Source organism: Polypterus senegalus, chromosome 16 (genome assembly GCF_016835505.1).
Source record: "Polypterus senegalus isolate Bchr_013 chromosome 16, ASM1683550v1, whole genome shotgun sequence".
NCBI classification, from domain to species: domain Eukaryota; kingdom Metazoa; phylum Chordata; class Cladistia; order Polypteriformes; family Polypteridae; genus Polypterus; species Polypterus senegalus.
The window spans coordinates 74,024,291-74,168,469 of NC_053169.1; the positions used below are offsets into that span (position 1 = coordinate 74,024,291).

A 144,179-nucleotide genomic window follows, 5' to 3' on the forward strand; every position below is an offset into this window, starting at 1 on the left:
ATATATCTTTTCAAGTTCTATTTAGTCCATATGTGTCAAACTCAAGGGCGGGCCACATCCGCCCGGCGTGTAATTATATCCGCCCGAGATCATTTTATATACTGTATTATTGTTATTAAAGCCGGGTATATGAAGCGCTGGTAACACAATAAACTACAGATCCCATAATGCAGCGCTTCAGCTGCCTTGCCGAACACTTACCACGTTAATCAAGTCTACCTTATGATGCTGCAAGTTATTGCGAAGCTAGAGTTATTGCACACTGAGTTTGCACGGCGCTTTGGTGACTTTGAAGAACAAAAAAAGTCCGTCTACATGCGGCTCGAACCTTGTGCATGTTTGGTAGCACATATCTGTGTGAGAAGCTCTTCTCAGTGATAAAGACTAACAAAACAGCACACAGGAGTCGCCTCACTGATGAGCACCTGCAATCCATCCTGAGAATCTCCACAACACAGAACCTCACACCAAACAGAAACGAACTTGTGGCCAAAAAAAGATGCCAGGCGTCCAGCTCTAAAATGACATATGAGCAAAGACAACTGAATGATTTGATTTGTTATTGCACGTAAGAGCGGGAGTCAACCGTTTTAACAAACAGCGTATTGCACTGATCTGAAATAGCTGTGTGTGTATATATGTAGATATGTATGTATATGTATATATATGCTTATATATGTGTGTATGTATGTATATATATATATATATGTATTTCTGTGTATATATGTGTGTGTATGTATGTATGTGTGTGTATATATGTAGATATATATATGTATGTATATATGTGTATATGTATAGATATGTATATATATATATATGTTTATGTGTGTGTATAAATATATATATATATGACAACAACACTCAACACTCACAACAGTGACAAAACAATTACATTGACAATCAGGTTACGTTATTTTCAAAATGTTTCCTTTTCTTTTCATTGCTTCTTTAACACACTACTTCTCCTGCGCTTGGTATTTTGTTATACTATATAAAAGAAAAAGGCAACTTTCCTTTCTTTACACCTTTTTTCCTTTTATCCCAAACCAAAGCCTTTCTCTCTTAACACTGCAGAGGACACAAAACTAATTTTCTTTAAATGCCGGTAAGGCACATTACCAGAGGCACAAATTTCAATGTTCACATAGAAAATGTATTTTCAATGTACCTGTACTTCTTAAAACGTTAATGTTTTACTGTTTAATAACTTATAGACTATAATTTATTATTTTTCCCTTGCACTCAGTGACCAAACCTACACACACACATATAGACACATACAAACATACACACAAGTATATGTATGTGTATATATATATACACACACACACACACACACACATACATACATACATACACACATGTATATAATTTGTGTGTGTGTATGTATGTATGTGTGTGTATATATGATGTAGATAGGTATGTATGTGCGAGTGTGTGTATATGTAGATATGTATATAGATATGTAGATATGAAGATATATATATATATATATGTATATATATGTATATATATATATGTATATATATATATGTATGTGTGTGTGTGTGTGTGTGTGTGTGTGTGTGTGTGTGTGTGTGTGTGTGTGTGTGTGTGTTTATATATATGACAGCAGCAATCCAAGCTGTGAGAAAACACTAAAAAGGAGGCGTGTCAGACGTCGTGGTACATTTTCTGATGCAGCTACGAAAACAACTTCGTGGCGCTGCCCAAATACACAAAACAATTACTTTGCCAAATACACAAAACAATTACTTTGACAATCATGTTACATTATTTTTAAAATGTTTCCTTTTCTTTCTCTTTCCTTCTTTAACACACTACTTCTCCGCTGCCAAGCGCGGGTATATATATATATAGATAGATAGAGAAATATATATATAGATAGATATGAGAACAACACTCATATCAATGACAAAACAATTACATTAACAACCATGTTACGTTAGTTTTAAAATTTTTCCTTTTCTTTTTACCTTCTTTAACACACTACTTCTCCGCTCGGCCTTGGTATTCTACTATATATATATAGATAGATAGAGATATATATAGATAGATAGAGATATATATATAGATAGATAGATAGATAGAGATATATATACATAGATAGATAGAGGTATATATATATAGATAGACAGAGATAGATAGATAGATAGATAGATAGATAGATAGATATGAGAACAACACTCATATCAATGACAAAACAATTACATTAACAATCATGTTACGTTATTTTTGAAATTTTTCCTTTTCTTTTTCGTACCTTCTTTAAAACACTACTTCTCCGCTGCGAAGCGCGGGTATTCTGCTAGTTATAGTATATGGACGAAAAAATAGGTTCCAGTTATGACAATTACGCATAGAATTTTGAAATGAAACCTGCCCAACTTTTGTAAGTAAGCTGTAAGGAATGAGCCTGCCAAATTTCAGCCTTCTACCTACACGGGAAGTTGGAGAATTAGTGATGAGTCAGTGAGTGAGTGAGGGCTTTGCCTTTTATTAGTATAGATATACTGTATATGTGTATATATATATATATATATATATATATATGTATATATGTACATATAGATATATACATATAGATATATAATATGTGTGTAGGTGTGTAGTTACACAGCACATGAGCGACACCTTCATGGCTCATCAATGGGTAATTCCACCCTCAGTCAAGGTCTTCCTCAATCTACAGGACAGAAGATTGATGGTCCCAAGACCTCAGACGTCGATTCTGGTTCCCAGTTACCTGATCCTGTGTCTTGTCTGCCTCCCTGCTTTGTAACCACCTCTAAAGCCATCTTACTTGCTAGTATTTTACTTCACTTTTAACAAAATACCGCTTGAGGAAGTTCAACCTAAATTTGAATGCCATCTTGAAAGGCAAGTTGAAAAGAAGGGAATAAGAAAATGAGGTCTATGTATTCATTTTCAAATTGGCATAGCATATGAGACACAGATGTATCAAAGTAAAAATTAAACAATCAAAACAACTGTTGACTTTGAATATACAGCTGAAGACTGATTTAATTGAAAGAATAAGCATCTCTTAAATGGGCGTATATTAAAACTTTTGTTAAAACTCTGTAAATCAGGGGTGTCCAGCTCCGGTCCTGGTGGGCTTCAGTGGCTGCAGGTTTTCATTCTAACCCTTTTCCTAATCAGCAAGCAGTTTTCACTACTAATTAACTCCTTTTCCCTTTATTTTAATAGCCGTGTTTTTAAAGGATTCAGTCCTCTGAATTGGCTTGTTTCCTCATTAAATGGCAGCCAAACAGAAATGAACCAACAGAAGACCAGCTAATTTGGAACATCAAACTCCAGCCAATTTCACTCCAACCAGTTTCTTAATGAGAAGCCAATTCTTGCTGTTAATTAAGCTGTTATTGAATATCATGACTTGTTTCTGCTCTCATTTTGCCAAAGCTGATTGCTGATTTTTTAGTCCTGGGTAGGACGTTGAATTGCATCTGGCCCTGCAAGCGGTACTCCAACTTGCAGGGAAATCATGGGGGTTGGTGGCAGGATTGGCACTCCAGCCACTGTAAAAAAAAATTTCACACAGCTCCGAGACAATAAAAAGGACTCTTTTTTGCTCTCTGCGGGAGTAGCTCTGCTGCAGCTGCCCATAGAAAGGCTGCTCACATCATGAAGAGGATGGGGGAAAACCCTTGGGATCCCCATCCCTGGAAGAGTCGAAACCGTTGAAGAGCCAATGGCGTCAGGTCTGTTGGGGATTGGAACTGGTATGGTGCTGAGACGTCGCCCGCTATACGGCAGCACTCAGGGCCCAATTTGAGTCAGCCCATATGGGTAGGCGCATGGAATGTCTTGTTTCTCCGGCAAGATGATCATCTTCCTCTGCTGTCGGAGGAGCTGCGTAAACTCCGCATTTCAGTAATGGCACTCTCTGAAGTACGCAGCCCAGGGACTGGCCAGATTTCTGTAGGTGAATACAACTTTTATTGGTCTGGTCTCTCTGATCGCTGTCATACTTGAGGAGTAGCTGTTGCTGTAGTGGATTGGCTTCTTCCAATGGTGTCCAATGTCACTCCTTTCAACGAGCATATTATGAGACTCAGATTACGGCACTCTCTGGTTGCCCTGTCTGTTGTCTCAGTGTATGCTCCGACCATGGTGAGTGATGTCTCGGCGATGGAGACATTTTATTCGCAGCTTTGTCGGTGGTTGATGGGTGCCCACGAGGTGACACTCCTCTGGTCATGGGTGACTTCAATGCAGCCACTGGCACTGACCGGGCTGGCTATGAGGATTGTCTCGGTCCACATGGGTCTGGTGTCTATGGTGAAAGTAGCTCCTTGTTCCTTGACTTTGCAAAAGGTCAGGGGCTGTGAATTGCTGGATCCTGGTTCCAGTGCCCAGAACCGCATCGTTGGACTTGGTACTCCAATACTGGTGGTGCGGTGAAGGAGATCGATCACATCCTCGTGGGCAGCCTCGTGGAGGCTCTTGCAAAACTGTAGGGTATACAGAAGTGCTCAGTTTGTGAATTTTGACCACAGACTTGTTGTTGCTACTCTCAGGATCCAGCTTAGGTCCAGCAGGTTACCACCTACTAGGAAAATTAGCCTGGACTTGGCCAGACTCCAAGACCAGGCTGTTTCTGATGAGTTTACACGCAGTTTGTGTGAGGAACTTGCAGATTTGGGTGCGACTGCCGATCCTAATGTGATGTGGAAGATCTTCCGTGGAAAGACCCTGAAGATTGCTGAGGGTTGTGTTGGTGTTACTGGTGTTCCCAGAAGGAGGTGTTTCACCTCGCAGGGCACAGCTATCTATATAATAAAAGCCCAGCGCGGTGTCCGTGTCCGAGTCCGCGTTCCTTTTGGCTGTATAGCTGCCCCGTAGAAAAGCCCCAGTCCGTCCCCTCTCAGAATTCCTGCTTACCCCCCTCCGTTCTTTCCCCTTTACTTTTGTTTTGAAAAGATTTTTGGGAACAGGAAAAATAAAAGCAAAGAAATAGATAGAGCATCACATTAACGTCTTCTCCCCTCTGCCTATTAAATAATCAATAAAATGAAATAAAAAAATCACGAAAGAAACAGAAACCACAACCTACCCTTACAGCGTCCACCATGCTTCTGCATAAGCAAAGAGGCAAAGGCGTGACAGTCGCTCGCAAGAAATGGACACTCAGCATTCACACAGATTAGCTCAACAACGTGTCTCTGCAGCACAACGAAAGGCAACTGAAACTCCTACAGAGAGAGAAGACAGATTACGCCGTGATCGCGAAAGAAAGAGGCAAAAGCATGCCAATGAGACACCCGACGACAGGCCCTCACGATTGAGTCCTTCAACTGGGGTCATCCAACGCTCAGTGTAGCGTGCGCCAAGTTGCTAGTATATATATAAAATAAAGTGAAGTTAGTCCTGGCTCTCTTATTTCAGAGATAAACAGCCTTGTCACTAGGATGGCTCACCAACCTTTTTCATTTGAGTTTAAGGAACTAAACTCTATCTTTTCTTTTCTTTCTCTCTCACCAGTTGAGGCTGAGGTTGTTGAATGTTAATCATTTTGGGAGTACATTACTTTTCTTTTCGCCTGCTGATTCAACAAATGAAGTATGAAAACTGAAAATTGTTATCTACTTTAATATTATATATGTTGCACACTACTTTATAAAGGCAAAGAGGATCCTTAAAGAATAAGGCCATCCTGCACATTCTATTCTGGCCATCCTCTGTCCTGGCAATCGGTACCTGACCATTAGCATTCCAAGTGCTACATTCAAAGTCAATTTTATTCCACAAGTTAGAAAAATTACTCAACAGCCGCTCATACTGACTGAATGTGTGTTTCTTGATACAAGTCTAGGTTATACTAATGTAATTAATAAATACAAAACTGGTAATCAACAATATCTGTAAATTAATGAATTGACGAATAATGGCCAGTTTACAATGGAGGACATTAAAATTGTGTAAGAGAAAGTCAAAAACAGTCATAGTCCTGGACTCCTCAGCTAACTGACTGCCTTCCTCCCTCCCCAGTTTTCTATCGTTTAGTCTGTGCTGGCCATCTGATGTGATGAGACAATCTTTCCATCATTCCAAGACTTTTAAATATGCAGGAGAGTAGACTGGCAATAGTGCAATGGCATCAAGTGCCACTTAAAGATACTGAGAAGAAAAATAGAATAGAGGAGAGTTAGTAATGGTTTAAATATATTGTATTACTAATATTTCTGCCCAAGTAACTATCATTTAGAAATCTAGTACACATCACTAATTAGTAACTCAGGGTATGCTAAACTAAAATAGAGAGTCTTTAGTCTGGATTTAAAACCTAAGACTAAAAGGGCATCTCTTATATTAGCAGGCAAATCATTCCCACTGCTTTGAGGCCCTGTAACTAAAAGATCCCACTATTTTTTATTAGTCTCTGGAATCTTAAGTTGACTAGCATCATGAGATCTAAATATGTAATCTGGTTTGTAAGCAATCCAATCCCAGCCATCACAGGGCGCAAGGCAGGAAACAAACCCCGGGCAGGGTGCCAGCCCACCGCAGGGCACACACACACACACACACAGCACACACTAGGGACAATTTAGAATCTCCAATGCACCTAACCAATGACCCTGTAGTTAGGATATAGCGGGTTGGATAATGGCTGGATGGATGGATGGTTTATAAGCAATGATAAGTTCAGATAAGTAAGCAGGGCCTTGGCCATTTAAGGCTGTATAAGTTAACAGGAGGATTTTAAAATCAGATCTAAGCTTAACTGGTGTTATGTGTTCATATTTTCTGGTTTCTGTAATAATTTCTGCAGCAGCATTTTCAACTAACTGAAATCTATATAAAGAGAGACTTGAACAGCCGGTGAGTAACACATTACAATACAGTTGTGCTTGAAAGTTTGTGAACCCTTTAGAATTTTCTATATTTGTGCATAAATATGACCTAAAACTTAATCAGATTTTCACTCAAGTCCTAAAAGTAGATAAACAGAAACCAGTTCAACAAATGAGACAAAAATATTATACTTGGTCATTTATTTGTTAAGGAAAATGATCGAATATTACATATTTGTGAGTGGCAAAAGTATGTGAACCTTTGCTTTCAGTATCTGGTGTGACCCCCCTTTGCAGCAATAACTGCAACTAAACATTTCCGGTAACTTTTGATCATTCCTGCATGCCAGCTTGGAGGAATTTTAGCCCATTTAGTCCATACAGAACAGCTTCAACTCTGGGATGTTGGTGGGTTTCCTCACATGAACTGCTCGCTTCAGGTCCTTCCACAACATTTCGATTGGATTAAGGTCAGGACTTTGACTTGGCCATTCCAAAACATTAACTTTATTCTTCTTCAAACATTCTATGGTAGAACGACTTGTGTGCTTAGATTTGTTGTCTTGCTGCATAACCCATCTTCTCTTAAGATTCAGTTCATGGACAGATGTCCTGACATTTTCCTTTAGAATTTCCTGATATACTGTAATTCAGAATTTATTGTTCCATCAATGAAGGCAAGCCGCCCTGGCCCAGATGCAGCAAAACAGGCCCAAACCGTGATACTACCACCACCATGTTTCACAGATGGGATAAGGTTTTTATGCTGGAATGCATTGTTTTCCTTTCTCCAAACAGAACACTTTTCATTTAAACCAAAAAGTTCTATTTTGGTCTCATCCGCCCATAAAACATTCTTCCAATAGCCTTTTTGGTTTGTCCACATGATCTTTAGCAAACTGCAGACGGGCTGCAATGTTTTTTTTGGAGAGCAGTGGCTTTCTCTTTGCAACCCTGCCATGCACACCATTGTTGTTCAGTGTTCTCCTGATGGTGGACTCATGAACATGAACATTAGCCAATGTGAGAGAGGCCTTCAGTTGCTTAGAAGTTACCCTGGGGTAATCTTCAGTTGCTTAGAAGTTACCCTGGGGTCCTTTGTGACCTCGCCGACTATTACACGCCTTGCTCTTAGAGTGATCTTTGTTGGTTGACCACTCCTGGGGAGGATAACAATTTGTACACAATCTGTCGGACTGTGGATTGGTGGAGTCCAAACTCTTTAGCGATGGTTTTGTAACCTTTTCCAGCCTGATGAGCATCAACAACTCTTTTTGTGAGGTCCTCAGAAATCTCCTTTGTTCGTGGCATGACACACTTCCACTAACATGTGTTGTGAAGAGCAGATTTTGATAGATCCCTGTTCTTTAAATAACACAGGGTGCCCACTCACACCTGATTGTCATCCCATTGATTGAAAACATCTGACTCAAATTTCACCTTCAAACTAACTGCTAATCCTAGAGGTTCACATACATTTGCCACTCACAAATATGTAATATTCGATCATTTTCCTTAACAAATAAATGACCAAGTACAATATTTTTGTCTCATTTGTTTAAGTGGTTTCTCTTTATCTACTTGTAGGACTTGAGTGAAAATCTGATGATGTTTTAGGTCATATTTATGCAGAAATATAGAAAATTCTAAAGGGTTCACAAACTTTCAAGCACAACTGTAGTCAATCCTACTGTGTGATTTAATCTTAGGATGTTCACAAACTAGACAATGTCAACTATCATGCATATATGTTAAGTCATGGACTAGGAATTGTAGCAATATCGGTATTTTGAAAAATTAGTACCTTTTTTGCTCTCTTCTATTAATGCATTAAAGTCTTTCCAGGACAGAGCAATGTACACTAATGAATGAAACTTTGCCACCTACTGCCATGACAAGTAATTTAATACTTGGACATGTAGCTCCAGGATACTGGGTTTGAATCGCAGTCAGCGCAGAGTCTGTGCTTTTCCTATCTTAGCATCCTGGTTATCATCGGGTTCTACATGTGCTAGATGGATTAGTTTCCAATTTTAAGGTTGCTATCAATTCTGCTGGACTAAGCAGATCATAGACTAGATGGATTTATTTGTACTTTTATTTCTAGACTTTTTGGCTTTTAACTGAAATTAAAGAGTAATGTGTCTATATGGTGATGCCTCCTCTGTGTTACCTAAATTAAGTTTTTTTGTTCTAGTACTTCATTGTACATTATGTACTATTTTTAACCTGTTTGTGCCATTTGAAGTCAAAAAGTCTGCAGAAATGGACAAGGACAGGCACGTTAACAGAAGACACATTTTGCTGTTCATTTGATGGTGTATGAATAAGAAACCCTGTTGATCTGTTTCTGCCATCTATCAGATATGTAGTGGCATTAATTTAGCATTACTTCACCTGATAAATAAACTTCTGATGGAGTTGTCTCAGTTTTCTTCTAGTTATTTATATAAAAATATCTGAAATAATTTTATTCTATTTTTGAAGTTAGACTAGACCAGAAGTAACTGCAAAGTTTTGTACAAATAGGTGCAATGGTTTTCATGTCATGCTCTCATAGACAGACAGAAATTCAATTTTATATACAGTAATCCCTATTAATTTTTAATAAATTTGCAAAAATCTCAAGTAAACTTTTTTCATGTTGTCATTATGGGGTGTTGTGTGTAGAATTCTGAGGAAAAAAATGAATTTAATCCATTTTGGAATAAGGCTGAAACATAACAAAATGTGGAAAAAGTGATGCGCTCTAAATACTTTCTGGATGCACTGTATTTTATGATCAGAAAGATCAGCATCGGAGAGGTATAGAATAGTGTGGGTAACTTAGGCACAAAACCTAATGGCGCTCACGTCTGATTTTTTTAACTTGAAACTGGACAGTTATGTGTTACTGTGGATATGTAAATAAATATTCTCTGTAAATGACTGAATGCCTCTGTCCCCTGGTCCAAAGGAATCTGTGGCAGGGTCTGGCTGCCCTTAAGACCTGTATTGGAATGTGGAGGTTCAGTAAATGAAAGATGTGTTTGTTTATGTTAAACAGAGTATCATATTCTGTATAACTGGTGTTCCCCCATGTTCTAACCTGCAATACTAACCCAGGTTCACTCACAATTTTTATTTCCCAGTAAATCATCTGGTCTCCTGGCTTCCTTGTTAGTTAAGCTTTTCTTCCAGCTCACCTTCCAATCCTAAATCCTAGCAGGAAGGGGTCTTTAAACGGTCCCAGCTGAATTCATTGTATCCCTCACACCTTTCATGTGAATTCAAGGACAGAAAATTAAATTAGTATGGATGACTTCCCCAATGGGTCATAGGATGCCATTGTTGCAAAATTGGACTCCTAAGCTGTCACATATCTGCCTATAGGAATCTGGCTACTTGCTGTTGATCCCACACAAAGAGTAGTGTCCCCACTCCGTATTGAGTAATATTTTTCATTTTAACATTTGTGGCCTTCCATGTACTTCTGTTTGGTCACTGGGAGTTGCAAAAATGGGATTGTTGACATGTTGACTGGGATTAAAGTAACTGCACTGGTCGCCTACTTGAGGGTGGATATAGCTTGAGTCACAAGGGCAATGCACAGTAAGATATTGTGTAAATCTTGACCATAGTCAAATGGCACATTATTGGCTGATTGCCTGACCAGATTCTTAAAGAGTTGAACAGGTGGATGGTACGGTATTACTTAGTTAATAAGGAAGGGCAGAAAGCATGTTTAGGATAAAGATATGAGAGACATGACTAGTGGGCACTACTAGAAAGAGTACAGTGGCTCCCACTCCAGATTGTCAATTTTGTCCTGTATTGACTAGAATTGTATAATTGTCTTTTGTGATTTTATTTGAGATTTTTGTTTCTGTGCTTTTAAAAACAAAAGTGGTCTGATTGATAGAGAGAGAATTATTTTGGGACTGTTTTGTTAATGTCCATTCAATTTGAGGACCATGATCAGTGTTTCCTTATTTGCCATCTTTTTTCTCATCTAACAGAGACGACAGTTTGACTGACCAATGCAGCCTGCAATTTTAGAGTTAGCTGCATCTATGTCCAAAATATTTCCAGGGCAAGATTCAACCTGTGAAAGTTGCAATCTAGATCCAGCCTCACCTGGGCCACATGTTTTGGGCATGCACCAAATGAACAACATTTTGGGCAAAAATCTTTGCATGCCTGTTAGACAGCCTTGGTGTCTGAATCACTTATTAACACTCATTAACAGCTGTGTTTGGTATACTCCAAGTCGGCCTTAAAGTGGAGAAGAACAAACAAAATGTAATTTCCTTTACAACACTACTAGCACATAGACTTATCCTGCTCAACTGGAAGAATCCTACCCTACCATTCTTAAGTCTGTGAGTAACTGATGTTCTATACTACTTGAAATTTGAAAAAAATCAAATTCTCACTTAGGCAATTTGTTCAAAACTTTTTAAAAATATGACAGGATCTAATAAATAACATTTTAGAATATGCTTCCATTTCAAGGGAAAGAATACTCTTCTTTTTGATCCTTTTAAAGAGTAGCTTCAGTTGCTGGATTCTCTCTCTTTTTCTTGGGTGGGGGTTGAATTTTGCATCGTTTTGTTAAATTGAGATAGATAGATAGATAGATAGATAGATAGATAGATAGATAGATAGATAGATAGATAGATAGATAGATAGATAGATAGATAGATTGATTGATTGATTGATTGATTATTAAGCCCAAGGGGAAATTCACATACTCCAACAGCAGCATACTGATAAAAAAAAAACAATATTAAAGAGTAATAAAAATGCAGGTAAAATAGACAATAACTTTGTATAATGTTAGTGTTTACCCCTCCCGGGTGGAATTGAAGAGTCGCATAGTGTGGGGGAGGAACGATCTCCTCATTCTGTCAGTGGAGCAGGACGGTGACAGCAGTATGTTGCTGAAGCTGCTCCTCTGTCTGGAGATGATCCTGTTCAGTGGATGCAGTGGATTCTCCATGATTGACAGGAGCCTGCTCAGTGCCCGTCGCTCTGCCACGGATGTCAAACTGGCCAGCTCCATGCCTACAATAGAGCCTGCCTTCCTCACCAGTTTGTCCAGGCGTGAGGCGTCCTTCTTTATGCTGCCTCCCCAGCAATCCACTGCATAGAAGAGGGCGCTCACCACAACCATCTGATAGAACATCTGCAGCATCTTATTGCAGATGTTGGACGCCAGTCTTCTAAGGAAGTACAGTCGGCTCTGTCCTCTCTTGCATAGAGCATCAGTATTGGCAGTCCAGTCCATTTTATCATCCAGCTGCACTCCCAGGTATTTATAGGTCTGCACTTTCTGCACACAGTCGCCTCTGATGATCACGGGGTCCAGGAGGGGCCTGGGTCTCCTAAAATCCACCGCCAGTTCCTTTGACTTGACTGTATGGAATGTTATCTATTTCTAATTAAAATCCATAAAAATATATATAAAAAAAGAATTAGCTGCATCTCTCAACTTTCTCACACATTACCACACTTTTGATTTGTGTATCTTAAACAAGTTATAAAAAATATATATATTTACTTTCTGAAACTGCATTAATGAATGTGCAGAGAAGGTAAAAATGTTGTGCCTTTACTTGTGTTCTTTAGTACTAGGGTGTTGTACCGTGTTAGCCATTATGAATGTAGTGAGAAGTCAAGCAAAATGACACCTTTTATTGGTTAACTAAAAAGATTACAATATGCAAGCTTTTGAGGCAACTCAGGCCCCTTCTTCAGGCAAGATGTAATCAAAGTTGTGTTCTTTGAAAGCCTCTACTTAACATATATTTTGTAGCTTCTATACTATAACACATAATATATTAGAAGATTGTGTTATAAATCATACAATATCTAAAGTGACTGTAGTTATAAGCTTGAAAATATAGATTTTATTTTATTTTTTTAAATCTTGTTTCAGGATTTATGCTCTACAGTCAAAGATAACTACATTGTCTACTCTGATTTGACATCATAATAGAAACACTCATTGGTAATTAAAGCAACCATTTTGTCATACACAGAGTGGCCATGATTGGTCTTGTTATGCCAACAGGATTAGTAGCTCATTAAGAAACAGTCATTGAGTTCATTCACTTGTACTCACTTTAGCACTCCTTTTCCTGATCCCACGAGATACAGATTCAGCATTTAAGAAGCAAGGTGTGATGGTCAGTAATGTTTTTAACAGGGGCAGGCTCAGGGGTCCTTAAAAGTAGTTCTTATTTTTGTCTGCTAACCAAGGCAGACAAATGCAGTATCACTGAGGAGCACATGGGATCAAGGTGATTTACATATTCAGATGTTTCCCAGACTAAACCATGGAATTTTGCAAAAGGGGATCATAGTGCCAATCTGGCAGTGTCTTAGCAGTAGCTTTGGCTTGCTATGTTGAGTGAGCAAGTTTTGTGATCAAATTACTGCAACTCTTAACGTTGGCTGCAGTCCATTGTGGAACAATGCAGTACAGTGTAAGGAAAGAAACATGTTGATTTTATTTCTTTATGAAAACAGCCATTAACATATTTTTTTAAATTAAAATGTACTAATTAACCTCATCAGCATGTATTGTGAGTAACCTAAAGGCCTATGTACGTTAAAATTAGCTTATATATACTTTAGCAAGAATATTTTTGTGTTCTTCATCTACTATTAAGGTTATAATGATCAAGGAAATAGTATGTCAATAAAATGGAAAATAAAATATGACGAGAATAATTGTAAGACCCTATAACATTTTAAACAGTTTACAATATAAAGTTTCCTTTTTAACAGTCTCTGATGTGTTTTGTGAACCTGGGCAGTACTCACTTTTTCTTACTCAGTCCTGTCTGGTCTATGATTTCATCCTTCAAGTTTGAAGTTTTATTAATCACTGCTGATTTCCTTAGGTATTCTGTGAGAAATTCCTAGGATAGATATGCTAACATGACATTCTTGCCAGCATGCCTGTTTTGTTGGAGTTATTGGAAGAAACTAGCAGTTTCTCCCTGAAGGAATTTTGACTTCTGAATCATTGGCAAATTTCTAACTTACTCAGTTCTTACAAACAACTTGATCCAAATACTTAAAAAACTGTCCTGCGGCAGTTGGGGAAAGGGTGATGTTGCAGAAATTTCTGGAGCTTCATTTGACTTGTGCTGCAGTAAAATTAATGACTAAGCTTAACTTCTATATGGAAGATGAATGCTTTATTTGTATGTGGTGGTTTTTCAGGGATATCTGGGTCCCAAAGAAATGCTTTTGGGTTGTTTTGAGTCTCTGAATTAACTCAAGAGATTTCATTAAGACTATATTGTCTATATTAAGTGATTATAGCCGTGTGCATGATTGAGTCTTGTGATGTACTTTGTCCCATCCTGCAGGGATATACACCTGCTAACATTACTCAAAGTTATTGTCTGCTTTTACATGAATTTTTATTACTATTTAATTTAATATTGTTTTTTGTATCAGTATACTGTTGCTGGATTATGTGAAATTACATCTTGCCTGAAGAAGGTGCCTGAGTTGCCTCGAAAGCTTGCATATTGTAATCTTTTTAGTTAGCCAATAAAAGGTGTCATTTTGCTTGGCTTTTCTCTACCTTGGGATTAATAAAGTATCTATCTATCTATCTATCTATCTATCTATCTATCTATCTATCTATCTATCTATCTATCTATCTATCTATCTATCTATCTATCTATCTATCTAAATACCCCTTTGATGAAGATGGATTTGAAGCAGGGCTCCTTTAAAGCATAAACCGTAATGAGGAATCATGCCTTAATATTTTAGAAAAGTGGAAAATTAAATGTTCTTCAGAGTCTTATGTTGAGAATGTTCATCTGGTAGTTAGTTGTTTAAATAAAGACACAAGAAACTGACAAGTATCAAATATAGGTCAGCAAGTAAACTAATCAATCTCAACTAGTAAAGACATTTTTGTCTAAAAAACCTAATTTTCTATAGGGTGGTACAGGGTGATGGGTCCACGAGGTCTACAATATCTATTTTGTAGGGGTTTCTACCTGTATCCCTAATTTAATGTGCACATTTAGCAATTTTACTTTGTGTGTATATAATATGAAATTTCAAAATTCCCTCCATGTTCATGTAGCAGTTTATCTTAATACTGTTTAGGGTAACTTTTAAATTAGACAAATAGCATGATATAACAGTATAACTCATATAATTATAAGTCCTGAATCCAATAAGATTCTTGGAAGTAATTAAGAAAATGTACATTATTAGAATGTTGACACTTAACTGCTCACCTAAAATAGTATGAAAAAGAAAAGATATCTTTCAAATGACTAGAATGGTATTCCATAAGTCTTTCTGCATGATGTGTGGCTTTAGCTTCTTTTTATAGAAAGAGTTTGCGGGTGCCATATACTGTACACGGAACTCACATTTTACTCTCTAAAATAAATAAAAACTTTCTTTTTTGTGCTTTCATTAACTGAGGAGCAAATTGTTGCTTTAAGAGAAAAACACACAGTTCAGTCAAGAAATCCATAGAGGTGGAGTTTAATCCCGCAAGAACAGACACAAAGCAGAAACCTGAAGTTATGAATACCCTGGATAATATAATGCTGATTTCCATGATAATTTTTGGAGTGTGCTGGAATTTTATAAAGGGTTAAGACAGAATCATACCCAGAAAGAAAGATCCAAGTCTAATAGTAACCACTGTAAAGTTTGACAGTATCTCGTAGCTCTTTCCCATAACTCTTTCTTTTAATTGAAAATACAGAATATGTACACAGCCATCTTATACAATTGAAGTACAACAGCAAGTTGTATCACATGATCTCCATTTCAGATGGCTGGCAACGGGCACAGCAACTTTAAACAACATGGCTGCATCCATTCAAAGATAGTCACAAAATAGCAGTGACAATAAAAAAAAGAACATATAGTGGTGTTACCAGAATAATCGTAAAATTAATAAACCAGTTAAAAAAAAATACAAAAATTCCAAAATAAAACCTTTTGGAATAAGAAATGTTAAATGTCAAAACAGTAGATTACCCACATAGTGATTCAAAGCCAGTCCAACAAAATGCAGAGACGAATTTGATTAATATGAATGTGATGAACAGAAGGGCAAGGAAGGATCCCAGCATGGTACTAAGAAATATTTGTTGTTAAGAAAGCACCATGCGAGTGAAATGAATAATTTAGACAAGTTAAAGGGTATTTGCAGAGACATTATAGGGCCATTGTTGTCACATATACAGAGTCAGTGAAATTCTTATTTTCTTATGCTAATCAAAATGCAACACGTTGAAGAGACTAATCCTTAAGATTAGTGAGTACTGTATAACTACCTTACCTTGGAACCTCTATCTTCCAAGTCTAAAATATTTTAGAACATATTTGTTATATGAGGTACATATACTGTAAGCTCTATATCCCATTTGCATTTGTTTTGGGTTTTATAGCAGCAAATCATTTAAATGAGAATATTCAATGATAAAGAGCTAAGTGTCATGTATTGAAATGATCAGGTCAGATTCTTAAAATCCTGGGCCTGCCCCCACAAATCCAATTCATTTAGTAGGTTGTACAAAAGCCATGTTTAATAGTAATGAAGTGACACGTGTGTCTGTCATCCTGGGGACCACCAAAGGTATATTTGTTAATGATGGCCACCAAAAGACTTTCAGCACTGTATAGAGTGAAGACTCATTGTAATGTGGCAGAGGGATGGAAAGAGTTGACATTTTTTAAATCTAATAACGGTGAGAGCACAACCGGATCCATAAAAGGGCAGTAGATTTTTCATTCATTGTAAAATGCTGTAATTTCCAACAGGCAACATGGTCTTAATATTTAAGATTCACTTACAACATGGTTGTTATTTCTTCTGTCTTTTGCTTTACACTGGCCATTATTACTATTAATATACCTGCTGTAACTTCATAAGTGTTGTGCTACACCTTTCCATTAGTTATTGACTGATCTCTACATTTTTATTTAACAGAAAGAGACCCATTCCACCCTAATCTGTGATATAGACCAGAAAGTGGGGTCTCCCTTCCAGATTTTGAAATATAAAGTTGAGCTTTTGCCCAGTGCATCCAGTCTAGAGATGGCTGTCTCCCAATTATTACCCCTTCTTGGATTGCCACTGAATCCAATATTGCTGCTGTAGATTTCCCCCTTTCCTCCTTCCTGTGTTACTAACTTCCATCCATCCATCCATATTATCCAACCCGCTATACCCTAACTACAGGGTCACGGGGGTCTGCTGGAGCCAATCCCAGCCAACACAGCACACAAGGCAGGAAATAAACCCCAGGCAGGGTGCCAGCCCACCACATGTTACTAACTTAAGACCTTTAATTATCTTTTAAGACGGTTTTATGGTGCAAGTTTGTTAAACTCTTAGATGATTAACCAAAGTAGCATTTATACATCCACATCTTTCAACAGACATACCTACATAAGTGGTTATTTCATCTCCTTAGCCTCTCAAGGCACATTGACTCCAGATGACATTTTTAGCAAAGCAGACTCTTGACATTACAGTCCCTGAGGCCCAACTTGAAAATTCACCATTGTCTTTTCTTCTGCTTAAAACTAAGGTCTGTCTTTAAGGTATGCAGTACCTTGTTATCTTTCATTCTATTCTCTGTTCCCACCCTGAGACCAGTGTCACCACCATATGCTTGTCTATGCATGGTTTCATTTTCAAAATTTTTGCTTTGTAACGGTTGACAGATTAATTTAGCATAATTAATGCTAATATTGGTCCTTAAGTTATGTGATATGAAAAAGTTTAGATTATATTTGTTGAGCTCCTTCTGTTTGAATCCATTAATCCATGGATATATTTATCAATTTATTGAACCAGCTTATCCATGTCAAGGTTATTGACAGTCACAGCCTATCCTGGCAGCCACGATCCCAACATAGGAACCCGCTCTAGATAGGGCGGTAGTCAACATGCTCATACTAAACAGAAAAATCCACACAACACAGGAAAAATATGTACTGTACCCTGCAACCAGAAAAGTCAAGAGGGTAACTGTAAAGATTTATATATTTTAAACTTTCCTTTTAAAATGTACATTTGCCATTTAGTTCAAGACAAATTTGTTCTTAATGTTTAAATGCTTCACATAAATGCTATACTTTGAATTGTTCTCATACAGTATTTACGGTTGATAATTCTTGATGTCTTACATTTTAAATATAATTAATAGATTCTGTCTTTATTTTCTTTTGTTCTTGTTTTTTAAGTATTGACTGTCCTTATCTATTTTTAGAAATTTCAGTTACTCCAAGTGTTTTTGTGTTTTTATAGCTTCACTGAAGCAAGACGTATAATGCATATGTACAGCACTATGTATATATAATATGTAAATATATTACATATACAGTATAAGTCTGGAACAGTATAAATCTGGAGACAACCATAACTACATTTTGCTTAAAACTGGGTGGGAACATTTAGATGGCTTGCTGAGTGTCACATTTTTCTAAACCAATCCAATACCTTGTGAAGGTAGTTTTGAACTGGAAAAATCAGAGGTGCTCTCATTAACCTGGTCCAGCTTCTGTTTAAGATTAACTGTCTACAATCAAAAAGTCTCCTAAAAAAATCCTATCAGACATATAAATGTACACTGCTCACAAAAATTAAAGGAACACTTTTTTTATTGGGCCTGGCATAAAATCAATTAAACCTGTCTGATAATTTTCTGGTTGGTTAAGCAGCTGAGGTCATTGTTAATCACTTTCAGCTGTATTGGTGTTCATGGACTTAACGACAGGTGCACTAAAGTGGCAACAATTAGAAAACCCTCAAAACAGGACTGGTTTTACATGTGGAGGTCATTTCAAGTTTCTCCCTCTTGATCTTTTTTGGCTGGTTTTCCACTCGTGCTAGTTTTGGCTTGAGTAATTATCTCTACTGGCAGTATGAGGCGATTCCTTAACCCTACAGAAGTTGCACAGGTTGTCCAACTTCTCCAGGATGGCACATCCACACGTGCTGCAGCAAGAAGGTTTAATGTGTCTCCCAGCACAATCTCCAGAACATGGAGGAGATTTCAGGAGACTGGCTGTTATTCTCGGAGAGCTGGACAGGGCCGTAGAAGGTCCTCAACCCATCAGCAGGACCGATACCTGCTCCTTTGTGCAAGGCGGAACAGGCTGAGCACTGCTCGTGCCCTACAGAATGACCTCCAGAGGGCCACTGGTGTGAATGTCTCTACCCAAACAATCAGGAACAGACTTCATGAAGATGGCCTGAGGGCCCGATGTCCTGTAGTGGGCCCTGTGCTCACTGCCCAGCACCGTGGAGCTCGACTGGCATTTGCTCAAGAACACCAGAATTGGCAAGTCCACCACTGGCCCTGTACTTTTACAGACGAGCAGGTTCACCCTGAGCAGCTGTGATAGACGTGAAAGAGTCTGGAGAAGACAAGGAGAACGATATGCTGCCTGCAATGTCATTCAACATGACAGGTTTGGTGGTGGGTCAGTGATGGTCTGGGGAGGCATATCCATGGATGGACGCACAGACATCTACTGCGTAGGAAATGGTGCTCTGACTGCCATAAGGTATCGAGATGAAATCCTTGAACCCATTGTCAGACCCTACGCTGGTGCAGTAGGTCCTGGTTTCCTCCTAATGCACGACAATGCCCGGCCTCATGTGGCAAGAGTATGCAGGCAGTACCTGGAGGATGAAGGAATTGAAACAATTGAATGGCCTTCACGATCCCCTGACTTAAACCCAATAGAACATCTGTGGGACATTATGTTTCGGTCCATTAGGCGCCGCCAGGTTGCTCCTCAGACTGTACAACAGCTCAGGGATGCCCTCATACAGATCTGGGAGGAAATGCCACAAGACACCATCTGTCGTCTCATTAGGAGCATGCCCCGACGTTGTCAAGCATGCATACAAGCTCGTGGGGGCCACACAAGATACTGAAAAGCATTTTGAGTAGCAGAAATTAAGTTTTTGAAAAAATGGACTAGCCTGCCACATCTTCATTTCACTCTGGTTTTAGGGTGTCTACACAATTGAGCCCTCTGTAGGCAGAAAACTTTTATTTCCATTAAAAGACTTGGCATCCTTTTGTTCCTAAGACATTGCCCTGTCGTTATTTGTATAGATATCCAACTTCATATTGAGATCTGATGTATCTAATGTGTTTCGTTAAAGTGTTCCTTTAATTTTTGTGAGCAGTGTATATTGCCTGTGCATAGAGCACATTGCACATTAAGAGAGAATGAAGAGCCAGAATGAAGAGGAGATGTACATTTCAGTACTCAAAACACCCGAATCAACAAATCTAACACTTGTAGATCCACAGATGAGACTGCATAACATCCACCTTCTAAACGAATAACTAAAGAAACTTAACATAACTGTCTAATTGGAAATGCAAACATGCCACAACAAAATATCTGTAACATTTAAACATGTTTTAAATCCATAGACCACCATGCTTATCTAAACTTTATTTGCTGTTTTTATGTCATATAGTGATGTAGTAGTTAAAATGACAGAAAGATATCGTAACAGACAGAGGCACTTCTCAAACGTGTGGAGCCCAGTAACTGTGGCAGTCTACATGTGTATATGTCTGTCTCTTCTTTCACAGCACACATTTGAAACCTGATTAAAACCTGATTAACAGATTGTAGATTTTTTCAGTGAATAATCCAGTTATGTGGCCATGTAAAGCCTTAACCAGGTTATTGTTGAGGATTTTGTAGAGTGCACATGTCCATTGCAGTCTGTCAGCCAGCACATGTATTTGCTTTGCACATGCTTTCAGCAGCTACAGGTAGAAGCATCCACACAATACATATCCAGAGACAAATGTTCAGGCATTAACATTATTCCTCCTCCTAGCTAAATTAATCTGGCTCAATATTTCAGAAATTGCTAAATTTATGTTGTTGAGCTGAACATATAGTACAAAGCTCAGCAATACATTCTCGAAAGCAGTAGGTTAACACATTAAAAGTAACATCTGTTAAGTAGTCTGATTACTTGTTAAAGTAATGAGTAACCTAACACATACAGTATCTCATCAAAGTAAAACTCCTTGTGTTATCATTAATTCTAGCAGCAATGTGTACAGGTAAGAAGCACACCTTTGCAGGACTCAATTGCACAGCCAAAAAAAAAGAGTTTGCTGTATGCAATTAGGTAACAGAATCAAATAAATAAAGCATTAATTTGACTACATATATTACATTTATAACACAATAAAATTATTACATGCTTATTTTAAAATTCACGGTTGCCAATGATGACAAATAACTATTTTTTGTGCAGTTTAATGACATTAGAGCGTTTTGACAAAGAAGACATCCATATGATTACTTGTGCATTTAAATTCAGATTGTTAATAAACCAAGTTATGGCCTTAAACGGATTATTCACCTTAACTTGATTAGTGTGTGTATATGTACTGTAAATAAACTAAATGAAACAGGTTTGTTGGCTTAGTTAGTACCAACATTGAAGTGATGACTTATTATTTATCACTTTTTTATGGTTGCATTCATTCAAAACAATCAGTGATTGTAATTCAATGATATTCCTGGGAAGTGATGCTTTCTTTGCTTTTTGTAAGCATATTCTTACACTGCAAAGACCTGTTTTTGGCACAGATCTAAAAAAAAAATATACTTCCATCCAAGAGACTATGAGCTGAACTGATAATTACAGTGCTGTCATATTCTGCACTCAGTTATTCCCACTGTTGCTTCAGAAATGGCCCATGTCACATGCTTCATTTACAAACTCCCATCATTCCACTACGTATGACTGTCATCACATGCTTCATTTACAAGCTCCCACAATTTCTTTAGCATCGCCTGTCATCACATGCTTCAGTTGCAAGCACCCATCATGCGTTTTGTCTTCTTTAGTCTGAGTCCTGCTTCTGACAGTAGTGAATCAGATATGACCTTTGTCAACACACTTTTGACCCAATTAAGTGGCTTAAATTTGTTGTGTGAAATGTGCAGACTGATTTAAAGCTCTGATGTTTAGGTCTAATTCATTTTAAATCACGCTTTTAAACTAAATCAGTTTTATACATGCTAAAACATAGAAAACTTACATATGTTATTAAGTGAGACTTTAAATCAAAGCATAGATTCCATTGGTAAAGAAGTTTTTTTAATCTGTTTTAATTAACATCATAAAGTAAACTTTAATTTTAAAGTTGCGGTATCTTCAATCTGGCGCCGTAAGCCAAAAGCTAATTTTATGGCATCAGCAGACATTCATTAGGAAGAAATTCAGTGACAGAGGTTGGCCTCCCATGCAAAACCAGCATCCATCTCCAGTCCCAAACATGTCTGTGCTCCTTGTCATTTGTGACCATTTCTACCACTCAAAATTAATCATAATAGAGTTCTCGTTTTTTCTGTGGTCTGTAGTATTATTTATATCATTGTGTTCAATAAAGGTTCATATAAAAGTTTTAACATGTCGAAAAGTGTTTCTATAGATTTATACAAGATGGGAACATCCTGACTATGTGATCTCCTTTAGACTAGAATTTTAGTATGTAAAATTAACTGGGCATTTTAAAAATTTACCCCCCAGCCCCCAAAATGTCTATACATCAATCTGTTTACTGAACCCACATAATCCAAATTTAAGGAAACAAAGCCCAAAACTATCCAGTAGTCATCAGTTACAAGATGCAAACCAACTCTGGGATGGAGTGCAAGTTTTCCTAAATCTATATCAGTTAAACATTTCATCAAACATTGCCAGAACATATAAAGTAATTTTCTTGACCTATTATCAGGCATATGTAATAAATTGGATCGTCTTACCCAATGCCAAGTTGCTGGACTCTAGTCAAGGCTGTCAGTTTAGCCTTTTTTAATAAATAACTTAAGAAACAACCTGCAAGTATTCAAACTACTGTATATAGCAAATGCAATGTATTTTATAAATCTACTGTACATTTATATAGAGCCTTGAGTTACAGAAGAGCAGCAGAGTCTATAAAATACATATTGTTCAGCATACTTTCAGAAATTATTTTGATCATCTACTTAACAGTAGAGGTCCTTAGAAAGGTAACTCCATAAGGTAATCATACTTGGGGGATACAGTATACTGTATATATTGTCACACTGGCAAATGGCAAGACAATTTCAGGGTTTATTGGTGGGTAATTCTCCTCCAAACCAGGGGTTGGTGCTGTTGCCTAATGCTTCTTCTCTTCCTTTCTCTGTAGAAAGTGTGACTGATGGACAGAACAATAGTGATGTCACTTCCAGTCCACAACCACTGAATATGTACAGCATATACAGTAGAACACAAGGTTTGGCAAAAGTAGATTTACAGTTGTACCCAAAACCTGAGTTTATTCTTGTATCATTATTTATTTGTATTTGCCTTCTTATTTGTCGTCTTCTTCTTATTATTATTAAAGTGTGCTTGAGTGTAGTAAATAGACTAGAAGAATGTGTAAATAATGAAGGCTGGCAATTTAAGCACTTATAAGATTGTATCTAAGTGCACTATGCCAGGGGTGTCAAACTCCGGACCTGGAGGGCCACAGCAGCTAAAGGTTTTCATTCTATTCCTTTTCCTAATCAGTGAGCAGTTTTCACTGCTAGTTAACTTTTTTCCCCATCATTTTATTTATCCCCTGTTAGAAGGATTCAACCCTCTGAATTGATTCTTTTCTTCATTAAATGACAGCCAAACAAAAATGAGATGTGAAACGAGCCAACAGATAACCAGCTAATCTGGGGCTTCAAACTCCAACCAATTTCTTAATGAGAAGCCAATTCTTGCTGTTGATTAAATCTGTTACTTAACTCCATGGCTTTTTGCTGCTTTCATTCTGCTACAGCACACATTTTCAAAACTGTTTTCTATTTTTTCTGAGAACATTGTCAAAATGTTTTGGTGACCTGAGAGATCAACCTTACTGAGACCTTCACCTTTCTTTATTTTCAGATATTGTGTGATGGGCGCAAATGAGCTGGTCATGTGGTGGCTTGTTTTGTGTCTTTATTATTTCGCTGCTAATTAAGGAAAAAGAAACAACTAAGGGGCCTGAGTTAAGCTAATTATAAGAAACAATTAGCAGCAAAATCAGGTCACTAATTAAGAAGATGGTAAGAATGAAAGCCTGCAGCCACTGCGGCACTCAAGGCCTGGAGTTTGACACCCCTGCACTATGTCGTTGTGACATTCTTTTGAATTAATAGAGTTGTTAAAGCTATTGTAATAATCATAATCTGCATGTCTTTTTTCCAATATGAACAATTGTAAGCCTGCTTTTGCCCCCCTCTGTATATATACATATACTCTTGGTTACTCCTGGGAAAAAAGCATGACAAAATCGGTATAGTTTAAGGAAACAAGTACAGTGCATCTGGAAAGTATTCACAGCACATCTCTTTTTCCACATTTTGTTATGTTACAGCCTTATTCCAAAATGGATTAAATTCATTTTTTTTCCTCACAATTCTACACACAACACCCCATAATGACAACGTGAAAAAAGTTTACTTGAGGTTTTTGCAAATTTATTAAAAGTAATAAAACTGAGAAATCACATGTACATAAGTATTCACAGCCTTTTCTCAATACTTTGTCGATGCACCTTTGGCAGCAATTACAGCCTCAAGTCTTTTTGAATATGATGCCACAAGCTTGGCACACCTATCCTTGGCCAGTTTCGCCCATTCCTCTTTGCAGCACCTCTCAAGCTCCATCAGGTTGGATGGGAAGCGTCGGTGCACAGCCATTTTAAGGTCTCTCCAGAGATGTTCAATCGGATTAAAGTCTGGGCTCTGGCTGGGCCACTCAAGGACATTCACAGAGTTGTCCTGAAGCCACTCCTTTGATATCTTGGCTGTGTGCTTAGGCTCGTTGTCCTGCTGAAAGATGAACCGTCGCCCCAGTCTGAGGTCAAGAGCACTCTGGAGCAGGTTTTCAACCAGGATGTCTCTGTACATTGTTGCAGTCATCTTTCCCTTTATCCTGACTAATCTCCCAGTTCCTGCCGCTGAAAAACATCCCCACAGCATGATGATGCCACCACCATGCTTCACTGTAGGGATGGTATTGGCCTGGTGATGAGTGGTGCCTGGTTTCCTCCAAACGTGACGCCTGGCATTCACACCAAAGAGTTCAATCTTTGCGTCATCAGACCAGAGAATTTTGTTTCTCATGGTCTGAGAGTCCTTCAGGTGCCTTTTAGCAAACTCCAGGCGGGCTGCCATGTGCCTTTTACTAAGGAGTGGCTTCCGTCTGGCCACTCTACCATACAGGCCTGATTGGTGGATTGCTGCAGAGATGGTTCTCCTCTCTCCACAGAGGACCTCTGGAACTCTGACAGAGTGACCATCAGGTTTTTGGTCACCTCCCTGACTAAGGCCCTTCTCCCCCGATCAGTTTAGATGGCCGGCCAGCTCTAGGAAGAGTCCTGGTGGTTTTGAACTTCTTCCACTTAGAGATGATGGAGGCCACCGTGCTCATTGGGACCTTCAAAGCAGCAGAAATGTTTCTGTAACCTTCCCCAGATTTATGCCTCGAGACAATCCTGTCTCGGAGGTCTACAGACAATTCCTTTGACTTCATGCTTGGTTTCTGCTCTGAAATGAACTGTTAACTGTGGGACCAAATATAGACAGGTGTGTGCCTTTCCAAATCATGTCCAATCAACTGAATTTACCACAGGTGGACTCCAATTAAGCTGCAGAAACATCTCAAGGATGATCAGGGGAAACAGGATGCACCTGAGCTTAATTTGGAGCTTCATAGCAAAGGTTGTGAATACTTATGTACATGTGCTTTCTCTGTTTTTTTATTTTTAATAAATTTGCAAAAATCTCAAGTAAACTTTTTTCACGTTGTCATTATGGGGTAATGTGTGTAGAATTCTGAGGAAAAAATGAATTTAATCCAATTTGGAATAAGGCTGTAACATAACAAAATGTGGAAAAAGTGATGCGCTGTGAATACTTTCCAGATGCACTGTATATACTCAGCGGATCTTAGCATAATTTCACATTTTAGATGCTAAGACCAATTTGTCAAACTGTAAACATCATTCATTTTTCTTTTTAAATCAAAACAAAAAAAGAATAGCCAGTATGGTCCCTGTGCGCTTGAGAGTATGACAAGACCCTATGAAGGGCAGTGTCATATTAAGTATTGGTTCCTGTTTTATGTCTGTTGAGGCTTGAATTGCAACTGCGTCCTGCTATTCTATGCTACAGTACAGAAAGTGGATTATGAAAATAGACTGATATCTAATAGGGACCCACAGTAATACTTTTCATTGCAAGATGTTTTAGAATTGAAAGCATACAGCAGCACTATGTTGACATAAACACCAATTCAATGACGACCAACAAAGTCATCCTTCCATCAGTATTACAAACCATCTTGTTCCAAATGAGGGTTATTTGGTCATCATGAAAAAGGCAAGTGCCAAGCCTATTCTTGGTGGCATTCCACGAATGTTGTTCATTTTAAAAATATGACAAAACACATTTAGCACTGTTAAATGAGATGCAAATTCTGATCAAAAGTAGATAAATGTAATACACATGGAACAGTACTTACTGAACAGCAGCTGCAAGTTAAAACTCAGGCCATGCGATCCAGTGAACCTCTCGCCTCTGTTCTAATCAATAAATAAACATGTTTATGGAAATATCTGCGTTCTGTGTGTAAACCATGTAAACCACATTTAGAGTCAAAAGACATTATTGTCAGATTAACACTCAATTAATATCTCTACAGAGGCAGTCATTCACTTCCCAGGATTGGCTTCCTTAATGAAAAATGATGCAGTGCAGTGCATGGGAACATGTTAGCCACATTGGTTTTACAGATTGTCCATAATCTAAAAGGACTTCTCAAATATGGACAGGTCATGAGAAACATAGAAGAGACACTGTAGGTGTGTTTATTCAAATCACTAGACAAAACGCAGAATCCATAATTCATGTCCATATTCAGAAAGTCTTGGACAAAACAACTAACTGGTTTTCACACTGGATATAGAGGCACAATATTGAAAAGCCAGAGCTCCATGTTTATTACAATTGCCCCTTCCATTCCTCTCTGCTCAGCATCAGTACAGCTAGATAAGAATGACTGTGGTCAAAGGAGTGGTTGGGGTAGTTCCCAAGCTCCAACCTGACAGCTGTGTTACTGGCATATGTGAACTTTAACCCGGATACAGACAGACAGACATCATATTGTCACCACACACTGATTATTTACAACTATTATGTACAATAATTATGTGCACCACAAACCCCAGTGCCTCTTGCACCGATTCCCCAATTGTCCAGGCTCACAGTCCTTTGTGCCTTTCTTTCCTGGCCACCTCCAGTCCTCACTCCAGCTCTGTCCACTACCGCCCGACATCCACTGCTCACTGAAGGGAGGCGGCCCCTTATATATGCTTCCCGGATGAGCACCAGGTGTTCCCGGCATTCTTCCCTTGGCCACGCCCCAGCGTGGCGAAAGTGCCGGCTGTCCTCCTGGCAGCTCTCCGGGTGTCCTCCAAAGTCTTCCCCCCGGCACTTCCTGGTGTGGTGGAAGTGCCGGGCTCCCGGGATAATCAGGCACTGGGGCGCCGCCTGGTGGTGGCCACAGGTCCCTACAGGGCTGGGCTTCCAAGCCCCCTACCCAAGGCCCCTAACATAACCAGGACGGACGCCCCCTCGCGGTCTGGAGGAGGCACAAGCCCTCCTCTCGTCCTCCTGGGCGTCCCAGCCCCGGCCGGGGACCACACATAGAAACGACTGCTTTAAAACATGAACTGCACAGCACCTTATATTTCATGAATCATAAACTGATGAATTTAATACAGGCTGTTTTTTCTGAGAGGAAGATAAATTAAATAATGTAAACAAGAGTTAAAACTGTTTCAGTTAAAATGAAAGTAAACCCATATTTACACTGCTTGTTGAACATGACTGGCTACCTTCAAGCCATAATGAAATGCTGTATATACTGTAGGTGAATATCAAGAAGCTGGAAGAAACAGACTTAAAGCACTGTGACAAAAATCTCAAAGTGATAAAAAAACAGTCAAAACAATACGTGACACTGCAGTGATCTCCACCATATCAGCTTTTGGGGTTAAGTATGGAAATGGAGAAATAATTTAAACTATCCATTTCATTAATTCTCCTCTTTCAGAGTGTTTGAATTTTACTATGCACTTTATGTAATTGTCACTACAAGCAACAATTCGGTCCACCTGTTAATTTAATAGCTAGTTCAGTGGCATACTCAGGGATTTGACTTTTTCTGGGTCAATACAAAGTTGACTAAATATATTTGCTATATAATTTTTTTAGCATCCAGTTTAAAGGTTTACTTTCTGATTCTTTTGGTATTCGGTTTGCAAGTTCTTCCATTTATTTCAGCAGTGTGCAAATGAATTTGCTCAGTTACATTTTATACCTTAAACAATGTTGTTATATTTAAGGAATGATTGCACTATCATTCAAATTTATTTGTTTATATCATGAAACCCCAGTCTTTATGAAAGTGAAAAAATACATAATATATTCAGGGAGACCCAGAGCATGGTGGAGGGATTATATCTCTTGGCTAGCTTGGAAACGCCTGGGAATTTCCCTGGAAAAGCTAGAATCTATAGTTGAGGACAGGAAAGTCTGGGCTGACCTGCTTGGCCTGCTGCCACTGCCAGTCTGAGATGAGATGTTTATTTTAAATGTTTTTGAAAGTAATAGAAATTACAAATTACTATAAAGCATAATATATACAGTAAATTTAAACTTTTACCTAAGGTTTTAAGTATTGTCTTATTCTTGGAGTGCTTAAGAACTTTTCTAAAACTGAAAACGTGGTCGATCTTAATTTGATTAAGAGACTGGATTGAGTACAAGCAGTCACAGTAGTCTGCCAAGAGTGATGAATTTTTTGATTTTCACTGGAAAGTTCAAATATATTTGCTGCATTTCCTTCTACTGTATGGTGTATTGACTATCACATCATTGAACAGCATTTAGGGATATTTAAAGCTTCATAAAATAATATTGAAAGGTACATTTTGCATTTGACATATTTAAGCACATTACATGTTACATACATAGGCAGAAGCAGGGTTGTATTGCAACATCTATCACACATTTGCAATAGAGTACTATGATTGTGTGAGACAGCAATAAAATGACAAGAAACCAAATTGCACACTCAGCAGTGGATGCTAAGTAATAATAATGGCATAGCGTATTTGGTGTCTGAAATGGAAAGCTAACTTTGGTTATATATAGTAACAGAAAAAACTATATTTATATACTTAGATGTGCATGGCCTGTCTCAATGATAATGCTAAAGTGGACTGCATCTCAAGAATTACAACTGTTATATTTTTTATGCATCAGTGCTGTTAATATATTGGAAAAAATTACACTTCTGTGTCACTAGATGCATTTTTTTATGTTGGTTAACTTGTGCTCATGAAACACATAGAGCCTTCATAGTGTTAATTACTCTTCTTATGTGCTTTATAAAATTGTTCTTTACATTCAACAGAAGTTAATGGCTTTGCTTGGCTTGTCCTAGTGGAATCATGTCAGATTAATGGGGAAAATTATGCAGATTACCAATCAATTTATGAGGCATAAAATATTTTCTCGTACCATCTAAAATATTTGGAGTAAGACAAAAGTTGATTCTTTTTTAAATTCTAAATTCTGCTTTATCCTATGACACTGATCCTGTGCTCTGATTCCCAAAGGTCACGCAAAAAGAAAATTTCCCCTCGAAGGTTAATAAAGTATATCAAAATCAAAAATAATAAAGGATAATAAATAATGGAAGGATGACAATGTAATACCAAATAAAATGACGGCCAGCTCATTCTTTACACCTTTAACTGTGCAAAAGGCATCATATTAACTGTGCAACTTTATGCTATTCGAGTAATTAGTCAGATTATCAGTCATTTAGTGACTGAGATGATGAGCAACAAAGATGAGATAAGAAGCACAACACTTTTTAAAAATTAAAGCCAGTTTCTATGTTTTGTCTTTTTATGATTTATTAATGGTTTAACAAAATTAAAATTTAAGATCAGTGAAGAAAGTACCAATCACAGTTTCAGTCTACAATACTACTAGACTACAAAATAATTTATTATAAAATATAAGGAGCTGTCTTATATAGTATATGATATGATTATACATTTAGGCTGAAATATGGAAAAGGAATGTTATTGCAAAAAAATTAAAATCTCAAGTTCACATACTTTCCCTATACACATTTGTTTTAAGTATTCATATTTTCCATGTACTGTACTTATGCTTGTAATTTTTTTAACAAAGTAACCATTTTAGACTTTTTGTTAATGGAATATGCTCAGTGCTGTAGACATTTGATATGAAGCCTAGTGCCGTCATTGATCTTGGGGTGCTTTTACAAATGGCTGGTCAAAACATTAGTTTTAGTTAGATTTGAGAATGTGTTTTCATTCTGGCTGCCCTTCTGTAAATATTTGGATTTGTCATTCCTATATTTTAATAGGGACATTAATTAGCATATTACATCTTGGTGTTACCTTTGATAGTAACCTCTCTTTTGAGAAACAAGTAAATTCTGTAGTCAAGAGTTGCTTTTTCCAACTTCGTCTATTAGGTAAGATCAAGCCTTTTTTATCTTCTAAAGATCTTGAGAAAGCTACTCATGCTTTTATTTTTTCTCGCCTCGATTATTGCAATTCGCTGTATTCTGGGATTAACAAATCTCTGATATGCAGGTTACAGTTGGTCCAGAATGCTGCCGCTCGCTTTCTGGTTGGGGCAAGAAAGTATGACTCTGTTTCTCCTATTTTAGCTTCTTTACACTGGCTGCCTGTCAGTTTTCGAATTGATTTTAAAATCTTGCTGCTAGTTTTTAAATCTTTACATGGGCTTGCTCCTGCCTGTTTATCTGAATTGTGTGTTTTACACCAGCCATCCAGAGAGCTTAGATCTTCTGGTGAGTTGTCTCTTGTTGTCCCTCGTACCAAGTGTAAAACTAAGGGGGACAGGGCATTTGCAGCTGCTGCTCCTCGCCTGTGGAACTCTTTACCTCATCGTATAAAGGAGTCGTCTACAATTGAACTGTTTAAAATAAGATTAAAGACTCACTTCTTTTCACTTGCATTCAGTGACCTTCAGTAATACTGATGTTTTCCTCTCTGTGATCATATAACATCATTTCTATTTATTATCTATCTTATTTTATGTTCATATATTTTATTACTATTTATGTTTTATTGTTTATTGTTTTGTTTTCTTTTATTCTATTATTGTAAAGCATGCAGCATTACTATGTTGTTTTAAATGTGCAATATAAATAAATTGACATTGACATATGTGCAATTATTTTAACTTTTGACTAATGTATATCCTGTTTATTGATAATTGAGTGTAAATGAAAGAATACATTAAAGCTATTTATCATTGTTTAAATATATGCAGCTTCAAAAAATATAAAAAATGAACTGGCGCAAAGTCATATATGTAAAAATTATTACTATGAAATTAATTTATGTGAATAACTGATTTTCATCATATTTTTTAACTTTATATTTTAACTAACTTGTTAAAAATGTGAACAAATTTTAATCAATTTAAAAATACATAAATATAGAGTTATGATTTTTAAACCAAAGAAGTATTTTATTTTTCTCTTAACAAAGCAGAGGACATATTCCTGAATGATATTTAATGTTGGGTGCCTAATCTTTTACTAAGATCACAAAAAATCACAAAAAATCTAAGTTTAGTAATAATGATATTATTATTAAAAGATATCAATAAGTTCCTCTGATTTGCTGAATATTTTAGGAATGTTAAATTGGACATAAAAATATTATCTCATCTTAGTTTTCTCAAAAAGATTCCATTCATTTATGCAGAAAAGCATATTTTTATTAAAAGAAAATTTTGAATTATTTAATATTGTTCTTTCATAGTATGTTTTTTTATTACACTGTTTATCCCATAAATGTCTTAACAGTTTAAGATTCACAATATGACACCTATTCTAGAGAAAAGGAATGTGGTTCTGGTTATGGTGACTATCTAAAATAAATTGTGAATATGATTTTTAGACAGAATTATATAATTTAGCAATATAGATAAAATACATTTTTATAGAAACATTTCATACTAACAAAGCACATCACAGTCTTTTCAATGAATGTACAAATAGCCACATTTCTTTATTTGATCCCATACGTTACTGTATATTGCTCCATAATGGGTCTGAAAAAAAAGGATTGCATTACCCAAAGTTAAGACAAAGCTTCCAGCAGTTACAGCAGTTTTTCACTCACATTTTATTTGCTACTAATACATGCCATATAAGAGTGGATGATGGACCTATGTTCTTGAGATTAAGTTTTCTTTTTTTAGAATTATTTTAAGCCTTAGTGTTAGACATTTCACATGTCACACATACCTGACACTTTATCAGATTTATAGAATAAAAAATAACTTGGAGGTGGGATGGTAGCATAATAGGCAGATCCTGCATTTTGGTTTGAATCTCATGCCTGTTTGTTATGTGCGTCAAACTTGCACATACTTCAACATCTATGCAAGTTTTTCTTCAGGTACTTCAATTTTACTCCCACAACCTCAAAAACCTGATAGACAGCCTAACTGGCAAACTTAAACTGGCTGTGGTAATAGCTGGGTGTGCTGATGGCTGTGGCTGTTTCCTGTTTTACTAATGCTGCCGGTCAAGCTCTCTCTCCTGTTACCCTCAATTGGATTACGCTGGCCTTAGAATGTTATGTTAAATAACTTAGACTTCATACATAAAAATAAAGTTCATAAATATTTCTGTTTGAAAATGAACTTTAATTTGTTTTTCATCTATGTATCTAGCCTGACAAGTACATCATCATTTAAACCCTTGAGAAGGTTTTTAAGGAAAGACTGACTTGGAGAAAATTTTAATATTTATATTTTATTCATTATGAACCTCTACAAATGAATGTTGTACATTTTTTGCTGTTTTTTCTTCTCTACAACAATCGTTCATTGGCATTATGGTACAGGTATACGGTGAATTGTTCTGCAAAGAGCTAGCAATTTACTAAATAATTTGAGTGTTATTTTTAATAGTAAACATTGTTGAAGCTCAAGCACTTTGGTAGGAAAGGAACAATAACACAACAATTAATTCAGAAAGCAAGCACCTAATTATATCAAGCAAAAAGAACATGAAATTGTATTTATTCAATACAAATATAGCTATTATTCTTTGCTACTGCAATGGATTAAGTTAAATAAAAAACTATCCTTATCTACAAATTACTTTAATCACACAATCTACTGAAAAAGGTGATAGACCAATAATTCTATTAAAATCAAAACTGTTATTGCTAGATGAAATATATTAATACTTTGTTTATACTAAACTCACTTTTTAGAATCTGAATCTAACTGTGAAAGAGTTGACCAGAGGGCTGTAACATGTGCATAACAGTATTAGCTTCGATAGCAGAAAAAGCTGTCATTTCACCCAGTCTGGGTTCAAGTCTCACAAGGCATGACAGGAATCCATTATGCTGCATATTTTATATTAATAGGCCTAATTAAATTATTGTTATTTTCAAAAAGAATAGTGTAAATTAACTGTTTCAAATATTGATATTTTTGGTTTTAAAATATTTTCTTTTGTCAAATAAGGTACATTTAATTTTATAACATTACCACCATGGAGTGTAAGGAAAAGCACTGCAGCATTTAGCTGTAAAGGTCTGGCAAGAAGTTAAGGAAATGAATATAAGTAGTAAAAGGTAACGAAGTGTGACCTTTTTTGGGTGACCAAAATGAACTGCCAGATAAATCTGTTATTTTGCTTCTTTAGCGCTTCTGTGATAAATAACAAAACATAATTCTCAAACCCATTTGTTCAAAATCAGCACTGGACACAAGGCAAGATACACTGCTGGATACTGGGCTTGTACATCATAGGGCTCATGGACACTTGAACTTGATCAACTTGAAAACCCCAGTTAATCTAACCTGTACATCTTTGGAAATGTGGGAGGAAACCCAGAGTACTTGGAAAATAACCAACACAGGCAAGAAAAGAATGTGCTAATTCAACACGGACAACATCTGGGCACAAGATTCCAACTGGGTCTGTACTGCACCACCTTACTGCCAATTGTAAATAAATGTATAGATAAATAAACTCCATGTAGTTTCTCTTCAGTCCATGTAGCTTCTGACGCAATTCAGTGCTACTTCATATTGAGAAGTCCCAGTGTGAGAGGCAGGTGTTATAAATGCAGACCCCTATGATTTAGTCCTTTGATTATGCACTGCTGACTTTCCATGAATTTTTGTGCATTTATTTATGTATTAATTATTGAATTTATTAAAATCAAATAATATTCCATAAAAGCAAGTCAAGTTTTACAAAACTAGGTTCGAAACAAATCAACCCCCACCCCTGAAAAAGAGAGCTAGGCCAACAGAATAAAACTTTAATAGTAGGAAAATGAAGTAGATAAATAAATAAATAAATAAATAAATAAATAAATAAATAAATAAATAAATAAATAAATATAATAAAAAAGGGAAGAGAATCTGCTTCCTCAATTTAAATGCTTATTATAAAATGTTATTGATTAGATCTTGTCAGGTTTTGAAGAGGTTTTGTACACGTCCTCTAAGTGAGAATTAGATTTTTTCCAATTTCAGATAACATATAACATCGATTATCCACTGACTTAAAAGAGATGGATTTAGATTCTTCCAATGGAGCAAGTTAAGTCTACATGCCAATAGTGAAGTAAAGTCAGTTACAGTTTGTTTGTCCTTCTCCACTTTAATCCCATCTGGAAGAACACCAAACACAACTGTTAGTGGATTAGGAGGGATTGTGACTCCAAGGCTGTCTCAAAGGAATTTAAAGATTTGGGTCCAGAATGATGTTAATTTGGTGCACGTCCAAAACATATGGCCCAATGAGGCTGGAACTTGATTGCAACATTCGCAGGTTGGATCTTGACCTGAAAACATTTTGGACAATTTTAAATGAGACAGATGTGCTCAATATATCATTTTAAGTTGAATAATTATATGTTTTGCGCGTATGAAGCTAGACTGAATTTTGTGCATGGCTGCCTTCCGCACCTTTTTTTGAAATGTTGAGTAACAGATCCTTTTCCCACTGTATTCTGGGATCTTTGAAAGTGAAGGACTTTAAAAGGTTTGTATATATTGCAGTAATGCTGTCTGAGTCCTCAAGACTGATCAGTATTTTGTCTGGAATAGAGGTTGGTGGGAGGTGAAGAAAATTGGACATGTTTTGTTTAACAAAGTTTCTGTTTTGAAGGTAGTGAAAGAAATGTGTTGCTGGAAAGTTAAATTTGGAGTGTAATTACTAATATGATGTAAAGACATTGCCTAAGAGATCTCTAAGTGATTGAATCATGAATATTTTCCAGATAATAAAAACTGCATATGTTTGAGAGGGTGAAAAAAGGTGGTTATCGTGCAGAGGTGCCACAGATAAAAGCTTCTCTGTCTTGAAATACTTCCTATATTGGTTCCATATTCTGGGTGAATGCAGCACAAGTGGGTTGTTAGCATATTGCTCTTTGTGCAGTTATTAATATAAGCACAGTTGTGATTTTTTTATCTTGTGTCATGGGCTACCAGTGGAACCAAGCATGAGATAGAAAATATGCATAACACTTTCTTAACCCTTTCACTAAAATGAGAAGCATCAATAACAATGAGCAATATATAATTTTAGTGAAATAACATTAGCCTTAAGTAACTGGCAAGCATCTTGACCAACTTAGATAAGGTCTTTACAGAGCAAACATTTAGAACAGGAAGAAACCAAATATGTGCTTGCTCCTATGGAAAAATATATAATTTAGAAAATCTCTAAATTATTATAAACATTTGATAATGCATTAAATAGCACGTTTTATAATCTAATTTCAGTTTCATCAACAAACCTAAAGTTTTTTAAAAATACTTTATGCATTTCTTACCACCTTTCACATGAGATATTCATAATAAACATCATTGCAGAGCTTGTGCATGTAACGCAAGCATAGGAGTAAATCTATATATATATATACATATATATATATATATATATATATATATATATATATATATATATATATATATATATAACATTATTTACAATTACTTAAATAAGGAATGTTAAGTGGATATGAATAGTAAATTTGTAAAAGCTATAAAAATAATATTCTCCCAGACCTGGAAAATGTTAAAAAAATAAATAAAAAAAACAGTAAATTTCAGTAACATGTATAATAAGATAATGAGGACTCTGAAACAAAGATTTTGCACAGAAATTTCTGATTTTTAAAATTTGAAAATAAAATCAAAATACAATCAAAACTTAAAACATTAAGTGGATATGAGTGATTACTTTTTATGTATTGAGAAATTCTGAGCAGGAAACTTTGATCTGCAATCGCTCAATGAAAAAGCATTAACCACTCGGCCTTTCACAAAAAGACAGCATTTTCCAGATCCCATTTAATCTGCGACTTGCTAAAATTCCTTCTTACCTGTAGAAAACTGGAGATATCATCTGAAATCAGAATTGAATTTACAGTACTAGGCATGATTTTGTTTTCTCCAATTGTCACTTTGTGATATTCCATTTTGATACACTCTTTGAGATTCAATGCAAAAATGAACGTCATATGTGCCACTCTGTTACACCCCGTCTTATTTCAACAGTGACGAAGTGAGTTCACTTAAATGGCACCTTGATTTCAACTGAAATAGTTTTGCTGTGTCAAGTCATTATTTGTAGCTTTAACTATAGTAACAACGTTTGTATTTTTTTATGTGTGTATATGCAGATAATTATAGCTCTTTCTTTAGAAAGTAGTTGTGTTGCGATACTGTGAAATGTGCTATATGAAGTAAAATTTGATTAAACTTCTACTTTTTGGTGATGCCATTAAGGAAGGGACTGTCATATGAAATGTGCTGAAATGTTTAAGCTAGTTTATCTTTAAAAGATGTATTTTATATGATAGTGTAACTTCAGAAGGATTAACTACATGTTACTGGTTAACTGAATTTGCTAATTCAGGACTTATATTTTATTAATTAAATTCCATCCATCTTTCTGTATTTCATGTTTGTGATGGGTTATGTTAACTTACTTACTGATGTACATGCTAAAATCCACCCTCTCAAGTTGAAGAGTGAAAGTGACAATTCTCATTTCAGGGCTTATTTAATGTTTTGTGCCATGTCACTGAAATAAATGATGAAATAAGCAACAAAAATAAAATATTGTGACACATTTACTTTTTATACTCACATTTCATGTTATTATTTATTTGGTCTGAAATATTCCTCCTTATGGGAAGACTCCAGTTGCTCTTTTATCAGGCAATGCAAGTGTTTCTATGCATGTTATGTCAATTTGTGTCTTCTGATTATACTAATATATACATGTGTCTTGTGAAAGACAGAAGATCCATACAGGATGGTTCCTGCCTCTTGATTAATGCTGATAGGGCCTTATTCTTTAGTGTATTACTCTAACTGGAGTATTTAAATTGTCCCATATGAGTGAATTTGTCCTGTGATTGGCTGCCATTCCCCTTAAGTGTGGATTCCAGCATGATAGGAGTAAGGCACAACTTTCAAAAACTGATAGATAACGTGGAAGAGAAACCAAAGAATCTAACTAAGCAGACGTTATATACAGTACAGTATCTCACAAGAAATGCTGTCTATTTGAAAAGAAATCGTTATGACGTCAGCAATACACTGTAACCAGAAGAGGAAAGTAACAAGTAACATAACCTCCTCAGACTCGAAAGTCTGAAGGACTGAGGAGGAGAGGCAGGAACCGGCCCGTGTATTCAGGGTGGCAAAAACGAGGTGCATGCACTGGGCACTTGTGACTTCGCGTGGGTTTCTCACGACTGCGTGGGGCAGCACACCACCATGGAGTGTCAAGTAAAATGCAGCAATAGAGCACACAGCCAAGAGTAATGTGAGGAATGTTTTTAATACTGCACACGAAGTTGTTGATCGCCTTTAAGCCCTCGAATATCTTAAATAGTTGTCATATTTGTGGTTTGCTGCTCGCACAACGTGGTTTTGATCCGATGGGAGGACCGCTGCTTCGAAGTTGTAGGAGGGGCCGCACGGGGTACCCTGTCACTGTCAGTGGCCCGTCCATCCAGCGTTGTCCCCAGACCTGCTCTTTGCCTGGGGTGGGGGTGTTGCAGTTAGTGCAGGCGCAGCAGATTTGTATATTAGCGTTTGCGCTCCCTCGGGACACAAAGGCACATGGAGCTGACATGAAGAACGGCAGCCTTCTGTCTCATTGGCTGCAGAGGCAGAGTAGGCACATGTGAAGCATGGCTTGATCCCCCGCCCGCCTGCCTGCCTGCCTGCCTCTTTCGCTCGCTCTCTGCTTCCAGGTGCCAAGTGAGGGAGGGGGTAGACGGAGGGGGGCGGACTTTGACTAAAGCCAGACACACAGCTTGCAGCGGCGGCGGCGGCGGCAGCAGCAGCAGCAACTGAGGATCTTCTTACGCCATACTTAACGGGGTTGGCGCTGTGGCAGTGCGGACACGGAGGCCGTCTCAGTCCTGCACGTCTCCCGGCTTTATTTTCTTTTTGTCGCCTGTCGCTCTTGAGGGTTGTGGCAGAGTGGGTAATAACTGACGAAAACGAGAATCGACGTTTCCAGTAAAGAAGAGCGTGCGCGACGTAGTGGATGCCGGCGGCTACATATGGAGCAGCCGTGCTTGGCGAGCCCGTGACCAGGGGATGCTTTCTTTTCACGGTCAGGTGGAGGTGCATGTGGTAAGTTGATTCGGACGCAGGGATAATGTGCTAGGGGACAATGTATGGCTTGTCAAACTTGAGACGAGACCGAGGCAGAGATTTATGTGATGCCGCGATCTCCGTCCTATGAGATCTCTCTACTCACTTCGTTTTCCTTCAGATCACTGAGGACTTCTGTGAAGTGTTACGTAAAGTTGAGCGGCGTCTAGGTCAGACTTGGGTTGAGATGAATCGGGTTCTCCTCGGTCTTTGTTCAGAGGTTCTAACATATTTTGGACTTTCCCCGGCAACTTCCTATTTGTATATTTAAGAACGTTATTTTTGTAAATCAGGGTCCTAGGCGACATTTTATGGTGCTATGCGCGACTGGGTTCCCAGTCAATAGTGGTGGACGTTCGCAGATGTGACTGGAAAGATGCTCGACACATGCCCCGGCTGTGAGACTTGTGGGCTGGTGATGTAATTAAACTTTCACGATGGCCTCCATCACGAGTGGGCTTTAATGCTGCGGGTATTGCTGTATGACTCGATCGTCGTCCAGAATCGCGCTGCCTGCCTGCCTGCATGTAGTAGTCATACTTTGAAGATTTGTCATGGGTATGAATATAGATCAGTGAGTCACCGCTGCATTTTAGTAGGGAGGAAAACAAACAGATTTCAGCGCCCAAACAGCACAAGCTCAAAAATGACGCCCGTCTCAGTTAGTGGTTCAGTTCATTGGAGTTGTTATTACCCATATTGCGGAGTTACTTTTTCGTCAAGTGTCCCAAGCCATTTGTTCCTTGTGAAATAGTTTCGATCTCTATAGAACTTATGGTTTAAATTAAAACTAACGCCGTAAAACATAAACGGCAATTTTCTGCTTAATAATTTTTTAGAACACGACAAGAAAACGGAAAAAGAAACAGTATAATTTAATAAGGACACCATTCTTTAATAGTTCAGTTTATGATTAACTTGCATCATTTAATTATTTTTGGCGAGTAACATGTGAGTTGGAAGCTGTAACTGTAGCGGTAGATTAGGTCTTTCCATCCATTTAACAATATTTTAACCTACTAAGACAGGTCAGTTTCATAAGGACCATCAGTCCTGAATGACAAGTTAATCAACTACAGGACAGTCTTAAACACATAGTTATATGGGCCAATTTTAGTTGTCAACCAAACTAATATTTGAGTAAAATTGTGCTTTACTCATTATGAAAGACACAATACATTTTCTAAGACACTGTTTAACTTAACATCACATTTTCAAACCATCATAGTTCTATTCAAGGTCATCAGGAAGCACAGCCTATCCCACCAGCAGACAGCACCAGCCCATCACAGGGTCCACTCGCAATGAGCCAATTTAGGATTGCAAGACACCCAAAAAGAAGAAAGGTCACCAAGACATGGAGAGACCATGCATACTCCGCACACTGAATGACTAAATGTGGTATTTGAAGCCATGATGCTGCATGTGTGAGTTGGTTGTGCCAAACCCTACATTACAGTTCCACCCACAGTCTTTTTTGTCATTTATGATCCATCTTTGTTCAAGTAGTGCAAATATTAAGCTAATATTCAACTGTTTTCTGACCTAAAGAGTTGAAGCTGTGTTTACCAAAATAGGAAACTTTTTGTCATGCAAGGCAGAAGTCTACAACAAGAGCTCCAGCTGTTGGGGCATGTGCACATCCAAGATTTCTCTTTTTTTGTTTTTCTTTGACTGTTAAATTTCAAAGACATTTTGTTACAGAACTTTCTGGACATTGCCATTTACTTGTAACACAACTTTCTTGAACTCAGAAAAGTATGTTCATTTTATGTCTGTTTGTGCATCCTGAGTCAACAGCCTGCATGCTGTTTGCATGTCTCTGAGATTTTTATGGGTGCACTGATTTTCATCCCCAAGGAGGAAAGTAACTGACATCTCTAAATTGGCGAGGAGTGAGTGATGGACTGGCAACCCTTTCACAGTTGGTTTCCATCTTGCAGTCAATGCTGCTTGTATAAAATCTGCACCTCTGCAACACTAAATTTGTCATTTGTTCCTTTCCTTTGTTTGGTACTAAGTTTTATGATTTTACCAATGTATGTATAATTATCTTGAGAGGTCAAGTAATACTGTCTTATAATAGCAAAAAATGTTGCATGTTCATCTTTTGTAAAGTATCCATTCATCCCCATCCCAACATGTTTATCCAGGTCAAAGGTTGTTTATCATAGTAACACTGGGATCCCATTCAAGATGGGATGCCAGTTTCTTCTCTAAAGTAGAGTATTTGTAGCTCTTAGAGATGTCTAAAATGGAGTCTCTGGTCTAGTGATGAGTGTTGTAGGCTGATTTCATGAAGTCTCTTAGCATAGGTTTATGGAAGAGTGTGCACTGACAACTTAAATTGCTAGTGCTGCTGAATGTCCCCAAATAACATCCAACTTAAGCTCTGCATTCCATACTAGTGAGTTAAGAGTCGTGTTTGAGTGAGCACTGCACTGTTTGTTCTGGAGAGCTTTGTGAAAATACCAGGGAGTCTAATGAATAGTTCAAAGTTTTCACCGGGCCTTAATTCATTGAGTTCAATATTCACCATCCTTCCAGTCTGACTGCTTTATTAAGTAGTTTTATGGAGTGCCATAATGAAAGGCACGGCACTGGCTCCTGGTTTAAATCACAGACAGTTTTTTTTTTAAAATAAATGCTGGAAAAAAATAATATTATGTTAAGCCAGCCATTATAAACTCACAGTCATGCATCAGTATGCCTAAAATTATCATCCAACTTTTTTAAGGGTTTATAATTGATTTCTTTTGTTGCAGAGGTGTGCTTTGAAATTGTAAAAATAATTTAATGACACCTTCACATAAGTACATAGCGCTGGAATTAGCATCACGGTGCTTTAACAGAAAAGACCAATCCCTCAAAAATGCATGTGTTGTACTTTTAATGCTAATTTTTGCATTGTTTCCAGTTTTCTGCCCAGTAGTAGCAGATTACATTAGATAGACAGACATAGCAAATGTTAACTGGCAAAGCAGCAACCTGTAAAAACACGGTCCAAAGATCACATAGTGCATAAATTAGACAGAGCAAAGGTCATGCTTGTGTGAGTCTAGTTTTAACTGCAAACAGTTACAAGCTTGAAAGCAGAGAGCTGTGCCTGTAAGTAACGTGGACTGCATTGGCCTTCTAATACATTAAAAACGTCTATTTTATGCAGACCTCTATTTTTCTCACTGATTACTGAGAGCATTTAATTCAACTTCAGTACCCTTTGGACACATGAGTGCACTTTCACTGAAAAAAACAGTTTCTTGAAATTCCCATTCAAGTTCCACATTTGATTCTGCTTCATAGAGACTCTTTAAGGTTTTTGCTATGAAGTGTCTTGTCGAATAACAGGCAAAAGAGGAGAGCTAATATGGGATGTGCAACCTCTTGTTGTTTTCATTGTGACTGTAGGACGTGTGTTGCACAATACACAAAGTTATGCTTAACAGGCCATTCCAAGTATCTTTTGTTCATCTTTGGGATGATATTTCTGGAGTTTGTGCTGCTGAACAATGTAGCTTTACCAGTATTTGTGAATTTCCCCTTGGGATTAATAAAGTATCTATCTATCTATCTATCTATCTATCTATCTATCTATCTATCTATCTATCTATCTATCTATCTATCTATCTATCTATCATATAGTGCCTTCCAATCTATCTATCTATCTATCTATCTATCTATCTATCTATCTATCTATCTATCTATCTATCTATCTATCTATTTGTATTTTGCAATTTAAACTGTGCACAACTGAAAAAAGTTTAAAGGGCTGAAGTAGCTAGTGCTGGCTGCTGTGTACTACTCACATCAGACATCATTATTTTGTTTCATTGAAAGTCTAGCATTGTCAGGTTGCATTTCTTGTTTTATTCACCATAAAGCAGGTTCAGTAATGCTTGCTTTCTTTCTCTCTCTCTTTCTCCCACTCCCTCCTCCTGTCATAGACAGCTCTTGGTGTAGGAAGGTGGAGCCAGTGCTAGAATCAGAGATGCCCTGGGGCAGTTTTATGCACCACACATGTCCGTTCTTGCGCTGCCAGCTTGCTTTCTTATTGGGCTTTGTTTGTGTGCGGTTGTGCGCTAGGCTTTTGTATTCACATGTGAGAGGATGATAAAAATGCCCCTCCTGGGAGCCTTAGTCTAACATGTGTTCAAGTTCACCATCTTTAAAGTGCCACATTAATTCATGCAAGGGGCTACTTTGAAAGGTTTACTGACAATGCCCTTTTTATCTCTTTACCTTTAACATTTCAGAGTCTTTGGACAGATTCTTTAAAATAAATTCTTCATAGTTAAATCGACTTTCCTAAAAAGGCCTAAAACTCTATGCAGACACAATTTACAGTCCATTGAGTGCAAGCATAATACTTTTTAATCTTACAATGTAACATCAAGTAAATTTGCGTGCCTTAATATTTCTGAGAAAGAATGGTTAAAAAAAGAGACCAGGGAAGGCATGACATGGAAAAGTGAAATCCCACAACAGTTGGTGAGCTCTTTGACCCACGCATATTGTTGAATGCTCCCTGAAATGGTTAGTCAGCCACCCCTCATCATTCTCTCAATATTTGAACCCTCTGTAGAAATGTCAACAAATGTGGCGTGGACAGCAGTAAGAGCAGTAAGGTGATCTCAAGTCTATAGTGATGGTAATAAAGATTAATGCCCTGCTATTATTTTTAAGAGTTAAAAACATATTTCAGTTCTGAGGATGCCTGAAAAATGTTTTTTTGCTGTGTAATTTGACAGATTAGTCACATTTTTGTACATGACGTTTTACTTACTCATTTTACTGTCTGTCTGTGGGTGCGTGTATATATGTAATCTATATTTTGTTTTTTGGTTTTGTTTTTAATCACACTTGCTGTCATTGTCAGTCTTTTGAAAACACAGCACTGCTCTAGTTGTATCTCTTGCAGAGTAACACCCATTCCTGGAGTTAAACTAAATTGAGTCTAGTAATTCCTTACCCTGCAAACAATCTTGTAATTCAAGGAAGTGAAGAGGAATCGCTGTGCTGTACGTCAGAGGTTTGCTTCCGAGCAGGTCAGACCAGTTATGAAAGGAATGGAGCTGAAAGCGTACTCCTGTTTCATTAAAAAAGCTGGAGACAGAATAGCTTTTTAGCTTAAAATCAGTTATCATGTACAAAAAGTTGATCAGTTTGTTTCTGCCTGTTGTTTGTCAGTGAGTACATATTATGCACAATTTGACAATCCATAATTTTGACTTAGCTTAATTAACAGGGAAAATATTTTGTGTACTTCACCATCAATTTGTGTTGTGTTTGTTATTTACGGAGGAATACAGTGTAGACACAGATAGCACCTACTGCATCAGTTTGGATGCAGTTAATTTCCAGGCGTGTGCAGTATTTTGGAAGACATTCTCCTTTAAGAGTGTACTATACAGTATATTAGGGCTGGGAATCGATTAAAAAAAATAATCACATAAATGTATGTAACTAATTGTGATTAACCTTAAATCTGAACTTTTGAAAAAATACTATTTGTGCAAGTACAGCCAGAATCTGAATCCCTTCCTAAAAGGCACATTGAAAAGATTGCAGTAAGAAAACAAGGCCAATGTATTAACAAATGCATTTAAAAAAAATACATGTGTCAAAGTTAAAAAAAAAAAAAACAATCGAAAAGACTATTGAGTTTGAATACACTGCTAAAGATGGATTTGATTGAAAGAATAAGTATCTCTTAATGGGCTACATTGAAACATCTGTTAAAACTCTGCAGATATTATCCTCAATTGTTCATCACCATCAACGATTGAAAATTACATTCTACACAAGTGTCTGCGAATGGCAATCTCCAGGCTGCTTTTTTTGCCACCCCCTGTCCTACCTATGGACAGTTTAACATGCCTAAGAGATTTAATGCTTTTGTGTTTGGTAGAATCATGGTGTTCTTTTGAGATTTTTTGAGTTACAAAAACGTGACACCACAGGAAACAGTTGGAAAACACTGCTTCTACCTACACCTTTGCTATTGGCACACTAAAAAAGATCTTCTTAGCTGCTATTTCGCTTAAAAACTGGCACAGTGCATGTTGCGTTGTTTGTATAAATTAGCGAAGATACTGCAAACTAAAGACATATTTTGGTTTTAGTGTCACTAAAAAATAACTTATTCTTAAGTAATTTGACGTTGAATTGATCTTCTCACAGAACATGAAATGAATAAAAAACTAAAATGCAATTTCCACCGTTGCAACTTTTCTCTAGCTTCCACCAGAACTGCATAAACCCCACTCCCCTGCACCTATGTCAGTTGGTGTAAATCAAGAAAATGAACACCAGTGCTATGTATTGACATGTAGTGCATTGTTGTGAATGGTGTAATATGAAATTTTAAACCTTTAAATTAAAATTTTATTTCATATATTTTTAAAGGTAATATATAAATACTGGTACTGGATGCGTATGCAATTCTTTATCTACACACTTTTTTTGTGTTGTTTCAAAATGTTAAAAAAATAACTACATGAAAATGCCACCCTGACCAAGTACTGCCTGAGGCGTTTGCCCTGTTGCCAGCCCTGAGTGCAACAATATTTTTTAACATGTTGAAAAAGACCACATTTTTGGCAAAAATTAATGCGTTAACTTTCCCAGGACTAACATACATATATATATATATATATATATATATATATATATATATATATATATATACACTAGGGGGCTCCGCCCACTGCTTGCTTCGCTCGCCCACCCCTGTGTTTAGTTTACCGGATATACAATTTAAAGAGATTGTTATTTTGATGGGAATTGTTACATATGCATTTTTTTTTCACTTTTACTGTAAAAACTTTTGTAAAAACAATACTTGTCCTTTATTTCCAGCCCTGGGTGTGGTTACATCTCTTTCTCGCAGGACATATAGTGCGGCTCTCGTTGTGAAGGGGGGATGGCTGAACTCATGCTAAGGAGATGCCGTCGGATCATCTGCTGTCTTTCTGCTGCTGGCGAGCTGCCTGTTCTGCTTGTCGCATGTCGTTGTTTTAAGAGCTGGGAGCACATGCATGTCTGCCAAAAGCAATCCAACAACTGCTAGGTTAGTTGTCCTTGGACTTGTTTTAAATGATGGCTCACTGCCTTGTCTCGCGTGACGTTGTAAAAACAATACTTGTCCTTTATTTCCAGCCCTGGGTGTGGTTACATCTCTTTCTCGCAGGACATATAGTGCTGCTCTCGTTGTGAAGGGGGGGTGGCTGAACGCACGCTAAGGAGATGCCGTCGGATCATCTGCTGTCTTTCTGCTGCTGGCGAGCTGCCTGTTCTGCTTGTCGCATGTCGTTGTTTTAAGAGCTGGGAGCACATGCATGTCTGCCAAAAGCAATCCAACAACTGCTAGGTTAGTTGTCCGTGGACTTGTTTTAAATGATGGCTCACTGCCTTGTCTCGCGTGACGTTGTAAAAACAATACTTGTCCTTTATTTCCGGCCTCGGGCGTGGTTAAATCTCTTTCTTGCAGGACGTATAACTCTGTTCACGTTGTGAAACGGGGTCGATCATTTTAAAGCCTGTACAGCTGCTGTCCTTTTTGCCACTTTGTGTCTCTGCTGCTCGTGTTGTGAAGATGGGGGGTTAGGGTGGCTAAACGCATGGAAGGGGAAGTGGTTGGATCATCTGCTGCGAGTTGCGTGTTTTGCTTTTCGCTTGTCAATTTTTTAAGAGCTGGGAGCAAGTTAAAGTGTCTCTTGCGGGACATCAGATTGTCTTCTGAGAAGATCACATCTCGTCTCCTTAGTCTGCCTCCCCAAGATTTTTTTTTATAATAGAGATGTATATGAGTCCCCTACAAATTGAGCAGACAGGTGGCATCATCACTCAAAATCTACTGCCCATCACTTAATACTGATGCTCGATTCATGGAAGGTTTTGAAGCGAGGACAAAAAAAAAAATCACAAAAAAAGTACTTCTGGTTCTAACTCCAGTTAGAACATTTCAAAATAAAATCCTTAACTAAGCCCACAGTACTCCTGGTGGGATGCTCATATCTGGAGATGATACATTACAGTTGATTAAGACAAGTTGATGAGAACAAGTTGTTCACGGGATGCAACCAAAATGTCCTCATTGTGCCTCCTGCTCCACCACACTAATTGATTTTGTATAGCATGTTAATTTGGTCCTCTGAGTGAAGAAGAACTTACCCTTTTATGAGTTTCCAACTGTGTCCCCATGTTCTTGTTGAACACGGCTTAATTCTGAACATCATAGACTTATTAGAGTTAAGAGTGTTAACTCATTGTAACCAGAGATACAGCCAAAAGTACAACCACATGTAGAGGATGGATGTACGTGACTGAGAATGTAAACAATAATAGCATGGCTTTTGTGCTCTGCCTAGCTTAAGACACACTAACTTACGCACTGCCGCAAAATTTGAAGTTAATGCTACAATTTCACATTTTTCACTTTATTTAACCTACTCTAAGTGCCTTTTACAACATGCAAGAGTGATAGTTGGCCTTATTAGAATCTTAGGTCACAGGCATAAAACATAACATAAAAAAATGCATTTAATTGAAGCTTTCAGAATTTTGTTAAATAATGACATAATGTTCTCAAGCCCACTGAATTTGGTTCAAGGCTTCAGGGTATTAAATAGTAAAAATGACTAAAACATAACCAAGTTTTCAGCCCTTTTCAAAGGTATAAAGGTAGCTGAAGCATATAAATTACATGGGTACAGATAGATACATTTATACTGTATATACAGTGATCCCTTGCTATATCGCGCTTCGACTTTCACAGCTTCACTCTATTACAGATTTTAAATGTAAGCATATCTAAATATATATCACAGATTCTTTTCCGGTTTCGCGTATTTCTGGGGACAATGGGTCTTTTAATTTATGGTACATGCTTCCTCAGTTGCTTTGCCCAGTTGATTTCATACAAGGGACACTATTGCAAGATGGCTGAGAAGCTACCCAATCAGAGCACGTATTACGTATTAAATAAAACTCCTCAATGATAGACGATATGCTTCCCGTGCGGTGCTTCGCATACTTGAAAGCCCAAACAGCCCTATTGATTTTTGATTGTTTGCTTTTCTCTCTCTCTCACCCTCTCTGACATTCTCTGCTCCTGATGGAGGGGGTGTGAGCAGAGATGCTGTTTGCACAGAGGCTGTTTGCCTAGAGGATACGAACGCTCCTCTCAAAAATGCTGAAAGACTACCTTCACATTGCTGCCTTCCTTGTAGCTGCTTTGTCTGGCGGTGCCTCACATACTTAAAACCCCCAACAGCCCTATTGATTTTTGATTGTTTGCTTTTCTCGCTCTCTCTCTCTGACATTCTCTGCTCCTGACGTTCCTTTGAAGAGGAAGATATGTTTGCATTCTTTTAATTGTGAGACGGAACTGTCATCTCTGTCTTGTCATGGAGCACAGTTTAAACATTTGACTAAAGGGTGTTAATTTCATGTCTAGAGGGCTCTAATAATGTTAAAAAATGTATTTTTGAAGGTTGTAAACAGGCTTTCTATGCTCTTAACTGCGACAATATTCGATTTATAAATAAAGAATCCTACTTCGCGGAAACTCATTTATTGCGGCATAGTCTGGAACGGATTAACCACGATAAACGGGGGTTGGCTGTACTCTAAATTTTTATATTTGCCATAGGGTGGCATGGTGATGAGGTGATTAATGTTACTGTCTCAGAACTCCAAGAGGCTGTATTCTCAGACTGGTCACGTTGTGGAGTTTGCATGTTCTCTCTTCAGAACCTCTAACAGACTTGAGTTTAATCCACCATGTTAAACTGGCATGGAATGAACAAGCTCTGTGATGGAAAGGTGCCCCATCCTGTGTTTGTTCCTGTCTTATGTCCAGTCATGTTGGGGTTTGCTGCATTTGCCTGCAAGCAAGCATTGGATTAAGTGGATTCAATAAACGGATGGATCGGATTTGGGAACTTGAAAGTTTTGCTTTTCAAAAGTATCATAATCCAAAATTTGCAGGAGCTTAATATTTGCTTCTCTTCGTTGGTCTTAATATATGTTAGTGTGTGTGTGTGACATTACATATTTATATCCAGTTAATCCTAAATCACTATTTAAGGAGTGGATGTAGAGTTGGTCCATTCCTACAAGTACTGGGGGGTCCATATTAATGACAGGTTGGACTGGTTTTTGGAACATAGAGGGACTATATAAAAAAAAAGCAGAGCCGGCTCTTTTTCCTTAGGAGACTGCGTTCCTTTAATGTGGGGAGTGACATCCTTCATCTTCCTTAATTCTGTAATGGCAAGTGTGATTTTCTACACTGTGGTGTACTGGGCTGGTAACATTACTTCAAGAAAAGACCACAAAATCAGTAATTTTAATTAAAAGGTCAAGTTCAGTTATAGGGCACACTCTGGACCTCCTAGAGGTAGCAGCAAAGGATACAATTAAAACAAAACTGAGTGCCATTATGAACAATGCTGCACATCCTCTTTCTGATACACTGAGTATTTTAGCCAACAAATTATTCAGAAGTGTGACAAGAAACACTACTGGGGCTCCTTTATACCAACAACAATATGTCTGCATAATGCCTTATTGTGACTGCCAAGTCAGAACTTCCTTTTTAATTTTCTTGTTTTATAGTCATCTGGTGTGTGTATTCAGACCAATGTATGTGTGTATATTTACTTACTTACTTGTGCACCTATTTATATATTTAAAGAGTTTCTGTAAAATGCTAAATTTCCCCTTGGGGCCAAATGAACTTCTATCTATCCATCCATTCCTCCCTCCAGTACTGGATTCAAAGCACAAATTAACCCTCGACTAGGTACAAGTTCACGGCTAGGTGCACTCTCATAGACACTCATGGAGCCAGTTTAAAATCGCCTGTTAGCTTAATCTGTACGTTTTAAGGATATACAATACAATACAGTTTATTTTTGTATAGCCCAAAATCACACAGGAAGTGCCGCAATGGGCTTTAACAGGCCCTGCCTTTTGACAGCCCCCCAGCCTTGACTCTCTGAGAAGACAAGGAAAAACTCCCAATAAAAACCTTGTAGGGAAAAATGGAAGAAACCTCGGGAAAGGCAGTTCAAAGAGAGACCCCTTTCCAGGTAGGTTGGGCGTGCAGTAGGTGTCAAAAGTAGGGGGTCAATACAATACAATATACACAACAGAACAATTCCTTAAGACAGCATAATAAAAATTTTAGAATTACGGTTTAACAGTAGATGATATGACATAATTAGGTTTCGATATTTTTAGAGTCCTGGAGACCTCATCCATCTAGCTGCATCTCCATTTGGCCATGCCACGGCTGAAACATTGCTCCGATGAAAGGACCTCTCTTTCCCATGATTCCTGTGATCCTCCATCAGGGATGACTTTACCATAGGCAGGCAAACAACTTGGCAGGTGGGCCGTGGCACCAATTTGATATGAGAGGACAACTGGAGGCCTGGAGAGAAACCCACTCACACAATGGGAGAACATGCAAAATCCACACAAACAGCAACCCAGAGTGGGAGGATATTGGATCTGTGACCGCTATGCAACTTTTTTTGTGACCTGAATAGCAGACTGTCTTTTGATAGCCCTGACAGTTTTTAAGTACTATACATTTGACCATCACAATCTGAAATTGTTTGACTTGATAGTGTTAAAACTGGCCAGAAATACCAAATTAGTTGATTGCTTGCATTTGCCATAACTTAAAGAGTGTGTTTATGTGGAGTAATGAGACCCATTTTGCATGTTACATCTGGGTCCTGGTAAAAGGAAAGTAATTGCATGCATGGTGCCTCCTGTTTGTAAAATGTTGGAGTTTAAGGTCTTTCAGTGCTTGCATTTGTATCACTCTATCCAAGGTAAGCTGGTGCTAACTCTTTTTGAATCCTGTCGTATCATTGTCTCTGCTTTCAAGCAGCCTGTATTTCACAATAAGTGGAGTGTGCGGATGCCGTGTCCGACTGCTCATTGTTGTCAACCAAGTGCTGGCTGTAGTCAGGAGCTCATATTCACCATGAGAGAAGTGCCTTAGGGGTGGGGGTTTGCACAAAAAAAAAAAAAACACAGAATGGAAACAGTGGCATCAAGTTACAGTGTCATAATATCACCGTCACACTTGGACTTACTGGAGCTATCTGCACTGGCTAATTGTGTGTTGCAGCTGACTTTCAAAATGCCGACGTAGTTGCTGCCAAGGAGTAGTTAATGTGCACCATGACGGAGATTCTTGTCTTATCTGCTCGCTGTTGTATCTATATGTTTTTAAGTTGAAAATGTCAAAGTCCTTACCTGTTGCAGTTTATAGGTAATGGCACAGTTATTTGATTGTATTTAGCTTTATTTACAGATATTTCATTTTTGTTGTTTTTTGCCCTAAGTTCTAATCCTACAATGTCTTAATCAGATATTCTTGCTTCAGAAAGGTTATTTGCAGTTGGCACTGCCCATTGTGTCTGAAAATGTTTGTTGTGCATCCAGTAATGCCAGCTAGTATTTTTTGCTAGTTGTTTGGCTACAAGTCTCCCCAAGAAGTTGTGACCCACTACAACAAGCTCAGTCCAAGTCCACCTTTGCTTCTCCATTACAAAAAAAACTTTGTAAAAGCAAGTCACACACCTTTGCAGCTAACGCATTTTATGTGGGTAGTGAGGAGCCACAGTGGTTAATACAGATGCTCTGAGTTTGCACATCCAAATAGTTTCTGTCTGGGTTTTTCTCTGGGTACTAAGGATTTTACAGTATGTGCAGGAGCAGGTAGCTGCATTTCTCACTCTCATCTTTGCCTTTTAGCGGGCCAGAAAACATCAGCTCCACGTGCTGTCGGAACTTTTTTCATTCTCCCGGCAGGTTAAGAGAACCCCAGTCAATTCGTGGCGAGGGAACTCCAACAAAATCCATGACTGTCCTCTATTCAGACACCATGTCTTGTTTTCACAAATTGTGAAAAATGAAATGATGGCGAGACTTTCTTTTAAAGTATGCCGGGGAACTTTATTTATTACAGCTCTGACATTCACAGCATCCGTACTCTAAATTAACTTCCATAATAGTAACCTTGAGGTCCCTTTTTCTGTTGCCTTCCTGATGACATAGGTGCCTAAACCATGCCTGATGATAATACATTTCAATGACATATAAATATTACAGTGATCACCTCGATAGACATCTCACCACCCAAATTGCTACTCGTGAATCTAAGATGTTTAACAGGCATTCCCGGTATTAACTTTTTGATTTGCCTGCGAATATTTAGCGGCAGCGTGTCTATTGGATTGCTGCTGACGGACGGGCTTATATGGGCAGGCACTCAATTACGTGGGAGGCGTGGGTATGGGGGACGCAATATAGGCAGGCAGCCGACTACGTGGGAGGCGTGGTGATGGGGGACACAACTCTGCCTCACATGTCGACCGAGCTGTAGGCTATGGCCGTATATATGTACGTAAGTAGGATTTAGTTATGACCGTTACACGTAGAAATTTGAAATGAAACCTGCTTAACTTTTGTAAGTGAGCTGTAAGGAATGAGCCTGCCAAATTTCAGCCTTCTACCTACACGGGAAGTTAGAGAATTAGTGAGTGAGTGAGTGAGGGCTTTGCCTTTTATTAGTACTTTTATTAGTATAGATTAGGTTAATTGATGATTCTATACTGGTGCAGTTTGAGTGCAAGTGCAATGGACTGGCTGCCCATCCGTGATTGGTTCCTGCCTTGTTCCCGCTCTGCAACCAAGAAACGAATGGATTGAATCAAAGAGTGTGTTTCTTGGGTTACTGTGAACAGTCGTTTGAATGTTTTGTTTTCTATTCTGAAAGCAATAATCAGACTCATGGTTCATTTGTTGTATGGTCATCACATTAAAGTATGTGGTATGTTAGCCATGCACTTATAACTTCATAATGGAAGGTTAGTAAGTGACAGTGAATTTCTAAGTATGTATTTTTTGTATTGTACCAGTACTGGAGGAAAAAAGAAACAAATTTTAAAATGGTATGGAATCAGCATTTCCCGATTATTAGTACCAAAAGTAAATGTCAGCTTTCCACTCAACACCCCAGTCACCAATCCACTAACCCCCTTTCCCCCAGCCAACCATAACACTTGATAGAATAGACATGGAAAAACGTGTTTAGACATCTTATAGACCTCATGAAACCACTGGCTTCGTTGTAATCAAGACTTCATGGGGTTTGCATGGAGTAAGACCGTTGGAGTTCTGAATTATTTGTTACTTGAACTGTTTTGGTACTGGTAATGAGGTCCGTAAGTTGGTATCGATACCAAAGGGAAAAATTTTAGTACTTATCCAGCACTAGTGTATATCGTTGAACACCATGACTTGGCCTCTGCAGTGACCCAAAGTGTGTTCTGGGGGTTGCTGACACAAAAGGTGGGACATCTCCAGTGAAAGGCTTTAGTTGGTTTGCCATAAACTGTTGTTTGATTGTGTGTGTGTGTTTGTATGCATGTGTGTGTGCCTGTGCTATTAAAGTGTACTTGTGCTATATCATTCCCAAACCAGCATAATCCAATTCAAGATTGCAGGGAGCCTACCCTGACAACACAGAATGCAAGATGGAAAGCTGCCCTAGACAGGATGCTAGTCCATCACAGTAAATATATATATATATGTGTGGTTAAAAGAAAAAAGTCACTTTTGTGAGTTTGGTTCTAGAAAAGCACTGTTGTGATCCTGCACTCTGATTATGTTCGGAACATTACATGGAAGCAACACATGCATGGTGAGATAGAAACACAAGTATTTCTTTCTTAGGCTGAGTTTACACAGGAGGCCAAGTGCGTTATATACACTGGTGGAGGGCACGTTTCTGAAAGGGGATGGGCATACAGGATGTCACTCAGGAAGTAGGCAAGTGCCAGTCGTGCTTTTGGCCACACTTTGTACATTTGGCCCTCCCAGCTACGGGAGCAACCTTTGGACTTCCTCAGCCAATCACAGCTTTGCAGTGTATCTGACATTTAGAGTGAGTAGCTTCTTAAAAAAAAAGGCACAGAATGAATTCTGTGGGTGGGGCTTCACAAGCTTTAGGTAGATTATTAGTTTGCCCTGCAGTAAACTTGCAACACAAGGAACCAGAGCAGATTACGGCGAAGACACACTGTACTTTTTTCCTCTCTGGGGAAAATCTTTTTCTTTTTTGGTTTCATTTATTTGTAACAGCTACTCTGGGATTGTTTCTCACAATTTGGGCTTTTACAGTAAGTGCTTATATAGTTTGCTTTCTTTACCATTTATTTTTGTCTAATGACAAAGGTGTTTGGTTTGTTACTCGTAGCCGAGGCAAGTTTTGACTCACAGAAGGAGGTTTTAACTTCACCGTTTCTGTAGGTAAATTCTCACTGGAGTTGTTTGTCATGGCAACAAGCTGATAAGAGCCTCACTGGGCCGGGCAGTCTGTCTCTTGGGCCATTTCAGATTGCTCCTGCTAGAAAAAACGGATTTTAATATGCAGGTTAAAATGATTTCACGAGGGATATAAAACGTGCTAAACCATAAACAGGCTAGCACAAGTTTATCTGTCTGCACACAATGGATTTTATTTAATGAAGTAAGCAAATAAAATGACGAACAGAAAGAGTGTGAAAAGTAAGTATGTCCACTCTGAGTCCTCCATAAGGTGGAGGTGGACTGGTGGAATGTGTCCAAGTCAAGTTGACTGAGAGCTTGCCCTGAGGCTCAGTTTACGATGCCAATAATAATCCAGTTTGTAGATATATAAATCGTGCCTTTCCCTTTTTTAAAGATCACTTAATTGTTCAGACTGTCTTGATTGTTGATGTAGATTAAGGATATTTCTCATCACAACAGACAACAATTTCTCGCATTCCTTTACAGTGTTAAATTTGTATCTTTAAAGTTGTCAACCTGTAAAACATACTTGTCTTACAATTTCGTACTTTGTATTTAAAAAGGAAGGTGGCTGGAGAGGCAGTGCAGGCCAGTCAGTGTCACAAGTAACGTGTGAAAGGCTTGATATTTAAAGCATTTCTCTACAGGAAGTTTTGAGTCATGTTTGCCATTCAAGGAAGACCTACAGACTTCCTGGAAACTGTAGTCAAAAGTGTAGACTGCGTACGTGCTGTTTAAAGGGGAAAAATGATGTATTTAGACCCATCTTCTACCTCTCGTAAAATAAAAGCTAGTTTTTGATGACAGCGCTGAGAACAGAACTCTGTGTACCTGCTTAAATGCGTGTAAAGCAATCTCAGATAAAAATCCAAAAAAAGTATCTGATTAAACCTCACTTGGCAGAATTGTCTGTGCAGTATTGTACAGGGAGTAAAAACATAAGATAACTAGTAACACTTTTTATTAAAGTCGACAATGAACTTGCTGTTCTTTAGCTGGCATAACTTGATTTACTGCAAAGTACAGGAAGAGAGTTGCATGCTTATTTTACTGTGTTAGGAGGTTTAACTAACTGATATTAAATGAACATGCTGGGCACCCTTTAGGTGAATTAAATTTTTTTTTTTTTTTCGCTAGCTGATGAATTAATTTGTTGAAGGCTTGGTCTTCTATTATTTATGCATCTGTAAATAGGTACATCTTCATCTTAACACATCCCCACAAGACTTGTGACAGTTCTTGTGCTTTGGAAGGTGGTCCCTAAATTTTGCAGTTGGCTTAAGCTTGTCCTCTTAAAATCATTAGCTCAGCTTTAAAGGAGCTGAATTATCCTGATATCTCAGAGCTCTCTTCCTTGCAGGAGTGCAATGTAGTCCAGTAGGTGTGGTGGTTAGTACTATTTTATTTTTACCCTCTTCTTTCTTAATTTGCACTCACATCGTACATTACTTCTACTTTCAATTCATACATTTAAGATTATTAGCATATTATTAATAGCACTGAGTGCAAGGCAGCTTATTGCAAGGCCCAATTTGGTATTTCCAGTTTAAATAACCTACACATCTTTGGAGATGTGGGAGGAAAACTAGAGGAGACACAGGGAAAACACGTGAACTCCAAAAAGAGTTGGTGAATTGAGCTCAAGACATTGGGGGTAATGGTGCAACATCACTAACCGCTCTGCCACACAAATATCAGGTCAGTTCAAATGAATATGTCGTTGTAATTCCTCATAGTACAATGTAAAGAATTTGTTGTTTGTCCAAGTGGTACCGAAAAATCAAAAGGCAGCAGTTTAGTGATCATTGTAGCAGATACAGATCACCGAACACAGCAACATTGAAAATAAAAATCAAGAAATATCAATCTGAATCAAGTTAAAATGTAAACATTTCATATAAACATGGAGCATCCTTCTATATAAAAGCGGTCGGGATTGTCATTCCGTCCCTTGAGTGCTACGCAGGCGCGGAGTTTCACACACACCCCGTCCATTTTGCAATGCACGATGGGATTTGTAGTTTCGTTTTTCCAGGTAAAGATGATTTTCTACTCCAGACTGTGCGATATCTTCTTCTTCTTTCTTACTATATAAAAGCAGTCGGGATTGTCCTTCCGTCCCATGAGTGGAAAGCGTAGCGGTATTCCGCTTATCACAGACTTACTACTTGTAGCTTGCGGTATGAAGCGGCATGATGTGAGCAGAGTTCTGGTGCTCCCATTGTTCCCTGCTTTTGTGCGCGATGTGCTGGAAAAATAGACTCTCTGGAAATAATTAATGTTGATGGAGTACAAATGCCTCACCGCGTAGTAAATATCAAGGGGGTTCAAAAGGGCGACCTCAGTATAGAAAAAAAGTTTCAATTTCATCACAAAAATAACTGAAACTACGAGTATTAAAGTAATACCGCTCAAATGCAATATAACTAAATTAATGAGTTTGTATAAACTATCAAATTGATCTACATATTGAATTGCCTTAAGAAGTGGTCAACTTAAAAGTCGGTCGCCTTAAAAGGAGGGTCAGCCTAGTACAATAATACCACTTGCAAAAATACAGGAGTATCAGAAGAGAGGTTGTGTGCTGGACTTGTTACTTCTCGTGGACATCTGTTTTTAGCCTCTGCCTGTTGAACTGAAACATTATAAATAGATATTCTTCAAATGCATATTTCAAGTAAGACAGGATTTCAAGGTTAAAAATACTTGTTTCTGCAGTTTCATCAGTGGTGCACGCTGTAAAGTTCTTAGTAACTCACTTGGCTACGTTACACAGTCAGTCAGGCTCTATTTTATATAGTGCCTTCCATAACAACTACCATGACAAGCTTCAATACAAAGGACAACACAATGCATCAATCAGTTTTTGTGGCTGGTTTGTCCAGTTTAGTGTCATGGGAAGCCACTGCCAGCATATTTCCAAGTATACTTGGAACCAACCCTGGATGGGATGCCAGTACATCACAGGGTAAAATCACACTGCTACGTACTGGGCCATTATAGAGTCTCCATTCCTTACCCTAACCATTGCATTTTTATGATGTGCATGGAAGCCCATAGAAATGCAGGGGGAACATTCATACTCCAAACAGACAGTGATCAGGTCAGGAAATACATATAAGATTCCTGAGTGCTTTGAAAGAAGTTAAAGACAGAATTAAGTTTATTGAGTAACTTGTGATAAAGACGGCAAGCTGGAGGTAGATGGTATGGAACAGTCAGCATGAAACCTTATAAGTACCATAATAAAAGATTATAGTAAGGAGCATTTAAAAAAGAGATAGATTAAAAAGAGTCACCACATAATGTGCAGTTTGCAATCTGCTAGAATGCAAGATGGGATATACAAACAACAGAAAGTCATGTTTCAGAGGTTGTTGGAATGGGAAGAAAAAAACAATTCATACTTGTTTGGAAAGCTTGATAAGTTTCATTTTTGACAAGCTACCTGTAGAAGGAAGTGCAGCAAGATCCTCACCCTAGAGGTGTAAAGTCCATCTATCCAGTTACCAAGTTTTAACGTGGGACCTATGGCCTCAGAGCTTTGGCTGCTAGGGAGATACAACTTCTGGAAATGTTACTTAATAAAGGGAGTTGGAAGACCATCGTTAACATGGTGTTGATGGCATGACCAAGGCTGAACTTTTTAGTTTTTTTATTTGACAACATTACAAGTGTCACAGTTGGCTGAAAAAAAAAGTGATTAACTGTTTCACTGAAATAGAATGAATGTTCTGTGATAAATCTTTCAATTTAGGATTTTCTTATTGCTATTTCTGTAGTGTAGTGGATAAGGCACTACAATTTAAAATACACTGTTGCCAGTTCAATTCCCATTACCATCTCAATATTTGACTATGAGCAGACCGCTTAGCCTGCCTGTGCTTCAACTGTAACATAAATAATTGAAAAAATTAAACGGTTGTACTTTATATGTCAGCTAATGTTACAATAATAGTTTGATTTGTTCTTATGAACATACCAAGCTTACTAAACACAAGTACAATACTGCCTAGTTAAAAGATAGCCTAAATGACATACAGCTAAAAATAATGGCAAAACACCACCCCGTATACACAAAACAACATTCTGTACCTGTACACAAGTGTGGGATGCCACTGTTTTTCATTGTGGAAATAACCATTACCTATTTTTACTATATTCCCAGTTTTTATAATGGTCTGCCATTGGGGCCAGGTACACGATAACTTGGCCCAATTAACCTCACAGCTCACATTAGGAAATTTCAGTTGGATCTCCAAGCAAACACTGACAAGCTCAGTATCTCCAAGTATCTTTTACTTACAGCTGTCAGTTCTGCAACATGTAAGAAGTCAGGTACGTGAAAACGCATGCAGTTAGTACTGAGGAGAATGTCTCAGGGATGGGTTCAAACTGACTATAAGAAAGAATATCAACCGTATATCAAAACAGTGAATAGAGTCCAGTTCTATAGATTTTAAATGATTTTTGACAAAGCCTTTCCATAAGAATTGTTATTTGAAGTGTAACAGACATTAACAATAATGACACATATTGAAAATGTTAATGGTTCTGTTTAATTTTTTCTTTATAGTATAGTCTTCCAAAAAGCAGTTCTTCTGACTGGCTTATAGTGGAACTGTACTTAACCTTAGGCAACTTGAATGACCACCCTAAATTCTCAAATCCCATTGATTATTTATAAAATCAAATAGCAAAATACATCAAATTCAGAAGGAATATGAAAAAAGGAAGGAAAAAAAATTGAGGCACACGCTTTGGGTGGAACTGGATGTTGATGTTCAGTGCCGCAGTCCTTATCTGACAAGCAAGAGAATTCCATAGAGGGGTGCAGTGTAAGCAAACACCTCGGCCTCTGATGTCCTGCAACTAACAGTCTTCTTCTGTGTGAGGAAGCCTTGAGCTGGAGCTGCAGGTCATTCTTTCTTTCTGTCTGTATTAGCTCCACTGTCTCCATGTGTTTGTGAATGCCTTTCTAGTGTTTGGAGTTTGTGTGGTAAACACTTGGCAGTTTTGATGGTTGAGAGGTACAAGGCAGGCAATCTGATCCTGGCATAGAGAGGCTATTTGCTTTGTCTGTGAAGATGAGCCTACTGACAAGCTATCAGACCAGAGGAGGAACTCTTGGTGGGGGCTACCATTCTGCATACGATTGTATGCGTGGTAGTCAGGCTCCAAAGCTAACATTACAAATCAGTTTGTCAGTGCATTAGTCCTACTAATTTGGATTGAAAACCAAGATGAGCTCTTTTTTATTTCCATATATAAATTATATATACAGGGTGGTCCAGATCTAATTATGCAGATCCAGATCGTCTGGATGACTTTGATTTATGCGGGGACGATTCCAGTTCAGCGCAAAGACGATTCTTCATGTCGTCAGTTCTCACACTTCTCGATGGTCCGGGGTTTTTCGGGTGATTTTCTATGTAATAAACGTAATAAGTTATAGCGTAATGAAAATTGCATAATTAGATCTGGACCACCCTATATATATATATATATATATATATATATATATATATATATATTTATATATATATATATATATTTCTTAATATGAATAAAACCTACCGGTAAGATTGTTTAATGATTAAACAACAACTGGTCTCCCAGAAGGCTCTCTGTTTTTATATCTGTTGCGCTGTTTTCTTGACGTTCATCACAGTGTTCGTAAATTTACTGCACCATGAACAAGGAACAACCAAATAAAGAACATGGTTTTATTTTTAACACCTTTTTTCCTCCCAAAACTTGGAGCACCTGTGAAATGTTATGTCTTGCTTGATTCCAAATCTAATGTGCAGATAGAAGACCTTGAGAAAGGCTGAGGTACATCACAGTTACTGAGTGGCAGGTGACCATAGTCATGTCTGTTTTTAATTGTTCATTCTTGGTGTTTGAATCAATATCCTTCTGTGCAGTATCATCAAAAGATCATAAATGAAGTGCAAGTACTCCACTATCATTTGGGCAGATGACTGAAACTTTGATTTGTAATAAGAAAGTACCATATTTACTCAATTGGAAGGCATGTGATTTACCAGTTCTCCTCTCTAGGCACAGAACAGCTTGTTTCATTACTGTATCATAATGAAATTTTTGTGATGACATTCATGTACAGTATTTGTTGACCTAAACTTGTTTCATTGTTGTTCAATATACCTGTGTTGTGTGCAAATTTAGACAGTGAAGAATGAAAAAAGTCAAAACAGAATAAAAAAGCAGAAAAAAACAATTAGATTACAGTAATCTACCTCATATCTTTCATGTGGACAAGGATGCCAATGTCAATTGCCTGCAGTTGTTATCATTGTACCAATTAGCACCTCCTTTCAAGTTCTTACGTAATGAAAAAGCCTTGTTCTTGTTTCTGGTGTTTGTTGAAAAGCATCTTTAGACTAAAATTGTAGTAATTTATCATTTGTAAATATTTCTTGAATCAAATTATCAAATGTGTTTGTGTGTGCATATATGTGTTTAAGGTCTATCTCATACCTGTCCACGTCACAGCTTCCTAGATGTTGTGTGTGCCATTCCTGAAACTGTTTTTTTTTTGTTCTTTGCAGATATATGTTGGGTAAAGGGGCAAAGCGGAAATTTGATGAAAATGAAGAGGGGCTGGAAGGCAAAGCGGTGCTGGTGGGAGAAGGCCCCTCGAAGGTGTCCTACACTTTGCAACGTCAGACTATTTTCAACATCTCCCTTATGAAGCTTTACAACCACAGAGCATTGACAGAGCCAAGCCTGCAGAGGAGAGTGCTCATCAACAACATGCTGCGGCGAATCCAGGAGGAGTTCAAACAAGAGGGCAGCCTGAGGCCTATGTTTTTCACTCCCTCCCAGCAACAGGACAACTCACTGGATGATGGCTATCGGGAGGCCCAGCCTGCCTTCAGTATTCTTTCTAGCATTGCTCAGCCCTTGCCTCAGCCTTCTTCACTAACAAGCACTACGCCACTAGACTCCTGCCTCACCCCTGCCTCTCTGCTTGAAGATGATAGCTCTTATTGCACTTCCCCTGTGACTCAGACAGTCCCCGAACCCCAGACTATGAAACCACCTCTAACACTGATTACTCAAACCGCCAAGGATAGCTTCTCATCAGCATTGGATGAAATTGAGGAGCTCTGTCCAGCATCTACCTCCCCTGAGACAGCAAAGGCTGAAATGCCAGATCCCCGTATGCAGTCTTCACCGCTCCCATCTCCTACAGGAGACTGTAAAGACTCTGGGAAGGTCTGTCCTCAGAAGTTTGAAGGCCTGGTTACACAGGAGACTAAAGTAGCAGCCATAACAGCCTTGGATTCTAGACAAACGGATTCTTTATCACCCAGCAATTTAGAGATGACTGCCTCTTCAGGTTTTTTGACAGACCTTGCGCTGGATGATATTCTATTTGCAGATATTGACACTTCAATGTATGACTTTGATCCTTACACGTCTGCCACAGGAGGAGCCTCCAAAATAGCTCCTGTAACAGCAGACGACCTCCTTAAAACATTATCTCCGTACAACAATCAGCCAGTCCCTCCAAATCAGCCTTTCAAAATGGACCTCACAGAATTGGACCACATAATGGAAGTACTTGTCGGTTCCTGATCAAAAAGGGAGATTAAAAAAGAAAATAAAAAAGTTTGTGGAAGTGTCCATCATTTGGCTTTGTACAGATTTTTCATTATTATAAATGACAGTGAAAGAAAGCCAGCACATCACAATGTGCATGCATAGTTTGCTTGCCTTTGAGACGAAAAATGAAATGTAACCTAGGCTTCTACGAAAGTCTGAGTGCCTTCATCTCTATGACCACTTTGTAAATGGCCCATCGATTTTGGGAGCTTTATTTATTTTTGTTGTGTCCTGAAATTCTACATTGAGAAAGACGTGTCTACCTGTAAATTCAAAAGCCATGAGCTGATGTGCTGTGGCGAAAACAAACTTCAAAGTGCAAAGCACAAAGACTACGGATCCATTATTTGCATGTGTGTTTCCTTTAGGTTCATTTGGGAGGAAGGGAGGGTTTTCTTTTTTTCGTTTTTTTTTTTATTTGTTGTTTTGTTCTGTGTGTGAATTTTTATTTTTTGTTTTTCATCCTCCCTGGACTTTTCAACATCTGTCCACTGACTAGTCCAATGCTTGTCAGCATTATTAACTGTAACTGTTTTTAAACTGCTGCCCAGATTTGATTTTATATTTTTGTACAGATTCTGCAACTTGATGGTATTGTTTTCTAAATGAAACTTTAAAAAAATAATTGTTTATACTCAAAAGTAGCTATTTTAATAGGATTCGCTCATGGAGATACACCTGTTTCGGAAGTACAAGTCACCAATTGTACTTTTCTACAAATTCTGAGATGTTTTTATATGTGAATATTTAAAAGTACTTAAGCAACGAGATCTGCAATAGATGTTTACGGGATGCAAATTCATGTTCATCACACGAGGCCGTGGAAGGTTGTGGACTTGATTGAGATTCATGTTCTTCACAACTTGCATGTGCACACACTCTGCAATGAAGTGGCTACAAACTACTGTGTGCATTTCTTGGAATTGGTAGTAAATCTACTTGCTTTACCACTCACTGTGACAAAAGTGTATTGACTGACGACATAGTGGTTCCGATTTTAGTTTTTTCCCCACCTAATTATTCCTCTGAACCATCATGAAGTTTGAATTTATTTGATTTAAGTTTGAATTTCATACTTGGTACAGTATGGAACTGTACCCTGTAATTTGTGGTGGGTAACCAAAGGGAAGCAGCCAGATGAACAGAGTGTCTGTGGGTGGCAGGCTGGAACTGAGCTAGCCATCGAGTATTGGGATACATTTCTGTATTCGTGCACGTCACATTGCCTGCTAAAAGGTAATACAAGACTTTTTTAAAGGGGGAGCAGGGGGCGTGTTAGCAAAAGACAACAAAAGCCAGTGACATTAGTGAAAATAATCCACTTATCAGAGGGGTGGGGGTGTTCACCTCTGTTAATTTGTATTTATTTTTGAAAATATATTTTTTATTTTTCTATTAATATTACAAAACAAGAAAGGTGTCTTAAGTAATATAGCCAAAAAAAAATAAAAAATGCAAAGATTTGGTGTCTCCTTTCCAGTTGCATAAAAAGGCCTGCCGCGTGCAGGACTCATTAACGTCTTGAGGCCCCACTTTTTATTCAAGAGGGCAGCTCTTGTCATGGAGAGCAAGTGTAAAAGAAAGTTCCTCTCCCTGTGGAAGAGAGAACAGGGCAGCTGGCAGACTGACTCTATGTGACCTCTGAAACACGAGACCACCCCCCACTGACCCACCTCCTCGGCATTACATCACCTGGCATTTTTATGTGCTTGGACTCCCCCTCTCTCCTCCTTTCAGCGTTACATTTTCACGCCACATGGCCCACGTTCTGGCTTTGTGAGCGAGCTGTCTTTGAAGTCAAAATGTGTACAGATTCATAAAAGACTTAATTGCACCAAAACTTTAATTATTTTTCCTAAGAATATAGATACTATTGCAAATGTATCCATGCCTGTTGCCAAAACTGTAATAGCCTGTATAGCTTTAAATGGTACTTTTAGCTGTTTGTGTGCTGGTTACAAGCTATAGTATTTAAATTCATGCATTGGGGGAACGTCTGTGTTAATTTATTTCAAATGTTTTGTTTCTTTAGGTTAAATTATATTTTCTATCATCCAAAAAATATAATATGCATATTAATATATATACACATGTGTATATATATATATATTTGTATGTTTAAATATCTTCTTGATCTCTGCTCTTCTCTTGTCATGGTTCAGATCTGGTCTCCTGTTCAAAATTGATTGGCACTTTAAATTTCTGAACACATTTTATAAGGTAACTGCAATGAAGGAACTCCTAAGGAGTTAACAGGCACTCTAGTTAAGCTGCACCTTTCTCTGGACTTAAATATGATATGTGTTCAGGTATTGTTCTTTTAATTCTTCTCAAAATATGACTAATTTTCAACGCACCCCTTTGAGCCAAAAGGTGCAGTGAAGTTTGGGGACTCGTCTTTATTGGTTAGTATGCAGGAAGTCTGTATGGGGGACCAAAGAGCTTGTTCCATTTTAACATCTCATCCTGCTTTGCTTTGAGCCGAGAACTTTATTTAATATATTTAATATATATTATTTAATATTTACATCCCTGTGCCTGCTACCAATTTTCAAAACTCCTGTTTGTATGGTGATGTAGACCCAGTGGGCTTGCAGTCGAGCAAATGGCATCCTGACACCGAGGACTGACAAAGTCGCATAACAAAATATTCAGACGCTTGTGCATGTCACAGTCAGGGCATGTGGTTTGCTGTGTTGGCCTAGCTGGATTTACAGAGGACGAATACGTTATTGTCTGCAGGGTTCATGTCCCGCTAGGCCATTTTTATTGAGTCAGAGCCTGGAGATTTGCACTGGAATGCACCAAGTTGTGTGTGTGTCTGGATTTACTTAATTACTTATTTTTTTTCTAAAATTCCATCTTTAGTACTGACTATCAAATCAAAATAATATGGCGCAAGGTACCCTAAAATTCCAGGTGTTTTCTTAAAAATCGATCAAAGACATTTGTATTTATTTGCTGCCTTGCTACACAGAGCCTCCTTTACATTTGAGGCATGATGTGTGGCACAGAACTATTGAAAGAACATCATGGGGCAGGCTGGTCGGGCCTCTCCACCTGGCCACGTACCTTTGCTGAACGTGCCGGTCATTGTCATGGTGCTCGCTTTACAGTCAGAGTGGGAGGGCTTCACTAGAGTGGCCGGATCTGCTTAACGTTGAACAGATCAGTACCTGTAAAGGGGGCAGTTTGAAGTGACAAGGAGGGAGAGGCGGGAGACCAAGAAAAGCAAACAGCTTTGGTTTTGAAGTGATTTTAACTTATTTATTTCTCATTTCCTGTTGTAAATATATTTATTATTTTTTTGTGATGATATATTCTTGATTGTAATGTGTATAGAATGTATGGTGGGAATGTACTCTCCTGTCAGAATGTATATTTTGTTTGGGGTGGGATGGGGTGGATGTGGGAAATAACATGGGAAGCCATTGAAGGGATGGGGTGGTGGGGTTGCATTTCTGGCTTGCTTATTTTTAATTCATTTTTTTTTTTTGTCTGAGTCTTGGTTCACATGTGATATACCCTTCCAGCCATCACTTGAACTTCAGGGACCTGTGTCTCCAGTATTGTTTAACTCTGTTACACTCTTGTGTTTTTGTACACATGGTTGTCATTAAGAGGTTTTCAATCCCAAGCTTGTCCAACCAAATAGGATATCAATTGAAAACGCTAGACAGTGTCAACCGGGGCAGATTTTATGTATTTTTTTTAGCTTCAGCTACATTTTTTGGTGGCAGCTTTTTTCCCTCTTTAAACTGTACGGCATAAATCCCTTAGATTACAGAAGAAAGGGTATTAGTGATATGACCTGGATATCAGACACCCTCCGCCCCAAGAGTGGCTTCATGTCATTTCTGAAAGGAAGGTGTATTTTTCTCACAGACCCAAGCGCTGTGCCTTTTCTATGCAATTTTACCAACATATTGTTTGGGGGGTGTAGGGGGGACACTCTTCACATCAAGGTTAGGACTCCCGATACAAAGTGGGCAAAATGTACATCCAGTTGAGCAGTCTTACTTTTGTAGTTTTATATTATACAATAAACTGTTATAAAAGAAAATGGCTCGGTGTAATCGATTCCTTCATGCCTACAGTATTTTGGGCTGAAAAGGTGCTGCCTCAAAGTTCCAAAGGGTCTCGGGCTGGTCTTTGGCAATGCGCATGTTCCCTCCATCTGTTTGGGTCTTTCTCCCATGATGTGCATGTTAAGATTAATTGGTTATTCTGAAATGTCTTGTTTCATGTTATGCTGCTGGGCTTTGACAAGTTTAAAAGTAAAGTAAACGTATCGTGGCAGTTTAGGAGTTTCACTGTACACATCACAGTAATGACAGTGCAAATTGGCCTAACATGAGTGAGTGGGCCCCCTACAGTGAACTGGCACCAGGTGAGAAGGTGCCCTGTGCTGTTGGACTGGGCACTGGCTCCACATTACCCTGAATAAGATGAATGGGTTAGAAAATGGACTTTTACATTTTACGGAGTTGCTGCTCACTCGGTATGTACTTGAATTTGGCTCATTTAAAGCAGCAATGTGAGAACCATGAGCAGCAGTTAATTGTTTTTTCATAAGCCTTCTTCATGATAACTGACTTCCACTACTTTGAGTACAAGTGTAGACGTCAAATTACAGTGTTTCCAAATTTTGTGTTTTACCAGTACTTATTTTACAGCCAACCGAAGATTTGAATAAATGATACATTTTGTTATTGAATGGAGTTGAGAGGTAGCATTCTTTTGGCAATGTCCTGCTTTATTTATATTTCTATATTTATATTCTTGTTTCACAAGCATATTCAGGCCATTTCTATTGGACATGTTAGTTGGCCACACTTGATGTTTGTTTACGGAGCAAACACTAAATACAGTCATATGAAAAAGTTTGAGAACCCCTCTTAATTCTTTGGATTTTTGTTTATCATTGGCTGAACTTCCTTTAAATATATGACATGCCTTATGGAAACAGTAGTATTTCAACAGTTTATTGGATTAACAGAAAATATGCAATATGCATCATAACAAAATTAGACAGGTGCATAAATCTGGGCACCCCAACAGAGATATTACATCAATACTTAGTTGAGCCTCCTTCTGCAAATATAACAGCCTCTAGACGCCTCCTATAGCCTTTGATGAGTGTCTGGATTCTTGATGGAGGTATTTTTAACCATTCTTCCATACAAAATCTCTCCAGTTCAGTTCAATTTAATGGCTGCCGAGCATGGACAGCCTGCTTCAAGTCATCCCATAGATTTTCAATGATATTCAAGTCAGGGGGACTGTGACGGCCATTCCAGAACATTGTACTTCTCCCTCTGCATGAACGCCTTTTTACATTTCGAACTGTGTGTTTGGGTTATTGTCTTGTTGAAACATCCAACCCCTGCATAACTTCAACTTTGTGACTGATGCTTGAACATTATCCTGAAGAATCTGTTGATATTGAGTTGAATTCATCCAACCCTCGACTTTAACAAGGGCCCCAGTCCCTGAACTAGCCACACAGCCCCCATAGCATGATGGAACCTCCACCAAATTTGACAGTAAGTAGCAGGTGTTTTTCTTGGAATGTGGTGTTCTTTTTCTGCCATGCAAAGCGCTTTTTGTTATGACCAAATAACTCAATTTTTGTCTGCTCAGTCCAAAGCACCGAAATGAATCTGGCTTGTCTAAATGAGCATTTGCTTACAACAAGCGACTCTGTTTGTGGCGTGAGTGCAGAAAGGGCTTCTTTCTCATCACCCTGCCATACAGATGTTCTTTGTGCAAATTGCACTGAATTGTAGAACGATGTACAGATACACCATCTGCAGCAAGATGTTCTTGCAGGTCTTTGGAGGTGATCTGTGGGTTGTCTGTGACCATTCTCATAATCCTGTGCATGTGCCACTCCTGTATTTTTCTTGGCCTACCATACTTGGGTTTACCAGCAACTGTGCCCGAGGCCTTCCATTTCCTGATTACATTCCTTACAATTGAAACTGACAGTTTAAACCTCTGAGATGGCTTTTTGTAGCCTTCCCTTAAACCATGAGACTGAACAATCTTTGTTTTCAGATCTTTTGAGAGTTGCTTTGAGGATCCCTTGCTGTCGCTTTTCAGAGGAGAGTCAAAGAGAAGGAAGCACAAGTTGCAACTGACCACCTTGAATACCTTTTCTCATGATTGGACACACCTGTCTATGAAGTTCCAGGCTTAACGAGCTAATCCAACCAATTTGGTGTTGCAAGTAATCAGTATTGAGCAGTTACAGGCATCCAAATCAGCAAAATTACAAGGGGACCCACATTTTTGCACAGCCAGTTTTTCTTTTTAACTAAATACTGCTTCACTTAAAAATCTTTGTTTGGAAAACACCGCAGTACTCAGATGTTCCTAGGAAATGAAAGACATACCACTGTTATCTTTTTTTTTTAAAGTAAATTATTATGCAGACTGAGAGGCCAAACTTTTTCATATGACTGTAGATTGAAATCAAAACTGAAGAAAACCTTAAACCGGGTTTTAACATTAAACTGGCTGTTTTTTAAAAGTTACCAAATGGGTACCAGGCAACTGAAATCATGGAATATAAAGGTTAGGGGGCCCACCAAAATAAATGTGGCAAAATTCAGTGCCTTGCAAAATTATTCATCCCCCTTGTTGTTTTGTTGCATAAGAACCTGGATTTAAAATGGATTTTTGTGGGGTTAGCACCATTTGATTTACAAAATATCCCTTCCATTTTGAAGGTGCAAAATATTTTTTATCATTACACAAACAATAATTAAGAGGTTAAACAGAAATCTTGAGTGTGCATAGGTATTCACCCCCAGAAGTCAATACTTTGTTGAGCTACATTTTGCTGTAATTTGAGCTGCAAGTCTCTTATTGAATGTCTCTATTGGGATTTTCACCCATTCCCGAAGGCAAAACTGCTCCAACTCCTTTGGGTTAGATGGCTTGTGTTGGTGTAGGGCAGTCTTCAGGTCATGCCACAGATTCTCCATTGGATTGAAGTTAGGGCTTTGACTAGGCCATTCTAAGACATTCCAATATTTTCCTTTATTTCAGTTTAGTGTAGCTTTAGCAGTATGTTTAGGTTCATTGCTGGAAGGTGAACCTTCGTCCCAGTCTCAAATCTCTGGCAGACTGAAACAGGTTTTCCTTAGAATTGCCCTGTATTTAAAATTTATTGCCATCCATCTTTCCTTCAATCCTTACCAGTTTTCCTGCCTCTGCCAATGAAAAGTATCCTCGCAGCAAGCAGCAATCACCACCATGCTTCACTCTGTTCTCGGGTGATGGGAAGTGTTGTGTTTGCACCATTCATGGCATTTCCATGATGGCCAAAAAGTTCGGTTTTAGTCTTATCTGACATCAGAACCTTATTCCACATGTTTATGGAGTCCCACCACACGCTGGACAAACTCCAAACACGTTTTCCTATTTTTTTCTTTTAAGTAATGGCATTTTTCTGACCTCTCTTAGTTGTGGTGGGCAGCCTTCTCTGGTCAGGTCTGCATGTCTTTCCATTTTGTTGTAATGGCTTTAATGGCGCTCTGTGGGATATTCAAAGTTTGTTATGTATTTTTTATAGCCCAACCCTGATCTACAGTATACTTCTCCACATGTTTGTTCCTGACTTGTTTGGAGTGCTTCTTGGTCTTCATGTTGCTTTACAGAATAGGTCTATTTACACAGACATCACGTGATAGATCATGTGACACCTTGAGCGCACACAGGTGGACCCTTATCAACTACTTATGTGACTTCTGAAGGTAGTTGGTTGGTCTAGATCTTCTTTAGGGGTGTTCATAGCAAAGGGGATGGATATATATGCACTCACAACTTTTCCATTTTTACTTTTTTTACATACAGTATATACAAGGTATTTTGTTTTCATTTCACTTTAACAATTTGGACTATATTATGAAGCCCATTACCTAAAATCCATAAAAACATTTATTTCAATTCCAGATTGTAATGCGACAAAACAGGACAAACACTGAGAAGGATGAATGCTTTCACAAAGCACTGTATTCCAGCGTTTCAAGGTGCAGTGCAAGTGGACTGATGTAGAGCTGGGAGAGGACTGTACCTTCAGTAAAGATAAGACCACGTCTGATGTCTGATTACATGATAATCATATGTCAGTATTTTCTAAATGTTACATTTTCCCCATCCCACACTGCTACACAAGACACAGTGTTTTCATATGTATACACTTTGGAGAGCATTTTTGGTAGTCATGTGGACGTTTCCGTAAGGATGGAAGGCCAAACCAAAAAAAAAAAAAAGTCTTTTCAGATATACACACAATAATAATAATAATGTAGACCAAGTCCAAGCGTGGGTGTTCCCTTTTGATTTAGAATATTCTTACCAGTAGCTTGTTTTGACTGACCATACACATCATTCCCAAAGATCAATTTCTGTGATGTGTATAAAATAGATCATCATCTATGATCAAAGTGGAGCTTATGATATTATTTATCTGGACTTTCAGAAAGCACTTGATAAGGTGCCACATGAGAGGTTGGGCATCAAGTTAAAAGAAGTGGGAGTTCAGGGTGATGTTTTTAGATGGGTGCAGAATTGGCTGAGACACAGGAAGCAGAGGGTGATGGTGCGAGGAACCTCATCAGAACTGGCCGATGTTATGAGTGGTGTTCCACAGGGGTCAGTGCTAGGGCCGCTGCTATTTTAATATATATAAATGATTTAGATAGAAATATAAGTATCAAGCAGGTTAAGTTTGCAGATGATACCAAGATAGGTGAATTAGCAGATAATTTGGAATCCGTTATATCATTACAGAAGGACTTGGATAGCATACAGGCTTGGGCAGATTTGTGGCAGATGAAATTTAATGTCAGTAAATGTAAAGTATTACACATAGGAAGTAAAAATATTAGGTTTGAATACATAATGGGTGGTCAGAAAATCAATACACCTTATGAGAAGGATTTAGGAGTCATAGTGGACTCTAAGCTATCGACTTCCCAACAGTGTTCAGAAGCCATTAAGAAGGCTAACAGAATGTTAGGATATATAGCACGATGTGTCGAGTACAAGTCCAAGGAGGTTCTGCTCAAACTTTATAACACACTGGTGAGGCCTCATCTGGAGTACTGTGTGCAGTTTTGGTCTCAAGGCTACAAAGAGGACATAGCAGCGCTAGAAAAGGTCCAGAGAAGAGCGACTAGGCTGATTCCAGGTCTACAGGGGTTGAATTAAGAGGAAAGATTAAAAGCTGGGCCTTTACAGTTTAAGCAAAAGAAGATTAAGAGGTGACATGATTGAAGTGTTTAAAATTATGAAGGGAATTAGTACAGTGGATTGAGACTGTTATTTTAAAATGAGTTCATCAAGAACACGGGGACACAGTTGGAAACATGTTAAGGGTAAATTTCCGCACAAACATTAGATAGTTTTTCTTTACACAAAGAACGATAGACACTTGGAATAAGCTACCAAGTAGTGTGGTAGACAGTAAGACGTTAGGGACTTTCAAAACTCGACTTGATGTTCTTTTGGAAGAAATAAGTGGATCGGACTGGCAAGCTTTGTTGGGCTGAATGGCCTGTTCTCGTCTAGACTGTTCTAAATGTTTTAATGTAGAAATTATTAATGCACACCAGAAGAGTACCTAAAAGCAGATAAAGAATACAGATAAAGAAGGAGATTTAGTGATCTCTGTCACATGTATGTGAGTGGGCTGAACAGTCACTGGGTTCCTGTCTTGTGCCCAGTTCTGCTCCCTGTGATGCTGAATTGTATTAATCGGGTTTGGGGAGCGTTAGCTCAGATATTAGTGTGGTGAAGTTTCTTATTGCTCAGAGTTCCATTACTGTTATCACCACTGTCAGTATTGGTTGTTCCCAGTACCCTTGTTTCTTCCTACATCCAGTGGTTGGTATGGTAGTTGAGTTAGTGTGCCCTGCTGTTGCTTAGTACCCTGCCCAGATCTGGTTCTCTTGTTCTGTTAACACAAGCTTGAGCCAAATGGGAGTCACAAAATGGAAGGCTCCTACTAATGACAGTGCACTTGGGTCATTTACTGTCCAGTTGCTCACTATTAATCATTCCTTCCAGCAGGAGTGTGAAGTGTGACCAAACAATTGCATACTTGCTGGGACAACTTGTTAATTTCCATTAGCAAATTTGCTCATAATGGTGAGTGGACAAATCATTCCATTCCGTTGTACTGCAGCAAATGACAAAGACTGCTGGCCTGAGTCATCCCTGACTCATCGACACAAGGAGTGTTTCACATTTGTCATTTTCAGCTGGGTAATATTTATTTTTACATGACGCAGTCTTGTTTTTAAATCTACAAGTAGATCTACTGCTCTGGGTCTGTTTAGTGACGATTTTCTGGGCTTACCAAATATTTTGGAGATATCAGAGCAGAGGTTTTTACAGCATGATGCCCTTCCTGATGCTAAGCTCCTTTATGACATGCAGGAGAGACAGTGACCTTAATCTAAACTCAGGTCACTGGGGTACAAATACATGCATGGCTGTAGTTTCCTAATCTTTGTCTTTTCTTCTCATGACAGCAGAAACACACGGCAGGAATCCATCCAGGGCAAGACCCCCGTCCATCACGGGACATAGTCATCATGTTGAACTATGAAGATGCATCCCGTGAAGAAGTTAAACAGCTTCCAAGAGTGACATGGTCAGTTTCATTTGTTAGATGGCACCCTAATGTCTGTATTTTAGTCATTGTTGTAGCTTTCCTTTTTTCTTCATATTTCCCATCTTCATTAACTCTTTAAGGGCTGAATAGTTTTTTCCAAAAAACATAGTTTCTGAAGAGCAATGGTTTCACACAGAAATCAACATAAAATGTCTGTTGCTGCATGCTATGGCTGCCAGTTTGCCATGAATGTGTGGCAGGCTTGCTGCCAGGCTGTCTTTGCATGGCTAGGGCAGCAACAGCAGCGGTCACAGTGCATTGCAATCTACCTTTTGCCATTGTTAAGTGGCAGTCCTCCTGGTGAACATTACTGTTGGCGTGTCATCTACATGAACCTGTTCAGCCCCACGATTAGCTGGGGATCAGTCAGCTGAAGCTGGAACCTCACATTCATTTTTGATCACGTATCAAAATCTGAGTTCGACAAGTCAAAGTCCAGTTCAGAGATAATAGGCAAAACTTATTTAACCTTATACAATTTCTTGTATTAGGAATTTGTTAGTTTTCACACAACGCCCCTGGAGCAATTACAGGTTAAGGGTCTTCCTCAAGGGTCCAGCATCCAGCATCTGTTTTGGCAGTGATGGGGATTCGATCCGGCAACCTTTTGGATACCAGCATAGATCCTTAGCCTCATTCTCTTTGTTCTCTCGCCATTATGTCCATGCCATTTTTGCTCTTGTTTGCCCCTTACTACTCACACAAGTGCAGGAAATCTCGGTCAAACCAATGAAGCTTACTTTCCTTCCCGCAACGAGAGTCCAAATAAAACATAACGGTTGGTTTTGTCACAGTTTACAGTTGATAATCATCGTCAACTCCTTTCGACAAAAGTCGACATCAGCCCTGAAAGAGTTAACTAACTACCTCTAGCCGTGGCAGCCAGTTTGTAGTCACTTTCATATGCTGTTTGGTTATAAAAAGTTTGGTTTGGTGACACCATATGTGTAAGTCTGTGACTGGCTGACATAGGCTGTGTGTTGTGTGTCCGATGGCTGTAATTTTCTCAATTAAGCAGACCACCAAATTAGTACCACCCAGCAGATCAAATCTAGTGCACACCTAGCCAAGTTCATCTGACAGAAACAGAAATCATACAAAATAAAAAAAGAAGTGGACATGCCAGTGTAAAATCCAGACAGCACAGGAGAGAAGCCTAATCCATACGAGAGAGGTGTAAGCATAAATGTCGGCAGAGGGCTTCATTCTGCTGCCTCACTGCTGCAGGGTCTTCAGTCCAAATCCTGACCAAGATGCTGTTTGTGTGGAGTCTTCATATTCTTGTGAATGTTAATGGGCAGGCTGCAGTTCTGTGCCAAAGCCAGTAATGAAGGTCAGAAATGAGCTTGGCATACATCGGCCATTGATCTTCATGCACCAAAGATGAGTTTAGTTGTATACTTTTTAATGATGATCAGCTATTTGCAGTATTTCATTATATTCCCAGCATTCTTTAAAAAGTATCATCCCAGACAAAACAAGATGCTTTTTGATTGCCATAACTACGATGTGATGGTGACTGATTAGCGGCCATGGACTGACAGTAAGAGCTGGCGTGGTTGTCTCCATTCTTTCGTTATTTCTTATCATGAGTAGAACCATCGCAGATTCTAGCTGTGTGAAGTTTGAGATGCTTATAAGAGGCAAGATTGAAGGATTTGAAATTTTACAGTTTAAGTGAACGAGACTAAGAGGCGACACGATCAAAGTGTTTAAAATTATGAAGGGAATTGGCACGTTGGATCCCAGCTGATACTTTAAAAGGAGCTCTTCAGCAGGAACGCGGGGAACATCCATCCATCCATCCATTATCCAACCCGCTATATCCTAACTACAGGGTCACGGGGGTCTGCTGGAGCCAATCCCAGCCAACACAGGGTACAAGGCAGGAAACAAACCCCGGGCAGGGCGCCAGCTCACCACAGACACGGGGAACAGATTGAACTTATTAAGAGTACACCTTGGAAAGTGTTTCTTCAGACACCAAACCATGAACTCAGATTAACAAGTGGCATGGTAGAGAGCAACAGCTTCAACACATGACTTGATATTAGTTTGGAAAAATGAAGCAAGCTTTAAGGTGAAGGTTAAAGGTAAGGTTTTTAAGACAGTGGTATGATATACCGAGCTGAGACGTGGGCAGTAAATGGAGTGCAGGAGAAGAAGTCAGATGTGGATGTTAAGATGGATGTGTAGAGTTACAAAGGAAAAGGATAAAATAAGAAATGAGATAATGAGAGGTATAACAAAAGTGGGAGAGATATCTAAGAAAGTGCAGAAAAGTAAGTTGAATTGGTTTGAACATGTGATGATGAATATGAGGGAAAAAGAGTGATGGGAACGAAAGTACAGGGGAAGAGAAAGCGAGGGAGGCCAAAGTGTAGTTGGATGGATAAAGTAAAAGTTCTGGAAGAAACTGGCAAGGCGGTGCAGGACCAAGCATTTTGTTAATCAAGAACATCAACCCCACATAGATGCTGGAAGAGATGAAGAGGAATTAGAAGAAGAAGTTCTCTTCTAGCTTTTTTCTAATGTTCCATGTATACCTTTGAAGAGAAAGGTCTCACATGTTGGAATTAAATCTAGCCATCCATGGCTTCTTAAAGTTTGGAATTCAAATGAATTAATCAACCCCTCTTGCCAGCTAAACCTGCGTTTTGTACCCATTAAATCTGAAGTTATCACTGAAGTAACTCTGTGTTATTTCCATGCGACTAACTCAAGGTCTTTTGTTTGAATTCTGATGATCAGATATTCTCTTAATGTAATAGTGTGCTTCAGTTCCATTTACTTGGTGACTGATGGAGGCTGTGACTTGTACAGGGTGAGCTAGACAAGGATGTCGAACTCGGGCAAAAGAGGACAGCGGTAGCTATAGGTTTTCGTTTCGGCCATTTTCTTAATATGTAATCAATCAGTGCTGCTAATGGCACAGACGACTTCTGCGGGCTAACTTTGCGTCTCTTTTATTGTGTAACTCTTGGTTAAAGAAAAAAGTAACCGAAAGTCTTCAGAATCTTACAAAGGAAGTCAATAAAAATTATAGCCAGACAAGTCTGTGCCATTGGCCGTAGTAATTGGCAGAAATGATAGATGACATTTTACCGGAAGCAGCTTGTTTATTGTGCTAGAGATCTAAACATTACACATAAACCTGTTACTTGATTTATTACAAAATGTTCCACACAGAACCATATTGTATATGCCAATGTTCACTTTAAAAAGAGAGTCAAATTCTGACACAGTGTTTGCAGCACAAATCTTGGTCCGGGCATTCATCTTGTTGTGTCTGGACTACTGTAGCTGTCTGCTGGCAGGGGAACCAACATGTGCCACCAAGCTGCTGCAGAGGATTCCAAATGCAGTGGCACGTCCGGTGATCAGCCAGCCGAGACAGACACGTGTCAGTCTTTCTTCAGATCACCACGTTGGCTCCCTGTGGTTCAAGTCCTTGGCGCTTGCCTACGCAGTAGTCTTTGGGTCAGCACCCATATGGAGACACGTGTGATTCTTATAATGCCTCTCACCCTTTCAGGTCTGCTGATGAATGGTGTCTGGTGATGCCAACTCTGTGTGGAATCAAATCTCATTCCAGACTCTTTTCATGCATAGCTTCTGCCTGGTGAAACAAGTTGCCAACTTCTATTCGAAATCCTGACCCGCTCAGTGTGTTTAGGACTCTCTATGTTCGAGCCTATGCTGTAGGTACGCCGACACACACCTCTTGAACACTACGCAGACACTGACAACTCTGATCGGCCAGTTTGGTAATTATCTATTTCCTGAACCATGTTGACATTTGTCTTCTCATTTGGAAGTTGTTAAATGTATGAAAAAGTTAAAAAGAAATAAAATGTGAGGGACAAATACGTTTGCCTGTGGAAGAATATGTGTAGCAAGAGGAGTGTTAATGGATCATTTGCTTTTCTTGCATGCTGCAAACACTGCCAACTAGCGTTCAGGCACGTGCATACGGTGTGATGCTTTCAACGATACTGCCTACAGCGCGGCCTGTGCACATCGCTACACCGTAAGGCCTGACGCAGAAATAGAAATCCGCCTTTAGGTTTTATGACATAGGAGTTGTAACTCACTTGCATTTTGTTTTGAGCTCTTTGCTCGTCATGATCACCTAAAACAGCCCCCAGACTGATGTTTAATTGATTATGTTGACATGTTTTTGAAAGTCACTTTGATAAAAGCATCTGCTAAGCAAATAAATGTGAATGTGAACTAAAAATTGGCATCTACACAAAGGGGATTTTGCCAAATTCACAAGATATTTGGCAGTGTGGTTCACTTTTAGCATAGTTAACCTTTGTATTTTAAGAATAATGGATTAAAATGGAGTGGTCAGAGAACTTCATGTTTTCAAAAGGCAGCACTTTTGACAAATGTATTTATCCATTGTAGCGCAGCTTGTTTAAATAACCATTTTGGTGGCGTCTGATAAATTTATCATTTTTTGTCTCCAACATGCCCGTTCTGAGCAGTTTTCTACTTTCTGTTGAGCAGTTCCTTTTTGTTCTGTGATGTCTGGGCATGTCACAGAAGTTAGAAAATCCCCCAAAACACAGCTTGCTGTCTTGGCTGGGAGGTCTCACTTCATCTTGTGCAGAATTCACCTTGTGGAGTTTAGGAGACTGTAACCTGCTGTGGCACAAACATCCAGTCACTGCTACTGCATGGCACAAGGGGTGAAAGATACATTGATTAACAATGCATTATGCCTTCAAGCACTCGCCCACAGGCCTGTTTGGAATACAGCAGAACAATGGCACCTTTAGGAAAAAGCACAGCAAAGATGATCACATCGAACAAATTGTTATATTTATTGAAGGTGAACCCAGTGGAGACCCAGTGCCTTCTAGCTAAAAAAAACACATGTTGTGTCTTCTCCTCCCTTTTGTTGTTCTACTCACTTGGCTAAAACCAGCATGTCAGAACAAAGATTGTGCGTTAACTGAGGAGTCTTTTCACGTCAGGCCTTCACATCTAGTAAGTGAGGCATGAGGTGCACCTCTGAGTTTGAGCGACAATTCAGTGGTGTGAGTCAGAAGAGCAGCGTTCTGCGAAACATTACTCAACAAAAAAAAGGTCAATGTGATGAATCACCGTAAAATGAGATCAAAACGAGAGCATGCTGTTGAGCTCAAATACGACCAAAAATATGGAGCAAGAAAACTCCTTTAAAAGGGGATGGCAAGAACGGAGGTAGAACAGAACCAATATAAAGCCAACATTTTATTTTATTCTCTTGATTTACATACATGGCCGTTAAAGTGAAGGTGTCCATGCTGAGAGTCAGAATCAGAATCAGTGCAGATCCACATGCAAAGTGGAGGCAAGGAAAAGCGTATCTATCTATACTAATAAAAGGCAAAGCCCTCACTGACTGACTCACTCATCACTAATTCTCCAACTTCCCGTGTAGGTGGAAGGCTGAAATTTGGCAGGCTCATTCCTTACAGCTTACAACAATCAAAAGTTAGGCAGGTGGAACTGGAACCTACTTTCGACCATATATACGACCATAGCTTGCAGCTTGGTCGCCGTGTGAGGCAGAGTTGCATCCCGCATCATCACGCCTCCCACATAATTGAGTGCCTGCCCATATAAGGTAAATATCCGCGGTTGAAGGTCTGTACTTATGCAAACGAAGATGAGATGGTCTAGTGTTTGGCACAAACTCAGCGAAAGTGCGAGAGTAACTTTTAAGTGCCGGGTCTTAGCTAACATTAAATAAAGCCGTGGATATCGCAAGATCACACAAGAGAGTGGCTCACATGAACTGACTGTAAACGCAGTATGTAGAGAACAAGGAAGAGCTCCAAAGAGCGCTGAACAAAAAACGCATTACACAATTGAGAAGGCAGCAAAAGAATATGAAGCGAGTGACGCATACAAGCAAATTCATAAGTGCAGCTACTGCGGAAACAAAGCACGGTGTAAACCTTAAGATTAAATTAAGTTCATAGACGCGCTGCCGCTGGCGTTTGTCATGCCTACGACGAATATGATATTCGTGAGATACAAGTTTAATGAGAAGACACAGGGTATAAACGAGACTTTTGATCACTTTATAACTAAGTTAAAATTGCTTGTGAAGGACTGTGCTTATGCAAACGAAAATGAGATGGTCAGGGATAGAATAGTGTTTGGCACAAACTCAGCAAAAGTGCGACAGAAACTGCCGGGTCTGAGCTAACATTAAATATTTGCTGGTGAAGGACTGTGCTTATGCAAATGAATAGAAAGCAAATGTTACGTTATTTTTAAAATGTTTCTTTTTCTTTATCATAACTTCTTTAACACACTTCTTCTCCGCTGCGAAGCGCGGGTATTTTGCTAGTTATTAATATTTTCAAGTTCAGAAAGTCACACAGAAAGTGTCCAAAATAAAAAAAGAAGTGCTCAGATGTCAAAGTCAAGGTGAAATTAGGGACACAGTAAAGAAAAAAAGGTTGAAACGTAGACTTTAATCTCATAGTTTATTTTGTCATTAAAGTAGAATATTGTAAACTGCATCTTAAAATCAAGGTTTAATTTACTATTTTCTCAAATCCCATCGTAACTAAAGTAGCATGTGCTCCCTGACCATTTATTAATCATTATGTGCTTCTTAAACGGGCTTTCTGTTTCATAAACAGGCACGCACAGACACTGATCGCCACACAGAATACATTACATTCATGATTTTGCAGCTTTTTAAATGTTTTACAATAGTAAGATGTATACTTGATACCATTTTCATGATGAAATGCATTAAAGCATGTGTTAAATATGTGGAGGCACAGTGAAGCAGGGGTAGCGATGAGGTGGCACTCTGTCCAGGGATTGTTCCTGCCTCGCGCAAGACACACACAACCCTGAATGGAATATGTAATGCAGCAGTGCTGTCTCGGTCAGACGTACCAACCCCAAATTCCTGTCCTGTTCTGTTTTCTTTCTCCATGTGACCAATCACCACACAATGAGCTCTGTAATAAATGTAAAGTCAGCTGTAAGAGCGCCGATTCTTCAAAATATTTATGGAACATTGAAAAATCTTCGTTATACATTACGTTATACAGGGTCGCGCCTGTCCCAGCAAGCATCAAGTGTGAGGCAGGAACAAAAAGGCGAGCTTCAAAACGGCGACCTCAATTGGGTGCGGCGAATAAAGGCCTGCGTAAATAAAGGCGAACTTCAAAAGGGCGAATAAAGGCGTTCGTAGATAATTTAGTTCAAATGGCTCTGGAATATGTGAAGAACAACAAAGGTGCAGATCTACTCGTAGTCGAAGGCTACACATTCAGAAAGGAGAAAACTATCAATGGGAAACACATCTGGAAATGCACTGAATATAGGATTGGAAAATCTTTGTCTCGCTGTCATACCAAAAATGGATTATTCATCAAGAGACCATCTATGCAAAACCATGTTCCAGATGTGGCGAAGATCTAAACAAGGAAAGCGATAGTGAACATCAAACACTTCGGAGCGAATTAAATCAATTGTTCTTGATTATGCTAATAGACCGCATCTCGAATATCTACGTGGCATTGCACATAATCTACAGCTTCAAGTGTAACACAACAATGAGTAAGAGCAGAAAACAACGAAATATAGAGAGCTTTAGAAATAGTTCGTTAGAAGTTCATGCATTAATTAATTGGATGTTTTAATATTCTTGCTTTCACCTTTTTATACGTTCAATCATTGCCTTTATCTAATAAACTTTCTGTAATAATTTTGTTGCGTTTGCCTTTATTCGCTGCGTCCAATTGAGGTCACCCTTTTGAAGCTCGCCTTTATTTACGCGCCTTATTGAAGGATACCATACACACACACACACACACACACACACAGTGGGTTCAAATACTCCGAGTAGTGCACTGAGAGTAACAACACTAAAGCAGCTCTGGTATTTAGAATAGTTTGTTCATTCAATGCTCTATTATATGGTTACAAAATAATTACAATCAAGTGAGTTAAATTTGGAAATGATACGCAGTTAATTTCGATATATTTGATAAATTCCACGTCACTGAAGCAAATCTGTAAAAGGGAGACCACAAAGAAACTGTAACACGGCTTTGATGGCGGGTGCGAAACGTGCATACGCAAGGGGTGGGTGCTGCCGTGAGAATGTGTGTGGCATTACGCCAAGTCCCGTGATGTGAGGGTGGAAATGGGCGTATGCAACATTTATTGATGAGGCCCCAGATCTCCAGATGCATGCTTGGAGATGTGTGCTGCTAACTTATATAGCATGTGAGTGATGACTTCTGGTGTGTCATGTGAATTCCCAGTCACATGACCAGCAACGGCATGCAGAGATTGACACAAAATGGCACCAAGTGCATGATAGATAAAAAGAAAAAAAAAACAAAATAGTATTGCAAAAATAACAAAAAATGCCAAAAGTAGGTGCAAAATCCCACATGGCACAATAGAAAAGACAAAAATGACCAGATCACCTCTGGCCAGGAGCTTCCACAAAGCACAAGCTTTGCCTTCCTCAGTTCTGCATACTGAAGTGACTTTGCCACTACAGAAAATAGACACACAAGAATGACATTTAATGGGTACAAATCAGGAATTTCAGACTCAATTCAGTGTGTGCTTCTCTGCGGAGTTACTTCTAAGAGTAGAGCCTCTGCATTTCTCCACAGAGAGGTCAGCCTGCTGTCTGCGTTTTTGTTTTTTTCTTTTTATTTCCCCTTTTTTTCAGGCCACATCACACTTTGTGATTAACAAGTGCACTTTTGCATTTTCTCCCATCTGTACTAATTCACTCTTATTTTTTTTCATGCTCTCATAGAATTCCAGACAGAGAACAGGGTGGGACTCATCAGACTCCGATTAAACTTTGCTGCCTGGCCACATTCTTTCACCTTCTTATTATGCAAGGCGAGCATTTTTAAAACTCATCAACTTTAAGTAGTAGAAAACCTCAAAAGCATTTCAGAAGCATGGATGTCCGTGGACTGCAACACGTGGGCCCGGGAGGTGAGTCTTTTCTAAACTGTCTCTTGGCTCTGTTGTTGAGGTTGAGGTAAAGCAGTTTGCCAAAACAAGACCCTGGGCCACCTCGGCAGCTCACTCTTCCCTTTGGGCACAGCAAATGACTTTCACTAAACCTCCGTTACTGTTGGCCTCTTTGACATTCTGGCTTTTGACTTTTTGGCTTAGGAATTTGGATTCTGAGGTTAGGTTTAGTTGCATGGTTGCCAGTCTTTCCTGTTTTGACCATTTTCATCTCCTGGTCCTTTTTCATTGCCCTTGTGGCCTGCTGATTTACCCCCCTCTCTAGCAGAGCACCTACCTTGTGCTCAGTGTGATCCATGACGTCAAGGCAGAATAAATTTGTCTTAAGAAAATGGGAAGACTATTTTTTTTTTTTTGCTAAAATGTAGTTTAATAATATAGTGAGAAAAAAACTAGAACACTTTAAAGAAAACCAGACCCAGCACCATGGGGGGCAGTAAAGGGTTCATCTGAACCCTACTGCCCACTCAGTTTTGGACAAAAGAATTTAAGAAGCTTAAATAACTTGCATCAATAATCCAGAATTCACATCTAGAGAGACAAATCAGCATGGCGTAAGTTCTCATCTGTCCACTTCATGCCAACTCTGATTCCATTCTGTACTTAAAAACTACAGAGAAGAATAAAATGAGCAGCTTTTGTTGATTTCAAACAAATCTTTTCTGGGAATTTCTCAACAGTTGTACATTGATTATAAAGTAAAGTGCATTACTGGTGATTTTATATTTGTTTTATGCCGCTGTTGTTGTTTAGCAAGTGAATTGAGCTTTCAAACTACAACAGCTGTGGGGACTGCATGTACAGATGTCCATCTCCATTGATATTTATAAATATGTTGTCTTGAAAACCTATGAATGGATGTTGGAGGAAGTCAACTTTGTTTGAGGAGAGGTGATTAATAGGAGAATTTGATATTAGTAATTAATAGAGAGAGGAGAGAGAGGTAAGGAGCACATGCTGATACAGCGCATTGCTGCACGCACCACATGACAAACCAATTTAGGATCCCAGATTAGGACCCGAGTGCAGCCATGCAATGGGCGACACCTCAGCACCACACTAGTTCACATGTGAGGTTTTTATGGTGGCCGGAGTGCCAGTTCTGCCACTGACCCCCAGGTTTTTCCCTGCAGGTTGGAGGGCCTACATAGCAGGGCTGGATGCAGATTAACGTCATACCCAGGACAGAGCAATTGCAGGTTAAGTGCCTTGCTCAAGGGCCCAGCAAAGTAAAGTCACTTTTGGCATTTATGGGAATTTGAACCGGTAACCTTCTGATTACCAGTGCAGATCCCTACCTCAGTGCCACTACTCCGCCCGATATCAATTAACGGAAGTATTTAAATGATTTTCTAATACCAAATTTTAGTGGTGGGTATTAATTGTTTATTCCCACTTTGTTATGTCACTAGGTATATACGCAGCAGCTCATTTACGGCCGAAATGTCTCTGACCGCTTCAAAAATCACAGTTCTCTGTTGCCACTGGCCCTGAAGATGGCACACACTCAGATTCGAATGACTGGAGAACACCCAGAATGCTCATTTGCACCTTCTTTTACTGGCCTGTCTGGTGTGACATCATTACACAAAGCCACAATCCATGTCCTTATAACTCTGATATGTTGAATCTCAGCCATACAAACCCAAACCTTGGCAAGTAAATGTTCAAACTCACAAGGCAGAGCTAATAATTAAAAAATACATGCAGTTTATAAAATAAAAGCTGTAACAATGACTGCAAACAAGTTACAATCTGAACCATGTGAGCTGCTTAGGTGACAAAGGTGGCGCTGTCATCTCTGGGGCACTGTATATGAAAGTTAAGGAGCGGACACCAAGAGGGACCACCCCCCTAGTCATCAAACTCTGATGGTACTGAGTGGGTGTTGCCCCTGTGATCTCAGGGGCACCATTTATGAAAGTTAAAGAAGGTGTGGCAGACGGCCAGGGGTCTTACCGGGTCGGGACGGCCTTCTGAGGAGAGGACATGTCAACAGCAGTACCTCCTCCGGGACATGAGAGGGCAGCCCCCCTGGTTTGCATCGGGGCCATGGGCTTGGAGCTTAGAAGCTCAACCCTGCTGGGGCTCATGGCCACCAACAGGGGGCACCTGGACAGCTTGGTCTGCAGCCCTTCTGCCACACCCAGACGATGATCAGGGAGCACCTGCAGCACTCCCAGGTGCAGTATAAAAGAGGCCGCCTCACTCCATTCAGGGCACCGGAGTCGGGAGGTAGAAGACAGAGCTAGCGGGAGAGGAGTGGAGGCGGTAGAAGAGAAAGAGAAGAAAGTTAAGTAAAGTAAGAAGGACTGAGCATTGTTGGTGATATGTGCACTGTGTGTGTGTGTGTGTGTGTGCTGTATTGAAGGAACAAACTTCAAAGTGTGTGCTTTTGGCCTTGTGGCTCCTGGTATCTGTCTGTAGTCAAGCTGATCTTCCACAAATTGTGTGCAGTTTGGACACCGAGGGGGAAACTGATTGTCAAACCCTGATGCTACTGAGCAGGCACTGTTACCATTTAAGAATGTAAAAGTGTATACACTTCGTACTGTGAGATTTTTTAACTCTTTTGAGACCTTCTCCAACAGTTCTGAATGCTGAAATGCAATCTGTCAAGGGTTGCTTGTCCATAGCCAAGGCAACCGCAGGTTTGCAGTGCTACAGAGGCAACTGCAAGTTCAGATCCTCCTGCGTAACATGTCTGTCGTGCGATGGGTGTTGTGGGGAACATTATTAACATTTACTGGCCCGGTCCCTGCTTGTTTGCTGTGCCTGTGTGTATTGAAGTGGTAGCTCCCGTTTGACCAAGTACCCTGACTATTTCCTGTTTTGATTGGAATAAAGTTGGCTTTCTTGAAACCTTTGCACTCGGTGTCCTCTTTCAGGTGCGTCACAGTACACTAATGGGTGCGCACTCATTAAAGTCTGCAGTTTATACACAAAGTGGCGCCACTTGTGCTGCTGAAGAGGTGCATGCAGCAGACACTGAGGGGGGCCCTCCCTGGTCATCAAAGTGTAAACAAATTCCTGCTCGTCCAGGGGCCTTCACGTTCATTCATAAGACATCTGTACACGTATGCTATTTGTTTGAGCATATAAAGTGCACAACAAATAATACTCATCATAAAAATCACCTCAAAACAGCAATGCAACTTTCCCATCACATAATAACAGACACTTCAATGCCAGGCAGCCTCCTAGTCTTTGAGTTCTCTGTATTAAAAGGCCCTGATTTGGACTGGATTCTTAAAAGACCCCTCACTGGTCATTCTGCTTTTTGACTGCTGCTTGTCGTCAGCTTGTGTTTTGGATTTCCAGGGCTATTTCTGAAAATGTGACCCACAGCCCTAAAATAAAATCCAATTTAAAGATAGGGAGCTATTGACACTTCAGATGTTTTCTAAATAGCCACATCTTTCAGTTCTTCTAGACATTTTAAAGTATTTTATGACTTGTGTTGGCTCGGTATTAAACAAGCTGATTGTGGGCTTGTGGGGACCTTCAAGTTAAAAATGGTACAACAGTTTTATTGGAAAATAAAACATGAAATATTTGTTACACAAAAGAAGTATCAAAGTAATAAAAATAGATAGCGAAAATATAAAAGTCAAGGAAAGCACAACATAGAAATATTTAGATAGCTTCTTTATATACTACATTAGGGGTGCCCAATATGTCGATTGCAATCGACCGATAGATCGGAAAGGAAGTGCAGGTAGATTGCATTGCATTCAAAAAACATTTTTTTTAAATGTTAGTCTATCATATATCCTCCATTCGGCATTTGCCACTTGATTGACATACAGGGCGGCCAGTCTGAGATCTCTTGTCTTCTAACACACTGGTCATCCCAAACGCACGATCAAACTGCAAAACTCCCGCTATCTAAGTGATCTAGTTAGCCTTCCAATTTATATCGACTAAAGAAGGGATTAAAAAAAAAAAAATGTCTGGGGCGGGTATGGGCTGGATGTGGAATTGGTCTCACAATGTCACAATCAAAGTGCGTTTGTCTGATCTGTCAATCTATTATTGCTATTCCAAAGAAGGAAAATGTGGAAAGGCACTTTCAAACTGTTCATACAAACTACGAAACTGACTTCCTTCCGAAAAGTGATCTGAGAAAGAGAAAGGAGAGGGAACTAAAATCACAGTTAATCGGACAGCCGTCATTTTTCACTCAGCTGAATCCAAAAGCAAAGGCAGACACACCAAAGATTCGTTCCGGGTGAGTCTGTGACGATGCAGGTTCGGCTCCATGCTCTCATCTGCTGTTCGGGAGCCCTTGAACCCTACACCGTCGGTAATGTTACCGATGAGCTAGACAGTGAGGCAACAACATAGCAAGGGGATTGTACAAAAGTGCAAGAGTGCTTTTATTAAAACAGACATTTCTTCATTAAATAAATAATCCATAAAAGAAATGTGGAGGTTTAAAAATCTATACAAAAACAATCCTTTAAAAACGAGGTTAAAACAACGCTGGACGCAGTCCTTTAAAATACCATTCAGAGCCCGATGTCTTCTATCCTAGCGTCTCTCCTGTTTCACCCATCTGGGCCCCGCAGCAGGCGAGACGCTCTCTCTGCAGCTGTCTTTCACTCCTTTTCAAACGGGTCTGGAGGCCTCCCAATCCTGGCTTCGGTCGCGCACTCATCCCAGACTCGAGACTTGGTATCCTTGATGACTAGGACGCTCGCATCAACGACTTCTCCACAAAGCCTTCTGACTTCCTCTGTCTTCCCGGCCTTACACGGCCAGTCGCCCTTCACTGGTCATTCCCACTACTCGATCACTCAGCGGGAGCGACCACTACTACAACTCCCGGGTGTCGGCCTAACACCCAGGCTTCCGTACAGCTGCCTGTGAGCATTCACTCGCTCGCTCACCCGCACTGGCTCTCTCTCTCTCTCTCTCCTGCTCCGTGCTCTCCAGTAACCTCTGTCTGTCTTTCCTTTCTTGTTCTACTCTTTTTTTTCTCCCCTTTTTAACCGACTCGCACTTCTATATAGGTCGAGAGGGCATAGCAGCTGTGGCAAATTAGCAGCCCCAGGAACAATCACAGATGCGGGCAGTCTCTCACCTGTGCACTTAGGTGAGAAACTCCCACATCGCAAATCGCCCTGAGAACTGCTGCAGCCACAACCACCACGCCCCCTCGCTAAGCCGCAAGCGCGGTGATTATTTATCTAAAACGGGCCTTTGCTGAGAGCTGTGGACCCGCTATACCACAGAGTCACTCAATCATTAAGTATAAGAAGTCCTTCCAAGATGGAGAGATAATAAAAGATGCCTTCGTTGAGACAGATGGCTAGGGAGAAACTCCTGCTGAGATTTCAAGACCCCTGGCTGGAGAAAAAGGAGTTTCTCCTTGTCATTAAACATGCAGAATACAAGCAATTTAATAACGATGATGGTCAATGGCCGCTAGACTTGCCATTTTTTTTCCAATCTGACCAACATGTGGAATGAGCTTAATTTACCGCTGCAAGGAAAAGACAAAACCATGGTCAATATGATTAGCTCAGTTAATGCTTTCAAACGAAAAATGCAACGTCTCTCCTCAAAGCTGCAGCGCCTTGATTTGGGGAACATCCAAAACCTCGTGTCAGAGCTGGAGACCCAATGGAAGGCGTGTGCACAACTTGACAGAATACGCTACACAGAGCAAATTGAAAATTGTCTGTCAGACTTTGAGAGACGGTTTCAAGACTCAGCTTTACTTGAGCCAATCGCTACATTCAAGTGCAATCCATTTAGGGAAGATGTTGAGGGTGATTCACTCACATCACAAATTGCAACACTGTTTCACCTAAAACTCCTCTACAGTGGAGGATGAGGTTTTGACACGACAGGATGACATTCAGCTGAAGTCTGGGGATCATGGACAGTTTTGGAACTTATTCACAGATGAAAAGTACACAAACATGAGGGAATGTGCTACCTCCTTGACTGTATTATTCGGCTCTACTTATTTATGCGAGTCAGCATTTTCACACATGATTATTAAATCCAAATACTGTAGTGACCATAAATGTATTGAACTGTTATTGTGCCATAAAGGTTATTCAGTTATGTAAGGTGCAGCAACATATATTTTATGTATAAAGTATACTATATATATATATATATATATATATATATATATATATATATATATATATATATATATATATATATATATATATATATATATATATATATACTGCTCAAAAGAATTAAAGGAACACTTTTTAATCAGAGTATAGCATAAAGTCAATGAAACTTATGGGATATTAATCTGGTCAGTTAAGTAGCAGAGGGGTTGTTAATCAGTTTCAGCTGCTGTGGTGTTAATGAAATTAACAACAGATGCACTAGAGGGGCAACAATGAGATGACCCCAAAACAGGAATGGTTTAACAGGTGGAGGCCACTGACATTTTTCCCTCCTCATCTTTTCTGACTGTTTCTTCACTAGTTTTGCATTTGGCTACAGTCAGTGTCACTACTGGTAGCATGAGGCGATACCTGGACCCTACAGAGGTTGCACAGGTAGTCCAACTTCTCCAGGATGGCACATCAATACGTGTCATTGCCAGAAGGTTTGCTGTGTCTCCTGCACAGTCTCAAGGGCATGGAGGAGATTCTAGGAGACAAGCAGTTACTCTAGGAGAGCTGGAGAGGGCCATAGAAGGTCCATAACCCATCAGCAGGACCAGTATCTGCTCCTTTGGGCAAGGAGGAACAGGATGAGCACTGCCAGAGCCCTACAAAATGACCTCCAGCAGGCCACTGGTGTGAATGTCTCTGACCAAACAACCAGAAAGACTTCATGAGGGTGACCCAAGGGCCCCATGTCCTCTAATGGGCCCTGAGCTCACTGCCCAGTAGCATGCAGCTCGATTGGCATTCGCCATAGAATACCAGAATTGGCAGATGCACCACTGGTGCCCTTTGTTTTTTACAGATGAGAGCAGGTTCACCCTGAGCACGTGACAGAAGTGAATGGGTCTGGAGAAGCCATGGAGAACATTATGCTGCCTGTAACATCATTCAGCATGAGCAGTTTGGTGGTGGGTTAATGATTGTCTGGGGAGGCATATCCATGGAGGGTCACACAGACCGCTACAGGCTTGACAAAGGCACCTTGGCTGCCATTAGGTATCAGGATGAAATCCTTGGACCCATTGTCAGACCCTATGCTGGTACAGTGGCTCCTGGTGCACGACAATTCCTGGCCTCATGTGGTGAGAGTATGCAGGCAGTTCCTGGAGGATGAAGGAATTGATACCATTGACTGGCCACCACACTTTCCTGACCTAAATCCAATAGAACACCTCTGGGACATTATGTTTTGGTCCATCCAATGCCACCAGGTTGCACCTCAGACTGTCCAGGAGCTCAGTGATGCCCTGGTCCAGATCTGGGAAGAGATCCCTCACAACACCATCTGTCATCTCATTAGAAGCATGCACCGATGTTGTCAGGCATGTATACAAGAACACAGGGGCCATACAAAGTGCTGCGTACAATTTTGAGTTGCTGCAATTAAATTTTGGCAAAATGGACTAGCCTGCCACATAATTTTTTCACTCTGATTTTTGGGGCGTCTTTGAATTCAGGGCTCTGTAGGTTGATCATTTTCATTTCCATCAAACGATGTGGCATCCTTTCGTTCCTAACACATTACCCAGTCTATATCAGTATAGATATCCAGGAGGATTTCTTTTTCCCATTGAGATCTGATGTGTTTTCAAAGTGTTCCTTTAATTTTTTTGAGCAGTTTATATATATATATAATTTTTAATGTAGGTATTTCATTTCAAACTGGTCATTTGAAAAGTAGCTCGCAAGCCGAAAAAGTGTGGGTGCCCCCCTGTACTACATGCTGGTCCTTGAAGAGAACTGTCTTCCAAATTCAACCCTTCAAAATGCCATACAGAGATGTCCATGAGAAAAAAACAGGCAAATCCAAAAAAATATTTTGTTGAATGTTCATCCTTGAGCTTAACTAATGGCTATTGCAATGGATAAGCGGATCGGAAATTCAGTTCTCTTCGTTTTAAAAGACTTTTATTGATCTTCAGTAGACAAGTCCATGAAGGTAAAAAAGAAAAATCCAGTGATGTCCTCAAGTTCAGTTATATTCTGAAGGAGATTCATTATCATACATCAGGTACCATTGACTATTCTTTTATTGCCCTTAAGGTTTCTAAGAACCTTGGCGATTGTTCCTTTTTTAAGAGTAAGCTTGTGAGGTGGTGGTCCCGAAGAGTTAATGAATTCAGAAGTTAATACTGACTGAACTGAAGTACGTCTTTTCTTCCCCTTCCGTTGGTTCGCATATGATGTGCATGTTAATGTCAATCAGTTGTTGTTCTTAGGGGAGATTATGTGACATGACAAAAGTCTCCTCCAGTTTCTTACACATGTAAGGACATACACTTGACTATGAATTCTGCACAATTATTTGATGAAGGGCAGTCTGATGATCTTCCCAATTGTCATCACTTATTTTTCTGTCTTGGTTGTTCTTGCATTCTGTATCCCGCAATTGATGCTCAGCATATATCTCTGCCCTTCTTCTTACTATTATGTGTTCTTCATCATATAAGCATTCTGGGTATCACTGCTAGTAAATTGATTAAATTAAAATTATTAGCATATTAAAATGAAAAGCAAAAACCAAAACTTAATAAATGGCACATGCCTGAGTGGGAAGCCCACAGGGTCCCCTGAGCTGACCAAATAAGAACAAAACAGCAATGCAATGCTGAGAATTGTGCACCTTAATGAGGACCGAGGCCGAAAGTCAGGTCTGCCAAAGATTTAGTGCATAAATCACTGCATTAAATAAAAGAAATGGCAGAAGTAAATATACTACAATAAAGAGCAAAAAGAAGACGAAGAAGCACATTATGTTGTAGACAGCAACATAACTAAAAGAAGTACATATTTAGAAAAATTTTAATATGGAAAAAACATGTTAGGTGCAGTTTTGCATCATGCTAGTGTCAAAGGATAGATTGTGGGCTGATTCAGTAAAACAAATGGTGATTCCAACTGAGTTAAATGAGACAAAATATTGTTGTGATCAGCGTCACTCCCTCCAACAATTAACATCTCTGTTTTATCTGTTTAAAGACAAGTAGTTCTCATTCATGAACTCCATTGGCTCAATGATACATCCAATTAAGGAGAGCATCAGAGAAACATCATTTGGTCTAAAAGAAAGGTGTAACTGTTGTCATCTTCATACGAGTGAAAATGAACATTGTTTCCTAATGAGAGATCCCAGTGGAAGCATGTAAAGTGAAAATAGTAAAGGTCCCAGTACTGAGCCCCAGGGGACACCATATCTCACTTCTGTGTATAACGATGGAGTACTGTCAGCACATTTCTGTACATATTGGAATCAATTTGATAAATAAGAACTAAACCAAGTGAGCATGGGGCCTGTAAGCCCAACATCATTTTCTAGCCTGTGCAGTAAAATAGAATGGTCAATGGTGTTAAATGCTGCACTTAAGTCTAACAACAGAATTACAGTGGATATCAGAATGTCATTTACAACCCACGTTAGTGCCGTTTCTGTACTATGACCAGTGCGGAAACCAGACTGGAATTTCTCAAATAAATTGTAATGCGTAAGGTGTGACTGAAGCTGATTGGTGACTACTTTTTCAAGTATTTTAAAGAGAATGGATAAATTTGAAACGGGTCTCTAGTTATTAAGTACTGTATATGTGGGTCTAGGTCTGACGTTTGAAGTAATGGTTTGATGACAGACACTTTTAGAGCATCAGGTACTGCACAATACAATAGTGAGCTACTGGCAATACTAAGAACAGGTGCTGCAAGAACATCCATTGTGCTTTTTTACTAGTTTTGTGGGCACTGGATCCAAGGAACAAGTGGTAGATTTCATTTTAGAAATTAAAGTTAAGTCTTCCTGATCTGCTATAGGATTCAAATTTCTAAAGTCTTGAATGGCTGGGGGGCGATGTTATATTTTTTATTTTCTCATTAAAGAAGTTCATAAAGCCTATTCTGCTAATGTCTGTTGGTATTTTATAATGTAGTTCTGAATTCCCATTTGTTAAATTAGCCACTGTTCTAAACAGTACCCGAGGATTATTATTATTGTTATCTATTATTTTAGAATAGTATTCTGAACAAGCTTTAAAGAGAGCTTTTTTTATATTTTGAACACTCTCTGTCCTCTCGGTTTGAAAGACCTGCAGCTTTGTAGTTGTCCATCTACACTCCAGTTTTCGACACTCTAATTGAGGAGCTCGAGTGCTCTCGTCTACACCAGAATGAATTTCTATGTGGTTTGATAACTTTTGTATTAAGGGGAGTCACTGTGTCCAAAGCATCTCTCATTATAATGTGCTGTTAGCTGATCTAAAATTGTTTTCCACGATTACACTTCACTTACTCAAGGTATCTATAAATTCTTTGTTTTATTCTGTGAATGTATTGGTAAATGCAAAACCAAATCAAACGTAATTAAACAGTGATCAGAAATAACTTCATTTAACTCTTTGAGTTATGATTAAATCTAATGTGTGGTTATGATTACAAGTTGCACCATTTGACAATCTGACAAAATCCTACTGAATTTAACAAATAACTAAAACATTTTGTAAAAGTGTCAGTTTCCACATCAACATGTACATTAAAATCCCCCATCAACACTATACGATCACAATTTAGAGCCAAATCAGAGAAAAGGCTGCCAAATTCAGTCATGAACAATGAATATGGCCCTGCTGGTCTGTAGACTGGCACTACAATTAAGCTAAAATCTGTTTTAATATTTAAAATGAGTGACTCAAAGAATTTGATGTTGTCTAAATTTTGAGAAGCAGTTTGCATTTTGTCACAACGAATAATTTCAAGGCCACCTCCTTGACAAGTGTCTTTAGATTTATGAAGGAATGTGTATTCATCTGGTGACAGTCTCAGATTTACTAAGCCAGGTTTAAGTAAGAAGACACAAATCAGATTTTTGACTTCTTATTATACCATTTACCAAAGCAGCTTTACTTCAAGAGAGTGAATGTTTAATAAGCAGCATTTAAAACTGCATAGTTGTTTCTGAAGGAAATACATTGCTACGAATGTTTGTGACGCACCCCTGTTGCCGGTCTGCTTTTGATTCCAAGGATTAATAAAATAACAGTGGGAGGTCGAGCTTTTAGTTACAGGGCCCCTAAACTGTGGAATGGTCTGCCTGTTACTATAAGAGATGCCCCTTCAGTCTCAGCTTTTAAATCCCGGCTGAAGACTCACCACTTCAGTTTAGCATATCCTGACTAGAGCTGCTGACTAACTGTACAGACTGCATCTCTGTTGTTAGTCATTAGCACTAAAACATAAGTAACATGATAGTAATAATTGAATTCTAACCCTCACCTATTCTGTTTCTGTTCTCGGTACTCAAATGTGGCACTTGGTGAAACGGCCCACCTGCCAAGTTGTTTAGCCTGCCTATGGTAAAGTCATCCCTGATGGAGGATCGCAGGAATCATGGGAAAGAGGGGTCCTTTCATTGGATTGGCTGGCCCAATGCTATTTCAGTTGTGGAATGACCAAATGGGGGAGGCAGCTTGATGAATGAGGTCTCCAGGACTCAAAAATATCCAAATCTTATTATATGATATCATCTATTGCTAAATTCTGCTCCGTGCTTCTAAATTTTTATTTTTATGCTGTATTAAGGATTTGTTCTGTTCTGTGTATTGTATTGTATTGTACCCCCTTCTTTTGACACCCACTGCACACCCAACCTACCTGGAAAGGGGTCTCTCTTTGAACTGCCTTTCCCAGAGGTTTCTTCCATTTTTCCCTACGAGTTTTTTTTGGGAGTTTTTCCTTGTCTTCTCAGAGAGTCAAGGCTGGGGGGCTGTCAAGAGGCAGGGCCTGTTAAAGCCCATTGTGGTGTGATTTTGGGCTATACAAAAATAAATTTTATTGTATTGTATTGTTGGAATGGCAAATGCAATGCATATGCCTTTGTTATGTGCCACTTGGTATGGGATTAGTGAAGCAGTGTTAAAATTTGTGATGCCCCCTCTGTTAGAATGAGAAATGCATTTTATTATACAAATGTTTGTGATGCACCATCTGTTGGAATGACAGAGACAAAGCAACCATACAGGTATATGGATAGTTATCCTTTTATTATTATGGTGGATAATTACAGTTAGACAGTCAGAGGTTTTGTGCTAGAGAATCACCCGAGCTTCCTTGTGCACAACCAGATGTTCTACAGTAGCCATTTAGAAGGCTAATAGGATGTTGGGTTATTGAGCGTCCACTTTGTCTGGCATGCAGGTCACGGAGAACCTAACAGAACATCATATTGGTGGGACCACATCTATGTGTAATTTTGTCCTCCATATTACATACAAAGCACATGCCAGCATTTGGATTACATCCAGAAGAAAATGACAAGATTCTTTCCAGGCCAGTGGGGTATGAGACATGAGAAAAGGTTCTACATGATGAGAGTTTAAACCTTCAAATGAGGGGCGAAGAGAGGCTTGAATAACGTGTGTGTGTGTGTGTGAGGTGAGTCAGTGGGGAGGATGGCAGCTGTTAGCTCTAAACAACACAGGAGCAGAGTTGGGTGCTGGTGAAGGGACGTCATTCTATGCACACAGATGACATGAAGCGGGTCCAGAGCCTTTCCCAGTAGCACTGGTTGTCAGACAAGACGTCAGCCCATCAAAGGGGCCTGCTCGCTCACACTCAGGCTAACTTATAGTCTCCCTTTAACCTAATCAGCAAATCTTTGGGATGTGATGAGGAAAGCCCACACCGACACAGGGAGAATGTGCAAAGGCCACAAGGACAACAAGATTACAACCCAGGGTGCTGGACTCATTAGGTGGCAGTGCTACCCACTTTGTCACCCTGCTGCCCACTTTTTGTTCTTGACAAAGAAATAAGGGAAAACTTAACATGAAAGCACAAGTTACAATTCAATCACTGTAATTTGTTTAAATAATGTTTTGGTTTTCTTTTGGAAATGTGAAAATAAAATACAAACACTGACAGGGATTTCTGACTTGGAAGACTAAATTTAGAAATCAGAGAAAATGACTTTCAGTTCATGACAGGACTGGAAGTGAAGGCAACTAACTTCTGCTCACGGGCCCACTGGAGCTGGAACGAGATGCATCGGAGGGTCTTTAGGGCCACCTTTGAGAACCTGTGCAATACTAAAGCACAAAGCAGGCACACAAATAAAAGGGCAAGGCCCCCCAGGAGCCCCCCACTGCCTGTCATCTGCTATTCCCACAAGGCCTTTTTTCAGGCAAGTCTCTGTTCCTGGAGTGACTCTTTACTCTAAGCCTCTTTTGGACCATGAACCTTCGTGCAAATGAGACTGTGGGCTGCCATCTAACTCTCTGATCTTATTGGATTGGCCTCACTTAGGATGGCAGACCACTTCACACCCAATGGTCACTTTATTATCACACCAGTTTAACAGCAAGAGGATCAACGTCTACTCGTGGCATTTTAGCTGGATTGAGATGGAGTGGACCACTGTCCTGTTCAAGGAGCCCAGCTCTTCTTGATACACAGATGACATTGCTGTCCCAGATTCTGTCATGCTGCATTCTTTAGTCCATACTAAAATGGATCATTCTGAAAATGCTGTTCTCCCTCGACATTACATTTTTATATACAGTTGACAACCACTCTAAAATGCCAAAAAAGGCCCATCTTTGCTATTCGACCCACATAGAGAATGATGTTTGTTGTGGGAGATAACTCAAAGTAAATTGAAGATCTAACATCTTTGCCTGGACACATGGTGGAGTACAACTGCTTTAAAAGGTTAGGAATGAGTATGGGATGGCAAAAGCCATGGAAAATACAGGCTGGGAGTCTTGTCAAAATATTTGAATGTTTCAAGGCGTGCCCATGCATACCACTGCAGAGCTAAGATGGCATCATGTATCAGTCAGTCAGTCATTTTCCAACCCGCTATATCCTAACACAGGGTCACGGGGGTCTGCTGGAGCCAATCCCAGGCAGCACAGGGCGCAAGGCACGAACAAACCCCAGGAAGGGCACACACACCCACACACCAAGCACACACTAGGGACAATTTAGGATCGCCAACACACCTAACCTGCATGTCTTTGAACTGTGGGAGGAAACCGGACCACCCGGAGGAAACCCACGCAAACTCAACGCAGGGAGGACCAGGGAAGCAAACTCAGGCCTCCTTACTGCGAGGCAGCAGCACTACCACTGTGCCACCGTGCCGCCCGGCATCATGTATGACGGCCATATTTTGAGTTCCTAAACAGCTTGGCTGCATTGTGTTTATTCTTCTGTTCTTTATTTTTTGTATACAAAATGTTATTGTTCTTCTGTCATCAGCAAGGGCTTTGAGGGAAACGTCAAACACGTTATCTGGTCATTGCCATCTTCAGCTGCTACCACAGTTCCACCTCTGATGCATTTTCTATTGGTGACTGACACTTTGGCAAGATGAGTGGCTATGTGAGAATGAGGTTAGTTGTTTACAGCTCACCATTCAACCCCATGGTACCTTCACTCCGCAGAACTCTGAGCCTCCATTCCTTCCTGTGCAGTTGGGTGTCTAACCTTCTGCTGGGCTGGTGGCAAATGGGTAGAAAAGGGAGCAAAACTTCAAATTCACTAACCCACAGAACAGGACGTCCTCTCCTTTGCTCCCTGTAGAGCCACGATGGTTTGGCCAGAGAGCTCAAATGTGACCATCAAATTAGCTAATGATACAAGATGGGACTACAGTGTAGCAGTAAACACCCACATATAATGGTGCCAGGGCAATGCCTTCTCTCTCAGCATCAACAGGACCAAGGAGCTGATGTGGAGTAAAGGAAGTGAGCAGTAGCACACACTACAAAATCATTGGCAGAACTGAAGTTGGAATGATCAGCAGTTTCTCATTTCTTGTTGTTCATATTTCAGTCTCAGGAGACTGCAGAAGTTTGGCATGAGTCCACAAGTCCTTAGGTCATTCAGTAACTGCGCCATTGGCTTCATCACCTCTTGGCATGGGAACCCCAATGCCCTGAGTGGTGAGATTCCCTGCGTCCATGACATTTACACCAGACACTGCTTAGAGGATTCCAGTTATCTGAGTCGCGGACTTTCCTTAGCATTAGTGTCTAGCATACCGTATCACGCTGTTAGAACCACCAAGTGGTCAGACTACTGAACAATTACACTCTTTACTTATCTCTTGTGGTGTATGGCCGGCCGTTCATCCCGGCCAATACCCCCAAGCCGCCAGGTGGAGCTCTCCCTGCAGCATGGAAGTGGCCCGAAGACCAGCAGGGCATCATGGACATTGGAGTTTTTATACATAGCCCTGCTGGATACCGTGGGGGCCACTAGATGACGCTGCAGGGAGGAACGACGTTTACTTGCCTTACACCCCCGGAAGTACGTCCGAGTCATATGGATGTGGTGTTATGGGTCCACAGCTTGCTTAGTTAAAGGCCATTTAAATAATCACCGCGCTCGTGGCTTCGTGAGGGGGCGTAGTAGTCGTAGCAAGCCGTGGGGCGATCTGCGGTGTGGGCGTTTCTCACCGAGTGCACAGTGTGGTGAGTGATTGTTCCCGTGGCTAATATGCTGCAGCTGCTATGGCCCCTCGCAATATAAAAGAAGCGCGAGTCGGTTAAGGAAAAAAAAATGAGAAGAAAATAAAGAAAAAGAAAGACGGAGGTTGCAGAGAAGAAGGCAGGAAGCAGGAGTGAGAAAGCCGGTTGAGAGAAAGAAGGAGAGCGAGCAAGCGCAGGCTCACTCTGTATACGAGCAGCTGGGAGAGGCGAGCCCAAGTGAGGTGTTTGGCCGACACCTAAGGGATGAGGGTAGTGGTCGCTCCTGCTGAGCGATTGTTTGGAGCAGGAGTGACCGAGAGAAGGTTGGCTCGCCGCAGCAAAGACAGGCAGCGGGAGTCAGAGATTGGGAAGAGAAGCCCCAGTGTGAGCATCCTGGTTTCTGGGGAGCCCAAGTCTCGGTCTGGGTGAGCTGAACCGGAGCCAGGAATCGGAAGGCCACCAGATCAGTTGAGCAGGAGAAGGTCAGCTGCAGGTATGGCGACTCTCCTGTTGCAAAGCCCAATGGGGGAAGCAGGGGAGCCGCCAGGTATAAAGACACCGGACTTTGTGTTTTTAAAAGATTGCTTCCAGCATTGTTTTAACCTCGTTTTAAAGGATTGTTTTTTCTATTTATTGATTTTACCTCCACGTTCTTTTTATGGATTGTTTATTGAACTTTATGAAAGCACTGCACTTTATTTTGAACACCTGTTTTGTTTGGATTTCATTTTAATAAAAGCACTTTTTACCATCCCCTTGCTTAATTGTTGCCTTCACTGACTAGCTCATCGATGACATTCCCGACGGTGTTGGGTTCAAGGGCTCCCAAGCAGTGATGGGAGCATGGAACCGAACCCACATCGTCACAATGGACAAGGGGAATGATGTGCTTCCGGGGTGAAGAAAAGGACTTTTGATCTGACCCGGAAGTGACAGAAGATCGCATGGACTGGGGATTGGAACACTTCCGGGTCAGGGAATATAAAAGGATTGTGGGAGGGGTGGCAACGCGTCTGGGAGTGGAGGAATTGTTTATTGTATTGGGAGTGATTTATTTAATGAGTATTATGGAGGAGAGGGTGCTTTGTGCACTGTTGATTAATAAAAAGTCATATTTTTGGACTTTTATCTGGTGTCTGGTGTCTTGGACAAGGGTTCAAGGGAGCGATAGCACCCCCTATCTGTCACACTCTTTATTCAATGTATAACTTTTTCACCACTTGTACACAGTAAACCTTCATAAGAGATGCCTACCAAGTATGTTATACATGTCTGTACCGTTGTACTCCTCCTTATAATTCCTGTTTACATTCACATTGTATTGTCAGTTGTTGTATAACAATATGTTGTCCTGTTGTTTGACGCTCAACACCCAACACTTTTACTTGAATCTTACTCCATGTGAATTGTTGTGACAATAAATCTTATTTCTCTACCTAAGAAGAGAGAACTAAGCTGTTCGCACAGTAAAGACTAAATTGGCACAACAAGACTGCGCCTAATTACCTGACAGTAAAATGTCAGCATTTTCAAAAAGCACAGTTTTTCCCAGCAGAGTCTGGTGGCAGACCTCCAGAGATTGTCTTCATTGAGGAGGCTGTCACTGTATGTTATACGTCAGTAATAACACCTGCTTAAACTCTGCTGAAGATTAGAATTAGGGGATGGAGATCTGGCTCAAGTCAAGCAAACCAGGTGACAGAAACCTGAAATCCAATTGGCTGTCCGGCGGAGCTACTGAATCGCAGAGCTGCAGAGTGCAGATGGACGCATCTCGTTTTTCCCAATACGCAGTGCAATTCGAAATCCAGCGTTTTCAAGTTGATGCACTTTACAAAACAATTTTGAAAAGCTTTGTTTTGGTTGGTCAAAAATGCTGCTTTAGTGTGGACGTAAGGCCAAGTGAAATAAAATCTTATCAACGTTAGTGTGGACTAAAGCCTAAGTTAGGTAAATCTTTAGTCTGACCAGTTCTTCTTCTAAATTACATAAATCTCCTTTTATCAGATTGTGGGCAGTGAGACATTTACTGAGGCATTACTCATCTAAGTCAGGGCTGCTTGTTTCAGAGTCCAGCCATGTAAGCCACTTGTCTGGGGACCAGTCAAGGCCATCTTTTCTCCCCAGCACTTTGAATTTCTCACCAATTATGTAAAAGGCTGCTCAGTCTAATAATTTGCCAAGCTGTAGTGGCTACAAGATACGAGTCCTTATACAGGCCCTGGGGTGAACTGCAGTTCATTCATTTTGCAGTCCAAGGCATGGGAAGGCTTGCCCCCAAATCCATAATAACCCTACTGTGGTGGCCACTGTTGTCTGGCTCCATTAACCTCTTGCTGGTTCACCTACCAACTCTCCATCTTCTCTTGTTTTGGTTATGAGGCTGTAATCGAAACCTTCCTCACATTGAACCCCTAATGTGCTATGGACAGTAGTCCTGGTGGTCTCTGTTCACACTAGCTGTGGTCCTAGGGTATAACAGGGCCCCAAGTACTTTACACATAGAGGGGGTTTTCATCCTCTCTATTAGACGTCTCCTCACGGACAGGGTGGCAGTGAACCTGGGAGACAGTAGCGAATGCTTACACCACTTTCCTAAAGGGAGTTCCCTGTGAAGCTGCCACGTAATACAAAGGTCCTGAGTTCAAGTCCCACTGCTGAAGACGGGGAGCCAAGAGGGGGCGGAGAGACTAAAAGGGGAGGAGCAAAAGCAATGAAGGCCGAGATGGAGGGAGAGAGAGTCTGCCTTGCAGTTGTAGCCGTGCTACTGGGGCTTGAAACTGCAACTCCCAGCAGTCCCTGCAGTGGCTCTGATTGGTCTTCTGCTGAGGGTGCAGGGGCTGTTGGGTTCAAGGATGTCAGTGTGGCGTTTAAAAGGAGGCTGGTGAGACCAAGGAAAAAAAAGTATTTTGTGGGTCATGTCTGAAGTTCTTGTCTGATAGTTGTGCTTTCTCATTGTTGTCTTGGATTGTTTCTGGGTCAATGTCTAGATTGTCTGCTGTCTACCTGTTACGTGAGGACTGTCTTGGGATTTATGGCCATCCTGTGAAGAAAGGAGCGCTCCTGAAACCGTCCACCCGTCTTCACCATTTCAAGAACTAGCGGTAGGACTATCTTTACATTCCCTTTAACGTGCAGATCTCTGAACTATTTAACTTCATCTTTACATTACATCTGTTGCCGTTTTTTCATGTATGTGGTTTGTTGTATTTAATGTATAATCGCCGAAAGGGGAACTGGGGTGGGATCGTTGTTTTCATTTATTATTGTTAATACATCCCTTATTTGCTGTTTTATTTCTGGTGGCTTTTTGTGTCAGTTTGTGAGTGCGTGACATTCGGGCGAAGGCTGTGTGTCCCTGGAATCTCCACTAAAAATAAATAAATCACATTCTTCTCAACGGTGTGAATCTTAGCGGCACCAGACCACTACACAGTTCAAAAACTACTTGGCCATTGGGCTGATGGGAAATTTAATTTAGCAAAGTTGGATAAGTAATCATCTCTGATTCATAGGTCCTGGGTCACAACCAGCTTCTCCATGTGAGAATGTGAAACAGAGTAGGCTGAGACACTGAGGGATTACTCACTGATGACAGTGGCCAAGGTGCATGTATCCAGCAACTTCCATTCTGTTGATCAGTATACTGACAAGGTTGTGGTTGCTGGTCTAGGCCATCACAACACTCCTATAATCCTCGCTAATGTCTGGGTTTCCTGCAGCCTGCATTCTCCCTTGAACCCGGGACATCAGTAGACATAAACTGAGGATTGACTAGGCAATATGGACACACACACAGCAAGCCTTACAACAAGTGCATGACTTTAAACTGGCTTGTGTCCTTGCTGCTATCCCTGTGTGTCTGCAAAGAACCCATCAGCTCTGCTCCCTTCTCCCACCGCCACCCTTTGGCTTTCAGCAGGAGCCCAGTCAGAACGGTTGGTCACTCTTTCTACTACAGCGCTAAGCAAGAGTGGTCCTGCTGTCTGCTCGCTCCTGTCGGGGGCTACTTCACGACCTCCTTCTTTCTTTCTTCCCACAACAGCACCGGCTCAGCCTTGTGTCACTTTTCTTTTTTGTTTTCTTTCTTTTTAACCTCCATCATTTCCTCCACCATTGCCTGCTCGATCTCCCTTGTCTCTCAATTCAGGTTGCTTTTATCCCCATGGGTGCTGGTACCTTAATTGCAAACCCTGGAGCACTAATGAGGAAACCTTCTGAATGCAGGTCTGGCCAGTCTCCCCATTAACACCCCAGAGCTGCCTGTATGAGCTACGGTACTACCACATTAACCTGTGCCCTCCCAGAGCCTGCTGGCCTCTAATGTGCACCACCACATCCTCAGAGCCAAATGTAAGGACTGCTAGAAACACTTCGATAAAGGGCACCTCATCCATTTCATAAGCAGTTCATTCCTCTCCAGCCTTCACTGCCAGCTGAAGAATGCTTTGGTAAATTGCCACACCAGTAATGGCCAAGATACGAGCTGACCTGTGACTATTAGCTGATTAAGGGGCTTCAGTACTGGATGGTAAAGTGAGGACAGCAGTTGTTGACAGTCAAATGTGCAGAGCACTGTAAAATTCTTTCTTGTGTGTCCGACCAACACACAACCCGCAGTACCCGTCCCGTTACTGCTGTTGGAGACTGACTTACAGGACATCCTCTGATTGCCAAAGATGTGATATCTGCTTGGTTTTGCTACAAGTGGGAACTCCTGGTTCAGTTGGTTTAGTGGGGTCAGAACAAAGCGGCCATGCTGGTTGTATGTTCCAGGCCAGCGGTCACAGCTCCGACTGCAGCGCACGTGCCACACATAGTGAACTCATTGATAGTTTAATGAGCCTTGAAGAAAGCAGCTAAAGAGGAAGGGCCAACAAAACTAATGGACCAACACAGAGAGGGAGAGCCGCTTTTAGGGGAACTTCATTCACGACATTCATGGGCACCAATGCGTCAGAGCCAATTATCTTTCACAAAGCTGCTTACAGAGCCCTGGATCAGAGTACAAATTGTTAGGAGCAGGTTAGCGTCTTCCCTGTTTACAATCGCAGAGCACGAGCAGCACATGCCTCGGTAATGTGAGTTTTCCCATGGAGCCCCTGAAGAGGCCTGGCCCTTTCCCAGTCTGCTCTCACAGGAATGCTTATTTGTCGTCTTTAGAATTGCAGCTCCTGGCAGCTGGCTGGAAGTGGCGCATATTGCTCTGCGCAGCCCGAATATCAGCAGAAGTGTAACAGATAGGGCTTTGAAAGTTGACGGTCTGAATTGTTCCTCTCATTCTCTTGTCTTTCTTATTGTCTCCAATCCTATTTTGTAAATGTCTCTATTTTTGCTCATTAGGGTCAGATTTAGAAAACCACAGTCCTGCCTTCAGGTGTGCTGCTCTCAATCAGAGCCTTCTTCATAAGTGAAGGACATGACTGATGACAAAACATATATTGTAATGTTTATTTAACAACTAGCTGGCCCTGGTGGTCTAGTGCTTACATGTAAGGGCAGAAGTGTCAGTCATTTACCAACCCACTATATCCTAACACAGGGGTCTGCTGGAGCCATTCCCAGCCAACACAGGGCACAAGGCAGGAACAAACCCCGGGCAGGGTGCCAGCCCACCGCAGGACACACACACTCCCACACACCAACAACAATTTAGGATCGCCAATGCACCTAACCTTCATGTCTTTGGACTGTGGGAGGAAACCTACGCAGACACGAGGAGAACATGCAAACTCCACACAGGGACGACCTGGGAAGCGAACCCAGGCCTCCTTACTGCAAGGCAGCAGCGCTACCCACTGCACCACCGTTCTGCCCTAGAAGTGTCATCTATGAGTAATAGAAATGAAATCAGCAGTCCACAATGCCACTCATGATCCACTCATTCAAGGATGTCATTCTTGACACACCCATTTCAAGACATTAGTTGTATTTACTTATACAAATCATTGCCTTTTTCATTCCAACAGATGGTTACATTTAAATGGAAAAACGTTAGGACATAGAACTGATTGATGGAGGAAGCACTAATCCCACTGGGAGCTACTGATTGTCAAACTGTGGGGTCTCAAACTTCAGTCTTGGGTGGTCAGTGTGTTCTCTTTATAGCTGTTAGTGGAACTGCACACTCATCAACATCATTTATTCCTGCCTTCATTTTGATCCCCAGAATGTTTAATGGATGCGAATGAGATTAGTAGTTCCTCTATAATTTTTTATTCCCTATATTTTCTCCAGGTACGTTTTCCTTTAAGTTATAGTGTTAGTTTGTCTGTTGTGTCGATTATATGTCATTTGCTTTGCTGGAATAAAACTCTGATGCACTTTATTACTACATGCAATGCAAGATGCATTCCAACTGATGGAGCATTAATGCCAATTATGACCCAACAAAGTGTAACTGCTGGATGGTCAGAAATCAGTGTGTATTATATAGAATCTTTGTGGTGGCGTAACAGTTCATGGAAGTTTTCTAGTTTTTGTGCATCTTTTTGTAGTCTTCTTCTTATGGAGTTGTAAATGTCCTTTTTCTTGTATTTCTGATTTTCTTTTTTCTTTTGCAGGCCTCCCAGTGCTGTAGGTGAGCAGCTAATAGGTCTGCTATTGGAACCTAGCAGACTACCACCAAGTAACTGAGACATTAGCTATTCCAGGCTTTTAGTGTTTGGCCCATCTTTTGTGATGCCCCATTTTGTAAGTTGGCTATTTCTTTGTTTTAATTTGTGATATTCCGTCTATGGCTTAGCCATAACTTTTATGTTTCAGCCAGGGTTTTCCCCTGGTTGTTGTCTTTATTAATTTTTTTTATTAAAGTCAATATTGTTACTTATGTTTACTATTTCTGTAACTATTTATTTATCAGTTTTCATATTATATACAGTGGTGTGAAAAACTATTTGCCCCCTTCCTGATTTCTTATTCTTTTGCATGTTTGTCACACAAAATGATTCTGATCATCAAAAACATTTAACCATTAGTCAAATATAACACAAGTAAACACAAAATACAGTTTTTAAATGATGGTTTTTATTATTTAGGGAGAAAAAAAAAATCCAAACCTACATGGCCCTGTGTGAAAAAGTAATTGCCCCCTTGTTAAAAAATAACCTGACTGTGGTGTATCACACCTGAGTTCAATTTCTGTAGCCACCCCAGTCCTGATTACTGCCACACCTGTTTCAATCAAGAAATCACTTAAATAGGAGCTGCCTGACACAGAGAAGTAGACCAAAAGCACCTCAAAAGCTAGACATCATGCCAAGATCCAAAGAAATTCAGGAACAAATGAGAACAGAAGTAATTGAGATCTATCAGTCTGGTAAAGGTTATAAAGCCATTTCTAAAGCTTTGGGACTCCAGCGAACCACAGTGAGAGCCATTATCCACAAATGGCAAAACATGGAACAGTGGTGAACCTTCCCAGGAGTGGCCGGCCGACCAAAATTACCCCAGGAGTGCAGAGACGACTCATCCGAGAGGTCACAAAAGACCCCAGGACAACGTCTAAAGAACTGCAGGCCTCACTTGCCTCAATTAAGGTCAGTGTTCACGACTCCACCATAAGAAAGAGACTGAGCAAAAACGGCCTGCATGGCAGATTTCCAAGACGCAAACCACTGTTAAGCAAAAAGAACATTAGGGCTCGTCTCAATTTTGCTAAGAAACATCTCAATGATTGCCAAGACTTTTGGGAAAATACCTTGTAGACTGATGAGACAAAAGTTGAACTTTTTGGAAGGCAAATGTCCCGTTACATCTGGCGTAAAAGGAACACAGCATTTCAGAAAAAGAACATCATACCAACAGTAAAATATGGTGGTGGTAGTGTGATGGTCTGGGGTTGTTTTGCTGCTTCAGGACCTGGAAGGCTTGCTGTGATAGATGGAACCATGAATTCTACTGTCTACCAAAAAATCCTGAAGGAGAATGTCCGGCCATCTGTTTGTCAACTCAAGCTGAAGCGATCTTGGTGCTGCAACAGGACAATGACCCAAAACACACCAGAAAATCCACCTCTGAATGGCTGAAGAAAAACAAAATGAAGACTTTGGAGTGGCCTAGTCAAAGTCCTGACCTGAATCCAATTGAGATGCTATGGCATGACCTTAAAAAGGCGGTTCATGCTAGAAAACCCTCAAATAAAGCTGAATTACAACAATTCTGCAAAGATGAGTGGGCCAAAATTCCTCCAGAGCGCTGTAAAAGACTCATTGCAAGTTATCGCAAACGCTTGATTGCAGTTATTGCTGCTAAGGGTGGCCCAACCAGTTATTAGGTTCAGGGGGCAATTACTTTTTCACACAGGGCCATGTAGGTTTGGATTTTTTCTCCTAAATAATAAAACCATCATTTAAAACTGCATTTTGTGTTTACTTGTGTTATATTTGACTAATGGTTAAATGTGTTTGATGATCAGAAACATTTTGTGTGACAAACATGCAAAAGAATAAGAAATCAGGAAGGGGGCAAATAGTTTTTCACACCACTGTATATCATATCATATCTGCTATGTTCTGTGTGTTTCCCGAAGAGGAGCCACCTGCCTGTCATTGCACAGGGACTGCCCCTCCGCCTTTCTGTTTTATTTATTGTGTTTTTACCTTTTTTTGCTCTGTTTAACCATTGTTTTGGATTCAGTATTGTGACTCCTTTGCTACTGGATTGCCTATTTTTAAGTGCTTTTTTCTCTTTTGTGCTCCTTTGTTTGAGATCATAATAATAAAGATTATAAAGGCTGACACGTCCTCCCTTTCCTGGGGCTATTTGTTTCAGTTTTAGGCAGGGCTGTGGGATCAGTACATAAAACCATTAACTCCAACCCCAATTCATCAATTTATGGTAGATCTGTTTGTAATTCAACTAATATATACAAGGCATTTCACCCCTGCCAACATGAATGATCCGGTTACCTTTTAGCGTCCTAACCTTTTAAAGTTTACAGTAGGTGTAAAGGATGTAGCAGTGTCATTATGGCTTTTTATTAAAGAAGTTAGAAATATTGAGCAGCATTAAACCTAACAGAAAACTATCTCTATATACTGTATAATCTTCATTTGGATCTTGATCTTTGTTTGTCCGCTAATGAATTAGAAGAAGAAGCACTAGATGGCAGTAGAGAGACAGCTAAAACATAGGCATTGCATTAAGAATCTCCTCCAGGCTTATACTACTGAAGACTGTAGTACTCCAGTCACACCTCAAAACACAGACATTCAAACTAAACAAACAGTTGTGCTTTAAATTAACTAAAGAGATCTTCATTTAGATCTTGATCTTTGTTTGTCCGCGAATTCCACGCATGCGTAGACCACCTTCCAGTTTAGTATGTTGTTGTTACTCACGGATGTCAACAATGTGCCGGAATAAAGAAAGGGGTGGTGGACAGTGTTAAGCTGCTAGCTCCTGAGGCCTGGTTAGAGAATGAGATTGCCGAAGATAAAAGGTACGTGCCTACGTAACATACTGTATGAATGAAAGAAAGACAGTGGGTAAAATGAATGACAACGTAACAGCACGCTCCGGAAATTATTATTGTTACGCTAGCGGACGAGTGCTGCGCGTCTCACAGTTGTACCGTGGGTTTGCTCACATGTCAGTGAAGTGATCCCTATTTATGCTTTAAAGAGCCTGGATACCTGTGTCCCCCTTTTATAACCATTGCTCCGTGTATATTGCCTTACTCTTTGGATTGCCACAAAGCAACCTGTGAGATTGGAGAAAGATTGAGAAGAGATCATGAGAGGAAACTACAGCGTCGTGAAAACGAGACGGACTACGAACAGACAGAAGCAGAAATGCTCCTGCACCACCACATAATTACTATTCGGACAGTGATTCCGAGTAGGCCGTTCCTATCGTATCAATGTCCAAGGTTTTTCTTTTGTAATTTTGTTTCCCTTATAAAAATCATAATGCTGTGCGTCTAAGGGCCCAGTTCACGACTGGCAGCCGCGTTTAAACAGGGACCCTTCACAGACAACTTTAACACGCACAATATAGTTGGGTGCACATGGCTAGTAGGCTATATTTTTATCTGAAAGCTAGAAGAAAAAAATAGTTGAATTGAATTAGTATATGTGAAATTAGAAATTTTACCACCCTATATTACAATTTAAATTTAGTTCGTAGTCAGTATCGGTGCAACTCCAACTCCAGTAATCCAATAACTGCTTTCAACTCAGACTCCACAGTCCTGGTTTTTGGGACAGCTAACTATATTAACTAGTTTGTCATTCTGAGGGCCGGCCCCCCAACTACATTGAGAAGCCTCACTGGCATTTCGTTAACAAGTATTCCTCGATTTATGACAATAATTTCTTTGTTCAGCTTAACATTATTCTTTAGCTCTTGGGCTTTCTTTGAGCAGTTTCTTCTTTTTGCACTTTAAACTTTAGGTTCTTTGGAATGATTATTTTGTACTTTTTAATGTCAACTTTTCTTTTCTGGTTTTCAATTCTTGACACTTTGTAAACTTTAAAGTTTTTGATTCTTTTCTTAGGAATGTCTCTTTTTTACTTAAAAAAATTAAATATGCAAAGTTGTGTTTATTTGTTGTAGAAGTCTTGGTGGTTCCCCTTTGAGAAGTTTTCTTGCTTTTTTAAGCTTCTATGCCTGAATCACAGCAGATAACATAATATAATCTTTGAAATCACTCGTTTTGTCTGTTAGTTGGCTTTCCAAAAGCCAGCCAGTGCTCGATGCTTGAACAGCCATCATGCTGGGCAGAGAACTGTGTCCTTTGACAAACCTCAAGAGGATATAAGAAACTGGGCAGAGAGTTTAGAAGAAAAGTGTAAATAGGAGCCCTATTGCGGCCATGAATGCTTTCCTAGTTACCAGTGCATGATGGTGAGTAGCAAAAGATTGCTGATACTGACAGTGTTCATGTTGTAGAGGAACTCCAGATTACATTTGAAATGATATACTTTGGTCCTCAATGCTCTTCATTAACTAGAGCTGCTTTGCTGGTCTACAGCAGGGTGGTGAACTGATGCATGTGAAGCTAGAATGTTCATTCATTTGATCAGACATTTTACCATTTTAGTTGGCAGTTTCTGCCGTTTTGGGAACCACCTATACAGGACAAGGACCTCTGCACATTTAAAGGGACAGTGCATTAGATAGATAGATAATACAAAAAGGCAGAAATAACATATACATATGAAAAATTATATTTCAAAAACAACAATTAAATACAAGCCAGGGAACAAAACTCTTGCAGAAACCTAATAATAATAGGCATGAAAAATGTCAGTAACTAATAACTGAAAAACTGCAGGTGCATTAGCCAGTCCATATGGCATTACCTATTATTTGTACTGTCCAATATTATAAGTGGTTTTATAATCATTCTCTTTATTAATACAAATTAAATTTTAGGTGCCATGTGAATCTAACTTTATGAATACTGGGATCCAGTGACTTGGTTTAATGAGGAAGAGATGAGAGGTGTCACATATTTGGTTTTCATTATAATTTTATTTAACTCTCTGTAATCAACAGGGGACTTATATGGCCACCCATCTCTTTGACTGACATATATATATTAGATATATAGATAGATATATATACTCTGCTGCTTGCGTTCTGAAGAGAGGGCTGAATGCACCCCAAGGAGATGCGGTCGCTGCTCCAAAACCCTCTCTTAAATGGTGATACAATGGGAAACAAATAGTTTTTTATTTTACCTCCTCTTTGCTCGATCAGCTGCTGGCTTGCTGCTGCTGCTGCTGCCGTGCCATGTGATCTGCGTCTCACGCGGCGCTTCAGACATTTAAAAGCCTGTACAACAGCTGTCCTACTCTTTGTCTTTGATTTCCAGCCCTGGGCATTGTTAAATATCTTGGCAAAAAGTCTTGTCTTGCGGGATGTGAGTTCTTGATATTTTTTAGTTTATGATTCAAAAACGGAATAAGAATCTGAAATATATATAGATATATATATATATATATATACATATATATATATACTGTCACGCACGAACGCTTGGGGAGCAGCTTAAAGACCCGATTTGCACCACAGTAAGCCATGCCAGGGGACAGTGGAAGCATACTAACCTCTCTCTCTTTGTTTCCTCAGAAAGACCGAGATGCCGCCGCCATAACTTCACCTGGATGTTTCACAGAGCTGCACCAGTTCCAGGTTCCCTTATTCCCTCTGCTTCACCAAAGATTACGTCAGACTCCCATCCACCACCACGATTTACCCAGCATTCCACGTTTTAATTTCTGGTCCACCCCTATAAACTGTCCATCTGCCTACCCTTCAATGTCTCATGTTTTTGAAACTATTGACCTTATTTTGTGTTGGCATTCAGTATACGGGGCTCAAAACCTCAAATCTTTATGAGAGTGTTGTCTTTTCTTCACCATATATATATATATATATATATACTAGCAGAATACCAAGCTTCAGGAGAAGTAGTGTGTTAAAGAAGTTATGAAAAAGAAAAGCAAACATTTTAAAAATAATGTAAGATGATTGTTAATGTAATTGTTTTGTCATTGATATGAGTGTTGCTGGCATATATATATATATATATATATATATATATATATATATATATATATATATATATATATATATACACATCTATACACATATATATAGTTATATATATATACATATACACACATACATATATATACATATACATATATATACACATACTGTATATATACACACACACATATATATATACATACTGTATATACAATATATATACAAATCTACATATATATATCCATATATATATATATTAGGTGGGACTCGATTAAAAAATTAATCCAATTAATTAGAGGCTGTGTAAGAATTAATCTTGATTAATCGTATGTAATCGCACACGTAAATTTGCCCCAAATCGCAAATGTTTTTTTTTTTATTTAAAACGGTTTTAGTGGGCTTACAGAATCAAATAATAGACATGGACATGAATATTGTAAACTGAAGCTGTTTTAATTTCTGAAAAAAAGCTTTTAAACTGCATTTGAATTCAAAACAGAAACAAAAATATCATCCCTGGTTAAAATTGGGCAGACTTAAAAATAAAGTGGTAGTTTAAGTACTTTAAGTACATTTTCAGAATAGTATTGTCTTTAAATAATAATAACCAAAATTTCAACATAAAGTGCAGTTTTCTTCTTAAAAAATAAGTCAGAAACATAAAAGGTAATTTGACCAGCTTACTCTTTAAACTCTGAGTAACATTAGCCAAAATTATTTTGTACATTAGGCTAAAACAGTGTGATCATTGAACATTTTGTAATTAGATGTATTTAGAATTACTAACGGTCACGGAAGTCCAATGATCCCCAGTAAGAGCCACAAAGTCCGCTTTCTGTAATGCATCTAATTTTGCTTGCTTTTCAGTGTGCACAAAACCATGCTTTTATCAAGGCTTCGCTCGGGTAGTCGAAATGATCAGTCGTAGGAACGCTTTATTCCGACTCTAACATTTTTGTAGCTGTGATGTGTGCATCAGTGTAATGGATGTACCAGGAAATCATGCATTGACAAAAGTTCCCGCTTGCTTGGAATTGAAAGTGTGATTAAATGCGTTATTTTTAACGCGTATGGAGTACATGCATCGAAGCTTCTCAGCTGTGCTTGTGCTAAGAAAGGGAAAATTTTAAAATAACGTAACATGATTCTGCTAACCTAATATTTTTCATACGTCCCAAACCAAGGAGATGCTAAGGTAAAATGAATCGGGTAGCGTACATAGTCAGTACATCCCTCTCGAATCGAACCTCAATGTCGGCGTTAGAGGCTTAAGACTCTACAATTAGCCACAGCGTGTGGCTTGTCTATGCTAAAGTATGTATTGTAGATCGGGTATATATATACATTTATATATATACCCGTATATCGAGTGGAGAAGTAGAAGTTATGAAAAGAAAAGGGAACATTTTAAAAATAACGTAACATGATTGTCAATATACAGTAATTGTTTTGTGAGTGTTATTGAATGTTGCTGTCATCAAGGATTTGATTATCATTATTTCTTTCAATCAGGCTCGTATTTGTAGGATGTGTTCAAGTTACATTCCGTGTTTGTCAATCGTTGTAAAGATAGGAGGTTTCATTCATTGATTAGTTCCTTACTGCATCAATAAACAGCTTGTCTTCCTTTTATCTGTGATGTGACAAACTGCATGCACGGGTTTTTTTACGCTGTCTTCCTTTAGCAGGACATTCACTTTTTCCACCGTGTGCTTTGTTTCCGCAGTAGCTGCACTTATGAATATGATTGTATGTATAAGACGCTCATATTTTTTGCTGCCTTCTCAATTGTGTAATTCGGTTTTTGTTCAGCACTCTTTGGAACTGTTGCTTTTTGTCTGTGCACTGCGTCAGTTCACGTGAGCCGCTTGGTGTTCTTGCATCGAAGGTTCCCAGCTGTACTGGTGCCATCTCGTAATGTCAGCTAAGACCCGCACTTAAAAGTTTCTCTCGCAGTTTCAATGAGTTTGTGCCAAACACCACCCTGACCATCTCATCTTCCTCTGCATAAGCACAGTCCTTCACCCGTGAATATTTACCGGCAGTGTTTGTATTGGATTGCCGCTGATGGACGGCCTTATATGGGCAGGCACTAAATTACAAACGCTAGTGGCAGCCTGTCTATGAACTTAATTTAATATAAACTTACGGTTCACGCCGTGCTTTGTTTCCGCAGTAGCTGTACTTATGAATATGCTTGTATGCATCATTTGCTTCATAATGTTTTTCTGCCTTCTCAATTGTGAAATGGCGTTTTGTGCTGATCGCTGTTTGGAGTTCTTCCTTGTTCTCTACGTACTTACGTAGGAGGCGTGATGATGTCACACAAACTCCCCCCAGCATCTCCAACTCAAGACTCCATTACATTATATGGGGAAAAATAGCTTCCAGTTATGACCCTTATGCGTAGAATTTCGAAATGAAACCTGCCCAACTTTTGTAAGTAAGCTGTAAGGAATAAGCCTGCCAAATTTCAGCCTTCTACCTACACGGGATGTTGGAGAATTAGTGATGAGTGAGTGAGTGAGTGAGGGCTTTGCCTTTTATTAGTATATATACATTCTATAAATTCTCTTTAAGTTACTGTAGTTTTGCACTGCTTCATGCTCATGTTTTGACTGTATGTAAACTTTACCCTTTGGACACAGAGCTCTAGGCATCAAATTAATAGGACAGCTGAGGTTTTGATGTGGGGGCAATAAAAAACACTTCTCCCCACAATTACAGCAAAGGACTATTGCGATGATAAGTTTTGGTTTCGTTGGCAATATGGGCTTCTGTGAATAAATTGTTCATTGCTCCAATCAATTGTAGGATTGTGATGTTGTAAGCAGGAAGACTTCAAAACTAGTTGAGTAATGAGTGATTGAATAACCAAAAAAAAGTCAGAGTTTATTTATGCAAAGCCCAATTAAATGGGCAAGTTATGTTTTCTGAAATTCATCAACCACCAAATAATCTTTATAACCTATGCATGAATTCTGTGCAGGGCTGGTGCCCCACCCAAGGACGGTTCTTGCCTCGGGCTCGTTGTTTCAGGATTGGTTCCGCTACCTGCAACTTAATAGGAAAAAGATGAATGTGGATGAGCTCCTTAAATAACAGCATGCCAGACTTCCCCCTCCAACTTGCCTCAGCTATACAATTGTACACGTGAAAAACTCGTCTAGCTCCTGTACATCTGACCGATAGTCCAGCCAAACCATGCAGCCGTACAAGAGTTTGATGGTGCATTTTGTGGCCAATAACTGGACCCTGCAAAGTTTCTGTCTCCAAACATCTTAATTCCCCAGTGACCATACTGGCAAAATAATCACCCAGGAGCGGAAAAGATTTATCGGCCTACCAGAGTCTCAGTGAAGAGTGACAAGTGCGTATGATTACAGACAGAGGCACTAACATGATTAAAGCTCTTGGAGTGAACAATTGGACCCACTTTCAGTGCTTTGGGCACATACTGCACAATGCCACAGGTGAGTGTCTAAATGACAAAGTATTGATCAAATCAAATTAATGAGTTAAAATGGTGTTTATATAAATGTGCTTTAGGAAGTTGTTTTTTTTTTTAAACTGATTAGACAAAGCTGTAACACGCAGGTCCCACACTATCACATTTCAGTAATAGCAACTAAACAGTAAATTATTTTTATAAATATTTTATCTAATTTCATTTTGCATACTTAATTTCAAGTGCATACTTAAAAAAATCACACGTCATATATATACAGTGGTGTGAAAAACTATTTGCCCCCTTCCTGATTTCTTATTCTTTTGCATGTTTGTCACACAAAATGTTTCTGATCATCAAACACATTTAACCATTAGTCAAATATAACACAAGTAAACACAAAATGCAGTTTTTAAATGATGGTTTTATTATTTAGGGAGAAAAAAAAATCCAAACCTACATGGCCCTGTGTGAAAAGTAATTGCCCCTGAACCTAATAACTGGTTGGGCCACCCTTAGCAGCAATAACTGCAATCAGTTTGCTTATGATAACTTGCAATGAGTCTTTTATAGCTCTGGAGGAATTTTGGCCCACTCATCTTTGCAGAATTGTTGTAATTCAGCTTTATTTTAGGGTTTTCTAGCATGAACCGCCTTTTTAAGGTCATGCCATAGCATCTCAATTGGATTCAGGTCAGGACTTTGACTAGGCCACTCCAAAGTCTTCATTTTGTTTTTCTTCAGCCATTCAGAGGTGGATTTGCTGGTGTGTTTTGGGTCATTGTCCTGTTGCAGCACCCAAGATCGCTTCAGCTTGAGTTGATGAACAGATGGCTGGACATTCTCCTTCAGGATTTTTTGGTAGACAGTAGAATTCATGGTTCCACCTATCACAGCAAGCCTTCCAGGTCCTGAAGCAGCAAAACCACCCCAGACCATCATACTACCACCACCATATTTTACTGTTGGTATGATGTTCTTTTTCTGAAATGCTGTGTTCCTTTTACGCCAGATGTAACGGACATTTGCCTTCCAAAAAGTTCAACTTTTGTCTCATCAGTCCACAAGGTATTTTCCCAAAAGTCTTGGCAATCATTGAGATGTTTCTTAGCAAAATTGAGACGAGCCCTAATGTTCTTTTTGCTTAACAGTGGTTTGCATCTTGAAATCTGCCATGCAGGCCGTTTTGCCCAGTCTCTTTCTTATGGTGGAGTTGTGAACACTGACCTTAATTGAGGCAAGTGAGGCCTGCAGTTCTTTAGACGTTGTCCTGGGGTCTTTTGTGACCTCTCGGATGAGTCATCTCTGCGCTCTTGGGGTAATTTTGGTCGGCCGGCCACTCCTGGGAAGTTTCACCACTGTTCCATGTTTTGCCATTTGTGGATAATGGCTCTCACTGTGGTTCGCTGGAGTCCCAAAGCTTTAGAAATGGCTTTATAACCTTTACCTGACTGATAGATCTCAATTACTTCTGTTCTCATTTGTTCCTGAATTTCTTTGGATCTTGGCATGATGTCTAGCTTTTGAGGTGCTTTTGGTCAACTTCTCTGTGTCAGGCACCTCCTATTTAAGTGATTTCTTGATTGAAACAGGTGTGGCAGTAATCAGGACTGGGGGTGGCTACAGAAATTGAACTCAGGTGTGACACCACAGTTAGGTTATTTTTTAACAAGGGGGCAATTACTTTTTCACACAGGGCCATGTAGGTTTGGATTTTTTCTCCTAAATAATAAAAACCATCATTTAAAAACTGTATTTTGTGTTTACTTGTGTTATATTTGACTAATGGTTAAATGTGTTTGATGATCAGAAACATTTTGTGTGACAAACATGCAAAAGAATAAGAAATCAGGAAGGGGGCAAATAGTTTTTCATACCACTGTATATATATATAACAGACACACGGTGTGAACACAGCATGTATGTATTCATGTATATGTATGTGTCACTTTGAAAGTGAGTCCTTTGTATGCATATATGAAATGTTAAAATGTGAAATATTTTTAAATGTTTAGCCAAATTAGTCTATGCTATATAGTGTGTGATTGTAGTTAGTGTCACAGTATTGATAGTTTATACATTTTTTTCTACACAGAGAAAATGTGTAGACCAGTGATTTCCCAATCTCAGTCCTGTGGCTGCAAGTTTGTGTTCCAACCAGATACCTAATCAGTGACCTGATAACTCTGATCTCATTTAATTAGCTGGTATTATGTTTGTTTTATTCTACACTCAGAAATGCACAGCAGCATGATTTTTACATTTATAAGACACTAGCAGAATACCCGTGCTTCGCAGCGGAGAAATTGAGTGTTAAAGAAGTTATGAAAAAGAAAAGGAAAAATTTTAAAAATAACGTAACTTGATTGTTAATGCAATTATTTTGTCATTGATACGAGTGTTGCTGGCATATATATATATATATATATATACACACACAGACACACACATACAGTATATAAACATATATATATACACACACACACACACATTATATATACAGTCAACCCTCGTTTATCGCGGTTAATCCGTTCCAGACTCTGCCGCGATAAATGAATTTCCGCAAAGTAGAAACCATATGTTTGTATGGATATTTTTATATATTTGAAGCCCTTATAAACTCTCCCACACTGTTAACATTATTAGAGCCCTCTAGACATGAAATAACACCCTTTAGTCAAACGTTTAAACTGTGCTTCATTACAATACAGAGATGGCAGTTCTTTCTCACAATTAAAAGAATGCAAACATATCTTATCTTCAAAGGAGCACAATAAAAAAATCAATACGTTCTTTTAAGTATACAGAAGCACCGCGATAAAGCGGCATTTTGTAGAGGAGCGTCCTATCTTCTAGGCAAACAGCTACTGTGTAAACAACCCCCTCTGCTCACACCCCCTCCGTCAGGCAGAGAGAGTGAGAAAGATAGAGAGAAGCAAACAAAACAAGCGCCACGCGGGAAGCATATCTTTTAGCATTGAGGAGTTTTAGTTAATATATAATACATGCTCTGATTGGGTAGCTTCTAAGCCATCCACCAATAGCGTCTCTTGTATGAAATCAACTGGGCAATCAAACTGAGGAAGCATGTAACCTAAATTAAAAGACACATTGTCCGCAGAAAGCGGGAACCAGCCAAAAATCCGTGATATATATTTAGATGTGCTTACATTTAAAATCCATGATAGAGTGAAGCCAAAAAGTCGGTTGATATATAGGATTACTGTATATATATATATATATATATATATACATATATATACACATATATACACAGTATATATATATATATACACATATATTATATATATATATATATATATATATACAGTATATATATATATATATATATACATATATATATATATATATATATATATATATATATATATATATATATATATACATATATATATATGTATATATATATATATATACACACAGCATATATATATATATATATATATTGTCACACACAAGCATGGGAGGCAGCTAAAGGGCTCGAGTGAAGGCAGTTCTGAGCCATGCCGGGATGTGGCAGAGCACTAACTCTCTTTCTCACTTCCCTGTAGACCTAACCCGGGAGGTTCCACCTGTCTCTCTGGACGTCACTTCTGGGACCGAGCCAATGGAGACAGACCTTGCCAGCTCCGGCCCCTGATGTCACATCCGGGACTCAACCAATGAACAATGAACACGCGTCCGACCCTTATGACCTCACTTCCTGTCTCCCCTTTAAAAGCCTTCCCTTTTCCCTTCTGTGTCAGTCTTGTTTTGGACTCTGTTGTAAGCACTTCAGTGCTGGTATTTGAAAGAAAACAAGTTGCAGCCAGGATACCAAATTACATGGGTGGCTGCCCCAAACCTTTTCTGTCTTTGACTCGTTTTGTGACAGTGGCGAGTCGGCAGGATGGAGAAGTCCCAGAAGAGAAGGGGACAGGACCTGCAAAACACCCAGGTGGGAGCGTACCGGGGCCGAGTATTCAGGCGGGGAGGGTGCCCCGTGGTTCGGCGAGACCCGGTGCGGGCTCCGCTCCCAGCACGCGGAACTAGGCCCATCTAGAGAGGCCAGGGAGTGTGCGGGTGGGGCTCACCGAATTGGGCTGCCCTGAGGGGGAGACAAGAGGGACTCAGTATGCTCTCTTGGGGAGAGTGCCTGCCCCCAGTGAAACCACAGCCCCTTTACCACCTTGGGGTGCCCCAGACTGGCAGGTGAGTAAAATAACAAGTGGAGGTTGGACCCTGAGAGGCCGACCAGTAAACAAGCCTGGTCCTTATGGGCAAAAGTATGGCAGTGGCTACGGCCCTTGGAAAACAAGCCCACCAGGTCATTGAGCAGGTAGCGCTGCTATCTGCTCCTGAAAGCACTTCCCCAGGGCTTCACCCAGCCGGTCTGGGGCGTGCAGTTTAAGAACATGTCTGAGCTCATAGAGCTTCTGGAAACACAGAGGGCGGCCTCACACTCTGGGAGAGCAGAACCGTCCTTCTGCCAAACTCAGCCGGGGTATGTCCCAAGACCTAGCCCCTCCCTGTATAACCCGGAGCTTGCATCGGCGTCCAGCGCGCTGGCACGCAAACCGCTTGGAGGCAGGAGGAATGCAGGTGGAGGGGGGGGAGGGCTTGGTGTGCTCTGACAAACCCGCTGACGGTCCCGCATACAGGCGTGGTGATCGTTAACGGGTTTAAAACTTCCGCTCTGCTCGATTCCGCAGCAACATTTCCATTGTTGCCCGCCGTTTTGTGCTACCGCGACAATGGCTAAAATTCAAGACCAGTATAACCTGTGTCCACGGGGAAACCCGCTGGTACAGCACCGCCGCTTGTGTCATTAGCTACGGAGGATCAGTCCAGAAAGTAACCGTGGCAATCCTTCCTGATCCTCCACACCCGGTGATACTAGGGCGGGACTGGTCTGACATTAAAAGCGAGACACATACCACCCCGGGGTTAAGTTGGGCCTCGTTATGGGCGGAGATGAACCGTCTCAAGCTGCCTCCACGCCGTGTAATCAGCCGGCAGAGAGAGGTGAAGCAGCCGTCCTGGCTGGCGTGGCAACTCCCGGGCCGTCGGCGGCTGACACGTCATCCACCAGCGCCGTGGCGGGGCGGGAGAAAAACCACGCCCATTGAGGTCGGCGCTGACCCTCTCTCCGTGTTGCGGTTTCAATTTAAAAAGACGCCGGCTTCTTTCAAAAGGGAGCAATGGAATGACGACTCCCTGAAGTTTGTAAAAAATGCAGTGGTCCTTGTCAATGGCCAGCGCACTAGTCAGTCGATGCCACAGGGCCCCTACTTTGTGTTAGATAATGACCTCCTTTACCGTGTAGCAATGCATGACGGGCAGGAGACGAGGCTGCTGCTAGTGCCGCGCACCTTCCGGCGGCAGGTCTGCGAGCTAGCACACGCCCACCTCCTAGGTGGCCACCTGGGCACCGAAAATCTGGAGCGGATCAAGCCCGTTTTACTGGCCAGGAATTAATGAGGAGGTTCGCTGGCGCTTCTGCCGGGTGCATCAATCATATATTCTGTGATATATTCTATGTTCCTATATCCATATTACTTAATCCACCTGACCTCTAGAGCTCACGAGGACAGACATAGTCCGTGTTACACATCCGTTTCCGTGCCAGCTACTCTAACCATGCGGATTACTAGTCAGATAAAGAACTTGAGACCGGACCCCTTCACCTCGAGCGTCAAGGAGACTGCCGATTACTGAAAATAAAGCATTTAAAAACCGTGTATCTCCTCAAACCGGGATTGTAGAGAGGTTTAACGACTTCGCAATCTAGAGGTCACGGATGGAAGGAACTGGACGCTCCTCGCCTTTCCATATATATATAGTCCACGGGGTTTTCCCTTGATACTATTTATAGGCACAATATATTATATTTGAAGAAGCTGGAAGAAAAGGTTTCACATATATATATATAATATACGTATAGATAATTTGAATAAGATGTCCTGATATAATATACATAATAAAGTACATATCAGATATACTACTTATTCGAGTCAATCGGGCATTGGTTTATGCACTCATTAATATTGTATGGATATATAACAGGTGTATGGATGTATATGGTATATATAAATTGATAAAATATATATTAACTGATAAATAAAATATATCCTTATCCCCAAATTGCTGGCTGTGGGGCACTGTCAGGGATGCCAGGGGCCATGACCCGGCCGGGCGCCAGGAGGGACGGAAGAGGGTCAGAGCCCTGCCTGACCACGGGGTTCGCCTTCGGGTTGCTTTGGGAGCCACGGGTCAAGGGCTTGGAAGCTCTTCCTGTAGGCCCGTGGCCACCGCCAGGGCGCCCCAATGCCTTGAGGATTGTTTCCCCAGCACTCCCGCCACCAGGAAGTGCTGGGGAAGATTTATGACGGCGCCGAGAGGTAGCCGGGAGGACAGCCGCATTTCCGCCACACTTGGGCGTGGCCAGAAGATTGCCGGGAACACCTGGGCTCATCCGGGTCCTCCATAAAGGCCGTCTCCCTTCATTCAGGGCTGGAGTCGGGTGGAAGGAGGACGCAGTGGAGAGTGGAGGCCCGCCAAGAAAGGCATTGTGGCCAGGACATTGAGTATTTGGGGTTTTGTGCACGTGACTAGGTCTTTGTGACCAGTGAACTGGGGTCTTTGTGACCAATGGACTGGGGTCTTGGTGACCATAATAATTGTAAATATTTTGTAAATAAACGTGTGGTGGTGTGATAACAACATGTCAGCCTGTCTGTGCCTCGGTGCGTTCACAATATATATATATATATACTGTGTATATATATATATATATATATATATATATATATACACAGTATATATATATATATATATATATATATATATATATATATATATATATATATATATATATATATATATATATATACACATATATATATATATATATATATATATATATATATACATATATATACACACAGTATATATATATATATATATATATATATATATATATATATATATATATATATATATATATATATATACAGTTATATATATATATATATATATATATATATATACACAGCTATATATATATATATATATATATATTGTCACACATCACTGCGCATGGGAGGCAGCTAAAGGGCTCGAGTGAAGGCAGTTCTGAGCCATGCCGGGATGTGGCAGAGCGCACTAACTCTCTTTCTCACTTCCTGTAGACCTAACCGGGAGGTTCCACCTGTCTCTCTGGGCGTCACTTCTGGGACCGAGCCAATGGAGACAGACCTTGCCAGCTCCGGCCCCTGATGTCACATCCGGGACTAAACCAATGAACAATGAACACGTGCCCGACCCTTATGACCTCACTTCCTGTCTCCCCCTTTAAAAGCCTTCCCTTTTCCCTTCTGTGTCAGTCTTGTTTTGGACTCTGTTGTAAGCACTTCAGTGCTGGTATTTGAAAAGAAGTTGCAGCCAGGATACCAAATTACATGGGTGGCTGCCCCAAACCTTTTCTGTCTTTGACTCGTTTTGTGACAGTGGCGTGAGTCGGCAGGATGGAGAAGTCCCAGAAGAGAAGGGGACAGGACCTGCAAAACACCCAGGTGGGAGCGCGGGGCCGAGTATTCAGGCGGGAGGGTGCCCGTGGTTGGCGAGACCGGTGCGGGCTCCGCTCCCAGCACGCAGAACTAGGCCCTCTAGAGAGGCCAGGGAGTGTGCGGGTGGGGCTCACCGAATGGGCTGCCCTGGAGGGGGAGACAAGAGGGACTCAGTATGCTCTCTTGGGGAGAGTGCCTGCCCCCAGTGAAACCACAGCCCCTTTACCACCTTGGGGTGCCCCAGACTGGCAGGTGAGTAAAATAACAAGTGGAGGTTGGACCCTGAGAGGCCGACCAGTAAACAAGCCTGGTCCTTATGGGCAAAAGTATGGCAGTGGCTACGGCCCTTGGAAAACAAGCCCCACCAGGTCATTGAGCAGGTAGTGTGCTATCTGCTCCTGAAAGCACTTCCCCAGGGCTTCACCCAGCGGTCTGGGGCGTGCAGTTTAAGAACATGTCTGAGCTCATAGAGCTTCTGGAAACACAGAGGGCGGCCTCACACTCTGGGAGAGCGGAACCGTCCTTCTGCCAAACTCAGCCGGGGTATGTCCCAAGACCTAGCCCCTCCCTGTATAACCCGGAGCTTGCATCGGCGTCCGCGGCGCCGCGGGCACGCAAACCGCTTGGAGCGAGGAGGAATGCAGGTGGAGGGGGAGGAGGGCTTGGTGTGCTCTGACAAACCCGTTGGCGGTCCCGCATACAGGCGTGGTGATCGTTAGCGGGTTTAAAACTCGCTCTGCTCGATTCCGGCAGCAACATTTCCATTGTTGCCCGCCGTTTTGCTACAGCGACAATGGCTAAAATTCAAGACCAGTATAACCTGTGTCCACGGGAAACCCGCTGGTACAGCACCGCCGCTTGTCATTAGCTACGGAGGATCAGTCCAGAAAGTAACCGTGGCAATCCTTCCTGATCCTCCACACCGGTGATACTAGGGCGGGACTGGTCTGACATTAAAGCGGTGAGACACATACCACTCCCGGGGTTAAGTTGGGCCTCGTTATGGACGGAGATGAACCGTCTCAAGCTGCCTCCGCCGTGTAATCAGCCGGCAGAGAGGTGAAGCAGCCGTCCTGGCTGGCAACTGGGCGTCGCAACTGACCGTCATCCACCAGCGGGCGGGAGAAACCGCCCGAGGTCGGCGTGACCCTCTCTCCGTGTTCGGTTTCAATTTAAAAGCGCCGGCTTCTTTCAAAGGGAGCAATGGAATGGCGACTCCCTGAAGTTTGTAAAAATGCAGTGGTCCTTGTCAATGGCCAGCGCACTAGTCAGTCGATGCCACAGGGCCCCTACTTTGTGCTAGATAATGACCTCCTTTACCGTGTAGCAATGCATGGCCGTCAGGAGGCGAGGCTGCTGCTAGTGCCGCGTACCACCTGGGCACCGAAAAACTCTGGAGCGGATCAAGCTCGGTTTTACTGGCCAGGAATTAATGAGGAGGTTAAGTAAGCTTTGGCGCTTCCTGCCGGAGTGTCAACTGCGACAGATTCCTAGGAGGGACCGTGCTCCTCTTGTTCCTATTCCCTTGATTGGCGTTCCCTTCCACAGAATCGGGTCGACCTGGTGGGACCTCTAGAGCCCTCAGCCGAGGACACAAGTACATTTTAGTCCTCGTGGATTATGCTACGATCCCCGAAGCTGTTCCGTTGCGCTCAGCTACCTCTAAAGCCATCGCACGGGAATTACTAGGGGTATTCGCGCGCGGGGGGATCCCCAAAGAAGTCTTGACAGACCAGGGGACCCCCTTCACCTCGGAGACGTTCAAGGAGACTGCCAGATTACTGAAAATAAAGCATTTAAAAACCTCGGTGTATCATCCTCAAACCGACGGATTAGTAGAGAGGTTTAATCAAACTCTCAAGCAAATGCTACGTAAGGTGGTCAGCGAGGATGGAAGGAACTGGGATCAGCTCCTCCCCCTCGTCCTTTTTGCCTATCGGGAAGTCCCACAAGCCTCCACGGGTTCTCCCCTTTGAACTACTGTATGGGCGACAACCTCGGGGCATATTGGATATTTTGAAAGAAGGCTGGGAAGAAGAGGCTCTTCCCACCACTAACATACTGGAGTATATCGCGCAGTTCTGCGATAGATTTGGAAAGATTCGGCCTGTCCTTAAAAGTCACATGGAGGAGGCTCAAGCAGCACAGGTTCGCTACTACAACCGCGGCACGTCTCTTCGGGAGTTCCACCCGGGAGATCGGGTCATGGTCCTAGTGCCTACCTCCCACTCTAAGTTGCTTGCCCACTGGCAGGGCCCCTCTGAAGTTAAGGAGAGGAAGGGACTGGTCGACTATTTGGTGAGTCAACCCAATCGTCGGCCAAAGGAGCGGTATATCATGTGAACCTGCTGAAACCGTGGAAGGACAGGGACCCTGATCCCTCCTCCGGCCAGCCCGCTCACTCTTCGCTCACACACACGACCTTAACTTTGGCGCAGACTTGAGACCCAGGCAGCGGCAGGAGCTGGAAACAGTTATCCGGACCGTTGAGAGGTAGTCAGTGAACACCCCGGAAGGACCTCTCTGATTGAGCACAACATTGTGACAGAGCCCGGGGTTGTTGTCCGAGAACGCCCGTACCGTCTTCCGAGGCAAAAAGGCTGAAGTGGAACTGAGATCAAGCGCATGCTGGAACTAGGTGTAATTGAGGAGAGTTATAGTCCCTGGTCCAGCCCCATTGTGCTCGTCGGTAAGCCTGGCGGAGTTGGAGGTTCTGCAATGACTTCCGTCGGCAACCAAGTCTCCCAATTTGATGCCTATCCAATGCCACGCGTGGGCGACCTCCTCGAGAGGCTTGGACAGGCTCAATACCTGACCACACTTGACATGACAAAGGGTACTGGCAGGTTCCTTTAGCGGACTCCGAAGGAAAAACGCGTTTAGTACCCCTAGCGGACACTGGCAGTATCGTGTCCTTCCATTTGGGTTACGGGGCTCCAGCAACCTTTCAGCGTCTGGTGGACAAAGTGCTTGACCTCATAACTCATACAGTGCTGCCTACCTAGATGGCGTGGTCATCTATTCCAGCACATGGAAGGAACACCTACAGCATGTCCAAGCGGTATTACGGACACTTGGTGAGGCGGGCTCGGATTAATCCCAAGAAATGTTTCTTTGGATTAAGCGAGGCCAAATATTTAGGCTACCTGGTGGGTCGGGTACCGTAAGGCCACAGTGCTCCAAAATTGATGCCATTCTGAAATGGCCCGTCCATGAACCAAGCGGCAGGTCCAAGCCTTTCGGGTTAGCGGGTACTACCGCCCGGTTTGTACCCGGTTTTGGAGAAAGCGCGCCTTGACTGATTTAACAAAGAAGAGGGCCCGAACATTGTGGTATGGACTGCAAAACAGGCGCTGCATTTGGTGACTTGAAGAAGGCCCTTACGTCCGCACCTATTTTGATGGCACCTAACTTTTCTTTGCCTTTCATCCTCCAGGCGGACGCCGGACACAGGCCTGGGAGCCGTGCTGAGCCAAAGTGTCGATGGTGTGAACACCCGTCATGTTCCTGAGCGGAAACTGTTGGACCGGGAGACCAGGTATGCGGCGGTGGAGAGGGAGGCTCTGGCGATTAAATGGGCGATCACTCAGCTGAGGTACTACCTGTTGGGCCGTGAGTTCACCCTTGTCACGGACCATGCACCTCTACAGTGGATGGCCCTGCACAAGGAGTCGAATCCGCGGGTCACCCGGTGGTTTCTTGACCTGCAGCCGTACAAGTTTTCGCTCGTTCATCGCCGGGTGCTCTCCATGCCAGCGCCGATGCTCTCTCGGGTTCGACCTCTCGGTTAAGGTCGCCCGACCCGACGGGTCTGGGCTGAGGGGGGCCTTGTCACACGCGCGCATGGGAGGCAGCTAAAGGGCTCGAGTGAAGGCAGTTCTGAGCCATGCCGGGATGTGGCAGAGCGCACTAACTCTCTTTCTCACTTCCCTGTAGACCTAACCCGGGAGGTTCCACCTGTCTCTCTGGACGTCACTTCTGGGACCGAGCCAATGGAGACAGACCTTGCCAGCTCCGGCCCCCCTGATGTCACATCGGGACTAAACCAATGAACAATGAACACGTGCCCGACCCTTATGACCTCACTTCCTGTCTCCCCCTTTAAAAAGCCTTCCCTTTTCCCTTCTGTGTCAGTCTTGTTTTGGACTCTGTTGTAAGCACTTCAGTGCTGGTATTTGAAAGAAAACGAAGTTGCAGCCAGGATACCAAATTACATGGGTGGCTGCCCCAAACCTTTTTCTGTCTTTGACTCGTTTTGTGACAATATATATATATACATACATATATACAGTCTTTGGGGTGCGAGCAACTGTTGCTGGGGGTGCCAGAATCCATGAAGGAAGAAAAATGAAAAACATTATTTGTACAAAATCTTAATTTATTTATCCATTCCTAAATAATTAAATGGGCAGGCTATTTCAGTATCAGTGCAATACGCTGTTTGTTAAAACGGATGACTCCCGCTGTTACGTGCAAGTCTGTCCTGGATATTATGAACTATCGTATCTGTTCAAGTTCTATTTAAATTTTAAATAGAAGGAATTTTTATTTAGTCGACAAAATATTATTACAGATTAAATCAACTCAAACCTTAAATAACTTATAATATTTTGCTCTCCATAAAAATATATTCTGTCTAAATTATACAAGTTAGAAATAAAGTAAACGTTAAAAGAACAAACATTCAAATTTCTTTACTCTTATGTAATTTTATATAAAAAATAAACTTAGATTTTAAATATCCCAAAAGATTTTGCTCTCCATAAAAATATATCCTGTCTAAATTATACAAATTCAAATATGAACATGGTGCATAACAAAACCTGGAAATATAAATAAAATGTGTTCTTTTCAGCAATAACAAATCAAATCATTCAGTTGTCTTTGCTCATATGTCATTTTATCAGAGCTGGACGCCTGGCATCTTTTTTTGGCCACAAGTTCATTTATGTTTGGTGTGAGGTTCTGTGTTGTGGAGATTCTCAGGATGGACTGCAGGTGCTCATCAGTGAGGCGACTCCTGTGTGCTGTTTTGTTAGTCTTCATGACTGAGAAGAGCTTCTCACACAGATATGTGCTACCAAACATGCACAAGGTTCGAGCTGCATGTAGACAGAGCTGGAGCATTTCTGCGTGAATGGAGTGAATAAACTGTGCGGGCCGTGCATATCGTACTCTGCCTTCAGTGTGCCATTACACTGCAGCTCAATCACCTCCATCTGAATCTGCACAGGTGCAGTTTCCACATCGACGGCAAATGGGTTGCGAAACAACTCAAAATTCTTTTTGTTCTTCAAAGTCACCAAAGCGCGTGCAAACTCAGTGTGCAGTGCGCTCAGTTTATCAGCAAAGTGCGTATTTGGGAACACCGTTGTGCCGACTTGGTTCAACATTACTTGGCAACAGGGAAAGTGGGGCAAGTTGCACTGGTGCATTTGTGTCTCCCATAAAAGTAGCTTCACCTGAAATCACTTTGTGATTTTGCACGGGTAAAAACGTCCGCTGAAGTGTCAGATTCTTCTTTAACTCTTCTGCTTTCTGTATCTTGTGTGTTGCATTCAGGTCTTTCAAGTTATCTTGATGTTTTGTCTCATAGTGCCGGCTTAGATTAAATTCTGTAATTACAGCCACATTAACTCCACAAATGAGACACACGGGTTTACCGGCAATGTCAGTAAACATATACTCAGCCTCCCATCAGTTTTTAAAGACTCTATGTTCAGAATCACCTTTTCTCTTTGGCATCGTGTGGGTTAGCTTCGGAATAACTTGCAGCATCATAAGCTAGACTTGATTAACGCGGTAAGTGTTCGGCAAGGCAGCTGAAGCGCTGCATTATGGGATCTGTAGTTTATTGTGTTACCAGCGCTTCATATCCCCGGGCCATTAATAACAATAATATATAAAATTATCTCGCGGGCGGATATAATTAGACGCCGGGCTGGATGTGGCCTGCGGGCCTTGAGTTTGACACATATGGACTAAATAGAACTTGAAAAGATATATTTTTCAAATGTGATCAGCGCAATTCAGATCGAGTTGACGCGCACTACAGTACATCGAGCCCGCGTGCTATTGTGGTTTTGCCTGCGTGCCTCAATAAGTTACCCTCCCCTCGCTCTTACTTTTTTACCATTCATCTAATGAATACACTGAGTATGGCTTTACCAAAACATTCATTTATCGCGAATAAAGTATTCATTATTCATAAAGCTTCAATTGGTGATCTGTCTTTCTGCGTTAACCGCATATTTTTTCATACGTCTCAAATCAAGTAGATGCGAGGCTAAAATGAATCGGGAAGCGCGCGTACATACTCAGTGTATCCCCTCTCGGGAATCAAACCTCGGATGCCGGCGCTAGAGGCGAAGCCTCTACTATTGCGCCACGGCGTGTGGTTTGTCTATTTGAGCGTAGCAGTGTAATTTGGTTTTTGTTCAGCACTCTTTGGAACTGTTGCTTTTGTCTGCGCACTCGCGCCAGTTCACGTGAGCCGCTGAATATGGTTTTATATGTCACTTGCTCTCTTCTAATTGTTTCGCTGCCTTCTTAATTATATAATGTATGTTTTCTACAGCGGTGTGAACTGTTGCTTTTTGTCTGTGCACTGCGTCAGTTCACGTGAGCCACTGAATATGGTTTTATATGTCAGTCGCTCGCTTCTAATTGTTTCGCTGCCTTCTTAATTATATAATGTATGTTTTGTTCAGCGGTTTTCAGACCTCTTCCTGGTTTTCTGTGTACTGCGTGATTACGTGGGAGGCGTGATGATGTCACACGAAACACCGCCCCCCCCACGACTTTCGAGCTCAACTCCATTACAGTAAATTGAGAAAAATAGCTTCTAGTTATGACCATTACGCGTAGAATTTCAAAATGAAACCTGCCCAACTTTTGTAAGTAAGCTGTAAGGAATGAGCCTGCCAAATTTCAGCCTTCTACCTACACGGGTAGTTGGAGAATTAGTGATTAGTCAGTGAGTCAGTCTGTGAGGGCTTTGCCTTTTATTAGTATAGATTTAGAAATATTTCTGCTTTTGCTATAGATTTAAACGCTTAACTCTCTTTTGTTAATTTCATTATATTTTGCCCTTTCTCTGTGCAGTTTTTTCCCTTTGTTGTATCTTATTAATGACAATTAAAAATGAGCAGAGCAGACAAGCTGGCAAACAACACTGAATAGTCAAAGGCTGTAACTACTTTAGCATCAGACCCAATAATTAGAAAATAATGGATTAATTAAACAATTAGAACACCTAGAAAAGTAGAATGAAAATCAAGATGAAAATATTGTTAAAAAGAAAAAAAAAACATTATTCCCATATATCTGCTTGGTGCATTTTATTATATATATATATGGTTAAATAGTTTTACTGTCAAATAATGCAAAGAGTATGCGGCACGTGTTTCGCCCTAATTCTGGGCTCATCAGGCGTACACACTCACTGCACCCCCCCCTCGGGAATCGAACCTCGGACATCAGCGCTAGAGGCAAAGCCTCTCATGTTGTGCCATGGCGTGTGGTTCATTTTATTTGACAGTATGTACATCGGGGTAGTTACATTCATGGCATTCGTAGTCTAAATCACAATCTGATTGTATGGGTGGTTACATATACATATATATATATATATATATTTTTTTAACCAAACTGAGTTTTCTAATTTCAATATTCTTCCCAAAACACAGAACCTGGGAAATAACACATCACTTAATTAGCCCAGGAGTCCAATTAAAAACAAACTTCTTGGAACAAAAACCTGCAGCCACAGTGTGCCCCCAGGACAGAGTTTGCGAAACACTGGTGTCAAGTACCAAAGGACCCTGCCATTGGTGTTTGCAAAAAGGTTAGCAGTGCTATTTTCATTCACTTGGAAAAGGAGAAGAGAGATGGCAGTGGTACAAGCTGTACGCGGTCTACCCACTCACCAGCTTATTACAGAGTTCCCAACCGGGTGGGATTCAAGACAAAAGATGATAGAGCGATTCCTGGAACAGGAGAAAAATCATAGCCCGGGTCCTGGGGTTAGATAAGAAAACTAAGCACCTTGTGCCAACATGGCAAGACATAGACATTTTGGAATTGGTAAATAAAGCTGTGAAACCATTCCAAGACGTCACTAATGTCCTGCCTGGGGACACTTATGTCATTCTCACCTACCTCAAACTGGTGCTTCATCTATTCAAAAGCAGTCTCCTACAGCCATGGATGGAGATACTGAACCAATAAAACAAATAAAAAACAACATACTAAACTACTACCTTGGTAAATTATAGTGACCCTGTCATGGATGAACTCTTGGACATAGCATCACTGATGGACCTCAGGTTCAGGACAAATTACACTGACCATGATAAGGTGGAACAAATTAAGAAAACAGCTGTTATGGAGCTGCCGCCTCTGCTCACTGACAAAACAGCACAGACTAAAGAAGAAGCTCGACCCGAGCTAAAGAAGAAAAAGACTTTAGCAAGCTTCTTCAAGAAGAAAGTGCTCACTTCCTCCCAGTCAGGGGTAGAAAACACTGAAAATGAGCTGGCAACCTACTTGTTGTCCCCTGACACAGATCCACTTCAGTGGTGGGAGCGCCACAAAGCAAACTTCCAAAGGCTTAATACGAATTTATATGAAATACCTTTCCATCCTTGCTCCAAGTACCCCATCAGAGAGGGTCTTTAGCGTGGGGAGCGGCATTGTAATATGCCATAGGGCATGTCTTAGGCCAGAGGCAGTAAAAGAGGCTTGTGTTCCTTGAAAAGAAGAAAAAAAAAAAAGAAAAAAACTTAGGACACAAAAAGCACCTCATGTTTTATTATTTGCTTACAAATTGTAAATGTGTGTTGTTTTAAAAGTCTTCAGGTATACAAGACTTTTTTTTTTCAGGAGGCATATTTTTTTTATTTATTTTTCCAATATTTGTTTACTTAGATTTACACTCCATTGTTACTCAAGGAGAGATTCATCATTTACAGACTACTAACAGTTGTGAGTAGCCACTAAGCAGCACTCGTGAACGGTTCCAATTCTAAACCACTTCAAGAAACGTGTGTGTTGTTCTTCTGTTTGTTGATATTATTAAAATAAAAGTTATTTAAATAATGCATTTGCTTTTTTTTGAAGAAAAAAAAATTGTAGTCGGAATCGTAAATTGGGTATAGGTTGAAAAACATCTGAGATTTATTTTTAGGCCACATTGCCTTCTCCTAAAACATAACTGCAAAGAGCCTGCTTACTCTGGCTCTTGAGAAAATCACACTTCATATACAAACAAGCTTCCCAAAATGCTTACCTGGACTTGTCAAATGAATAATCATTTCATCAAAGAAATGTTCATTTTATACATTATTAACAAAGCAGAAATGTTTACTTTTACACAGAACTGTAATGTAAAAAATGCTTTTTTTTGGTGACACCATTGGTGTATTACATGGTCATTATTGGCCCCTTTGGCCCTTTATGTGTGAGAAAGCCATTCAATGAACATTGCTGAATGTGTGGTGAGTAAAAATATCTTTATATTAGCCGTGTAAGGCCATGCTGTAAAAAGCCTGGGGTCCTAGAAACTATTGAAATCATCACAAAAAAATTTAAATGTAGAGATGTCAGGTGATTGAAAGGAACTACTCTGGGTATCTTTCTTCTTGGAGGATCCAATTTGCCGATGTGCTCGTCTTGCTTGTGTATAGGCATAGCATTCTGCCGATGTTAGCGGCTAACTGACTTTGTCTTTCTTCTGTGGTTTTGTTTTGCTGACATGATGGCCCTGCTTGTGTTATCAGCGGCTAAGAGAGTTTTCTGTTTCCTTATCCTGGCTCCACCTCTCACTTCCGGGCTGGACAGACACACACACTTCCACGCATAGACATTTACATATGAGACAAGTCAAGAAAGTGCAGAATTAAAAAAGAAAGCTTATATTTTTGAAGGACAGGCTGAGGTTTTTCAGTGAGTAAAAGTGAGATCTGTTGCCTCCAAAACAGCTTTTTATTCAGGACAATTTCCACTTCAAATGTCATAAAAATTTCAATTATTATGACTTTCTTTCAACCATTAGAATATATCATACCCTACATTTTCTAAAAGAAACTGGTAAAGTATTTAAAAGACAAAAAAGCTGGATATACTTATGGCATTCATTAACCCCCTAACACACTTTTTACTTCATAATCGTAACCTCTCTTTTGAGAAATGCCTATTATATAAGATCAAGCCTTTTTTATCTTCTAGGGATCTTGAGAAAGCTACTCATGCTTTTATTTTTTCTCACCTTGATCACTGCTACTCGCTGTATTCTGGGATTAGCAAATCCCTGATATGCAGGTTACAGTTGGTCCAGAATGCTGCCGTTCGCTTTCTGGTTGGGGCAAGAAAGTATGACTCTGTTTCTCCTACTTTAGCTTCTTTACACTGGCTGCCTTTCAGTTTTCATATTGATTTTAAAATCTTGTTGCTAGATTTTAAATCTTTACATGGGCTTGCTTCTGCCTATTTATCTGAATTGTGTGTTTTACACCAGCCATCCAGAGTGCTTAGATCTTCTGGTCAGTTGTTTCTTGTTGTCCCTCGTACCAAGTTTAAAACTAAGGGGGACAGGGCTTTTGTAGCTGCTGCTCCTCGCCTGTGGAACTCTTTACCTCATCATATAAAGGAGTCGTCTACAATTTACAAATTTAAAACAAGATCAAAGACTCATTTCTATTCACTTGCATTCTGTGTGTGACCTTCAGTAATACTAATGGTTTCCTCATTGTGATCATATAACATTACTTCTATTTATCATTTATTTTATTTCTATTTATGTTATTTGTATGTTTTCTTTTATTCTATTATTGTAAAGCACTTTGGCCACAGCATTCCTCTGTTGTTTTAAATGTGCTATATAAATAAATTGACATTGACATTAATCATCAGATGAGAGTGAATAATACAAAGAACTTATTGTCAGTTAAGTTTAATTCTTCACATTTAAGTCAGCATGGACAAAATGATCTTTTTAAGCATCAACAATTACACACTTGTACTCATAGCACCTGCAGTGTACAACTGAAAAAGTAATAAACGTCAGATGTCTCTGGGATCATTAAAAAAACACATTTAACCTGTTTAAATGTTAAATTAAAACATCATATGCTTAATATTCTTCTTTTCATTCAGACTTTTTCCACAGAAACCTAATACTTAAACACTCCAGCAATACCAATACAATATGTATTGGTAATAGGTCATCTCTGCCAGCCACTTATCTATATCGTTATTGGTTTAAAAATGTCCATATTGGCCAGACTCTACTTGTGAGTCCAAATGTTGGTGGTCCAACTCTTTGTACAGGCTGTGCAGTAAGGTTCAATACTAGGCTGGTAAACAAAGTGCAAGATGTGAAACAAAATCATAGTAGAAGAAACAAAATGTGGGGGCCAGTAGCCAAAATGATTCTTGTAACCAAAGTCAAAAAGAAAGACACAAGTCATAGTCAATGAACGTAAAATGATTCATAACCTGAGCTGTAAGTAGGTGCTTGTTGTGCTGCGCGTCGATCATTTAAAAGCCTGTACAGCAGCTGTCCTTTTGTCTCACTGCTTTGTCTCACGGGACGTTAAAGTGTCTTCCGAGAAGATCACGTCTCGACCCAAGTTTTTTTTATTACAATAGAGATATATCAATTTTGCTGCTGGGAAGATAAAAGTTCTACTAAAATATTTAACATTATATAACAATCATCACATTCTTTTATATTATAAGGGACTTGGAAAAAAAAAAAATCTCTGATATAATATTCAGCATATAATATATAAAAAATACAAAACCTACAAACTTTGTACATATACACATACTGTAGGGTTATTTTGTAATTGTTACTCACTTGTGATGATCAGTTTTGTAGCTTTCTCCTGTAACAATTGTTCCCAAACAGCCCCTTAGACTAATGTCTACATGATCATGTTATCATCTTTTGTAAGTCGCCTTGGATAAAAGCGTCTGTTAATGAAGTGCATAGTTTATTTATTTATATTTTGCCTTCAAATTTTTCAGTCCTTCCAATGTATTAACTTAATGAACAAATTCTAATTCTACATTACACAGCACCTTTACCCAAATCGTTAAATCAATAACATCTGACAACTTTTCACATCCCAGGGAAGAACCTTTACACTGTTGTAAAACGCAAGCTAAATATAAAGAAGTACAATTTAGTATAATGGGGCCATTAGCTAAAGTCACCGACTGTAAAGTTTTCTCTTTTTATGCGCGCTTATGTATGATACCCGTAACACCTCCTGCAAAAGCCCATGTCTGTCTGTCCACATGAAAGAATTTGCCCCCCAAGGCAGCCATTTTGTTGAGATGTGCTACACTTATTCTTAAAATAAATTTGTCAGAACAGTTCAGTTTTCATTTAGATAACTCGGAACAGATTGCGCTATACAAATTTTTAGATTTCAACCTTGTCCATTGAAAAGCATTGGCGAATTTTCAGACCAGTCCATCTTAAAATGGAGAAACATTCTGTGGGACGTCAACTACAAATGGAGTGTACTGCTTCTGTTCAACCTTGAGAGTGGTTTCCTGAACTTGTATATTTTCCTTTTTTACTCGTCGGACAGTTGCTGGGATGCCCAGTGCAAGAGAGTCAGGCGTCGATCAGGCTGTGCGGCCACCAACAGCTCACACAGCAGCCCCCTTCTGCAGGAGCTTTAGGTAAGTTCACTAATCATGTACACAAAAATCACTTCTCTGGAAGTACAAGAGGGATATAAATAAATAAATGTAAGATGAAAGAAATTATGACTGAACAACACTATCTGCAAATAACGTTGTCAACCTGCAGCTGAACAGCATTTGAACTAATTCATAACATGGCAAAGGTGCAGCCCCCCTAACTGATGCAAACATATGGTGGGTTTAAAATGGACAGTGGGAGGTGGGAGGCTTCAGTGGCTTAAAGCCGCTGATCTTTAAGTCCCAAATATGGATGAACCTTTGTGTACCATTTGTATTTCTGTTAAACAATCAATCAGTTCCTTTCCTAACGTATTTGTATCATTTTAACAAATTAGTGTTTTTTTAACTAACATTAATATCTTGATGGGGAACTTACAGTGTTTCAGTTCTTTTTCTCCATTCATTGGGTAATATTGATACTGATTTTCTTTTTGAATTGGTCATCTTGAATTAACAGATACTTTTCTGTCAGTCATTTTCCAACCCGATACATCCTAACACAGGGTCACAGGGTCTGCTGGAGCCAATCCCAGCCAACGCAGGGCGCAAGGCAGGAACCCACAGTAGGGACAATTTAGGATCGCCAGTGCATCTAACCTGCATGTCTTTGGACTGTGGGAGGAAACCGGAGCACCCGGAGAACATGCAAACTCCACGCAGGGAGGACCAGGGAAGCGAACCCGGGTCTCCTAAATGCGAGGCAGCAGCGCTACCACTGCCCGATGATATTTTTCAATTGCTAATTAATGCATGATGCAGTATTTAGTATAGTTTCAAAAATGTTTTTTTTTTTTTTTTTTTTAACGAAACTCTCTGACACTCCGCCACTAACACATCAATCACTTTTTTGCCATTTTCACATCACTTGAATTGCAATCTGCAGTGTATGAAATCTCTTACGTCACCACAACCTTACTTGGGTTAAATTTTTACCCCACTGTCAAGTACGGTTAAAAACACGTATTTAATGTAGACTACTAACACATGGAATCGTAACCGTTTATTATTACAACCGTTTTAATACGACTCGTTGTTACAAGAATATTTACTAAACAAAAATGTGATGACTGACTCTTGGTTGTAAACACAAAGTGTGAAATGCTCTGACTTTTCTATCAGTTAACTCAGTCGCCGAACGCGCCTGCGTGTTTCGCCATTTGTTCATTGTCTCACTTATAACGTGCTGCGGAGAGCAGCGGCGTTCAGAGAAAAACAAACACAACCTTACAAAGGGAGGCGTGTCTTCGACGGAAAATGACGCGCGATTGACGGAAAGAGAGAAACACGACAACGTCACGTGCGCATCCGGAAGCAGCCCAGCCAGAAAAGGGCGGGACACAATCACGCGCTCAGCGTCACAGCCCCGCCACAGAGAGCCGCCTTTTACTCCTCGCCGTGGGCGGCCTGGAAAGGCGGATCCTAGTTGCAGTCTGTGTTTTCAGTTTCGTTTCTTTCCTCGGCGGAGACTCGCATTTATAGAAAAGGGTAGTTCTGATGAACGAGCCACCGTGCGGAAGTATGTCGCTATACGCTGTTTCTATAGTAGTGACGCCAATATAACTGCCGATACGGAACGCCGTGGCGCAGCAGTCGGAATACGCCAGTAGGTCGAGTTTGGATGTGAGATTAAATGAGTCCACAAGGAGTGATATCAGGTAGTAGTGTGTCCTTCATTTAATGTATTTGAATGTAATCCTAGAATTTAATATAAATATTTGGTACATTTCTCAATGTCTTCTTGACCTGTATCAAGCACACACAAATAGCATTCTTTAAGTCATTTACATTGTGTCATGTGTTTGCGTTTTCAGCTGCCATCAAAGTTAAATCTCCAGTTTGTACATAAAATCAACTTTCCCGTGGTCCACTCATTTGTGTCACCTGGTTGTGCGGCATGAAGTTCACTTTAAGACTTTCTGCTGTTCAGAGTGTTAAATTGAGTCCTCCTAGTTACTCTTCATGGGTCTCTGATACTCTTCTGTTTTTCAGATCAGTTGTCAGTCTTAAGTTTCTAGACCACATCTGCCTGGTTGGGTTGCTACAAGCCTCCCTCTTCAAGTCATCTTTGGCCCCTTAGGTTGTATCCTAAAGGCCTAGTTTATTTAGAAGGGTGACAGATTGTCTCTGGTTTCCATGTAATGAGACGTCAAGCAAAATGACACCTTTTATTGGCTAACTGAAATTCAGTGAGTTAAAAATTTCGTACACAACTGAAGAGATGCTAATGGGTCAAATTACAAAAACACATCTCACATATTTACAGATCGATCTGGTGCAAGGAACACATACATGCTTTCTTTGTTAATGCTTTTCATTTTTCTGCATATAGTACAGATATGTGTGTGTTCCCCCTGTGATGAACTGGCATCCCATCCAGGGTTTGTTGCTGCCTTGCACCCGATGCTTACTGGGATAAGTGGGTTTGTAAAATGAATGGAATGGATATAGATCGAGTATTGTATTGGATTTAGAGTTTCATTGGATTTACATGTTTTGGACTTCACATCCAATTTAACCATTTTTTGGTTCTATCAGTATGTCAGGATGCACAAAATATGTTCATTAGATTTTCCACAGTAGAAATGAGAATATGCAGTGCATACATGTTATTTATTATACAGTGGTGTGAAAAACTATTTGCCTCCTTCCTGATTTCTTATTCTTTTGCATGTTTGGCACACAAAATGTTTCTGATCATCAAACACATTTAACCATTAGTCAAATATAACACAAGTAAACACAAAATGCAGTTTTTAAATGATGGTTTTTATTATTTAGGGAGAAAAAAAATCAAACCTACATGGCCCTGTGTGAAAAAGTAATTGCCCCCTGAACCTAATAACTGGTTGGGCCACCCTTAGCAGCAATAACTGCAATCAAGCGTTTGCAATAACTTGGAATGAGTCTTTTACAGCGCTCTGGAGGAATTTTGGCCCACTCATCTTTGCAGAATTGTTGTAATTCAGCTGTATTTGAGGGTTTTCTAGCATGAACCGCCTTTTTAAGGTCATGCCATAGCATCTCAATTGGATTCAGGTCAGGACTTTGACTAGGCCACTCCAAAGTCTTCATTTTGCTTTTCTTTAGCCATTCAGAGGTGGATTTGCTGGTGTGTTTTGGGTCATTGTCCTGTTGCAGCACCCAAGATCGCTTCAGCTTGAGTTGACGAACAGATGGCCGGACATTCTCCTTCAGGATTTTTTGGTAGACCGTAGAATTCATGGTTCCATCTATCACAGCAAGCCTTCCAGGTCCTGAAGCAGCAAAACAACCCCAGACCATCACACTACCACCACCATATTTTACTGTTGGTATGATGTTCTTTTCTGAAATGCTGTGTTCCTTTTACGCCAGATGTAACGGACATTTGCCTTCCAAAAGTTCAACTTTTGTCTCATCAGTCCACAAGGTATTTTCCCAAAAGTCTTGGCAATCATTGAGATGTTTCTTAGCAAAATTGAGACGAGCCCTAATGTTCTTTTTGCTTAACAGTGGTTTGCGTCTTGAAATCTGCCATGCAGGCCGTTTTGCCCAGTCTCTTTCTTATGGTGGAGTCGTGAACACTGACCTTAATTGAGGCAAGTGAGGCCTGCAGTTCTTTAGACGCTGTCCTGGGGTCTTTCTGACCTCTCGGATGAGTCGCTCTGCGCTCTTGGGGTAATTTTGGTCAGCCGGCCACTCCTGGGAAGGTTCACCACTGTTCCATGTTTTTGCCATTTGTGGATAATGGCTCTCACTGTGGTTCGCTGGAGTCCCAAAGCTTTAGAAATGGCTTTATAACCTTTACCAGACTGATAGATCTCAATTACTTCTGTTCTCTTATTTGTTCCTAAATTTCTTTGGATCTTGGCATGATGTCTAGCTTTTGAGGTGCTTTTGGTCTACTTCTCTGTGTCAGGCAGCTCCTATTTAAGTGATTTCTTGATTGAAACAGGTGTGGCAGTAATCAGGCCTGGGGGTGGCTACGGAAATTGAACTCAGGTGTGATACACCACAGTTAGGTTATTTTTTAACAAGGGGCAATTACTTTTTCACTCAGGGCCATGTAGGTTTGGATTTTTTCTCCCTAAATAATAAAACCATCATTTAAAAACTGCATTTTGTGTTTACTTGTGTTATATTTGACTAATGGTTAAATGTGTTTGATGATCAGAAACATTTTGTGTGCCAAACATGCAAAAGAATAAGAAATCAGGAAGGGGGCAAATAGTTTTTCACACCACTGTATGATACTGTATATACTGCAGACAAAGTATTATAACAATGAGATACCCACATTTGATTTTTGAATATTCTGCCAGTCAGTCATTATCTAACCTGCTATATCCTAACACAGGGTCACTGGGGTCTGCTGGAGCCAATCCCAGCTAGCACAGGGCGTAAGGCAGGAACAAATCCCGGGCAGGATGCCAACCCACCACAGAGCACACACACACTAGGGACAATTTAGGATCGCCAATGTACCTAATCTGCATGTCTTTGGACTGTGGGAGGAAACCTATGTGGACACGGGGAGAACATGCAAACTCCATGCAGGGAGGACTCGGGAAGCGAACCCAGGACTCCTTACTGCAAATTAGCAGCAACTACTGTGCCACCCTTTGAATATTCTGATTTTATGTAATAAAATTTACCAAATTTCAAAATTGTATTAATTTTGTTCACTGAAGAAATATGTCTAGGTGACAGGAAACCGAAACTTTGATTTGTCTATCCATCCACATTCTGAACTTCAATTTTCAACATCATCAGTTTTTTTTTTTGGCAAACTGGTTAAATTATTTTTCAATATTTTATTCCAGGTGATGGAAGAACATGTTTATGGGTTTATACATTAAAAATACGCAGACATTGTACATTTCAGATTTAAACCAACATTTATGAGGTACCATAACTACTTGTTTTGAAGAAAGTGTCAGCAGTAGGTGTGACTTCAAATGGCAGTGATTCCATAATGGTGGTCTAAAGTTCTTGCAAGTCAGAGTATAGTAGTAAAGATCACTGTCAATAGAACATTCAAAGTCTTTTGGGAACAAGAGGCTCTGTTATATTTGGTGCACTGTATTAATCCTCAAGGAGAAACATCATTTCCACTAGTATTTCATAATTTTTCAATTTAAACCAGTGTTTCAAGCAATTGCTTGCCAGTCTTTGAAATATAACCAATTATAATGAACTATTTGCAGTTTAATTGGCCCCTTTATTTGCAAGCGAAAAGTCTTGCAAGATGGTTTTGAATGCAAGGTAGAAGTCTCAGATTTCCATATGGGCCTGTTTAGTTGATAGTGAAATTAACTATAGAACATTGTACCTTGTAGTGAAGATGCAGAGACTTGTGCTTGAAATCACACATTTAGTTAAGTTTCCTTTGCAGCACTCTTCATGCTTAATAGAAGTTCCTACAGTCTACACGGAACAGAACTGGGCAGCAACACTGGGTGTAAGGCAGCAACTAACACTGGACAGGGTGCCTGTGCTTTGCTGGACCTACTCACACAGACCTAACTAATTAACAGAACACACCGGCTATTGGGGAGGAGGGTGGAAAATCTACACAGACCTGGGAGAATATGCAGAAGTCACACATCAGCAAAAAAGAAAAAAATTGTTCTTTGGTAGAAAGATTAAAGTATTTTGCTATGCCAACTGACCATGTCTATTGGAGCACTTATAGTACCCAATATTAAGCTTTATAACCTAAGGTTTAATTAAACTGAATTAAGTACATCATTGCCAATTTTCACAAACGTCCATTATAAGAACAAACATGGGTTTTCTTTGAAATAAAAAGGTGTGCTGACAAGATTGCTCACATGATTTCCACTCAGGAATTAACAAAGTACAGTAAGTATATCAGAATTGTATGCCTGGACCCCTTCACGAGATACTATTTGTTGCAATATAATTTTTATCCACTGGGTGGAGTAGAGAGCTATGAATAGAGAAGCATGCAATCCTTTTAGCCAATGCAGTCACTATGGATTCTCAAAGAGCAGTTATACTAAGAGCTGAAGGACCATCTTCACTTCCAGAAGGAAATCACCAATATGAGAAAAGCTTTAAAAAGCCAAATAAGGACATTTTCGATAAGCCTCCTCTGAGTGTCTCCTGCGCCACTTTTGGTATCTCTGTGTTTTCACTGACTATACATTTTAATCAAACATTTCTAAAACTGAAAGTCTTTTTAACAGTTCATTCATATTTTATTGGATTGCTAGATGTGGTGATATGCTGATGAGGTGGGGAGCATAACAGGGGGCAATCATTTACTTGCATATTGTTTACATTCCTTAGTTCAGAATAGTAAAAAAAAAAAAAACTGTTGTGAGTATCAGATTGATACATTGAAGATCACAGTAACATAACACTAATTAACAGCAACCTTTAGTAATGTGGTAGGTGCTCAGGTTTAGAAATGATACGTCTTTGTAACATTTGCGGCAAAATCGTTGGTTTGCAAGTACTGGCTTTAGAAGTTGATTTTCTATTTTATCCCACAGCAGTCTAAATTATTCTGAGCCTCATACTAAATTACACTGTTTGTGCAGTTGTTTACCCTGACTTTGAAATGTCAATTCATCTTCTGAACTTGTTTCATCCACTTCAAGGTTGTGGGAATGTCACGACAAAATGTAGCATTCTCAAACCCACTTAATCCAGCTCACAGCCATGGGAGGGTGGCACCTATCTCAGCCACATTAAGCACAATGCAGGAACCAATCCTGGACAGGGCATCAGTTAAGCATGGGGCCAATTTAGAATACTTCAAGCCTTGCCTACTACAAGATTGACTGTCAATGGAAGTTGTGAGCAAATGAGAAGACAAGATGTACCTTTGGCTTGGTCCAATGCTCACAACAAATACACCAGGTATGCAAATGCCACTCCTACTCCATAAATACCAAAAATAACTGGTGTCTGTACCTGGTGCACAATCTAGACTCAGTTGCGCTAGGTGTAGTATACTTACAGTATTCTGTGGCAGTTTGCCAAGTGGTGTTGCTCTGTATTGTTCATACAGCATTCTGTGTTGCTTATTAAACTTATTTTGCAATTTTTGTGATGGATGATTATAAAGAAACTGTGATAGGTTGGCACCCTGCCTGGGATTGGTTCCTGCTGTGTTCGGATTCAACGGGTTGGAAAATGGATGGATGGATGATAAAGAAAAGTGAGTCTGTGTTAAATTTAGTTTTCTCTTAGGGAAAACAGCTGCTGAAACTGTAGTGATGCTAGAAACTGCTTTTAAAGAGGAAGCTTTAAGTAAAACACAGGTCTACAAGTGGTTTTCGCATTTCAAACGAGGGGAAATGTCACTTGATCTTGGTCAGTGTGACTTTTTCTTATTCCCGCATATGAAAAAAGAACTCAAAGGAATACATTTTTGTACATTGAAGGAAGTAAAAGAAAAATTGTTGCACACATTGGACAACATTCAGCAATTCCAAAAACATTTCCACCAGTGGGAAAACCGTTGGGACAAGCGCATTCATTCACATGGAGAGTACTTTGAAGGAGACAAAAGTTTCAGTAAGTAAAAATGATTAGTTATTTTTGGGTACCCCCTTGTGTGTGTGTATGTATATATATTTAACAAAAATAATAATATATATATATACATATATACATATATATATACATATACATATGCACATATATACATATACATATATATATATATATACACATATACATATATATATATATATATATATATATATATATATATATATACACACACACACACCAGCCGCTTTATTAAGTACACCTGTTCAACTGCTTGTTAATGCAATATTTAATCGGTCAATCACATGGCAGTAATCCAATGCATTTCGGCATGTACACATTGTTGCTGAACTTCAAACTGAGCATCAGAATGGGGAAGAAAGATTATACAGTGACATGAACATGGCATGGTTGTTGGTGCCATATGGGCTGATTTGAGTATTTCAGAAACTGATCTATTGGGATTTTCATGCACAAAATCTCTAGGGTTTACAGAGAATGGTCTGAAAAAGGGAAAATTTCAAGTGAGCTGCAGTTGTCTGGGCAAAAATGCCTTGTTGATACCAGAGGTCAGAGGAGAATGGCCAGACTGGTTTGAGCTGATAAAAAGGCAACAGTAACTCAAATAACCACTCATTTCAACCAAGGTACGCAGAAGAGCGTCTCTGAATTCACAACATGTCAAACCTTGAAGCAGATGGGCTACAGCAACAGGAGACCACAGCGGGTGCCACTCTTTTCAGCTAAGAGGCAACTGAGGCTACAATTCACATGGGTGCACCAAAACTGGACAACAAAAGAGTGGGAAAATGTTGCCTGGTCTGTTGAGTCTCAAGTTCTGAAGTGACATTCAGATCGTAGGATCAGAATTTGGCGTCAACAACATTATAGCATAGATCCATCCACACATCAACAGTTCAGATTGGTGGTGGTGGTGGTGTAATGGTGTGGGGGATATTTTCTTTGCATACTTTGGGCTCCTTAGTACCAACTGAGCATCATTTAAATGCCACCTCCTACCCGAGTATTGTTGCTGACTATGTCCATCCCTTTGTGACTGAAGTGTACCCATCTTATGATTGTTACTACCAGCAGGATAATACACTATATGTCACAAAGCTGAGATCATCTCAGACTCATTTCTTGAAACATCATAATGAGTTCACTGTACGCAAATGGTCTCCACGGTCACCAGATCTCAATCCAATAGAGCACTTTTGGGGTGTGGTGGAACAGGAAATTTGCATCATGGATGTGCAACTAACAAATCTGCAGCAAGTGTATGATGCTATCATGTCAATATGGAACAAAATACCTGAACAATGTTTCCAGCACCTTTTTGAATCTATGCCGCAAAGAATTAAGGCGGTTCTGAAGGCAAAGGGGGGTCCGAACCGGTACTAACAAGGTGTACCTAATAAAGTTGGAGGTGAGTCTGTATATATACATACACATATGTATATGTATGTGTATATGTATATATGTATATATATATATATATGTGTGTATATATATATGTATATATGTATATATATATATATATATATGTATATATGTATGTATGTATATGTATATGTATATATGTATATATATATGTGTATATGTATATGTATATATGTATATATATATGTATATATGTGTATATATGTGTATATATATGTATGTATATATGTATGTATGTATATGTATATATGTGTATATATATATATATATATATATATATATATACACACACACATACACACATATATACACACACACACATATATACATATACATATATATATATATATATATATATACATACATATATATACATATACATATCTATACTAATAAAAGGCAAAGCCCTCCCTCCCTCACTCACTCACTCACTCATCACTAATTCTCCAACTTCCCGTATGGGTGGAAGGCTGAAATTTGGCAGGTTCATTTCTTACAGCTTCCTTACAAAAGTTGGGCAGGTTTTATATTGAAATTCTACGCGTAATGGTCATAACTGGAAGCAGTTTTCTCCATTTACTGTAATGGAGATGAGCTTCAACGCCGTGGGGAGGAGTTTCGTGTGACATCATCACGCCTCTCACGTAATCACGCAGTACATAGAAAACCAGGAAGACCTCAAAAAAGCGCTGAAGAAAACATGCATTATATAATTGAGAGGCAGCGAAACACTAAGAAGCGGCGAGTGACATATACAACCATATTCATGAGTTCTGCTACTTGAAACAAAGCACGATGTAAACCTACACTTTAAATTAAGTTCATAGACAGGCTGCCGCTGGCGTTTGTAATTTAGTGCCTGCCCATATAAGGTCGTCCGTCCGCGGCAATCCAATAGCAAACTGCCACTAAATATTCACGGGTGAAGGACTGTGCTTATGGAGAGGAAGATGAGATGGTCAGGGTGGTGTTTGACACAAACTCAGCAAAACTGCGAGAGAAAGTTTTAAGTGCCAGGACTAAGGTAACATTAAATACAGCCATGGACATAGCACGAGATGGCACCAGCACAGCTGGGAACCTTCGATGCATGTACACCGAGTGGCTCACGTGAACTGGCGCGTGCACAGATAAAAGGCAACAGTTCCAAAGAGCTGAACAAAACCGAATTACACAATTGAAAAGGCAGCAAAAATATGAAGCGCGTCTGATACATACAAGCATATTCATAAATCCAACTACTGCGGAAACAAAGCACACGTTGGAAAAGTCAATGTCCCGCTAAAGGAAGACAGTGTAAAAAACCCGTGCATGCAGTGTGTCAGGTCTCAGATAAAGAAGAAGACGAGCTGTTTATTGATGCAGTAAGAAACGAATCGATGAATGAAACCTGTCATCTTTACAGCGATTGACAAACACGGAATGTAACTTGAACACAACACATCCTACAAATACGAACCTGATTGAAAGAAATAATGATAATCAAATCCTTGATGACAGCAACACTCACAAAACAAATACTGTATATTGACAGTCATGTTACGTTATTTTTAAAATGTTCCCTTTTCTTTTCTAGCTTTTTAACACACTACTTCTCGCTGCGATACGGGTATATATATATATATATATATATATATATATCCCGATCTACATACTCGAATAATGGATACTTTATTCACCATCAATGATTGTTTTGGTAAAGCCATACTCAGTGTATTCATTAGATGAGCGGTTAAAAAGTAAGAGCGAGGGAAGGATGACTTATTGAGGCATGCAGGCTGTAGTGCGTCAACTCTATCTGAATTGCGCGATCACATTTGAAAAAATATATCTTTTCAAGTTCTATTTAGTCCATATGTGTCAAACTCAAGGGCAGCGGGCCACATCCGGCCCGGTGTAATTATATCCGCCCGAGATCATTTTATATACTGTATTATTGTTATTAAAGCCCGGGTATATGAAGCGCTGGTAACACAATAAACTACAGATC

General features: G+C 40.0%; 2 protein-coding genes across 7 annotated transcripts in view; one reads left to right on the top strand and one right to left on the bottom strand.

Annotated features, from left to right (window-relative positions):
* Positions 1-38,315: 38,315 nt before the first annotated feature.
* sertad2b (SERTA domain containing 2b) lies at positions 38,316-109,346 on the top strand. 6 transcript variants are annotated; one of them, XR_005630836.1, is made up of 6 exons: positions 38,316-38,663; positions 72,224-72,345; positions 81,173-81,360; positions 99,994-100,107; positions 103,567-103,696; positions 109,082-109,346. XR_005630836.1 is itself a non-coding variant. In XM_039738006.1 (2 exons), the coding sequence occupies exon 2, from the start codon at positions 60,621-60,623 to the stop codon at positions 61,647-61,649; it is 1,029 nt and encodes a 342-aa protein (XP_039593940.1). In that variant the 5' UTR covers positions 38,326-38,663; positions 60,617-60,620; the 3' UTR covers positions 61,650-65,739. The 6 variants fall into 6 exon arrangements, 3 of the variants coding, with proteins under 3 accessions (XP_039593940.1, XP_039593942.1, XP_039593941.1); XR_005630838.1 differs by lacking the exon at positions 99,994-100,107; XR_005630837.1 differs by lacking the exon at positions 81,173-81,360.
* A 19,891-nt stretch (positions 109,347-129,237) lies between these two features.
* Positions 129,238-144,179, bottom strand: part of LOC120516408 (aftiphilin-like) — a 125,383-nt gene continuing 110,441 nt past the window's right edge. The window contains exon 5 of the mRNA XM_039738054.1: positions 129,238-129,270. Coding sequence (XP_039593988.1) covers positions 129,238-129,270 — 33 coding nt within the window. The remainder of the gene's footprint in view (positions 129,271-144,179) is intronic.

What these genes read in the sequence shown, in the direction of transcription:
- sertad2b (XM_039738006.1), top strand. Translation starts at nt 60,621, where the DNA reads ATGTTGGGTAAAGGGGCAAAGCGGAAATTTGATGAAAATGAAGAGGGG.